The following is a 129,967-nucleotide window of genomic DNA, read 5'->3' as shown; positions in this document are numbered from 1 at the left end:
ATTCCAGGTGGCACCAAGCACTGCAGACCACAGACCTTCACATCCCAGTAAGGAGCAGCCTCTCCTAAATCGCGTGATATGACACTGTGGCACCACAGACGAAATATCGTCTTGAATTACTGCCCAGCATCTTGTGTTGCTGCCCGCTGAAGGACAGATGGTGATGGACAACGCCACAACCTTCCAAGAGTTACCTGAAACACAAATTTCAGCCCCGCTGTTCCTTGATGTGTCATCACTCTGAGTTCTTCCACCATCTTGTGGAGACATGTCCCTTCTTGCATAAAACAAACGTTTATGGCATCCAATATCTGCCTCCTTTCCAGTGAGGCACGTGGATTTGTCATGGAGATACCATTTCCAGTTACTGCAGTTCTGGTTCTACAGCACAGCAACTCCACATTGTGCAACAGCTTCTGCTGGTAGGAAAGGAGACCTTCTAGGATACAAGCTCCAGCTTTGTACACATAACCAAGGCAGTAAGCACTGCACCATGCAGCTCAGCAGCCTCAAGGCTTGTAGAATCTACAGCCATTCAAGAAACTGTTCTTCATTTCTTTTTCTGGCAAGAGCTGACACAGTAGAGCAACACAGCTTATTGATCACACGGCAGCCTGCACTGCCAAGTGTACAAAAAACACTCAGCACACCCTCTGAATGTCAGCTCACTATCACCTTCAGTGTCCCAGAACATCTGTGCCTGTCCGGCTGGGTGTGGGATAGGAACAAATGAACTTTGTAATAAGAGACAGAAGCAAGAAGGTGAAATATTTCCCTATGCTACTCTTGAAAAGCATAATTGTTTAAACAAGAGTCCAATATAAGTGCATCTTAATGCAGTGCCAATGAGCATGCTGACCCAGAGAGGAAGGCGGTGGCACTCTGCAGGGCAAATCCTGCTGACTCGAGCTGCTGTGTCACCATCGTGGTGTCCTACTGCAGCAATAAATGCAGTCTGAGGTACTGCTACACCCTCTAGGATGCAGAAAGAGAAGAGCCTCTTCCAGACTAAGGAAAGGTGAGAGTAAAGTTATCTTCTCATTCTAGAATTTATTCAACATTTTTTCCCCCTCCAGGTAAAGTTACTCCTAATCCCTCCCCGCTTGCCACAATTTCCATTTATCATCCTGTGGCACAGGAGCCAGAACACTGTCCTTGCCGATCAGAATCCTCTGCCTCCTGATACAGAAGTGCAGATTACGACACAGCAGGTTTTCTGAACACCTGTGCTCCGCACACATGCACAGCTTGGGGAAGGCACCACACAACTCAGTTTATCTCTTTCCTTATGCCCTTCAGAGCCATTTTATTTTCTGATGAGGTAAATTGGCTCATAAGATTTGGAATATCCCCATAGTACCAGACCTAGTCCTCTAGATATTGTTTCAAAGCTGAACAAAAGATCACACAGGAACAGAAAAATAAGATCAGTATTTATTGGACAGCATTTTAGAATAAGTGTTGCTCAGGCATCCCACAGGTATGCAGTGCCATAGTGTCTGATATTTGCTATTTTATTCTCTCAAACCAAACTACAGGAGGAAGTCTGGGAAAGCACACTTTTCGGATCAGTCAGAGCAAGATATTTATTCACTGAAGAAATCTTTGTAGGTTTTGCCAGGTTTTTTTTTTCCACAGACAGGACATCACAGCCGGCAGAACAAAGACACAAACCAAGCCCTTGCTTTTTCACCTTCAGAAAGCCCCATCTCAGTTGCAGTTAACAGCAGGGACCAACTGTGCTCGCCAGCTTTAATTGCTGGTTTTGTTGATCCAATTGTTAGCAGGGCTTTAACCCCCCCATCATACTTAGAGTTGCAGAAAAAGGGGTTTCTGAAAGGCAGAAGCATTATTTACACAGCTTTGTTTCCTAAGGACATCAAATCATCTTCTCAGCAGCCATTCCATCCTCACACAAACCTCATGTGAGCCCTCTCCAGCAAGCTGCCCCTTCAAAAGGGGTAATCATCCTATTTGTACCATTTCCACGTTTCTTGAACGGCCTGAACAGTTGTCTCCAACAAGAGACTATGCTGTCTTCTGATAGATCAAGATCCTGGTGCCATTTTAAGTATTCTTACTTTATAGCTATCTTCCAATCTACAGATCTGGGTCTATTTCAAGAAGAGGTCACTTTCCAATTTCAGTAGGGAAAACTCCTCTATGACTTGCTGGAGCCCTACTCCAAGTCAGTAACAGAGGAAGGTCCAAAATCCAGGTTTAAAGCTCTCTCAGCTGTTCACTTCCACTGTTAGTAATGCGCCAACAGTGCTTGAATGGCTCTCCTGCAAAGAAGCATCTTCTGGCAGAATTCCAGGATGTTCCTGGTTGGACAGAACCAACTGCAGAACTCATTTCTGCTGCAGCAGTTACAATTTATGTTGCAAAACTGCCATTTATTTTTTTTCCCTCTCCAATGGGGATTCCCAACCACAACCACAGAATCGAAAAGTAAAATCCACTGGTTTAGTCGGCTCTGCTGCTCTTTCAAGGATTCAGGTAACTGATAAGGATGCAGGTTTACACACCAGTTCAGAAACGTGCCGAGCAAAAACGATCACCCTGCTGTGCGGAAAGCAGGATCAGCCCCTTCAAAGAGGGGCTTTCAGAAGCCAGATGGTCATAATCTGACCTACCCTACGGTATAAAGCCATCCCTTGGGAAAGAGAACAAAACTCTGCTCTCAAAGTGGCTGGTGAGGGGCTGCCAGCAGAGATGGAGAGAAAAGGCACTGAAGTGAAGAAGTTGGGCAAGAGTTGGCATTTTTACACCCACTGAAATGGCACTGTGCATCTGTTCCTGTTGATGCTCGAGAGGAAAAGTCACAGAAGTACCTCCGGATAACAGCCCGGCCGGCAGATAGAACTGTTGTCCCCGGCATCTCTTAAAGCAGTGCGTTTTAGAACAGGGGCAGGAGGGGAAGAAGCACAGCAAAGTCAAGAGGCTGTTCCTGCATCTCAGAGGGGCACTCGGCTGCTTCTGGGAACAGAGACGCCCTCACTGCCCTCATCTGGCTGACAAACTCTCCTTTCTCTTCTCAGGGGCCACAAGAAACTGCCACAAAGCGAGAGGCACCATCTCAACGCCTCCTTTCCCCTGGTTTTTAAACAGCCTGCACCTGCGACACAGAGCGCCGCAGCGCCAGGGCTCCGCACAGAGCTCGGAGCGGCGGCGGAGCTGCCGGACCCGTCGCGCTCCGAGCCCCGGGCAGAGGGGCCGCAGCGGTCCCCGCCCGCACCGCGGCACCGGGGGTACGGCTGCCACCCCCCCCCCCCCCCGTCCTGGCTCCCGCAGCCCCACTCCTCGCCGGCCCCCCCCGCCCGCCCCAGCTCCATTCCTCACCGACCCCTCGCTGCCTCCTGCCCCACTCCTCGCCCTGTCCCCCCCCCCCAAACCCCCAGCCCCGCTCCTCGCTGACCCCCAGCCCCTCTCTTCGCCCCCCCCCCCGCTCCTCGCGGTGTCCTCCACTCCCCCCACAGCCCCGCTCCTCGCCGCCCTCCCCCGCCCATCGCCGCTCCTCCCAGCTCAGCCCGGCTCCCCGCCGCGCCCCTCACCGCGCTCCAGGGCGTCCCGCAGCGCCCCCCGCTCCGGCTCCGTGACGATCGCGCCGAGCACAGCCAGCAGCGCGTGTCGCCTCCCGCCCGGTACCCAGGGCGCGGCCGTCTCCGTGGCGACCGGCTCCATGGCAACGCCCGCGGCCGCCGCTGCAGCGCGCGGGGACTGTCGCGCGGCTCTTAAAGCAGCCCCGAGCCCCTCCCCGATTGGCCGAGCCGGCTGGAGCGACTGCAGCGCGAAGGAGCACAGCCTCCACCGCCCACGGCCCCGCCCACGGCGCCCCCGGGTCCTGCCGACCGCCGCCCCCGCAGGCCCCGATCCCCCCCGCCGGAAGTTTTCCCAATTTGAGATCTTTAATCAAAAGGTGCTCCAGCTCTCAACAGATTATTCCGGGAATGATGCAGCATGTAAGTCTTTTTCACATTAGATTGGGTGACACCACAGGCTACCATCTTTATGAAATTAATCTCCTAAACAGAGAGAATTTGTGCATCAATAGAGTTTCATTTATTTCTGTGGGCTGGAACCTGTGCAGCAGCATTCAGTGTGCCTCAAGGGATTGCACTGAAGCAGAATAAAGCTATAAACCTTCAGATAAACACCAGCGTGCAATAAATTCTATCATGAAAGTCGGATTGTAGATCATGGAGGGGAAATGTGATGACAAAACATGAAGATGAAAGGCATTCGTATCTTTTCACACCAGCTGGTGGAAGCGCTTTCTGTTCTCAGGTGATTCGACCTTAATTTTCGCTGCTTATTTTTGACAGAGTAGCTTTCCAGAGCTGCAGCTTTCCACTGCAGTGCAGACTCTCCTCCAGCTGGATCTATGCCAAGCAGATAAGAAAAAGGGGACAGACAAACCGGAGCAAAAGCTTAAAAAGAATATCCAAGCATGGTTCTGTACTGTAGAGACTGGAGTCTCTGGGGAAGACTGTTTGCAATTAAGAGACAGATTTCTATTATGCCATTCATTCGCGTTCCTCTACTGTGCTGTGAAATGATAGAATAACATTTCTTTTGCTCTCTGTCTGTGGTCACGTCAGAATTGGGGTGGCGTGAGTCCTCATGTGTGTGCCTTGCATAAGGCATTGAGGGATTCCCCCCTTACCAAATTTCTCCTTTTCCCTGTTGATTCACACTCCAGTTGCATACGACAGACCTGTCTGCGATTACAGTGTGTGTGTCTGCTCGCAAGCACTGCAGCAGAGCTGTCACCCCTGGTGGTGTCAGGGGGTGCCTGGGCTGATTACGGGTACAAGAAGTCCTAACAAACATCACAGAATGAGGCGGCAAGAGCAGAGACAAGGATCGGCTCTGAAGGGTGATGGACGTGAATCACAGGTGAATGAGTCCATCCTAAAAATGGATTTAGAAAGTAGACTCAAAGTAGCATAAAGACGATCTTCGTAACATCACAGGAAGAATAATCTACACTCTCTCAGTTTTGCAGTCTTTTAGCCTGGAATGAGGACTTCTTGCCCTCCCCAGCTGAAAATGTCCCTGTGAATGTAAATACTTCCAGGAATCAGAGATCTACAGCAGTACCCGAATGAGGATAACGCCTTCAACTGAGGCAAGACGTGAGGTCATTTCAGCTGTGACATTTATAAGATGCAGGGAAAAATAGGTGACCCCCTGAAGGGACTTTGTTGAGGCCCTGATCTCTCCTGTGTGAGCACAGCTGTCCTTACGTGGAGCAGAACCCAACTTTGATAACACTGCCATGTAGAGGCAGAGCCGTGTGGCCATTTCTGCTGTCACTTCCACAATGCGTTGTAAGATACAGAAGAAAAACAGAGGGCTAAGCCCTCCAGTTTGACCAAACCACATAATTTTTGCTTCTATTTAACCCCACGGGTGAATTATCGGAGTAGTGGTCCTATTCCTCCCACTTTTGCCTTACAGAATGTGCTGCAAGATCCTGGATGTCTCCTGTGCAATCTGGAACAGCTCTGATCAAGACCAGGATCTAATGCCTATGGAATGATGCTGTGAAAAGCCAGGCTCAATAATCAATGCCAATTTGACTATAAAGCAGGTATCCTATAATGCGACGCTGGGACACAGAGGATTGCTCCACCCAATGTGCATGCAATTACTGAGGCTGGTTACATGACTTTTATATTGGTTAAGCATACATATTCATCTAGGCTCTGGGAAACATGTTACATATCCATTATTTCTCCTGGAACACCTGTGTCTATAGCCAGACTCGGAATTTATTTACATAAGTTTCCTCCCCTTGGCGCACCCCACCTGGGGCTCTTTTGCAGGGGTCTCTGGATGAAGGCTGTAGGTGTCCCTCACAGCTGAACTTTTCAACTCCCCTTCTTGCACATGCTCTTAGACTCTTTGGTCTCCTCTTCAAGATTGCATCTGAGCCGAGTCCCTGTTATCTGGCTTAATTAGATACCAGCCACATTCTTTTCCATTCCTTCTAAATTCAACCTTGCTAAAATTCCTTATTTAAGCATAAGTATCCAGGCACAGGCTGGCTAAAAAGTTATTATCCAAACCAATCCTACATTTTAGTTCTAAAATCACAAAATCTATACATAATATTCAAATATATAATAGGTTAACTACTTATAACAAATAATTTCTTCCTTCAGATTTACCACATACATTCATTGTGCCATTTCCAGAGCTCTGGAATTAAAACAGATGTTTATCTGACTGAGAAAGGTAATTATTCAAACCGATGCAGCCAAGGTGATTTTTGATTGGTTAAACATTAAATGCAAATCATAGAATAGTTTGGGTTGGAAGGGACCTTAAAGATCATCCAGTTCCAACCCCCCTGCCATGGGCAGGGACATCCCACTGGCTCAGGCTGCCCAAGGCCCATCCAACCTGGCCTGGAACACCTCCAGGGATGGGGCAGCCACAGCTTCCCTGGGCAACCTGGGCCAGGGCCTCACCATTCTCAAGGCGAAGAAATTCCTCCTTACATCATGCCGAAAGCTGCCCCTCTCCAGTTTACACCCATTCCCCCGCGTCCTGTCACCATAAGCCTTTATGAATAGCCCCTTCACCAGCTTTCTTGTAGCCCCTTTCAGGTACAGGAAAGTCACTACAAGATCTCGTCAGAGCCTTCTCTTCTCCAGGCTGAATAACCGCAATTCTCTCAGCCTCTCCTCATAGCAGAGGTGCTCCAGCCCTCGGATCATCTTTGTAGCATCCTCAGGACCCGTTCCAACAGCTCCATATCCTTCTGGAGGATTCCAGAACTGGACACGGGACTCCAGATGAGGTCTCACAAGAGAAGAATAGAGGGGCAGAATCCCCTCCATCCCCTGCTGGCCACATTTCTTTTGATGCAGCCCAGGACATGGTTGGCCTTCTAGCCTGTGAGTGCACGCTGCTGGCTCATGTCGAGCTTCTCATTGATCAGCACCGCCAAGTCCTTCTCTGCAGGGCAGCTCTCAGTCACATCATCCCCCATTATGTACTGAAAACGGGGATTGCCTTGCCCCAGGTGTAGGACATTTTGCTTGGCCTTGTTGAACCTCATGAGGTTTTCACAGGCCCACTTCTCCAGCCTGTCCAGGTCCCTGTGGATGACATTCCATCCTTCTAGTGTGGCAACACCACTCAGCTTGGTGCCATCAAGTCAGGATTATTCAAATGTCAGCAGTATTCAAACAAAGCGATGCAAAACTCATTATGGGAAGCTTGTGTGGTTCAACACCTTGGAACCCACCATGCGGCTGGGCTGGAAGGGACCTCAAAGCCCATCCAGTCCCACCCCCTGCCATGGGCAGGGACACCTCCCACTGCATCAGGGGCTCGGAGCACCATCCAACCTGGCCTTGAACCCCTCCAGGGATGGGGCAGCCACCACTGCTCATGCCCAGTATGTGCTCAGTGGCCTCCTGTGGCCCCGGAGCAGCTCGGGCCTTGTCTGAAGTTGTGTGTGTATTGTTAGAACTCTACTGGGGAATCCTCTCGCTCGTTCAGCCCCCCGTGTACTGCAGGGTCGCTCCAGGGAGCCGAACGAGCCCCCACCCGCTGTGCATTTCCCATTGCCCACACTCGTTAATGTGTTTGTATTTACGGCGTTTAGCTGCGTACAACTTTGTAACTCCACATAAGCGTCTTCCAGGCCGGGGATTGTCTTTTGGTTTTGGTTCTATAATGGAGTTTGGGTTTTTTTTTTTTTAATAAAACACGTGGAATTCTCACCTATGAAATCCAGCGAGGTGTGAGAACGGGCAAAAGTAGATTTGAATTGGTCCGCTCAAACTAATCGGGTTTTGTGCAAAAAGTTGAATGCTGAAAAACAACAATGCTGTCACGATTTGTGCCCGAGGCTTCTTCAGTAACTGCCTGACAGGTTTGTGCGAGGGATGAAAAAGGGCTCAGCACGAGGCTGTGCTGCTGTCCTGAAAACAAACACACACCCCTACCCCACCCCCCTGCTCGGAGACACCCCGGTGTCCCGAGACCTCCCACGTCTCGAGACCCCCTCAGTACCCCGAGATCCCCCCGTGTCCCCAGAACTCTCCGTGCCGCCGAGCCCCCCCATGCCCCGAGCCCTCCCCCCGGGCCCAGAGACCCCCCTTTCTCCCCGCCCTGAGGGGTGCCTGCCCCCGCCGAAGCGCTCGGTGCGCGGCGCTAACGCCTCAACTCCCCGCCCCGTCCCCCGGTAACGACGCCGGCGCGGGGCGGGGGGCGGCGCCGCCAATGGGCGCGCGGGGCGGGAAGCGCGGGGCGGGCCGGGGCGCGGCGGGACCGGCGGCGGCGGAGCGCGGGGGCTGCGAGCGCGGAGCCACGGCCTGGCTCCCCCCCCATACCCCCCGCGGCAGCGATGCAGAGCCCGGAGCCCGCAGGCGCGGGGCGCGTGTGCGTGGAGCGGGCGGGGCAGCGGGGGATCACGGGAGGGGGAACCGGGCGGCGCGGTCTCGGTACGGGAGGGGAGATCGGGGTATCACAGGGCGGGGAGGGAACCGAGCATCCCAGTCTTGGCACGGGAGGGAGGAACGGGCCGGGGGGAATCGGGGCATCCCGGTCTCGGTACCGGAGGGGAGATCGGGGTATCACGGTCTCGGTACGGGAGGGGGCAACGGGGTTTCCCGGGGGGTGGTGGTGGAGGGGACTGGGGCGGGGGTAGTGGGCAGCGCGGTCTCGGCGCGGGTGGCGGGGGGGGAAACGGGTTATCACGTCTTCGGCCTCGGTCTCCGTCCGGGCGGGAGGATCGGGGGCTCAACGACCTTGTGGCGGGGCCCGGTATCGCCGTGGCGGAGCCCGCGGCGTGCGGACACGTCCTTTGTTGCAGCGCCCCCGGGGAGCCCGGAGCTGCCGCGCCGGGCGTTGCAGGTAACGCCGGGAATCCCGGTAACGGCGGGTCGGGACTCGCGATAACAGCGGGGCGGGAACAGGCGCCCCTTGCTCGGCAGCTGCCTCCCGTGCCCCCGGGATCCCCGCGGTGTCGAGATGCTCCCCGGCCGCTGGGCAGGGCCGTGTTCTCCCCGCGGACACAGCCCGGGCGCTGCCGGCTTTGTGTGCGTCTCGGGGAGCCGCGACCCGCAGCGGGACCGGATGGCGCTCCGCGAGGCCTTGCCGGTTCATGCCGGCTGGTGGCCTCCGTCCCAGCTCTGTGACGGGGTTTTCATTGAACCATAGAATAGTTTGGGTTGGAAGGGACCTTAAAGGTCATCCAGTTCCAACCCCCCTGCCGTGGGCAGGGACACCTCCCACTGGCTCAGGCTGCCCAAGGCCCATCCAACCTGGCCTGGAACACCTCCAGGGATGGGGCAGAAACAACTTCCCTTGGTAACCTGGGCCAGGGCCTCCTCACCCTCATGGTGAAAAATTTCCTTCTTATGCCCAGTCTAAATCTTCCCCTCTCCAATTTAAAGCCATTGCCCCTTGTCCTATCATTCCATGCCTTTGTAAAAAGTCCCTCCCCAGCTTTCTTGAGGCCCCTTCAGGTACTGGAAGGTTGCTATAAGGTTTTCTCACAGCCTTCTCCAGGCTGAACAACCCCAACTCTCTCAGCCTGTCCTTGAAGTATGGGAGGTGCTCCAGCCCTCTGATCATCCTTGTAGCCTCCTCTGGTCCCATTCCAACAGCTCCATCTCCTTCTTATGTTGAGGATTCCAGAACTGGACACAACACTCCAGTTATTCCACAATACTTTTTAATTATTACAGCTGAGATAAGAGGCTGTTTGTTTATTTGGAGTTTAAGCAATAGCCTAAATGCTTTCTTGTTAGAGGATGTAATCCTTTGCCCTTGAAAAGTGATAGATGGCTTTTTGATTTTTACCTTTTTCTCGATATACGTATTAATTATAGGTGTTTGATGTTAGATACAGGCATGTCGCAGCTGGATTTTGGAGCTCTGGAGCTCTCACAGAGCCAGGACTTTGAGAGTGACTTCATGCCCAGCGAAGGAGATGGGAGACATCCATTTCACTCTGGAGCTGCTATCCCTTCTTCCGGACTTGTGAAGAATGATACTAAAGATGGTGTGTGGAAATGATCTTGGATGTGCTTTTGTTGCTCTGCCAGTTATCTCTGTTTTCTCTAAATTATAGATGCTATGTTTCTTTGTTAGGAAATACAGTATTAGTCATTTGCAGAGATGAGTTCGGAGCTCATTGGTAATTGAAAAGAATTTTACCTGCTCATTCATGTGTTTTCTTGTAGCTGTCCAGGTACAGTCATTGATTCTTGCGCCTGTCTTTCTTTATTTGTTTCTAGACTATCTGATATTGAATTCCCTCCCTGGTAAAAACCTCATCCTGTCCTTTTTTATTGTTGTTATCATTGATAGTTCAGGATTGTTATTTTCCATGTAAAGCTTGTCTTTATATTTGTGTAATTTACAGAATTACGTTTTCTTCTCTCTCTTGCTAGAACTGTGTGGGGACAGCATGGAAACAGCTCCCAGCATGGAAGCACATCCTGCTTTGGAAGGCCAGCCAGAAAAGTCTGGAAGGTAAAGCAGCCCATATTCTTTGTATGTTTCCTGCTGACATTCTGGAAGTTGATTTCTGTCTTTTTTTTTTTACTGAATTTGTAGAGGTAAGAGTGATCAGGCTTCCAGGCAAAAGAGGAAAGTGAAGGGAAAGATGAAGTACTGATGAGACCTTTTTACAGTGGTGCTGACTAAGAAGTGCTTGCACCTTTCCTAGCTGAGAAAAGAGGTGCTGTCAAACTCTTACATAAAGATATCAATAGTTTTTTTTTTTTTTTTTAAGGGACAGCACACCGGCTAATGAAATATACTAATAATTTCCTTAAATGACTGGAATGTGTTAAAAGTAAGGCTTTGGCCTTACGGGAGAAATCTAGAGGCTAAGTGGTGGATATTCCATGATGCGTTCAAATATTTGCTATTGTAAGCTTTACAGTTACAATTATTTTTAAATGTGAAACTTCAGTTTGTTGAAAACTTACTCTATATCTTTTATTCCAGGTAGAATAACATTTAACTTATCTTGTATTGTCATATTCTGCCACAGATAATATTAAAAAGGTGGTGAAAGGGAGTTCTAGAACCTACATTGAATAGAAGGCAGCAGAGCTACCTGCATTCATTATATTTAAATATCGCTTAGACAGGTAGGAAACTTACAAAACAAATACAAAGATGCAACTTGTCAAGGGTTAAGACATTATTTTGTCAGGTGAGAGAGGTGCCTTCCTTTGTCTCTGTTGTTTCTCTTTTCTGTGGCACACCCCCTGAATGCCTTTAATCTGTGCTGATAGATTTTCTTTATGATGTTGCAGTATTAGTTCGTGCTTCCAGTTTCCCAGACCAGTGACTGTGTCTTGCATTTCCAGAACTCTGCAGGTAGCAGAAGAGCATACTGGGAAACAAATGCCTGTCTGTGACCTCCCTCAAACTGAGAAATCCCTTGATCCTGCTCACAAGGAGTCAGATATCTTGTCGACTCAGGAAGAGATGTTTCCTGAGAATAATGCAACAGGTAACAAGACAAATGGAGCCATAATGTCCATCCCAGAGATCATCATAATCGTCATCCCTCCTTGATCTTTTTAGGCATGTAGAGTTTTAGAGTGCAGAGTGCTGTGAGTATTTTTCATGTGATTTCTGCTAGAATTGAGAGTGCTTTGGAAATTGAAGGCCACAACCTCTTTCACTCTGCTATGGAGCAATGTCTAAATGTCACTTCTACAACAGTTACACTGTCTTGTTGAATACATTTAATTTCCTTTCTTTCTGTACCTCTTGAAAAAGAAACGGAGAAAACCCCTTTAACGCGCTTCTGAAACTGGCAATAGCAGTGCTCACACTTTGCAGTGATGCGCTCTCTAAAGTGTGGTAAGTGGTGTAGGCAAATATTACAGGCTTTCTTATACTGAGTAACTTCAGCAAAACATTCCATCTTATTCCTCTGAGTTGCCCTTCCTGTATGGGATAGGAAAGGATCCTGCAGTCAAAATCTTCTTATTGCAATTTTGGTCAGTCTTATTCGTCACCTATGTTCCTGTTCCTTCTCTGTAAGAGAAGAGATTACACGAAACAGGATCAGGAGAGAGGTTGTCACTGCGTGTCTTGCTAGGCAGATGTCTGTCTGCTTCTGGTATCCACAACTGACTAGTAATGAAATGGAAAGTTTCTTAAGCATCTTAATAGTGAAAGGCCTAGAAAATAAAGGTTTGAAAGGCAACTTTGTCAGAGTCGATAGAGCATGAGCTAAATGAAGTCTCACTTTATGCTTTTTGTTTAGTTTTATCTTGTGCACAGCTGTGTCTGTACCAGTACGATCTTGTACATGAGCCCTCTGCATCCAGGTTCAATAACAAAGTGAGTCAGTGGTCAGTACAGGGTGACTTTTCTTGTGAGAATCTTGCCTGTGTTTGCATTGCAGTGCTGGATCGAATGTGCTGATATTGGAGCCATTGGGAATTTCTCTTTTAAAATTCCCAAGTAGGAAGACTTGTTCAGTCTGGTCTGATAAAAATCTATTTTGTAGGTACAAACTTGTCTTTTTCATCTAAACTCTATTATGCTCACACTTCACATCCTGAACTTTGACGTGCAGTCCTTCTCCAGCTCTGTGACAATCAGCTCTGTGACAATCAATTGTCCTTGCCTACCTGAGACGTAGCTGTGCAGTGGTGTGAATGATGTTCCTCAGAATTTTCTGATCGGCTTGGTTATGGGCCCAGTTTGTAATCTTATTTCCTTTTGTTCAAAACTGCTGTAGGGAGTGGCTGCCCAGTGACCAAAGCAGAAGAGACAAATTCTCTGGCATGCACCCCTGCCCGCAGCCTGCAGCTCCTGCAGCTCTCTGGACAAGGCCCGCTTGTACAGGAGAGTCATTCCACGTAAGCATAAATCCCCAAACTATTCTAACAGCTCAATTGCAGTAGTGCATTTCCACCACTTCCCTCCATTCAAGTCCTTGTCTTTGATTTTTAGCAATCAGCGGTTTAATTTTGCACTGTGGGAGAAGCATGGCTTTATTTTGTGATAAAATTAACTAATGATGCCCAAGTGGTCGATGTCCATTTCTGCAGTCTCTTGCTAGTGAATACCTGACCCTCTCCTTTTGTGAGAAGAATCCTAGTGTGACAAGCTGGAGCTACCTTTGGCAAAAAGTTAATGCATTTTCTGGTGATGTATGGTCATTGTTTCCATGTTGCTTATTCTTGGTCTGCAGTGTCTCCTCAGGCCTAGTTACTCCTCCTCTTGTTGCCATTGGATCCAGTGCTCTTGTCTTCAGCAGTCCTACGGAACAAGAGCAAGCAAAGGGTAACATTTTCTGCATGCTGGTCTGTGGTGGTGTTTCTGGGCTCTATGGTTTAGTCTGAGCATGCAACCTTTTCTAAACCTATTAAAATTATATTTAAAGACTAAAGCGGGATGGAGAACACTGAAAAAGGTCTGTGTTTGTGACTCAGATGCTGATGTGCTGTTGACAAGCTGGAGAAGTGGGCCTGTGTGAACCTCATGAGGTTCAACAAGGCCAAAGGCAAGGTTCTACACTTGGGTCAGGACAATTCACAGTTTCAATACAGGGTGGGGGATGATGTGATTGAGAGCAGCCCCACAGAGAAGGGCTTGGGCTGCTGGTAGATGAAAAACTCAACATGAGTTCATAGCCCAGAAGGCCAAGCGTGTCCTGGGCTGCATCAAAAGAAACACATCCAGCAAGGCGAGGGAGGGGATTCTGCGCCTCTGTTCTGTTCTTATGAGACCTCACCTGGTGTATTGTGTCCAGTTCTGGAATCTTCAACATAAGGAGGATATGGGGTGAGTCCAGAGAGGGGCTACAAGGATGATCTGAGAGCTGGAGCAGCTCCCATGTGAGGACAGGCTGAGAGAGTTGAGGTCGTTCAGCTTGGAGAAGAGAAGGCTCTGAGGAGACCTTAGAGCAACCTTTCAGAGAGGCATAATTAGACTAGAGACAAGGAGGAAATTCTTCACAATGAGAGTGGCGAGGAACTGGCCCAGGTTGCCCAGGGAAGTTGTGGCTGCCCCATCCCTAGAGGTGTATGAGGCCAGATTGGATGGGGCCTTGAGCCTCCTGGTCCAATGGGAGGTGTCCCTGCCCGTTGCAAGGGCATTGGAACTGCATGATCTTTAAGGTTCTTCAACATCTTCTCTAGGCACCTGTTTGCCGTCAGGGATTACATATCCATCCACTCAGACTTTCAATGTGAGACAAAGTGTCATGGAGGGGAACAGTGGTTCCTGTCACAGAGCGTGAAATCCTCTAAGAATAGATATTTTGTTAGCTGAAGTCTGAATTTGGTTGCACTTTAATAAAGATAGGGAAAGAGAAAAAACTGACCTCAGAGAAATCCTTTTTTTCAATTTTAGATTCCTTTTCCTAATTGTAGAAGTTCTAGACCTGTAGCAAAATACTTATGTGAGTTCTTAACAATATTTTTGATCCCCCTTTAAATGTAAGGATATAGATGGTTTTGTTGTTTAACACCTGCCTCCCGCCCCCAAAAATATCAACTAAAGAGAGAAGATTTTATATTCACCCATTAAAGTATGAGAAAGTTGCACCGAAGATGAGTCTTTTAGTGCAGTGTTGGGAACTTTAGGTACGAGGCAAGAATTTGTTGGTAATGTATTTTCTGCTCTTTCAAACCAGACGAACAGATGGATACATCTGTCCCTGCTGAAGGAAGAGAGCTGATACAGAACCAGAGAGGAGATACGCTGGTGGAAACCACCGTGCCATATATCCCACCTGGACCTACTGTCCTGCCACAGGCTTCAACTCCAGTGTCCGAGAGTGCCCCCGCCTTCTTTCCCAGATCTTTACCTCTGCCATCACAACCGGAGTTCTCTCATGTAAGGGTTCCTGCAGATATCCTGCCTAGGGTTTTTACGTGGCTCCATTTTCCTGCCAGTCATGGTTACATGTCGATCAGACTATGTGGCAGTTTATCCTGCAAAGATAATGCGAAACAACTTAAGAGGGTGTAGTTAGTTACTGGACGCAGAATTTGCTGTTTTTTAATCTGTGCTGGAAACCTTCTTTGTGGGTTTTGTTTTTTTTTTTCTTTGTCTCTGAAAGCCTGCTGCTTTCTGATGCTGAACTGGACGTCCTGCATCTCAGGCTGCGTCACGCATTAGGCTTTTGTCAGAGTAGACCTTAGCATCATTTCTCTAGCAGAACATGGAACTGTTTTGTAATAAAGCATATGTATTCTCTTACAAGGCTAGAATTAATTTGTTACATTTTTCATGTTGCTTATCCTTATTATCTGTTGTTTCCTTTCTGCTTTTAGATTCTGGAAGTTATTAATGTTTAAAGGGACTTAAAAGACAGTGGCTTCATAGCTTAATATTACAAATTTCATCAACTTAAGGCAAAAACCAAAGGTTGTACAAGAGATTACAGTAGTCAAAGCAGGGCTTCTTGTTAGCTGAAGGCAGCTTGCATGCTAGTGGAAAAGACTGCTCCAGAGAATCTTTCCAGGACCCTTGATTTGACTGAAAATAGCTACTGATTTGCCATAAATGTGATTTGATAGTGAGAAGCATACCAGCATTGTGTTTGACTTTGCCACAGAGGTACTAAAAAGTAATAGGTGATGATACTTTTTCTCTGTATGAACTGGCAATTACAAGTCCTATAAATGAATGGAAAAAAGTTTTTTTAATCTGTATTTTTTTCCTGAGCTTGCTCTTCTCCATCATCCAGTGTAATGTTCTAGGAATAACAAATAAACATTCCTCGTCAGGATGCCCTGATGCTTCATGTCCCCATTTTTTTCATTTTAGGATATCTTTGTTCCAACTCCAACCCCACAGAAGAATCCTGAAGGAGAAGGAAAAGCTGCTGCTTTGACTTGTCTGTGCTTACCAGGAGATTTCTCTGGACCCACAGGTGCTGTGTCACAGCCTTCCGAGTCCTGTAAGCTGATGCTTTCTGCAAGTGACTGTAGCCAGACCGATGCAGAGGTCAGTTCAGGGTCTGTGAAGGCAGGCCAGGACAGTGAAAGCACACAAGTAGAGATGATTTCTGAATGCAAGCCCTCACACCTGGGACTCTCTTCTGTGGAGAATGACAGTGTAAAACTGAGGCTGGACACGGGTGATCAAGCCCTCTCTGAAAACTGTGAAAAAGTGAAAATGGAGGATTTACAGACTGCAGGAAAACCCGTAATGCAGCTATTAAGTGCAGAGGTAGCAGGAGATGGGTTATTAGCCCCTATGGCTCATCGGGAGATGGAGTGTATTTCTGGAAGCCAGACTGCTGCAGAAGAGCCTGGTCTGCCTGAGATTTTGTCATACACTCAGAGTAGGGAAGCACGGTCTGAGGATCATCCATTGGAAGAGACTTCTGAACCTGAGGCAGTTCCTGAGACTCAGTGTGAAGAAAAAGAAGAAAAGCTGCAAGTCAAAGAGAAGCAAATAAATGAAGATGTGTCCTTTGATAATATAACGCTTTCTCAGAGGTTTGTTCCTGAAAGGGAAGTACAATGTCCTGAAAATATGGAAGTGGAATTTGGTGATGGTTCTTGTAAAAGGAGCGGAACATTTTCTGATCAAGCCCGAGAACTGGAAAAGATTGGACCAGAAGGCCAGAAAAAAGAAACTTCAAAAGGTACTTCTGGCACCAAAGAGGCAAAGAGTGTGGATAAACTGTCCCTTAAGGCTGCTTCAGAAAATATGCCAAAACTCAATGAAGTTTTATCTAAACCTTCTGTAGGAGAGTTACTGGAACCGCACAACAATTTGTTTCCTAATTTAGAGAATGATGTTCCATCAGAAGTGGCGTTATGTGCCAAGAAACACCCAGGTTCTTCAGGATTAGGGCAGATAACAACCACAGGGAATCAGCCACCACTTCAAGAGACAGAGGCTGACATGCTGGTGACTCAGCAGGAAAATCAGGTACCAAAGAATACAGAGGACAATGTTACAACAAGGAACCTGGAACAAGAAAAGCGAGAAGAAGAGATGCAGTCACAGGCCAAGGCAACTGCTCAATCCCCCAGTCCTTCCAGTGGTAAGTGAATTTAGGTTAGTAGTTCAGTGTGTATTTTGAATAACGTCAGGGACAGTTCTGTACAATCCTCCTTGTGTTCAGGGAGTGCTGATCTTGGATGTGTGTTGAACAGTGGCTCTTAAGAGTAGTACAGTTTCCTGTGTTACATGCATAATATGCATTTACTTTTTTTGCCCTCTGTCTCACTGCAGGTGGGGGTGAGAAGGTAATTCCTGTACCTAACACTCTCACTGCTATATGGCAGAACCACAGAGCACCTTTGAAAACTAAGATTCATGGAATCAAAGAATGGTTTGAGTTGGAAGGGACCTTAAAGATCATCCAGTTCCAACCCCCTTGCCATGGGCAGAGGCACTTCCCACTGGATCAGACTTCTCAAGGCCCCTGCCAGCCTGGCCTTATACGTCTCCAGGGATGGGGAGCCATGATTTCCCTGGGCAACCTGTTCCAGTACCTCACCACCCTCATAGTGAAGAGTTTCCTCATTATGTCCAGTCTAAATCTTCCCCTCCAATTTAAAGCCGTTCCCCCTTGTCCTATCATTACAAGACTTTGTAAAGGGTCCCTCCCCAGCTTTCTTGTAGCCCCCTTCAGGTACTGGAAGGTTGCTATAGGGTCTTCTTGCAGCCTTCCCTTCTCCAGGCTGAACAACCTCAACCTCTCCTTGTATTGGAGGTGCTCCACCCTCTGATCATCCTTGTAGCCCTCCGCTGGACCCGTTCCAAGAGTGCCATCTCCTTCTTATGTTGAGGATTCCAGAACTGGACACAATACTGTACGTGAGGGCTCATAAGAATGGAATAGAGGGCAGAATCCCCTCCCTTGCCCTGCTGGCTGCGTTTCTTTTGATGCAGCCCAGGACACGGTTGGCCTTCTGGGCTGTGAGCATACATTGCTGACTCATGTTGAGCTTCTCATCAATCAGCACCGCAAAATCCTGTTGTGACCTTGTCATTTTTGTGACAGAAGCAACAACAGCAATATCTTTAGAAGGAAGGGGTGTGTTATAGTCTGTCTTTGCCCTCCGTTTTGGGGTTTTTTTTTTCGTCCATTTTCAGATAATTGTGGGGATGTGTAGAGCAGCTTAAAGCTAGAAACTTATACCACAAAACAGAGCAACCATCTACTACTTCTGGCATCCTGCATAGACCTTCATGTGACTGGGAGTGTGCTGCATCGCCTGCAGAACCACTGGAGCAGAGCGAGCTGTGTGAGAGCTGCTTGCAAGTTGCAGGCTGGCCATCCATGTAGCAGTAGCATGCAGGAAGCATCACAGTGTGAAGAATCATAGAATCATTAGGTTGGAAAAGACCTTTGAGTTAATCAGCTCCAACCGTACCCGTCCACTACTAAATCATGTCCCCAAGCGCCTCTTCGACCACCTTTTAAACACCTCCAGGGATGGTGACTCCACCATCTCCCTGGGCAGCCTCTGCCAGTGCCTGAGAGCCCTTTCTGTGAAGAAATTTTTCTTAATGTCCAATCTTAAGCTTTCCCTGATGCAGCTTAATACCATTCCCACTTTTCCTATCGCCTACCACTTGGGAGAAGAGGCCAGTGCTCTCCTCTCTACAACCTCCTTTTAGGCAGTTGTAGGAGCAATAAGGTCTCCCCTCAACCTCCTCTTCTCCAGGCTAAACAACCTGCAGCTCCCTCAGCCGCTCCTCTTAAGACTTGTTCTCCAGCCCCTTCACCAGCTTTGTAGCTCTTCTCTGGACACACTCCAGGACCTCAAGGTCTTTCTTGTAGTGAGGGGCCCAAAACTGATCCCACCATTCGAGGTGCAGCCTCACCAGTGCAGAGCAGGGGAAGAATCGCTTCCTTTGTCCTGCTGGCTACACTGTTTCTCATACAAGCCAAGATGTTATTAGCTTTCTTGGCCACCTGGGCACACTGCTGGCTCACGTTCAGCTGCTGTCGACCAATACCCCCAGGTCTTTCTCTGCCAGGCAGCTTTCCAGCCACTCTTCCCCAAGCCTGGACTGCTGCATGGGGTTGTTGTGTCCCAGGTGCAGGACTCTGCACTTGGTCTTGTTAAAACTCATCCCATTGGTGTTGGGACTTGACTTTTTGTTTAGAAGATAAAGAGGATAGTAGGCTCTGCTTCACTTAGTTTGGCCTAGAGTTGGGAGATTCCTTTGTCTTCTTCCATGATTAGGGTGCAGTTCTGTGCTGTGCCGGTAGTTGCCATTTGCACTGCTCTAGAGCCCTCCCTGTGAAAGTGTTACCCAAGCAAATGAAATGTTTTATGCCATAGCATTAGCTAGCTTGAAGGAGACAAAGTGAGCCAAAGAATGACCCATCCATCCTTTGATGCAGAAAGGTGAAAGGAAATGTTATAGGATGATGGTCTTGAGGATGTAAGAAAGGTTTGTAGAGAGAATTTTCCGTTGTTCCAACAGCTGATGCGGTTATGTGAAAGCAATTGGGCTTTCAGGCATACCCTTTTTTTTGAAGTCTTGAGAATGTGAAAGCTTGTTTATTTTCTCTAACTATAGCTAATGGGTTAGTAGATTATCTCTTACTGAAATGTAGGCTTGACATTTCATAAATTCTTCTGATCATTTGTTATTAGCCTGCCAAATGTGGATTTGCTGGCTAGAAGGGATTGTGGCAGCTAAATGATCAAACGTCAATGGAATTTCTAAAGACTTCAGTTTTTAAATAAAACACTCTTTAAATGGAGATCTGCTGTAGGTGAGGATATGCTGGACTGCGTCTAGAGAAGCGCAACAGAGCTGGAGAAGAGTCTGGAGCACAGGAGTTCTGGGAGCGGCTGAGGGCCCTGGGGCTGTTTAGCCTGGAGAGGAGGAGGCTGAGGGGAGACCTTATCACTCTGCACGACTCCTGGAAAGGAGATTATAGGGCCAGACGGCGGCCAGACTCTGCTCCCAAGGAACGAGGGGTTGGATGAGAGGAAATGGCTTCAAGTTGCACCGGGGAAGGTTTAGATTGGATATTGGGAAAATTCCTTCCCCAGAAGGGGTTGTCAAGTGGTGGCAGAGATTGCCCAGAGAAGGTGTGGAGTCTCTGTTCCTGGAGGGATTCAAAAGCCGTGTGGATGTGGTGCTTAGGGACAGGGTTTACTGGTGGAGGTGGCAATGTAAGGATTACAGTTGGACTTGATGATCTTAAAAGTCTGTTTGACCCTAAACGATTCTGTAATTCTGTGATGGGCATTCGTAAGCTTTTTGTGAGGAACGGCAGTTGGCCTTTAGCCATGCAGAGCGCCCACCAAGTGCAAATACCGTTGCACAGGTGCTTAGGTTGATCTCAAGGATGTTGCAGTCACTGAACCATAGAGTTAAAATGTGTGACAGCAGGGCAGGTGATAGTTTTCGAAAGGACAATAGGATTATAGAATCATTAAGTTGAAAAAGATCTTTGAGATCATCAACTCCAACCATACCCGTCCACTACTAAATCATGTCCCCAAGCACCTCATCTATCTACCTTTTAAACACCTCCAGGGATGGGGACTCAACGACCTGGGCAGCCTCTGCCAGTGCCTGAGAACCCTTTCTGTGAAGAAACTTTTCCTAATGTCCAAGCTAAACTTCCCTTGACACAGCTTGACACCATTCCCTCTAAATAGATGGCTTTTCACTGGTTGAGTTTTCTTCTAGGGGAGGTTATGTCCCTGGCATGTATTTATGACTTCACTTGCCACAAGGTAGTTGTGTAAATTGTATGTCAGCATCTTGTGTATCCGAAGAATAATGCTTTGCATCTGGTTGTAACTAAAAGTTGTATTTGAATATCTAGTGCTAGTTCTTGAATTAAGTAACTTGAGTTCGTGTTCTCATTACCTTGACTAACAAATTTCCAATACTGTTTAGTTTGGAGTTTTTTAATGCATGCTTCTTAAAATTCAGGAGTTACAGGAATAGTGACTTGCATTTTTTTGATTAATATCTTGAATGACATGCAAAGAATGGATGCAGTTTTAGGAAAAAGGGAAAAGGAAAGGTAGTGACCAAGATGATGAAAAACTATTTTGACCTCAGTGTGGAGAGGAAAGGATTATTCTGTTTTGTGAAATACTTCTATGCCATTTGGAAAGAATGCAGCCTGCAAATTACCGATATATGAAGTTGAAGGTTTGCCAATAAATGGCACAGGGTGAGGCAAAAGGTTTTTAGTGTGTTTTATCTGATAAATTCTGCACATGTGAATACACAGAGGAATGAATTCCCTGGTGGGATAGGCGACCTGAGCCAATGGACCCTGCAGGGCCTTTGTGCTGGAGGCTGCAGAAGAAGGAGCAGGAGTATTGGAGAGGACAGAGGACACCAGCCCTGCTGGTGGCAGCCTGCAGCTGGTTATGAAATTGTCGTATCTGTCATTTCTCTTATAGCTTACTTTCCAGGCAAGTTTCTGCTGTCATCATCTAGGCCTTAATTGACTGCTACAATTATTCTGCCCATCACAGGGGAGTTGGAACTAGATGATCTTTAAGGTCCCTTCCAACCCAAACTATTCCATGATTCTATGATTCTGTGGTTCTGGCTCATAGCTGTCTACCTGAAGTATCTGCTGACCTTTCCTCCAGGGTTGTTTGATGATAAAGCATCGTTTTGTGTAAGTTTCAGGTTATTAATTCAGGGAATACGTAGCTCTGCCAGCCACTCCTGCCCTAAACTTCATTTCCGTTCCTGGACTCATCTTCCTTTTCTGTGGAAAATCCTGAGCATTTCTGAGCAAAGCTGCATTCTGTGAAAGTCCTGTTCATGTCAGGATGTGTAGCCTTGCTTATATCAAGTGGCTGGGGAAAGCTGCATCAAGTTGACTGCAGCCCAGATTTTCACTGAGAGAGATTTTCCATGCAAAAGGGAGATCAGTTAGAGCAGCTCTCCTGGAACCAGTAACTGCTCAGGCAGCGGGGCGGTTGTACTGGGCAGCACCGGGGTTGTGCTTTTCCCCATTTCCAGGGCACAGTCAACTTGTGCTTTTGGTATTTGGACCAAAGCACTCTCCTGAAATTACAAATCTTGGCACTCCCTGTCTTTTAGGAACCCCGTTTCATTTTACTCTGCCAAAGGAGGGTGATGTCATTCAGCCCCTGACCAGCATAACACCACCTCTTATTGGACAGCTGAAAATGGGACCGAGAAGGCACAGCACACCCATTGGTGAGTTGGACCCAAGTGGCTGGGCTCTGCATTGAAAGCTTCCTTGAAAGCTTTTGATTCTTGACATAGGATCTGATGGGATAACTCAAACCGACCTTCGCAAAACTCCATTGAAGAACACAAAAGACCCCTCTGAGTAGTCAAAGAGCTTAGAATAAAAGAAGATTGTTTCCATTAGTCATCATTTGTTAGCAGGACTTTCTGTGCTAGGTTTTTCACAAAAAACCCCCTGTTGCATTTGCTGAGTGAAAGGAACGGGTGATCGTAAAGTATTCTGCTTGCAAGCTAAGGATGGTAACTGTGCTACAGAACTTCCATGCTTCCTAGATAGGAACTCCCTCTACTGCACTATTGCTAAGAGTGCGTGTGGTGAAGTGTCGTCACAACAGAGCTGGGACCTGAACCCCAGCAGTGTGGGTGACCATAGCTGCTTTTTGGTTTACTTGGTTCTGTTTTCCTATTTCCAGTGGATGGTAGTTGCCCAGACAGCACGATAGCAACCAGCGATGTGACAGCAGAGGGCATGATGGGCGTGGAAAGTGCAACGGTATCGGCAGATGTGTCAGAAGTGTGCGAGAAAGGAGATTCTCATGTCGTTCCTGACACTGATGCAAAACTCTCTCTGCGAATGAACCTTGTTACCCCTGTGAATGATGGGAGTGAGGAGTCCCTGCCGTTCAGCTTGGAAAGTAAGAGGATGAAACCTACAAGGTCCTACACCTGAGTCAGGGCAGTCCATGGTTTCAATGCAGGATGGGGGATGATGTGATTGAGAGCAGCCCTGAGGAGAAGGACTTGGGGTGCTGATTGATGAGAAGCTCCATATGAGCTGGCAGTGTGTGCCCACAGCCCGGAAGGCCAACCGTGTCCTGGGCTGCATCAAAAGAAATGTGGCCAGGAGGGAAAGGGAGGGGATTCTGCCCCTCTATTATCTTCTTATGAGCCCTCACATGGAGTATTGTGTCCAGTTCCGGAATCCTCAACATAAGAAGGAGATGGAGCTGTTGGAACGGGTCCAGCGGAGGGCTACAAGGATGATCAGAGGGTGGAGCACCTCCCATACAAGGAGAGGTTGAGGTTGTTCAGCCTGGAGAAGGGAAGGCTGCAAGGAGACCTTATAGCGACCTTCCAGTACTTGAAGGGGGCTACAAGAAAGCTGGGGAGGGCCTTTTTACAAAGTCTTGTAATGATAGGACAAGGGGGAATGGCTTTAAATTGGAGAGGGGAAGATTTAGACAGACATGAAGAGGAAATTCTTCACTGAGGGTGATGAGGCACTGGAATAGGTCGCTCAGGGAAGTTGTGGCTGCCCCATCCCTGGAAGTATTCAAGGCCAGGTTGGATGAGGCCTTGGGCAGCCTGATCCACTGGGAGGTGTCCCTGCCCATGGCAGGGGTGTGGAACGAGATGATCTTTAAGGTCCCTTCCAACCCAAACTATTCTGTGATTTTACGATCATACGGGTCCTACTAGATCTCAGCCCTGACTCAGGAGCTCTTTGTGACCTGAGGCAGTTCTCCGAGTCTCTGTAATTTTTGTCATTTTTCTTTTTGGGCAGTGTCACTTGAATTTCTTTCTCTGTTCTTGCAATGCTCTAAGGAAGGATGGGGTGAGAGGAGAGGCTTCTAGTGTGAGGAAAGGTATTTCCAGCAGAGTAAAAATTGTCATGCATAGTGGCAATGTCACAGGACAGGAACTAGACTTTGATTAAATTGGGGAAAATTTTTAGAAGTATAATCTGAACAAAAAGGTTTGTCAGCATTTTAATCAGAACAGTGACATTCAGACTCATAGTTTAAAACTAGTAGGAACTCAGGTCTGTGATGAGAAGTTGGGCAGAGAGGCCTGGGCAGCCTTTGTCCAGCATTACTCAGTTACCCTCCTTGGTACTCAACTCCCTCTGCTGAGTGTAGCAGGGCTGGGAAGGGGCAGGAGAGTCTGTTCAGGTGACGCCAAAATCATCCTTCCCTTGCCTCTTGTTCCAGAGCCTCCAGCCAGCAACAGGGAAGATGGATCCGCTGCTGCTGTCAGGTAATTGGGCTTGTTGCTGCACAGCGTTAATATGAAGGTCTGGATAGGTTCTTTTTCTGCTAATTGCCAGCAGCAGGAAAAGATAAAGACACAGAAGCAGGGAATGCTTTTGGTAGTAGCCAGAACATTAACCCTTTAGCTCTCACAGCAGGTTTTAAGTACGTAGGCAAGGTCAGTGCCCCACCTGCTCTTCCAATGCAGGCTTGTCCTTCCTACTATGTCAGCATTTTGCCGCCTTCTGATTGTAGTCAGAGTGGAAATCCATAACTTGTGCAGTCCAGAATTCAAGTCTGCCATATCCATCTCTTAAATTTCAAATGCATATTTTTCTGCGTTCTTTCCTTTCTTTCCTTGTGCAATTTTCTGCAAAGAACCCCTGAAGAGTAGTGAAAGGTAATTCTCTTTTTGATATGAAACTGATGGAGACATAATCAGGTCACCAATATATTCAAGTCATAGTTTAACATGTTGACCAAAGCACAAGTTAACTCCCTTGGTCTTTTGGTTTGGATGTATCTGTCTTATCTCATGTTTAATGCTTAGCATTGCTTGATGTCAGCTTTTGGGAATTATGGTTTGTAAGTACTAATAAGAATCTGAGTCAGAAGATAGTGACCTGTAGGGTCAACTAATGGGTTGAAACAGTGAGAAACTTAGAAATAAACTCGGTGTGTCTTGTCACGGGAGTGCATGCTGGATGGTAATCATGCCTCAGTGCTGAGGATTTGGCAGTCGTTCCTCATGGGTTGAGGATAGGTTGCCTTTGTAGGTATAGGTTGAACTTGACTTCTCAGTGTCCGCTTTGTGACTGTCATTCCCAGTATTTTTACTGTGTCATGAATGTCCTGAGAAGCACGCCATAAATGCTCTTTGTCCCCTGGTGGGTACCATAGGCAGTAGATGGTGAAGCTTCTGGTGGCACTGCATTTTCCACACTGTGTTTTGTGGAATTGTTACACTACTCTTGGCTGTTAGGGTGTCTGCAGAAATGAAAGAAATGCTTATGCAATTGCAGCTTGTTTCTTGACTTTTGAGACTATCTCACTCATTCTGTTGCTGGGTAGGTCAACGTGCTCAGTACTAGTTGTTGCTTTCCCAAGGGGCTAGAGAACTCTTGTTTTGCTTTATAAGGAATTTTCTCACTCCCTGATGCTTTGTTTGTTTGTTTGTTTGTTTTAAATCTGCACTGCTAGCTCCCAGAAAGCATCATCTGTGTTTAGTCGTGTCTGTGAAGTTCGTCGAGAGGATGAGGCCAGAGGTCATGGTCTTTCCACTTCTCCATTTAGGTAACTCTTCACAGTCTTTGCCTGCCAGTCTTGGTTGGATTTAGATGCACATGTGCATTTTCTGCATCAAAGAAATTGCACTAAGTCATTGTCTTTGGGTGACTTAGAAGGTTGGGGACATCAGGGTAAGTATAATAAAGCACTGTGTATTTGTATCTCACACAGTAATCAGACCTACCTTTTTGACTGAGAAGCGATGTGATCCCAGCTGGCAAATATACTTTGGTAAAATCTAGGCCTTGATAGAACTGAGATCATACTCACAGCTGTTAAAGTGCCTTTTTTTTTTTACTACTGTTCCGAGATCTTCTAACCTGTTGTGTTTGTTGTTTCTGCTATTGTCCCTTCTGAATCCATCAATTTTGCTGTCTGTGGCTGCTTTGAAGAGGGCTGCACTGCTGCATGTGTTATGGTGATTAGAGTGCTGGCTGAAGGACCAGGTGTCGAAATCTGCTTCTTCAGTGTTCTCCATTCTCTTTTGAAGGGGCGGTGAGGTCTTGGTTTACGGAGAAAGTGTAACCTATATTTCAAGAGGGTGAGGTACAGACAGAACTGAAAACAGTTGCTCCTCAAAGTCCTCAAGCACATGAGCGAAGCCAAGCGTATCTGTCTGGCCAGGCTCCATATACACTCTCCCAAAGTCCCTGATAGCACTTGCTACAGGGCAGATGAATTTGAAGACATTAGACAGCCCTTGTGTTTGTGCTCCTGCTTCTTCCTGCTAGGTGTGATTAACACTTTCAAGCCAATGAAGTGCTGAAGCAGCCTGTAGCAGCTGTGAGATGGCGTGACTTCTAGAAACACGTGGTGTTGTGGTGTCTGACCCGTGGAGTACAGATTGCTTTATTTGTATTTGGAAAAGCACCTGGTTCTCTACAGGTGTCAGCCATTCTTCTTGCTACCAAAGGAATCACTTGAGAGACATTGGAAGTTTATTTTATAATTTGAGGCTCACTGAGTGAGTTCTGTGCAATCTTCAGAAGTGATTAAATGACTGCTGGGTTGGTTTTTTTTTTTTAAATAGTGCTTTCACTGGAGTGGCAGCGTATCGGTTGTCTTGCTTTTTTAATCAATAATCTTGATGTGTATATAACTGGTTTGCAGGGGGAATCTGTTCAGTTTTCCTGGCACAGAAGAAGATGCTGAATTACCTAAAAATCCCAGTGGTTGGCAGTACCAGCAACGTGAGGCAGATAACAGTGGTGGACAGGTCCTAATTCCTCAGGGAGCGCATCAGGAGTGCCAACAGCCTTCTGGTGCCAAGGATGGGTGGCCTGCGGAGACTGGCATTGTAAGCACTCAGCCAGAGGAAGGGAGAAGAATGCAGAAGAAACCAAGTGAGGCTGTTAAAATTGATGAAAGCGAAGAGAGGTGGGCAGACACCAATAATAAAGGGATTCAAACTATGGCAGACTGTCTTTCTACACCAATGACTGTTACAGTAGCAACCCAAACATCAGAAGAAATCTCTAGGCAGGTGGAAGTGGGAACCAGCGTGTCCGGGCAGAGACCTGAGCAACAAGATGCTAATGTCCAAACTGAAGAGAGTGGGGAAAATCTTGTGAACGCTTCTGGAGAGGACATGGACTCTCTGCATAGTCAGGTGGGATGAAGGCTGCCTGGATTTCATTTTACTGCTTTAGAACAGTGAAGTATCCCTTCAGCCAGTAAATTCTCTAACAGAAGGTACTCTATCGAAAAAAGCCAGAAGGCCACTTTAAAATGTTAATGTCACAGGCGGTCCTGTGTCAGCTATACACAACTGCTAAGGTAGCAATACTCAGTGGGCAGCTTAAGTTTGGAAAGTAGGTGTCTCCATATTAATTTTCTAGAAAAATATGACAAGTGATTTGTGCGTGTATGTCCAGGTGTAGTTAACCCTGTAAAAAAAATCACTTTTTGTTGGATGGAGATCGGAGTTGCATCAAATTTTGAATGAAGGGCTCAGTACCTTCTGTTTTGCACCAACTGACTTGTGACGGCTTGGTGTGCTGTTCAATCCAGTGTCAATGTACAAACACGTGAGAGGAGAGCTCCTCCAGAGAAACGTTCTAGCAAGATTAATAAGTTTGAATTAGTATTTCGGAAGTATTGCAGAGCAACTTTGCAGTTACAGCTTGTGTATTTTCTGGTGAACACAAAGACTATAGGAAAAGTTTTTTTCTAAACTTGTGTTAAAAAAATAGTGCATCCCCTAGGAAACATGCAATTAACGGGGCCATAAATATGCCATGCAACAGTGATGTGGTATTTCAGAGAGTCTACTGAATGAAAGAGTACCAGAAGCCATGCTAAACAAGTTGGCTGGTTCCTTCTTGGGCTGCCATGATTTCCCTCCCTCTAACCATCATCAGGCCAGCAAAACGTGTTCAGTTCTGCCCTTTAGGGTCTCTTGTGTTGTTGCATCTCATTTGTAACAAGACACTGAAAGGTTCCCTGTCCTGGTACTTGAACATGAAGGAATGGTACTGTGGACATAGCTCTACCCAGAAATTACTTGCTTTTCATTGTGGTTTGTTTTGGTTTTAATTTGTTCTGTTTATTACAGGGAGAGGAGGAGTTTAACCTTCTTCACCCCCCCAAAGGCCGAGTTCAGCATCGTCACATGCGAACCATTCGAGAAGTGCGCACTGTTGTTACTCGTGTTATAACAGATGTTTACTACATCAATGGCACAGAGGTGGAACGAAAAGTAGTTAAGGTAAGTTCCTGTTTTCAGGGCTGAGTGTAATCATATGTTGGCTGAAAACCAAAATTAATTAAAATGTGAGCGTGCTGTGGCTTCATAAAATGAGCTGTTGTGATAACAAACTTTTCTTCATAAGCCAACACGTCAACCGTTCAGTCTGTGCCAAAAGCCGTGTGTTTGCTGCTGCTGTATCTCGTACCAGTTACTGTGTGCTGCAGATGCCCTGACTCTTTTTTCTTCTCTAAGAACTGAACAAAAGATGAATATTTGTATCCAGCTGTGTTAAGCTCTGCCTTGTTGGCTGATTTCTTCATGTGGAGCAGCTCCAGGCCTGCAGCAAGGGACACGCTGTCTGCTGTTGGCGGTCCAGGCACAAATCTTGTGTGACCGTCTTCAGTTTCATCGATGTGATCTCAGCTTATTTGCCTGGTGATTGTAGAACTTCCTTCTAACAAGCGAGCCACCTTTGGTAAAGCTCTATTCATTTCTCTTAAGGAAACTGAGGAGCCTGTAGTGGAGTGCCAGGAGTGTGAGACTGACACATCCTCCTCTAGGACTGCAGCAGGATCCTCACTGACGTCAGGGGACCTTGGTGATGTCAGCTCCTTCTCATCTAAGGCATCAAGCCTCCATCGCATATCCAGTGGAGCAAGCAGCGGCCACTCTGCCACACAGAGCAGCAGCAGCAGCAGCTCAGGACGAGGAACTGGAGGTGTCAAAGGGAGAGTGTGTGGGACAGAAACTGGAGAGTTTGCTTTACCTGCTGGCAGAGGCACCTTAGGAAAACTAAGGTGGGCGCAGAGCCTTGGAAAAAGAAGAATAGATGTTTTGCAGAAGTGAACAGCTGGCCTGGGTGGGACGTGAAGAAGGCAGACCCGAAACCAAGAATTTTCTGGGAAGGATTTGGCTTGAGGAATAGAAATAAGGAATTAGTCTTTGCTTTTACGTCCATTCTTCCTAAAGGAGTATTTTGTTTCCCTGTGAGGCATCGTTTTGCTTAAGCCCTTCCCAGTTTAGCAGCTGTTGTGGTTTTGGCTGGGATGGAGTTACTTTCTTCCCAGTAGCTGCTGTATTTTGGATTTAGTGTGAGTATACTGTCCATCACACATATTAATTGTTGCCAGGTAGTGTTTATGCTCAGCTGAGATAGAGTAACTTTCTTCCCAGCAGCTGTTCTTCTTTAGATTTAGTATGGTAAGAATGTGGAAAATAAACTGATGTTTGTAGTTGTTGCCAGGAAATCAAGGACGTGGGTATTTTTTTTTTTTCATTTTCCCATGTTTTGCTAGTGTTCAGGTGCAGAGTTGGGGCAGCTCACACGAACTGTCCAGCGGAATATTCCATACCATAACATCACGCTCTGTATAAAGATGGGAATTGGCAGGGGCGAGAGTTGGCAGGCGGTCCAGCTTCCATATTCAGTGCCAGGTGTTGTGCTGTTGCTGCGCTCGCTTTGACTGCTGCACTTGCTGGAATCGATGCTCACAGGGGATAATAATTGGGCTGTGAGCAGTTATATTTTAAATTTAGTTTTTATTGTTGTTGTTATTATTATTCCCTCTTTAATTGTTCTGATAACACCGTCTTTATCTCAAGCCACAAGCTTTCCTCTTGTTTTCTCATTCTTCTCCCCACCCCACCGGGTGGAGAGGAGTGAGAACAGCTGTGTACTGTTTAGCTGCCAGCACACCACAGCTGCACCACAGCAGCGATGAGGCAAACTTCTTGACCAGTTGTGAGATCACTGAGAAAAGTGGGGAGGTCCTAATGATTTGACGTCTCTTTTTCACAACAATTAATTCATGAATTCTCTAGCCCTAGGAAAGGAGCTGGTCAGCCAGCATCTCCGCTCAGAGTTAGCCAGACAGAAGCCCTGCCTTGTGATGAAGAGGAGGACTCTACTTCTGGCTCTCGTCAGGGTGGCAGAGCACCCGCAACACCTCGTGGGCGAGGGAGAAGAGGCCGACCTCCATCCCGAACCACAGGAACAAGGTACCCTGGAAAAAGGAGACTGTGACTTTAATTTATTGCCGACAAAGAGAACGGGGAGCTGTTGTCTTAATGTGACAAAGAGAAAGGAGTACTGAGTGTTTCAGAGCTAGTTTTCGGTGATACCATGTAGCAGCTGCACGCCTCTTGCCCGAGTATACCTTGTTTAGTAACTTTTTCCTGATCCTTCTAGGAGTGCTTTTATCTTTTTTTCTTCTGGAACCGTTTTTCTCTTTCTACAGAGATTCAGCTGGACTACCAGGTGTGGAGGATCTCTCAGTTATTGCATCACCTGAGGAGAAATCATTTGCTCGTTCAGTTTGCCTGCCAGATGGAGGGGAGAAATCTGATGCTTCTGGCTTCTGTGCCTTACGTCGAAGTGACTCTCCAGAAATCCCATTGCAAGTGGGGACTGGTCCTTCAGACTGTACAGACTTGTCCTCTGGAAGCAGCTTTGTGGGCCTCAGGGTTGTAGCAAAGTGGAGCTCAAATGGGTACTTCTATTCTGGGACGATTACCCAAGATGTTGGGGCAGGAAAATACAAGCTGCTCTTTGATGATGGATATGAATGTGACGTGCTAGGAAAAGATATCTTACTCTGTGATCCTATCCCGCTGGAGACCGAGGTGACTGCACTCTCAGAGGATGAGTACTTTAGTGCAGGTAAGAGCAGTGCTTGAGCTCCATCTTTGGGTTTTCTGCATTGCTGACTGCAATGGGAGATGGGAGCTTGTCCAGGAGGATGGGAATGCTGGATATAGTTGGTAAATGCATGTTATTTGCTGTCTTGTCAGGTGTGGTGAAGGGACACCGGAAGGAGTCTGGAGAGCTTTACTATTGCATTGAAAAGGAAGGCGAGAGGAAGTGGTACAAACGAATGGCTGTTATCCTGTCACAGGAACAAGGAAATAAGCTCCGGGAACAGTTTGGGCTAGGTCCTTATGAACCTGTCACCCCCCTGACCAAGGCAGCTGACATCAGTCTTGGTAAGGGGAGGTGCTCTTGAGCTGCCACCTATGCTGTTCTGCATCCTGTGCCTTTGGGATGTTCCTAGCTCCTGATCTGCTGAGCAATGCTTTTGGTACTTTATAATGGATCTTTGGGATATTTTTCTAGTTTTGTGTCTTGCTTAGTGGCATTGACTGGTTGGTGGAGAGTGGCCTGCTGCTAGGACAGTGGTGCTTGCGGTACTCATCTGCACGTGGGGGATGGCTCCTGTGGTGCAAACTCTTGGGCAGTTCTGGGAGGAAAAGAGACAGGGCTTGGGAAGAAAGAAACACGAGAGAGAGATCTTTTTTCCCCGCTCTTCTCTGCCAGAGAGTAGTGAGCCCCTTCCAGGCCCTGTTGAGTTTAGCCATCTCTGTACACAGAGTTAGGGTGAAAGCTCATGGAGTTTGGTGACAGCTGGCTACTGATCTCTGTATTTTATATTGCAGATAATCTTGTGGAGGGGAAGCGGAAGAGACGTAGTAACCTTGGTTCTCCCAGCACTTCCAGCAGCAGCACGACTCCCACTCGTAAAGGCCAAGAGAGTCCACGCATCCCACCAGGCACACTGTCTGGGAAAAGGAAACTTGTTGCTTCTGAAGATGAGAGATCCCCAGCTAAACGTGGCCGCAAGTCAGCCATGATAAAGCCTGGTGAGAGAGGACTTCACTTTCTGCCCTTAACTTGAATTCAGCTATTTTTTTTTCTCTACCTCCTATTTCTATGATTGATCTTTCCACATCCCATAAGTAAAAAGCATGAGACTGTTTGCTGTGCAGGATTTGAGACGATTCTCCCTGGATGCATTCAGCAGCCAGAGGTATTTTTAGTGTAGGCTGCGTACTTGTCTGCCATCCTTTCAGTCCCGTCTTTCAGAAGTGTTCTGACCTTGTGGCCAGCAGATCTAGTGAGGTGATTCTGCCCCTCTATTCTGTTCTTATGAGATCTCACGTGGAGTATTGTGTCCAGTTCTGGAATCCTCAACATAAGAAGGAGATGGAACTGTTGGAAGGGGTCCAGAGGAGGGCTACAAGGATGATCTGAGGGCTGGAGCACCTCCCATACGAGGACAGGCTGAGAGTTGGGGTTGTTCAGCCTGGAGAAGAGAAGGCTGCGAGAAGAACTTATAGCGACCTTCCAGTACCTAAAGGGGCTACAGGAAAGCTGGGGAGGGACTTTGTACAAAGTCATGGAGTGATAGGACGAGGGGGAATGGCTTTAAATTGGAGAGGGGAAGATTTAGACTAGACAAACGGAATAAATTCTTCACAATCAGGATGGTAAGGCACCGGCCCAGGTTGTCCAGGTGCCCCACCCCTGGAAGTGTTCAAGGCCCGGTTGGATGGGGCCTTAGGCAGCCTGATCCACTGGGAGGTGTCCCTGCCTATGACAGAGGGGCTGGAATTAGATGATCTTTAAGGTCCCTTCCAACTCAAACCATTCTATGATTCTATGACCTTGTGATTTGCCTCTCTTTGTTCTTATCTTCTCCCTTGTCTGTTTGGTCAGTCCTGAAATGCCTTGTTGGATCCTTCACAGGATCCTTCACAGCTTTAAGAGTGGTTTCAGGTTGTTGACAGACAGACTGGTGAACGTTGTCCTGTTAGTCACTCAGGTTTTGATTTGAAGATTCTTTGCAATTATAGAAGATCTCTACTTATCCTTGCATAGTCCTAACCCAGTCCTGCCTCTCTCCTCTGGTGAAATAACTGCAATTGAACATATCCCAGTGTCTTTTTGCTGAACCTGACTCATGGTGCTTCTGTCTCTCTGCAGGAGCTGTGAAAGCTGGAGAGTTTGTAGGCACCTATGAAGGTGCAGATGCTGTAGAAGCCCCAGTGCTGGAGTACCATCACAGACCCTTGCCCCAAAATAAGACCCTCTTTTTGGGCTATGCCTTCCTCCTCACCATGGCAACACCCAGTGACAAATTGGTCAATCACCAGAGGGCGTCAGATGTTCCCACAGGGAGCAGTGAGGAGGAAGAAGGTGAGGAAAATCTTACTCGTTCCGATTGGAATGCTGTGGCTTTAGGGAAAACACTGGATGCTGTCTGATCAGGCATTTGTGAGAGTGATTGTTTTGCCCTTTTGCTCTTTAATCCTTTGAAAAAAAGGACCTAAGTTTCAGTCTTTGTTTTAGAGAATTTACAGCCTGAAATGTGGCAAACCTCAATGATGGTCACAGAGCCGTTCTGGAGGTTAACGAGGCTGTGAAAATTAGTGAAAGCAGCAGTCTCAGAGTAGTAGTAACAGAAGAAGGAAGGGTTTGAGAGGAAAGGGATACATAGGCTGGGAAACATGGAACTTGGAAGCATGGCTGGGATGCTCCAGTTACGTGAACTGCAGCATGAAAAAAGTGATGAGGTGCTCGCTTGGCCAGTTTGTCCAGCGCTGTGCTTCCTGTTCTGCGGCATTTGTGGGGTGTTTTTTGTCTCTTCCAAAGGTTTTCTCTAGATATTCTTGGGAGAAAGGCTGGGATCTCTCACCGGAATGTACAAGAGCTCTGTAGTCTGAGGGAGTGTACAGCCATAAGCAGATAGATTATAGCCCAATCTTGAACGTGCTGTTTCTGCTGTAGAATTTTTAGAGATGCCTCCATACGACAAACATTACATCGCACAGCAGCTGCGAGCAGGAGCTGGGTATATCCTGGAGGACTTCAATGAAACCCAGGTAAGGGCTTGCTTATTGATCCAGAATGATAATTGAGATTGGAAAGGTTTTCTATAGCTCATCTTGTCCAGCCCCTGTGCTGAAAGCAGGATCAAATTGAGCAGATTGCTTACGTCCTTGTCCAGTTGGGTTTTGGGTATCCTCAGGGATGGAAGCTCTGCAACCTCTCTTGGCAGCCTGATCCTGTGTTTCATCCCCCACAGTTTAAAACAAAAAAAATAAATTAAATGGAATTGCTGTACTTCAGTTTGTACCTGTTGCTTCTTGTCCTTTTAGTGGATAATAGGAGAGTCTGGCTCCATCTTTAGAACTCCCTCATATCAGTCGTGAATATGCATTGATAAGACCACCCAAGCCTTCCCTTCTTAACCTTAAACAAGCTCAGCGCTCTCAGCTTTGTACCTCAAATGCTCCAATGCCCAGATCCCTCCGTGGCCCTTGGCAAAGCTGGCTCTGGTCTGTCCTGTTGTGCTGTAGAACCTCAGAGCAGGTGCACTACTCCAGCTGTGGGCTCACCACGGGTCTGTGCCTTAGAACACCAAGAGGCACAACTCTTCACTCACCAGATCTATGTGCACAACTCATTTTGTTTAGTGTTACTCTTGTTTAAATGCAGATTTTTAATAGAGAGGGTAAATTGTTCTTGGAGCATTTTGCCTGAGGATGCAGAGTCTTCTCTAGTTGACTTACCAAGTCTTGAAGTAAAAGACAGATCTTCTCCTTCGTTTGAACTGGAAGAGATAGTTACAATACAAAAACAACTGGGCAGAGATTTTGTCTGTGAGCCGCACAGCTTGGATTGTGGTACGTGCTCCTGATTTTGGAGTGTGTTTATCTAATTCACCTTTTCACATAAAAGCTGTCAAAATCAAGGTTTCAGTTGTTTTTTTCTTTGAAGTGTTTAGCAGCGGGATAACTTCTGGGATTTTTTGCAAGCGCTGTCTCCTGTTTACATGGCTTTTTATCTCCCCTGAAGTGTAATGCAGCATACCAGTGTCTTCTAATCGCGGACCAGCACTGTCGAACTCGGAAGTACTTGCTGTGCCTTGCCAGAGGGATCCCGTGTGTGTCTCATATCTGGGTCCATGATAGCTGTCATGCTAACCAGCTTCAAAATTATCGGAATTACCTTTTGCCAGCTGGTTATAGCCTCCAGGAGCAAAAATTGCTAGAATGGTAGGTGCCAAGTAACCATGATCTGAGTCCACGGACTGAGGATTTAATGAGAGAATTGTTATGCTTAGGGTGCTTTTGAATACTGCAAGTACTGAAGATGTCCCTAGCCCTGCTCCCCATGCTTTCCCTTCTGTATAGAACAGTGCTTCCATGTCTTTCCTTGGATTTACAGTGACCTCTAATGCCAAGTGCACCTAATTTGGGTGCCTTATACACAAAAAGACGGTCTCTTCATGAGGAAGACGGAATTCAGGCACACGGTTGTCTGACTTCTCTAATTGATCAGAAATGGATAAAGGAGAGCAATATTACTGCAATTTCCTTTTCTTTTGGTACGTTTTGAAGTGAGCTTCTGCATCTTCTATGGAGTCTAAACCAGCAGGTCTCTTCTGAGAGAACAACTGTCAGGTCAGACTCCTCGGGCAAGGTGAGGGGTAGAAAAAAGCAGTTTGTAGATCTCTGTGGGCTTTTGGGTGGGAGAGCGATGCCTGCCTGCTCAGCCCTGTCGGAGTGGAGGTGTTTGGATATGCACAGAAAAGGTGGTTCAGGATGAAGGAGGACCTTACCCTCGCTTTGGATTTGGGTTGCTGCACCCCACCCCCAATGTTTTCTGGCTCTGTTTTACTTTCTGTGAAGAGGATTACTGTTCCAAGTACTTCAGGAGGAGGTGGTAAGAGAGCAGGTAATTGTATGCAAGAGATTCAGATAACCAATATGGGAGCAAGTCAGGTAACCAGAAGTAGTAGGTTATGGTCTGCAAATGAAGTCTCAGACCACTAGGCATTCTTGGCAATCTGCATTTCTCTTCTTTATTCTTCAGGCACCCACGAGAAAACCCATTCTATAATTTGAAGGTTCTCCTGGTGTCAGACCAACAGCAGAACTTCCTGAATCTGTGGTCTGAAATCCTCATGACGGGAGGAGCAGCATCTGTTAAACAGCATCACTCAAATGCTCAAAACAAAGGTACTCCCTGGTCAGCCTCTTGGGCACAGTAGTCTCTAGTATGGCTTAAAACCACTCTAGGGTGTTTGTAAGCACAAAGGAAGAGGCAAGAGTTGCTCTTGGACCTTCTGTAGGCCACTAAAAGTTTGTGTTTCCTGGTCCTGAACTCAGCTGCCTCCCCACACAGGATGCACAGCCAAGCACGCGCAGCTGGAGGTCAGGACTCATGGCTATCCACTCCTGCCTGTAATGTTGGCTGCTGGGGTTCTCTTCATTTCTATCTAGACTAAAGGGAATCCCTTACTTGCCGAGTGCCGTGTTGCTGTAGAGCAGGTCTGAACTGCTACAAAAAGAATTCAGCGGGTAGGAACGAGAGGACACAGAACAAGATCCGCAGTGGTGACACACTGAGCTGCAAAGATGCTGTTTGGGTTTTGTCACCTGACAGATGCCTGTCTTTCCTCCTGTGCAGATATTGCTCTGGGTGTTTATGATGTGGTGGTGACTGATCTTTCCTGCCCAGTTGCAGTCTTGAAGTGTGCAGAAGCTTTACAGCTGCCCGTCCTCTCGCAAGAGTGGGTGATCCAGAGCCTCATTGCTGGAGAGAGAGTAGGCTACAACAAACATCCAAAATACAAACATGACCATGTTCCCCACTGAACTACAATGTTACCCTGCTGCCCCGCTGTTGTGCAGACTGTTTTAATCCGGTTTTAAATGTTTGTGTAACTGGACAGTGTGCATGGATTACTGTATATAATTTTATCTGTTGGACTTTTATGATGAAATAAATATTCAATCCCTTGTGGTAACTGCTCGGACTCCTCCTTTATCTAAACTTATTCTACAGCTGTGTGGGGAGAGGAAAGAAACATTTGCATCTCTGAGCTGAACAATGCTAATATTCTACTTTCACTAAAGGCAAAGTCAGGTTCTGAGGAAGGGAAAGGTGTTCTCAGCTGTCGATGGCAGAAGTGGATGCCCTGTGATCAAGCTCAGGGTGGCAGCACCAGTGCTTGTGTTTGCTGGAAGAATGGCACATGTGTGCTCCTCCAGTTTGCTGCTGTTAATTCCCATGAATTTCATGAAAATGTTGCTGCAGCGACTGATAAGAATTTCCAGGACAAAGCACCGTTTTGTTTTGGCTTCTCCTCTTTCCTGTTGCTGACCTGCTTAGTGCAGCCTGGCACTGCCCACACAGGGATACAGACACAGGAGAGGAGGACAACTGACCTACTGGGAGGGGAAGGAGCAGGTAACCGCGGAAATCACCTGCTGCACTCACAGCCAGGCACTTATCTTAGCAGTCAACTGGCATAAAGGCAAAAACCCCTACAACAGGGGCCAGAGGGAGCCCAAGGCCCCAACCAGCTGTGTATGCAGTCTTCAGTCCACTGCTTCAAAACTCTTAAGTTGTTCTTGATGCTTTTTTTTTTTTTAACCCATCATTATTTCATCGCTGTCCCCTTTAGGCTGTGCTGCTCTGTAAATCCCATCGGCAAACCTCAACACCCTTTCTAGCTATTCTTTATTTTCATCGTCACAAGAATTTAACCTTTGCCTCAGGCACAATCCTAGCACAAACAGCCGTGGTGCAGGGAAGATGTCAGGCCTTATGCTTATTGTCTGTTGTCCCTGTGTCTTTCTGAGTGAGCAGAGAGCATTTCCCACCCCATCCAAGGAAACATAAGTTTCTCCAGAGCTGCAACTTCAGATGCTGTGAAAACACCACCTTTTGAGAGGGGTTTCCTGGCAGCCTTTGTGTTCAAACTGGGAAACCTGATACTACACCTCAGTGACAGACTGGCAGCCTCTCACCAAATGGACTCGGGGGCAGGACAGTCTGTTATCGCAAGGCTCAGAAACTGTAGTAACACATCAGAAGCTTTTGCCAGCTACTGCTTTGCAATGAAATAGGATGTGGTGCTGCTGTAGCCTCTTCGCCCTTGAGTGCAGACATTGACAATATTCCACATACTTGCATGACAAGACATTTATTTTGGTTCAGTAGGATCCTCACTAGTAGCATTCTAAATAGTCCTGAATGAAAACAGTACATATAGAGCTCCCCCCCAGTGAGGCTTCTCTTTAGTTTTAGTTCTAGCACGCTGTCCTGCCAGCAGAGGGAGGGCTGAACTGTGAACAGGACAAAGCTCCTGCTTCTGCCTTGACCTGTGTAATTTTAGCACATAAAATGTATGAAGTTTTACAGAGAGAGCATGTGATATCACTAGCAGCTCCTTTACTTGTGCAGGCACGCTAGAACAGTGCACCGTAGGAGAAGAAAGTCTTAAAATCTATTCCTTCTCCCCTCACCATTGACCTCAAACTGCTCTCACAGTTGTTCAGTTTCTTGGAGATACTTTGTGTGCTGTAAATCAGTTCACTGTACAACCGGAACTTCTGAATGCAGCCAAAAGGTCATTCATAGTCAAGAACGATAGACTGCTACTTGAAAAGGATCACAGTCCAGGTGAAGAGCGAAGAAATCATAATTTCCATGGCTTTTTCACTTTCTGAAGAGGCACAGACTGCCTCCCTAGAAGCATTTACAAGTACATGCAGCGCTGCAGAAAGTGTGTTTTTACTAGTTTAGAAAAAATAGAGCAGCTTTCTGTAATCACTGGGCGGCCTCAGTAAGTGGCACTTCCTGCCAATTCCATCCAAAACAGTGGTTCACCACGAAAGAAAAATTCAGTTGGGTGCAAACTCTCTGAGAATACCAATCTCCTCTGCTTGATGTGCTCTTGGTCACAGCCTGAAGAAAAGGCCTTAGTGCTTAAACCCCAAAACTGCAAGAGAAGGGTACAACATTAACTGCATGTTGAAAGAACTCCCTTTATCAATCCACATCAATGTTTTTCAGCTGGCATGAGCTAGCAAATAGCTGAACTTCATGCTGAAACAAACCTGAAGGGGAGAAAGTATATGAAAACCAAAATGAACTCATGCTAATAGTATTTAGCAACTTTCCTTCTAATTATTTTGTCTCACACAATTAATACAGATTACTTAGGATTATTTAGATCACTTTTTATATACCTCAGGATAATACTACAAGCAACCCTGAAGATGTTCCTACCTGCCCAAGGTACCTCCAGCCTGGGTGTAGTATTTGTTATAATCCAGGCGTAGCAGCAGTTGAGCCAAGTCAGAGTTTATCTGATGGTTGCGCACACTAGAGAGGATCTTGAAGAGAAGTGATGACTGACGACTGAATCCCTGAAAGTTAGAAGTCAGTTCTGGACACTCTCAAGAGAAAGAAAGCAAGCTTTTCATCTCTGTTCCTGCCTAAACAATCCTTTAACAGCCTGCAGACAAGAATTGCTGCACGAGAAGTAATGCTTGTGGTCCAGTATATGGTAAGCTGCCAGCCAGACAAGAATTATTGGGTGTTGGGTATCCAAAAAGAGGGAGGGGTAGAGGCACAGGCTGATAACAACCTCCTTTTTACTCCATTAGGGCAATTTCTGCCTATCTGCCCACTTTCCTCGTCTCTGCACATAGAATTCTTGACTCAAACAGCTGATTAATTAAAATCACTGTAAGCACTAATAAAGTCTTGGCTTAATCTCACTCCTGTTCTACAACTGTTAAAGCAAAGATGACTGCTCAGGCGAATCTTTGCATGGGAGAACAGGTCCATAAAACATAGATTCACCTTCGCCAAAATGCTGAGTTGTGCAGCTCCCCGTTCATCTAACGGGCCCAGATTCTGACTGACCAGAGAACAAAAGCTGTGGCAAAGATCCAGAATCTCATTTAAGCAGTGGAAAACCTGCATGGGATAAAAAGAACAAGACAGTAGCTTAAACAGAGTCTGCACCCAGGGAAAGCTGTCTTTAGTACAGAATCATAGAATCAATGGGTTGGAAAAGACCTTAGACATCATCAATTCCAACCGTACCCGTCTATTACTAAATCATGTCCCTAAGCACCTCCTCTACCTGCCTTTTAAACACCTCCAGGGATGGTGACTCAACCATCTCCCTGGGCACCTGAAAAGCTGTAGCATTCATAGGGACGATGTTACCGATGCCATGTTTTTCAATCTGTGAGGACAATGTTAAAGGACCTGTAGTGTTTTTGTAAAGTGTTCTGACAAAAAAGGAAAAGGGCTTAAATGTCATGCTGCATTCCCCCCCGCCAGCCCCTGCCCAACCTTTTCCAGACATTACTGGGGAAATAGCAATTGGCATCAGCTGCAGGCATGGAAGTTGAGCACTGGCTTCCCTGTCTGACCATGCAGCCATCACCACAGCTTTGGGACTGAGCGGGAAGAATAAAGAACAGCAAGAGTTGTGTCTCAAGGCTTCCTATCCCCAAGCACCTCCTCTACCGCGTTTTAAACACCTCCCTGGGCAGCCTCTGCCAGTGCCCAAGAACCCTTTCTGTGAAGAAATTTTTCCTAATGCCCAATCTAAACTTCCCCTGCCACAGCCTAAGGCCACTCCCTCTTGTCCTGTCACCCGTCACTTGGGAGAAGAGACCAACACCCACCCCTCACTCAACTCCCCTCAGCCTCCTCTTCTCCAGGCTAAACAACCTCAGCTCCCTCAGCCGCTCCTCTTAAGACTTGTTCTCCAGCCCCTTCACCAGTTTGGTCGCTCTTCTCTGGACCCACTCCAGGACCTCAAGGTCTTTCTTATAGTGAGGGGCCCAAAACTGAACCCAGAATTCGAGGTGTGGCTTCCACCAGTGCTGAGTACAGGGGGAGAATCACTTCCCGGGTCCTGCTGGCCACACTGTTTCTGATACAAGCCAAGATGCTATTGGCTTTCTTGGCCACCTGAGCACACTGTTGGCTCATGTTCAGTCTTCTGTTGACCAACCCTGGGCCTGAGAGTAACCTGCAATCAAGCGTTAAGAAAGCCCAAAAGCCGCACAGAGAGACCTACCAGAAGACTTAAAAGTTCCACACTGGACGATACCTATTCTGCCTCATAAACTGAGCAAAGTAATGAAACAGCCAAGGCCTGTGGCGCCTGTGCTTCATCAATACCAACCCTCCTTTGAATGTTTCTGTGAGGCTACACATTCCATAATGCCAGCAATGCTCTAATATCATTTTGACTACAACAATAAGAAACACCCTTGATGTTCACTCAGGAACAAATCAACTGTTTTTATCCTTTGATGTATAAGAGGGAAATGGAAATTTTTCCTAGTCTAATGCATTTCAGAATGTGTCCCTCAGAAACAGTTCCCAGCACTACGCTAATTAGTGCTTCTTTACTAAAATTGCCTGTGAGAAAAATAGAGCAACGAAACTTAAGTTGATGTTAACTGAACACTGGAATAATCTTGATTTACAATTGCCATGAATGCAGCATCCACACCCACTAAGTATAAATTAAGTGTTAAATCGATTATCTGTCCTAGTCTGTATCTGATTTATTCCTAGAATTGTAGTCTGTGCTCTGCAGAAGATTATAGCTGATCTGTTTTGTCATATCTGTTCAAAAAGGTGAGTTTCTTAGAGTGAGAACTTGTAGAAAAAGGTGAAAACAAGACCTACTTACAGGTTTTAGGAGGATGAAAGACTGAGCCAGCAGATTGCTTAAGAAATGATCATGAGCCAGTCGTATACTCTCAAAATCTCGTGTGGCATTTATCTGCTGCAGAAGCTGTGAGAACTGCGATTCCAGTACATCCACCTGATGGATACGTAAAGAAATCTCATCAGCATCTCGAGGAATGGGAGGACTTCAGACCAGCCAGAAGTTTTGTGTAAGAAACTTACTTTCCTTATAACCACTCTTACCTCAGAGGCTGAGGATCACCTACTCTCTGCCTCCTGAGTGGGGAATTAAATACAACAGTAGTACATAACAAGGTGCGAGGGGGAGCAATTATTGATGCCTAAGTATTACCTAAGTCAAAGGACCATAAAAGGGGAAGGCCACAAAAATGATCCAAGGGCTGGAACCCCTCTCCTGTAAGGAAAGGCTGAGAGCATGGATTGTTCATTCAGCAAACGTTTAGCAGGGCCTGTAGCAATAGGCCAAGGGCTAACAGTTTTGCACTAAAAGAGGGGAGCTTCAGACAAGATATAAGGAAGAAATGTTTTATGCTGGGGGTGGTGAGACAGTGGCATAGGTTGCCCAGAGAGGTGTTGGATGCCTCATCCCTGGGAACAACTCCAGGTCCGGCTGGACGAGGCCCTGAGCAACCTGACTGAGTTAAAGATGTCCCTGCTCATGCATGGGGGGCTGGACTGGATGGGCTTTAAAGGTCCCTTCCTACCCATATCACTCTGTGACTCTAGAAAGGGAAATGGTCATTTTCTTCAAGATTAACTATTGAAAAACTACATAGCTAGCATGTAAACAAGGGTATCCGATTGTAGTCATCTCCGAATTTCACACTAGGAGATACTATCTGGAATCTCAGGGCAGAGGCTGCAGCAGCTCAGCCAGATGACTCTGGAGAATCCGTGAAAGCCAGCCCCTAATGGTTATGGCTATTAATAAAATGACACGCAATTCTCACCAAATCGTTCTACTAGTAACCAGCATTTACATTTGGAAAGTCTCTTTTAACGTCAAATGGTCAGAATATGGCTTCTTTCAATTGTCACCTGACTCAAACTGGAATTCACTTAAGGGGCAAGGCAAAAAGCCAGGATACCATCTTAATGATGCTGCTTCAGAGATGACTGTGGATTCTCACAACGGCTTAGTAGCACTGCAGAGCAAAACTCCTGTTTCCAGTAACATTCACTAATTCATAAGTCAAAAAACTCTCTAATTGTAGCACAAAGTCTCAGAGGAAGCTCTAGACTTGTTTCAAAGGAAATGTTGATTTCCTTAAGGTATAAAGAATCTGAACCCTGGACTTCAGTGCTCCCTCCATGAATTTCTGCCAGTTCCCAATTGACATAGTTTACTTTTCTCTATAATCCTGACCTGCAGATAATACTGAAGATTGTCGACAAGGAAAGCCATGTGATCCCTCAAACGCCACTTGATGGCATCAGTTCTGTTAGATTTCAGGTGTTTGCGTTGCATCTGGAGAGCCCAGCAGTGCTGTAGCTCAGCCTGGACTCGTCGCACACTCAGCAGGTATTTGAACACAACATTGTACCTACAGTCAAAAAATATGGAATTGTTTAAGATTAAGCTTCCTCGGGTGCAAATACTGCAGAACATAACACTGTAAGACTGGAAAAATGAACAGGAGGTGGCTGCATGCAAACAAACAGCATAGGACAGGCGAGGGCTCATTCCAGAGTAACAGATTTCTGCTGATATTGGTTACTGGCCTACAAAAATCTAAAGTTAGTTTTGCCCTGAGGAACAAAGACCTGACAATGTTTTATCAAATTAGTGCTGTTCATAAAACAGTGCAGATTTGTCAGCATTTTGCAGGTTTTAAGGTCACCACAACATATACCCTCAATATAAGTAAATGGAAGGAGTCATTTTAAGGTTCGTGGAGAAAGCTAAAGTATTATAGCTCTACCTTTCTCTCCATAGAGAGGGAAAAAAAACCTGAGCACGGTGGTGAGTACTTGAGATCAGGAAACCTATAGATGAATATCTATAGGCTTCAATACAGGGTGGGGAACGATGTGATTGAGAGCAGCCCTGCGGAGAAGGACTTGGGGATGCTGATTGGCGAGAAGCTCGTCATGAGCTGGCAGTGTGCACTTGCAGGCCAGAAGGCCAAATGTGTCCTGGGCTGCATTAAAAGCAGCGTGGCCAGCAGGGAAAGGGAGGGGATTCTGCCCCTCTATTCCTCTCTTGTGAGACCTCAGCTGGAGTACTGCGTCCAGTTCTGGAATTCTCAACATAAGAAGGAGATGGAACTGTTGGAACAGGACCAGAGGAGAGCTACAAAGATGATCAGAGGGCTGGAGCACCTCACATTGAAGGACAAGCTGAGAGAGTTGGGGTTGTTCAGCCTGGAGAAGGGAAGGCTGCAAGGAGACCTTATAGCGACCTTCCAGTACCTGAAGCAGCTACGCGAAAGCTAGGGAGGGACTATTTACAAAGGCATGGAGTGATAGGATGAGGGGGAATGGCTTTAAATTGGAGAGGGGAAGATTTAGACTAGAGAAAAGGAGGAATTTCTTCACGGTGAGAGTAGTAAGGCCCTGCCACAGGTAAGTTGTGGCTGCCCCATCCCTGGAAGTGTTCAAGGCCAAGTTGGATGGGGCCTTGGGCAGCCTCATCTAGTGGGACGTGTCCCTGCCCATGGCAGGGGTGTTTGAACTAGATGATCTTTAAGGTCCCTTCCAACCCAAACTATCACAGAATCACAGAATCACAGAATCACAGAATCACAGAATCACACAAGGTTGGAAAGGACCCATTGGATCATCGAGTCCAACCGTTCCTAACACTCCCTAAACCATGTCCCTAAGTACTTCATCCACCCGTTCCTTAAACACCTCCAGGGAAGGCGACTCGACCACCTCCCTGGGCAGCCTGTTCCAGTACCCAATGACTCTTACTGTGAAGAATTTTTTTCTGATATCCAACCTGAACCTCCCCTGACGGAGCTTCAGGCCATTCCCTCTAGTCCTGTCCCCTGTCACTTGGGAGAAGAGGCCAGCTCCCTCCTCTCCACAACCTCCTTTCAGGTAGTTGTAGAGAGTAATAAGGTCTCCCCTCAGCCTCCTCTTCTCAAGGCTAAACAACCCCAGCTCTCTCAGCCGCTCCTCATAAGACTTGTTCTCCAGCCCCCTCACCAGCTTTGTTGCTCTTCTCTGGACACGCTCCAGAGCCTCAACATCCTTCTTGTGGTGAGGGGCCCAGAACTGAACACAGTATTCGAGGTGCGGTCTCACCAGTGCCGAGTACAGAGGGAGAATAACCTCCCTGGACCTGCTGGTGACCCCATTTCTGATACAAGCCAAGATGCCATTGGCCTTCTTGGCCACCTGGGCACACTGCTGGCTCATGTTCAGTCGGCTGTCAACCAGCACCCCCAGGTCCTTCTCTTCTGTGCAGCTCTCCAGCCATTCTTCCCCCAGTCTGTAGCGCTGCATAGGGTTGTTGTGCCCCAAGTGCAGGACCCGGCATTTGGTCTTGTTAAACCTCATCCCATTGGTCTCGGCCCAGCAGTCCAGCCTGTTCAGATCCCTTTGCAGAGCCTCCCTACCCTCCAGCAGGTCGACACTTCCTCCCAGCTTAGTGTCATCTGCAAACTTGCTGAGGGTGCACTCAATGCCTTCATCCAGGTCATTGATAAAGACATTGAACAGAGCTGGACCCAGTACTGAGCCCTGAGGAACTCCACTTGTGACTGGCCTCCAGCTGGAGTTAACTCCATTGACCACCACTCTCTGGGCCCGGCCATCCAACCAGTTTTCAACCCAGGAGAGTGTGCGCCTGTCCAGGCCAGAGGCTGACAGTTTCTGCAGCAGAATGCTGTGAGAAACTGTGTCAAAGGCTTTACTGAAGTCCAAAACTATTCTATGATTCTATGAATATACAAAGCCCATGCCTAGTACTTACTTCTCCAGAACAGCAGGAGTAAAGAGAATGTGCAGTGGCCACTGAACTTTGTAAGAAAGGCCCAGAGCTGCCCATCCAGACGTGGGGGCTTCACGTGGAGATAACTCCCGGGAAGGCCCTTCACGAGTCTGACAAGAATCTGAAAACAAATAAGATGCTGAATTAAATAGTCTTCTCAGTCAAGACAACCATGGAAAGGAAGAAAAAGGGCAAGAACAGAACAAGAAGCGACACAGCAGGCTAGACCATCACATAGGTCTGCAAAGGAAACAAAGTTAATATTTCTTTAACTTCAGAGAAGGCTAAGTCATAGAACTTGAAAAAAAGGTCATCATCTCCCTTCTTAACTCACTACTAACAAAGCAAGTAGATACCTTTATGCTCCTTTCCATGATACTCAATGGTTAAGTGAAGCAGAGGAAGAAGGTTGTCATCATCTAACAGCACCTTATGAGCCGACTGCTGAAACGCAACGTTGACATCTAACAACGAGAGCACAGGTATCAACACAAGATGATGCAGCTGGTGCTAATTTTGTACTCTGTTTATGCTCAGTCATAAAAGACAACACCGACATGCTATTTCCATTATTTTCATAGAATCACAGAATGGTTTGACTTGTAAGGGACCTTAAAGATCATCTAATTCCAACTCCTCTGCCATAGACAGGGACACCTCCAACTGGATCAGGCTGCTCCAGGTCCCATCCAACCCAGCATTGAACACTTCGAGGGATGGGGCATTTAATTCTACTTTCAAACACAGAGAGAAACCTGCCATCTAAACGTTTCCAATATGTTATTTTCACACATTCTGTGAGACATTCTGATTCACAAGTGTCGTTCTTTCAAAATTAACAACAAATTCCAGAAGCTATGATGGAGCTCTCCTGTAGTAGGCGTGGCTCACTATTTCCACACTGAGGACAGTTGGTTAAGTGAATAAGCAACACTCACCATGTTCGGTTACAGCTGTAGGTGGTGTTTTTAACATGTGCTGTGCAGTGTCAATGAAGGCCTGAAACAGCTCACCTCTTCCCAAAAGGTAGAAGTCTTTTATAATCTGTGGAGGTCAATTTTTTATATATAAGCGTATCAAAAACTGAGCAGAAATTTCAAACATTCTAGCTGACTGCATTAATTTTTATTATCGCCTGGACAACTTCTGCCATTTCACAGCACCTATGGAGAGCTCCGAATTTCATCCAGTGCCCAAAAAGTCTACGCTGCCTTTGCTTCAAGATGCAAACCATGAAGCCACATACCCATACCCTCTAACTCTGTCTCTGACCAAGTTCTATCGCTCTGTGCTCATTCTTGAGACCTGGAAAACAAAACCAGCTTTACCTAAAAGAAGAAAGCACAGAATCTAAGACAGTAAAGCTAAAAGGGAAAGAGCCATTAAAAAAGAAAGAAAACAAAAATTAAGTTGCTTTAGCAAGAACAAGCTAGCAGTTACATTACCTTCAGCTGGCCTAGTAAATCTGATTCTTCCACCATCAATTTCCAAAGGTGCTAGTGAGGAAACAAAACAACAAACAAAAGAAACCTCCCCTCAGTTTTATCTAAACCCATTCAGTGAGAACAACAGCTAAAAATACTTGTGACATATACTAAAAAGCACCTATATAAAAATTATATAAAGCACAAGAGGCTACACTAAGAATCCCATGTGCAAGCACCCCATGCTACCAGTTAGAACAGTCTTTATGCATACCAGCAACTCTGCCAAAAATAACCAAATTCTTAGGAAATTAGTTCCACCTGAGCTACAGCGAAGCTCTCACTTCTCTAACCTCCCCGTCTTCTCAAGTTTCCTGCCCCAAAATGAAAAAAAAATTAAAGACTGCTAAAGCAAAGAATTTGTCCAGCAAGACACCATCCATTGTGCAGAGAGCATGATGGAAAGTTCTGAATCTGTTGCAAGTGAAACAAAAAAAAACCCCAAAACATCAAAAATTCCCTTCCTTCCCTCATGAAAGTGCACAGTAATCGTTAATGTCCTTTTGTCGTTAGAAGTTAGGGTAACATGAAGCGCTGAGCCCCATAAGAACATGAAAGCCACCTGCAGCACACACACACTTGCTCAAACACCCATTTCAAAGTGCTCCCTTCTTCTCCCAGTCATTCATGAAACTGAAGAGCTCCTCATCCCGTACAGTCATTTTCCTTCCCAGGACCCTCACCTCGGCAACAGTGCTCCGTATCCAGTCAACCACAGATTCAAAGTCCACCAAACTAAAGAGCGATTGCTGCTTGAGTCGATGCAGCTCTGCTGCAAAAGTGTCCTCCTGGTTTTTCAGGATGGAGCCTGTGCAGCAATGACAAAAGCATCTGGACAATAAAAAGGAACACTCTTTGGAGAAGTGCAGATCCCCTCCAGCAGTGAGGCAGAAAGGCTGCTGCTCCAGCAGCACCACCTCGGGTCAGGTGAGGAAGGTGAAGCTGAGTAGGCCTCAAAGTACAAGGACCAAGGTTTGAGATTACTATTGCAAGCACAGTTACTGTATAAATGCTTGGCACGGCAGAAAACATGCTAGGTCTTTTACTGCACCATCAATTGCCACTGACAGCCATCTTCCTAGGACTGACCTAGACTTCTGAACCCACAATTTTTCTCTCAAATTAATCAGTTGGTTTTGTTCTCCACTTAACCTACCTCACCTCAAACCAACCTACTATGTGGCCTTGGGGATTGATTTATTTGTTTTTAACCAATTAAGCCAGAAGACCAATTTCTTTTCACCTCGCTTCTCCTAAGGCAAGCTAATAGTCCAATTTAATTGGTCTTTTTTCCTTGCAATGTCCCTCAAATCAGGAATGTTTTTGCAGAGGAAAACTCTAGTCAGAGCCTCCACAGCACTCCTCCACAATTGCTGTAGGAACATGTTTCCAAAACCATCTCCGAAGCAAACTTATCAGGCTCTCAAAGAGAACCATCAGCTGGAATTGTCTCTTTCTTGCCACCTTGGTATCAATCTGTCATATTTGCGGAGGCATTTTAACCCTGTGACACCACTCTGCAACACATTCACTTGGAGCAAGATGTGCCCTCATGTCTGTCTGCATCTGACAAGGATGCAAACGGAAAAGAAAACACAACCTTTGCAATCACATTTTTATCCAGAGTAAATCACACAGCGACTTGATACTTGAAACATGGAGACTATGTTTGGAAACTATTACTATTTACTAATCCTGTTCTTATACTGCTCCCATGGGATCAATGAGAAGCAGAACACTGGGACCACCGCTCTGTCCTGGCAAACCATCTGCCAGCAGTCAAGAGACTGCTGAGGAATTCTCTAATCTAAGAGCAGTCAGAGACTGCTGAGGAATTCTAAAATACAACATTTTGGAAGATACTCATCAGTCACTCAAAGCTGAGCAAAGACTGCGAGAAAGATGTTCCTTACCTTTTCTGGTCAGATTAACATTTTGATTCTCAAACATCTGTACAGATTCTCCCACAAAGAGGATTTTCTCAGCAACCCGCACAGGAATGTATGAAGGCAGCATTTCCACTCGCAGGGAAAACTGTTTTAGAGATGGAGCTAACATGTTCTCTTCCTCAATCAAGCGCTGCCAGAGACCACAAGGAAAAGAAATCAAGCAAAAAAAAAAAAAAGAGTGAGAAAACCAGATACAAAAGGTGTATAAAGAGGTGGTATGGGGGGGTAAAGGACAGGGAATCCAAGTATGTTGGAAGTAAGTAGAAAGGCAGCAAACCTGATTTGCCTGCAAACTTCTTTATACTTGTATGCTAGCTCATCTCCCTAGAGAAGATGCTTTCATCAGAGAATGTGGCAGAAGCGGGAAAAGAAGAAACTAAACCTTTGTGGAATAGCAGTAAATTGGCTCTCCCAAAGGATAATGTTACATCAGCAAAAGGATTTTTTTGTTGCAACTGCATTATACTTGTTCTTTTGCAGCCCTAACAATGATAATTAGCATTACCAAAAATAATCCTTCTCTACACCCATCCCACTGCGGTTTAAGACTGCTAGAACCCTTGTGATATAGGCTCAACATAAACTCCTTCATGAGTGAGCAAAGAGGCTAAAGATCTGAAGGCTTGCTAGCGTAAATTAGACAGTTGTCTCAACTCCTGCAAAAGGTGTTTAAAAAATACAGTAAATTATAAAGAGCTCCAAGTACAGAAGAAAGATTTTCTTTCGAGAAGCAGTACTGATTATTACATTTGGCTTTCTTGTTATTGGAGAATTAGGCTCATTAGTCCAAATTCCAAAAAATACTAACTGGGCTAACAAATTTTTGAGAACATTTGCCACCGACAGAATTCTTCATTTTGTTCAGTACAGGCTTGTATACTGACATCAACAGCTTGGGAATTCTTTTCTTAAGATTCTTCTGACACTTTTGGATTTGGAAATACCCAAGTATTTTATCAGTCTGTCCCATAAAGACTGAGGATTTATTTCACTCTCTGACTGTAGAATTGCCAAGATTATTAGTCAACAATACTGAAGAAGAGAGTTATTAGGCTCTCTCCGTGTCGTCTTCTTAATGCCTACATTTTCCGCAATAGATCTATAAGATTACCCAATTTTCATACTCTTCCTATGTCCAATACAGTGAAATAATAGTTTTTTCTGTAACTGCCTTTTAAAGTTTTCCTTTGGCTTTGCCTGTGTGTAGTCCGTCCTTAGCAAACTTTGTCCTTTTTGTACAGGGCGCTTAACTACTACACAGCACAGGGTGTTTTGGGGTGAATCCTCTACATGTTCACAGCCAAGCTGCGTGCAGCACACTGACACCATGGGTACCCATGAATGTTTTCTCACAGTAAACAAGAGCGTGAATTTACAGAGCTGCAGTTGCTCCTCAGTGGTCCCTGATGCCAACGCTCTTCAGATCCACAAGGTGTGGAAGATCACCCCACTGCTTTGCACGGGGGACTCTAGTGGCATGCCATCTGCATGAGGAGTCACTCCATTTCACAGTACAACGGCAGGTTGCTCCATTGGCTTAACTCAGCACCCTGGACATGCTTGTAGCAGCCTCTGGATTCTCACATAGCACGTTTTCCGCAGCAATGTCAGTAGTATCACTCTGTTAGGCAACACTTGTGCAACGAATGGTTGTGCAAGAGATGTACCCGACCCAGCTACCAACAGAAGGGTACAAGTCAACACCCAAGCTCCTCGCACCCTCTCCCCTGCAACTGCTCACTCTGCCACCAGTGCTCATGGTAAGCAGATCACAATGTTGACTATAAGGAATCAGAGGAGCATCAGTCAAGTGCAGGGTTCCAGTTACTCAACATGAGTGTCTACACAGATTCAAACTACAGGATGCTCTGCACCAAGATTATCCAGCTGTGCCAAATGACAACCTCCTCTCCTTTACGCCTAGCTACACCCTACAACAATATTCTGATTTGCTGTCCTACCAGCTCTCAGTATGTGCCCAGTCTAGCCCACAGTGAAGCAAAAGACAATATATTTCTTCTTCAATTCCCTAAGGATCAGAGGATGCCAAGCTATGACTTATAGTCATACCAGGTCCTGTAGTTCTCGTAGCTGTTTTCCTGTAAGGCCCCCAATTCCTAGGTCATCATCATCTTCTTCAGGTTGGCTAGAGACGTTCCCAGAAGAGGGACCCTGTTTGATAAAGAACTCTTCATGCTGGTCTAGTAGCAGTCCATGCAGCATCCAGGCAGACAGCTGCTTATACATGACTCCATGACACACTGCCAGAATCCTGAGGTCAAGAGAAAGAGAGGCCTTTGCACACAGTAATCAAACCTCACGGTTATGCCATTCTGTAAAGTCCAGTTAGGCAAGATGGTAAGTACTGAATAGCTCATGTGGAATTACATCTTTTTATTTTTTTTAAGAGAGAAAGGTGGACCAATCACTTGCAAAACTAAACTAACGTATTCTCTGAATACACATCGCCTCCACAGAGACCTATCAGTACATTAGGAGTATGAGTAAGTTTGCAGTGGCTTCCAGTCCTGCTGTTTCTACTCAATTACCATTTCAACATGAACCCAAGTATCTCTTAGGTAGTCTGACTTCCCCCAGAAGGACATATAAGCCAAGCAACACTCACTCTCTCACAGTCATCTTTTTGAAGGATCAAAACCTAATAACAGGTTCAGGTAGACCTCAAAAGAAATAAAAAAAATAGGGTTTGAACGTTCCCCAGGCCTAAGTCCAAAGTACGGAGAAAGCCTTAATTCCTGCACTAAGTGTGCTTCAGATAAATAATGAGGGCTATGACGGTTTACACAGAGCATGCTCCTCTTACTTTTATATCGTGGAAGCCTGTTTTGCATGTACTGTTTCCACAAGTAAGATAAAATGCTTTGACACCAACTCCAGTTACTACAAAAGACTGAAATAATAGCTTTGCTGTATTGACATACTTTTCAAGAGCACTGCGAACGGGAGGCAACCCCCCACAGCTGTGTTTGTGGACTGTCTCCAATATCTGACATCCGTGAATCTGCAGAAAGAAAATGTGGTTAGACTAGGTCTGTTATTTGGATCTGCACTGACCTGCCAGACACTTTAACACTACCCTTTCAGCTAACAAGAAAATGCTTTAATAAGCTGCACAAGCCTTACAGAAAGCAAGATGCAACCTACTCCCCGTAGTGATCAGAGATGCTTTCCATGTGTGGCTACACCCAAGCTTCTGTCAAAAGTTTCCCTGTAACAAGAAGTAAGAATCTGTGGATTCTGAAAACATTAGCTTCTGCCTTTCTTTTTTTTTCTGGTGACGGTGGGAGAAAACAGAATCAGAAAAGAAAAAATTACATCCGCAGCATCTCAGCCTATGAAATATATTGTGATTATATAATGCAAGTAACCTAATACCATATCGATAATGAAAAGTCAAATCCAGTGTAAATGGATTTGCAAAACAGCTGTTCAGTAGTCACAGCAGTAGGAGGAACAGGGCACCCATTACTGAAACCACAATCTTTCCTAGTACTAAAGGTCTGGGATGAGGGCAAAAAGAACTTTATCAGCTAAAGAGGAAATTTGTGAAGAGAAGTAACCTGTAATTTTACTGTACCTTCTGAGTTTTGATTTGTTCCACCATGACCATCACAGAGGGGAAGAGTAACTGAAACTGTAGAACAAGGAGCAAAACATTGAATTAGGTTGCTACGCAAGGAGGGAGAAACTGTACTTGGGGAAGAGTGGATAGCAGCTGATGAAAATAATTTTATCAAACTATCATCTGGCTTTCCCCACAGATTAGAAATGTGTCACTTATTCGGTGCCACGAAAATCTCTAGAAAGACTGTCCTCCCTCCGCAGTACCAAGATGCGCAAAGTTGCTGTATTCAAGCTGCAGTTCAGGCCAAACACAGGCACTGCGGAAAATGGGAGGGTCAAGGCAGAGGAGCTAAGCTTCGAGTCAAAGCACAAGTGATTCTCTGAGCACAATTAAGGGACTACAAATGTAGAGGCGTTAAAAAGGAATGGATGACGTGACAGGCAAACCCTTACTTATCCCACCCACTTTCTTATTAGACTCAAGGAGTGATAAGAGTAACCAAAGAGCATTACTTGTTTATTAACATGACATACCTGGTCCAAGGAATAATTAACATGCGAGATGGAAAGATGTGGGTCGGCCAGAAACTGCAAGAACAACAAGCAATTAATGAAAATCAAAATAAGGTATGGATAGGTCATAAAGTACGTTTGGGTCTATATTCCAAACCTTTAGTTCCCACAGCTTTTTTTTAGCCCTCCATGTATTTCTGGACTGTGTCCCATTTTAGGCTCTAACAACCACCAGAAGGTGACAGCACCTAGGACATGACAGCTGCTGACCTAGTGAAGATCAATCTAAAACTTTACAACTGAAAATGGAAGCCGCAACAGTCTGAGCCAACCCCAGACTCCAAGGTGCATGGGTCACTGACTGAACTGAAGGTAAAGGGGAATTAATAGTAATTAGAATGAAGAGTCATTTACAATGGCATCTCACAGGAATAATCTGGAAGATATCCGTGACATAGAAAGGAAATCACACCATCTCCTCTTTGTCTACTACTATTTAGCATATTAATTGGAAAAATGACAACTTTCCATAGTCTGTCAGCAGCAGGACAGCCTCTTGTTTCAAGTCTCTCTCATTTACCTCTTGTTCTAGGTCAAGCAGTGCTTGACGATATGGCTGCAGCACTGAATCAAGACCTGTGCAGAAGGCTCGCAAATAAATCCCATGTAATCCACTCTGGTTTGGCTGAGATGGATGATGGTCCTGAAACCAAACAGGAAAATATACATCAGCTCTCCAGTGCAGGTTTGAAGAGTAACGGAGGTTCTGTGCAGTGCTACAGCAGCAGCTAGTGGTCCAAACACGTTGAAATGTACCTCAGCTCAGCAGAAAGTGCCAGGAAAAACACCCAGAGGCTGGTTACAAGGAGAGTCGCCAACTGAATTTAGCTCCATTTACCACAACTCTCTGGGCTTGGCCATCCTGCCAGTTTTTTTTCCTTGCTAGCTTCTCTAGGAGAACGGTGTGGGAGACAGCATCAAAGGCTTTACTAAAGTCCAGGCAGACAGCCTGGACGTTTATAACCTTCCCCACATCCACCAGACGGGTCACCTGGTCACAGAAGGAGATCAGGATGGTCAAGCAGGACCTGCTCTTCATTAACCTGTGCTGGCTGGGTCTGATCATACAATCATAGGATGGTTTGAGTTGGAAAGGACCTTAAGGATCATCCAGTTCCAACCCCCCTGCCATGGTCAGGCACACGTGCCACTGGATCAAGCTGCTCAGGGCCTCATCCAACCTGGCCTTGAACGTCTCTGGGGACAGCGCATCCACAACTTCCCCGGGCAATCTGGGCCAGGGCCTCGCCACTCTCACTGTGAAGAATTTCCTCCCTATGTCTAGTCTAAATCTCCCGCTCTCCGATTTAAAGCCATTCCCCCTCGTCCTATCACTCCATGACTTTGTACAAAGTCCCTCCCCAGCTTTCTTGCAGCCCCCTTCAGGTACTGGAAGGTCGCTATAAGGTCTTCTCACAGCCTTCTCTCTCATGATGAACCACCCCAACTCTCTCAGCCTGTCCTTGTATAGGAGGTGCTCCAGCCCTCTGATCATTTTTGTAGCCCTCCTCTGGACACGTTCCAACAGTTCCATCTCTCTCCTTTTTATGTTGAGGATTCCAGAACTGGACACAATACTCCAGCTGAGGTCTCACAAGAGAGGAACAGAGGGGCATAATCCTCTCCCTCGCCCGGCTAGCTGCGTTTCTTTAGATACAGCCCAGGAGACGGTTGGCTTTCTGGGCTGCAAGTGCACACTGCCGACTCATATTGAGCTTCTCATCAATCAGCACCCCAAGTCTTTCTCTGCAAGGCTGCTCTCAGTCACATCACCCCACATCCTGAACTGCGGATTGCCCCGACCCAGGTGTAAGACCTTGGCCTTGTTGAACCTCATGAGATCCACACAGCTCTACTTCTCCAGCTTGTCCAGGTCCCTCAGGGCATCCCTCAGGGGTGACAAACCCCAGCCACTCCACAGCGCCCAGGAGCACCGGCCGCACCTGCTGCTGAACGTGACCCGTGTACTGCTCCACAAACTCGGCGAAGCGGATGTAGTCGGTGCCGAGGCGGCAGAGCCGGTTCAGGACGCTCGTTTCGCTGGGGTGCAGGAACGGCAGCTCTTGGGACACCTGCGGGGAGACGGGCGGTCAGGAGGGAGCGGAGGCCGGGCTGGGGCTGGGGGGGAGCGGAGGCCGAGGCCGCGGCCGGGGCCGGGAGGAGCGGGGACCGGGGGCGGGAGGAGCGGGGACCGGGGCCGGGTGGGGCCGGTGCCCGGGCACACCTGCAGGCCACCGCGCTTGCTCCAGGTGAACACGGCGCCCGGGTACCCGCTGAGAGCCAGCAGCAGTTCGTGGATCATCGCGCCCCGCCGAGAGCCGCAGGGGCTGCTGGGAGCGCATGGGGCGGGCGCTTCCCGGCCCCTCCCCGGGCTCCCCGCTGCCCTCCCCTCGCTACCTCTTCGCTGTCAGCGGTGGCTGCGGCGGCTGAGGCGGGAGTGTGAGTCCCGCTTAAGCGCTATGAATTTGATCTGATGCTGGGAGCCAAAAGGCAACCCTTGCTGTAAGCAGTTATAGAATCATAGAATCACTGGGTTGGAAAAGACCTTTGAGATCATCAGCTCCAACCGTACCTATCCACTACTAAGTCATGTCCCCAAGCACCTCCTCTATCGCCTTTTAAACACCTCCAGGGATGGGGACTCCACCATCTCCCCGGGCAGCTTCTGCCAGGGCCTGAGAACCCATTCTGGGAACAAAGTTTTCCTAATGTCCAATCTAAACTTCTCCTGACGCAGCTTAAGGCCATTCCCTCTTGTCCTATCACCCGCCACTTGGGAGAAGAGACCAACACTACTTTCAGGTAGTTGTAGAGAGCAATAAGGTCTCCCCTCAGCCTCCTCCAGGCTAAACAACCCCAGCTCCCTCAGCCGCTCGTCATAACCCTTGTTCTCCAGCCCTTTCACCAGCTTCATCACTCTTCTCTGGGCACACTCCAGGACCTCAAGGTCTTTCTTGTAGCGAGGGGCCCAAAACTGAACCCAGGATTTGAGGTGCAGCCTCACCAGTGCAGAGCACAGGGGAAGAATCACTTCCCGGGTCCTGCTGGCCACACCGTTTCTGATCCAAGCCAAGATGTTATTGGCTGTCTTGGCCCCCTGGGCACACTGCTGGCTCATGTTCAGCCACTGTCAGCCAACAACCCCACATCTTTCTCTGCCAGGCAGCTTTCCAGCCACTCTTCCCCAAGCCTGGAGCGCTGCATGGGGTTGTTGTGTCCCAGGTGCAGGACTCTGCACTTGGCCTTGCTACATCTCATCCAGTTGGCTGTAGCCCATTGATCCAGCCTGTTCAGATCTCTCTGCAGAGCCTCCTTACCCTCCAGCAGATCAACCCTTCCTCCCAGTTTAGTGTCGTCAGCAAACTTGCTAAGGGTGCACTTAATCCCCTCATCCAGGTCCTTGATAAAGATATTGAACAGGACTGGACCCAGCACTGAGCCCAGTGGACACCACTTGAAGTTCTTCATGCTAAATGGGACCTAGAGCAGATCCTACTCCATCTTCAGTCTTTGTTTTGTCAGAACTGAGGATACATGTGAACAACTATTTAGTGCAAGGTTATTATAATATGCTATTCTTTCCCAATCTTTTTGGACTGTGATACTTTGGAAATGCAGGTGTGATAACTGTATATACTGCCTTGTTTGGAGGAGGATTTGAAGAGGTTAGAGATTCCTTACTTTTCAGTGGTAGCCTGTGGCTATGTTATATTTAAGCGACTATAGAATCACAGCTTCAGAGTCTCCAGGTGCTTTAAACGTGTTTTTTTCAGCACCATTCACAGGAATAATCTTTCTCATGAAGGCAGTGGCCAATAAATACCTGCAAAAGAAGGAAAATCAGTAGTTTAAATAAAGGACTGAGTTTTAGAGCCTTTGTTTCCCCTAGGAAGCCTAGTGCTGAAGCCTTAAGGCCAAGTACTTAAAGAAATATTTTCATGGAACTGATTGCTCAGATTTTGAAACTAGAGAAAAATAGGTACCTCTGTGATGCCGTCTGTAAGGCTCTCTGCCCAGTGTGTATTCAACAGTTAAAAAAACCCCAAACAACTAGACAATAAACAGGAGAGGCAATGAATTAAGCACATAGATGCACAAAATATAACAAACAGTTAAGCAGAGGCAGTAACAAAGACCAAAATTCTTAAATCAAGGAAGTTCTTACAGGAATCACTGAAATATAACCTTTAAGAGGTTTGTCCAGATTCTTGCATGATCTGTGGTAATAATTTTTTATTTTCTTGTCAGAATGGGTCTTATACAAAAAAAGTAAGTTTATGAGATTTTTTTGAGGGAGGGTTGTGGAACTGTACAAAAAATATTGCATGATTTTTAGAGGAAACAAACCCAGTTCTGCACTCCACAACCTAGATACAAACGTTATTTTAAATGTCTTCTCATTGTATAACTACAAGATGGCCACGTGTGACACAATGCAAATAACTGCTAATAATTAGAACTATAACTGATTGTTATAAAACCTTTGTTTTTTAATTTAAGCCAGACATTGATCTATGCAATTATTTCTTTAACTGTTGAGCTGTTACATATAACCTTTATAATCAACAAAACCGCTTTCACTTAGTTTCTCTTTCATACTGACTCTTAAAAAAATTATATAAATATACTTTTCCATAGACACACAGAAACATTGGGGTTGGAAGGGACCTCTAGAAGTCTCTAGTCAAACCTTGTTTCCTCAGTGCAGCATCAACTGTAGTGCATTAGCCAGGACTGTGTCTAGTTAGGTCTAGAGTATCTCCAGGGACAGAGACTCCACAGCATCTCTGGGCAACTTGTTCTTGTGTTTGACCACCGTTGGAGTCAGAACATTTCTTCTAACACTTATGTTTCCTGAATTTCAGTCATAGAATCATAAAATGGTTTGAGTTGGAAAGGACCTTAAAGATCATCTAATTCCACCCTCTCTGCCATGGGCAGGGACACCTCCCACTGGACCAGGCTGCCCAAAGCCCCATCACACCTGGCCTGGAACACCTCCAGGGATGGCGCAGCCACAGCTTCCCTGGGCAACCTGGACCAGCATCTCCCCACCCTCACTGTGAAGAATTTCCTCCTTATGTCTAGTCTAAATCTCCCCCTCTCCAATTTATAGCCAGGCGCTTGCCCACTGCTGCTCGTCCTGTCCTCTCTCAGCCTCTTCTCATAGGTGAGATGCTCCAAGCCCTTCATCGCTTGCTCCCTCATACTGGGAAAGCCAGACACAAGCCTTACGAGGAGCGGCTGGGGGAACTGAGGTTGTTTAGCCTTGAGAAGAGGAGGCTGAGACGAGACCTTATTGCTCTCTACTACTAGCTGAAAGGAGAGAGAAGTGCGTGCTGGCCTCTTCTCCCAAGTGACAGGGGACAGGACAAGGGGGAATGGCCTCAAGCTCCGCCAGGGGAGGGTCAGGTTGGATATCAGAAAAAAAATTTTAACAGAAAGGGTCATCGGGCCCTGGCAGAGGCTGCCCGGGGGGGGGGGGGGGGGGAGTCACCATCCCTGGAGGTGTTTAGAAGACGGGCAGAGGAGGTGTTCAGGGACATGGTATAGTGGTTGGTAGGAATGGTTGGACTTGATGATCTGAGAGGTCTTTTCCAACCTTGTGATTCTATGATAACTGGACCTGGTGCTCCCTGCTGCTTCCCTGGGAGGAGGGGGCGGATCGCTGCCTAACAGAGGCTGTTGGTCTAACAGAATCTGTGTTTAAGTAGTCAGATTGTGCCCTGGCAATGGAATCCACAGGGCTGATAAAAAAAGAGACATGGTGACATCTGCTCTCGTGAAACCTCACCTGGAGTACTGCTTTCAGTTCCCGAGTACTCAGCTCACAGAGGACATGGATCTGTTAGAGTGAGTCCAGAGGAGGGCCATGAGGATGATCAAAGGGCTGGAGCACCTTTATGAGGACAGGCTGAAAGATTTGTTCAGCCTGGAGAAGAGAAGGCTCTGCGGAGACTTTATAGCACCCTTCCAGTACTTCAAGGGGGCCTATAGGAAAGCTGGGGAGGCACTCGAAAAAAGTTGCCAGAGAAGCTGTGGAGGGGTTCAAGCCCAGGCTGGGTGAAGCTTTGGGCAACCAGGTCCAGTGGAAAGTGTCCCTGCCCATGGCAGAGGAGTTGGAACTACACGATCTTTAAGGTCCCTTCCAACCCAAACCATTCTATGATTCTGTCTTCCGAACTGTGCCCGTCGAACGAGACAGCGACGGACGGGGACCCTTCGGGCAGCGCGGCCGCCTCGGGACGCCCCGTTCCTGCTCCCCACCGAGCAGCCCAGGCAACGGGGATGGCGAGAGGCCGGAAGGGACGAAGGCGGTGCCGGCCACACCCGGGCTGCATCGCCGGTGCCGGGCAATGAGCGGGCGGTAGGGGCGGGGCCGGCGGGGCGGAGCGGCGGCCCCGGGGCGGCAGGAAGCGAGCGGCCGCGCCCCGTCCGAGGGGCGACATGGCGGCCGAGGAGAGCGATGGGATGAGCCTGGCGAAGCCGTACTATGGCTGTGAGTATCGGCTGCCCTGGGGCTGGGGGCGCTGAGAGAGGGGGCGGCTCCGGTTCCCCGCCGTCCCGGGAATGGAGGAAGGGTTGGGGGCGGCTCCGGTTCCCCGCCGTCCCGGGGGTGGAGGAAGGGTTGGGGGCGGCTCCGGTTCCCCGCCGTCCCGGGGATGGAGGAAGGGTTGGGGGCGGCTCCGGTTCCCCGCCGTCCCGGGGATGGAGGAAGGGTTGGGGGCGGCTCCGGTTCCCCGGCGTCCCGGGGGTGGAGGAAGGGTTGGGGGCGGCTCCGGTTCCCCGGCGTCCCGGGGGTGGAGGAAGGGTTGGGGGCGGCTCCGGTTCCCCGGCGTCCCGGGGGTGGAGGAAGGGTTGGGGGCGGCTCCGGTTCCCCGCCGTCCCGGGGATGGAGAGGAGCGGGGGCTGGGGCGGCTCCGCTTCCCCGCGCCGGGCGCCACCCAAGATGTCCGCGGCGGGCGGTCCCGGAGGCTCCGCGGCGCCGGGGATGCTGCGAGCGGGGCGCCCTCCCCGCGGGGCTCCGTTCGAGCCGCGGTCCCGGTTGTGCCAGGTGCGGGACGATTCCTGTTTGGCGAGTTGGTCCGTAACACCTGAGAAGTTCCGGTTTTCTGTCGGGAGTGGGTGGGGGGGTTGGGCTGCGGGAGCGGGGGGGACTTGGGCGCTGCCCCTGGGGTCTGGGTGCACCCAATACGGCAAACCGGCACGGCCCCTGTCCGAGACAACCCGCGTGGGGGGGGACCTGGATGATTCCCCTCCAGATGAGGATCTTGAGAAGTGTTTTTATCTGGTTTAGAGATGGACTGTAAAGATGCAGAAGGGACTGTGAATATAGGCCATTGTCCTTAATCTTTGGCTGCCAAAGTCAGAACAGTCGGAAGGGCCTGGGGTTCTCTGCGCTTTTAAGGAAGAGAAAGCCCTTCATTTTCTTATTTTCTTCTAACTTTGCCTGTTTCTGCGGAATTGAAAGGTGGAAACAGTTGGATTACAGCTGGAGAAATCAGAAAGAGGAGGCAATGAGAAGTTTATGTGACAGGCGAGCAAGGATTGAGGGTGTGGGATCTCCTCTGTTGCCTGTAAAGAACAGATGTATTTGGTTCTTAATTTTTTTGAATCGAGGAAAACCTGTGATAAGTTTCTGTGGGAAAGGTTGGACCTGATTCTTGGTGTGTGTGTTACATTCAGTCTTCAAGCACCTGAGAATGTGTTTTGACTATTTGTAGCTGTCTTGGATAATGAGAGACTTACGGCAGAGGAAATGGATGAGAGGCGACGCCAGAATGTAGCCTATGAATACCTTTGTCATCTGGAGGAAGCAAAGAGGTAAGAATAAGTGGGTTTGAAACTGCTGGTACATGATATTTGGTAAGGGGGATAGATGGGCTGTAGCTTACCTCTTGTCTGTGTTGCTTAGTGACTCTATAGATTTATTTTAAGAAACAAATAAACAACCCCCCTTCAAAAAAGACCCCAATGTGCTTATTTAGCATGTTCTTAAAGACTTCTTATAAAGCGGGCTCCATAGCTTTAGTGTTCCAGTAATTCTAACACTGGAAGTGTTCTTCCTGTTACTTGACTGGTATACGAGATCCAACACAAAAACTGAGACTAACCTTTTAGCTTGGGAACGAAGTGTAGGAGGGGATAGACAAAGATGATGATAGAACGTGTTCTGGCCTGTTGCAGTGAGACAAGGCTCAGCTCGATTGCTTCACTTGGTTTATGTGGACACATGTTCAAATAGAGGGGTTTTCTTACCCTCTGTTGGAAAATATCAGCGTGCAAGGTGAAAATTGAGTTATGTGAATATTCACAAGAAACTGAAGAAATCCATGATGGAAACTTTTCAATTATTGGCTGAGGCTGGTGGTAAGAGTACGTGTCTTATGCACGTGTTTTTGAGTGGCATAAACGGTTTTCGGAAGGCAGAGAAAGCATGAAAAATGAGGATTGCCCAGGCTGCTCAAGCACAGCAGTTGCTGATGACAACATTGAAAAAGTGTGTGATATGATTTGAAAAGGCAGAAGGTTGAGTGTTTGTGCAGTAGCTCAGAACATTCATTTGGAGAGGCAAAGTGTTTGATGCATTCTAATGGAAAAACTGAATGTGAAAAAAGTTTGTGCAGAAACGGTTCAAAAAATGCTGTCAGAAGAATGAAAAGGAATTGTTTGGACCTTCTGTAATGCTTTGAAGATGAACCAGATTTGTTGAATTTGGGAGTTACTTGTGATGAAACTTGGATATTTACGTGTGATCTGGAAACCAAGCGACAGTCAATGCAGTGGAAGTTGGCAACATCTCTAAGACCAAAAAAAAGCATGCATGAGTCGCTTGAAGCTCAAGGCCTTGTTGATTGTTTTCTTCAATGTCCAGGGTATTGTGGTGGCAGAGTGGGTTCCCAGTGGCCAGATGGTAAGTCAGCAGTATTGCATTGAAGTCTTGAAATTGCATGTGTGAGAAGGGAACAACCAGAATTGTGGAGAAATGGGTAGGTTTTGCACCCAGACAATCTGCCAGCCCACAACTCTTTGTCTGTGAAATGTTTTTTAGCTAATAGCATTGTCATCGTGTTCGAGTACCCACCCTGTTTGTCAGACCTGGCTCCCTGCAATTTCTGCCTTTTCCCTAAGATCCACTTGGTGCTCAAAGGAACCCTTTTTTTGTCAGTTGAAGATGTGAAAGCAAAACCAACGGAGATCCTCAACAGCCTTTCTGAAATTGATCTGTGGAATTGCTTTGAACGTTGGAAGCGTTGTATGCAGCTGTGTGTCAATTCAGAAGGCAGCTATTGTGAAGGTGATCGTAGTTGATTTTCCGTATTTGTCAAATAAAAAGCGCTAGAGGGACAGTCTTGTGGTTTTTGTGTTGGACCTTATGTCTTGTTGCGCTACTACCTCGCTACTTATCAATGCATGTGAAGAACTGGTTATACTCTTTCATTCACTTAAATGGAAAGAGTGTATTTCCCTTGCACTTCTCTTACACTGAAACTCCAATTCTTGCATATTTCTTTATGGGTCCCATTTAATAGATCTGTAGTACTTTTCCCTGGATGGTTCTGACTTCTCCCTACTCACTCCCTGTCTTTCTGGAAAATAATAATTTTCTGTCCATACAGCATTGGAAGAGGTCTGAAGTAGTGAGAAGGATCCGAATATATGTAAAAATAACTCCTTCCCTTTGAATCCAAAAGCTTCAGGGTTGAGTGCTAGGTGACAGGGAGAGAGGAGTTGTGCGGTAGTCCGTGTCTGTGCATGAAGAAGCCCCAGATCCACCACTTGTGGACTCTGTCGTTGCCCTCAGTAAATCCTTTCCGAGTTGCTTTCTCTGTTCAGTTCTGTGTCCAGATTTGCAAAAACTTCAGGCAAAAATTCTGAATGCAGCAATAGCTCTAGTATTTTCATTTAAGCTCTTGCTTAATCATGGTGACTTATTCTTTACGTGAATCATCCCTGACTCTCAGTGCCTTGGCCATCTTACCTCTTCTTCTGAGTATTGCCTTGGTATTGGTGGGGCTGAGCAACTGGGCGTTTGACTTTGCCTTGTTTCTGCCAAGGTGCGGCATTTTCACTATTTTGTCTCAAGATGAGCCTTCAGATGTTTCTGATAATGCCTGGTGTTTGTTGGTGTGTTTTGTGAAGAACGGAGCAGCAGCTGTGTCACTCAGCACACGAGCAGTCACGTTACAGCCTTCCTGATGTCCGCCTTGGCAGTCGGAGCATGTGTTTGTTAAGTGGCTGGTCTACTTAGAGAGCTTCAAATCCCTGTTTTCCAACCCTCAGCCTGCGCTTGCTTACTTACCTGCAGGCTGTTCATGCAATTCATGAGGGGGGATTCCTGATTCCTGTAGCTGAAGCCATAACTTGCATGAGAGTTAAAGATTAAATGACCAGAAGGAAGGGAACAGGCTCCTTAGTAAGATACACAGGTGAGAGCATAAAGGCTTAACTTCATGGTCTGCTCCCAAGAGTCAGCCCCCTGCATCCCCATCGAGTAGTCTTTTTCTAAATTGTCCTTTGAATTTTTTTTATTGCTACTAGAACACCTAAAAGAGGGCTCTTGGCTGCAGAAAGGAGCTTAATAAAAACCGCTAAACCAGAACTGTAAGAGGTCATTGTATTTGAAATTCTTGTCTTTGGTCTGAGATTTTCTGCATTTGACTTCTTAGCTGGGGTATTGACTGAGACATAAGGTGTGAATTAGATACCATAGCATTTTGTTTGTGCTGTTGGTTGATTACAGTACCTCAGAGCTGTGGGCACGGATAGGAGGGTTTATAATTTTTCTTTGTAGTGAGAGATTTTCAGATTGGAAATTACCTTGGTGAGGAGAAGGGGAGGACCTAGGAGAAGGGGAAGGTATCTGGTGGGCCCTGTGTCACATGACCAGAAGATGAAGAGGGGAACATTATGAAGGTGATGATGGCTGAGGCAGCATAAGAGGTGGCTGGAGAACAATTCTTGCTGGACCCTTTCTCCCCCTGTAATCATATTATCATATTACATTATAATATTGCACAGAGACACTGTAGTTTACATTTAATATATATTATATATGTGTTTTTTCTTTACCGTAAAGGCACCTAAAAATGACATGAATAGTATCATGCTGGTTTGTACTGCATCAGTGTTGTCAGAGGTTTGTTGTCCCTTCAGCCAAGAAATATGCAAAATTTAGAAGCAGAAGGTTTTTTGTTTTGTAAATGTTAAAAGAATGTAAGGTGAAAACTGACTAGCACCTAGTTCCATACTGACATGAAAAATCCAGCAGAGTCTGGATTTCTGAACTGCCCGATGTAAGAGCACATGTGCAGTGGCGTTGAGTATTGCATTGGAGTGCCTGTCTGCTAAGGACCACACATCAATGGACTTATCAGAAGAACATTGATAACTTCTACTTATTTAATGATATTCCAGCTCTGTTTGTTTCTTCTTGAGCTGTCACTGTTATTATTTAGAAGTTTCTGACTTCAGCTACTGATCATAGAGTCATAGATGATCTTTAAGGCCCCTTCCAACTCAAATCATTCTAATTCCAACCCTCTGCCATGGGCAGGGACACGTCCCACTAGACCAGGCTGTCCAAGGCCCCATCCAACCTGACGTTGAACACCTCCAGGGAAGGAGCAGCCACAGCTTCCCGGGGCAACTTGGACCAGGGCCTCACCACTCTCGCTGTGAAGAATTTCCTCCTCATGTCTAGTCTAAATCTTCCCCTCTCCAATTTAAAGCTGTCCCCCCTTGTCCTATCACTTCATGCCTTTATAAATATAAAGTCCCTTCCCAGCTTTCTTGTAGCAACTTCAGGTACTGGAAGGTCGCTATAAGATCTCCTCTGAGCCTTCTCTTCTCCCGGCTGAACAACCTCAGGTCTCTCAGTCTGTCCTCTTATGGGAGGTGCTCCAGCCCTCTGATCATCCTTGTAGCCCTTCTCTGGACCCATTCCAACAGTTCCATCTCTCTCCTTCTTACGTTGAGGATTCCAGAACTGGACACAGTACTCCAGATGAGGTTACACAAGAGAGGAATAGAGGGGCAGAATCCGCTCCCTCACCCTGCTGGCTGCGTTTCTTTTGATGCAGCCCAGGACACGGTTGGCCTTCTGGGCTGCGAACGCACATTGACAGCTCATGTCAAGCTTCTTGTCAGTCAGCACCCCAAGTCCTTCTCCTCAGGGCAGCTCTCAATCACATCATCTTCCATCCTGTATTGAAACCGCAGATTGCCCCAAGCCAGGTGTAGGACCTTGCCCTTGGCCTTGTTGATCCTCATGGGATTCACACAGGCCCACTTCCACAGCTTCTCCAGGCCCCTCTGGGTGACATCCTGTCCTTCTGGTGTGGCAACTGCACCACTCGGCTTGGTGTCATCTGCAAACTTCCTGAGGGTTCCATAGACTTCTCACTGTCTATGTCATTGACAAAGACGTTAAACAGCACTGGTCCCAGAGGACTGATGTGCAACAGTCTTGTGAAACAGTCAACATTCTTGCTGGTTGGAGAAAGGGAGGCAGGGCATGCAATTCAGTTGCTCAAGATTGTTAGACATTGAAATGAAAATGGAAGGTAAAATGGAGGTTTTGACTAGGGGGAATCCTGTACTATGCTGGGACCAGGTAAGTCTTTATTGAATAAAAATGACTTTATGAATAAATGTTGTTTAATACTTTGGTTTTGGTGTTTTGCGTTTAGTTGTTTGGGCTTTGTTTTGCATTTTGTCTCCAAATCACAGTGATCTATACAGAAAGCTGTGTCAGTGCAGGTAAAACTGTAGGTACTCTGTTCAGTTGTGACGTGGCAGCTTGTCCTCACAGAACGGCAAGCAGCAACCAGAGAGAAATTCTTTTTGTGGTCCTTAGCTAGAAGTCAGGTCGCTGCGCTACAGTATTTGTCTGTGTTGTGTGATAGCCTTTTTCCTATGTGGGTTACTTACTGGGGTATTGTGGCATTTTCATGATTAAGTTAGCACTTACCAATTTTACAAAAGCTTTTTCAAGCTCCATCTTTCGCTGTGGAATATTTTAGGTTCTCCAGACTGTGAACTGGAATGTTGTTTGCTTTAGTTTCATTACCTGCTTGCTGCGTGATGGTACTGTGCTTTTTCCCTGGGACAGTAAGAAACATTTCCATTCTGAATTATGCCCTAAAATAGCATAAGCGTTTTAGTGCCCAGATTATGTGGCTTCCAGTAACTGTAGAACCTTTGCGCCTGAGGATTGTGCTTCTTGTATGCATCAGGGTGGAATCTGCAAGTGTGGGTTTTTTTACTCCTTTTTGGGTTGTTTGTAGGTATTTCCTACTGAGCAAGGAAAGAATGCTGCTTGCTTTGGTTGCTGATTTAATCTGTTCAGGATTGAAGTGTCTGCAGTCAACTGGTAATACCGTTCTTTCTGACGGACTGGAAGGTGGCTTAGTGTAAACTGATGATGCTATTGAGAGACAATATTATTTTGTGCCTGTGTAGTAAGGTCTGAAGGGTCTCTCCCATAGATTGCTTTTCAGTAAGGATTACTTTCTCCTCTCCCTCATGCTTCCGCTCTCTCTTTAAAGTGGGGAGCAGTTTTTATGACTGAAATTACTTTTCTGTGTCTTTAAACAAAAAATAAACCTGAATTGTTTGCCAGATGACCCAGTTAAAATTTGTTTCCTAGAACAAAGCTAACGTTTAAGGAAAAAATTCCAATCTTCATCTTTTTAGGTTTCCCACTTGTAGTTTGAGAGTGTTTGGGTGGATACCTTTCTCTCTTGGAATTTGGTGTAGTCATCCGAAATCTGCTTTAAACAGGTTTCTCTGTTTTTGGAGGTGTAGGGTGCCCAGAAGAAGGAAGAGGAAAAGTGATAGGCAGCACCACTTTCTGGACAGACTGAACACATATGGAGTTAGTGCGAGGTGGGGCATTCTGTAACCTGACTCTGAGTAACTGTGTGAAGCTGGTTCATCAGTCTGTAAAGGTGTAGATAGTTGTTCTTGGAGGAGCTCGTTTGAAGATAAAATATTTAAAATAGTAGACTACAGCTGAAATCTGCTTGTGGAGGAAATGTGATAGATGTTATTTCACACAGAATTTGTCTCAAGAAGCTTCTTCATTGCAAATTAGATTGTTTTTGGAAAGGCAATATGTTGCATTGATTCCGTTCTCTCATTAACCTGAACTGGAAAAAACTGACGTAGTTTAAGTTAAAATCTGTGTCTCATGAGCCTCTGTTAAGAACAAGGCTGTCATAGAGTGCTAGGTACCAATAAGGTAGATTGAGAAAAACATGATTAGGCTTTCTCACTTACTTTTATACAGTTCTCAGTGTGCCTCAGTGAGTGAGTTGTGTGCAGAATATCTTACTTAAATCCTACTTGAATTAATCTGCATATCAGATACAGACAAGTTTCCCCTGGGTTTTGAGGTTGTAAAATTAGCGTGCTATGTTTTGGAGGGTTCCGAGGCTGAAGTGGTAGTAGCAGACGGGAGTGCCATGACCCTGGTGGTGTCAGCTAGAGCTGCACCTGAAGCCTTTGCATTTTTTTCTTTTTTTTTTTGCTTTGTTTTATTGTAAATCTCAAGACAGAAAGAATCGTAATGTAACTCTGGAGTCCCTCAGATAAAAAGAAAGATGAGGATTGTTATGGGTTTTGCTCTCCACACTGTCTTGCTCTCTCCCTTTCCAGACTTAGGCAAACCTGGTTTTGTGTGGGATGGGGTTTCTTTTAGCTTTTAAAAATATTTCTGTTTGCATTGTATGTGAGGAGTCTTAGAATTATAGAATAGTTTGGGTTGGAAGGGGCCTTAACGGTCATCTAGGTCCAACCCCCCTGCCATGGGCAGGGACATACTGCTAGATCAGTCCTGATATCTTCATGTATAATCTAAGTCACAAAATTACAGGAACTGACATGTGGCTGAAAATGACTTGTATAATTCCCACCGAAAGTGACTCCTCTAGGTCAGGTGAGTTGACACAGCAGAACTTAATCTTACGTGGCGTAGACAGCATTCCTCTTTTTAATCCAGGCCGATGAAGACTTTTGTCTTTATTCCTTTATATTTCTATTTTACTCCCACTCATAGATTGGGTCAGGTACTGTTTTGGGGTTTGGTTTTTTGTTTGTGTGTATGGTTTTGCTTTTTTTTTCTCCTGTTTGTGCTGCTGTCAGATAGGGTGCAAGTCCCCTGTTTGATTAATCTGTGAATATTCATAGATAGTATTTTATTATAAATAGGCGTAAGTTGAAGTAGCTGCTGTTTAGCTCTTTTCACTTCATCTAGGGCTTCTTACCAGCAGCTCCTGTTTGGACTTGAGATTTTTCTGCAGTGCCTGTGCTGTTCTGTGGATGACCTCATGCAGCTGGCAAGCAGTGGCTGTCTGGACTGAAAATTGTCTTGGAATGCACATTCAGAACTGTATTTTTCTGACAAGTGGGTGGAGGGAGGTGGGGAAGGACAGTGCTGGAGTACCACCAGCTTTGCCTTACTCTGAATACTTTTTGTTTGACTCACTGGAAAAGAAAGTCAGGCCAGGAGGAGGGAAGCAGCTGTTTGCACCGTGTTCAGTTTGGAGACCAGAGTTTGGCGGGACTGTGGTTTCTGAAGGAATATTGCCTGTAATGCAGGAGAGAGCAACCCAAAATAACCAAAACAGGTAGTTGTCACGTAGCAGTTCTTGACTATTGGATACTGTGGAGTGCTGTGTATAACCATTACTTGCAAGAAGTCCACTTAGTGTTGAGGTACTAACATCCCTGATGTGACTTTTCCTGCACAAACTGTTCCGAAATGCATTTAAATTTCCATCTGCTTCTCCAGAAGAGAATGCTCCTGCTGTGATAGATTCATTTTACTTTGTTGTTGTTGCGTCTCTGAGCTTTTTCATCTTCTTGGGTGATTCCTGATTTACTCGGAGTTTGTAGAATGAGTTATTTTGGAGAGAAGTGTATGTTTGGGATTTCTGCATGGCTATCTAAGGCATTTGCTCCGGTGAACTGGATGAAGAGCTGAGACTGCCGTCAAGTTTTCTGTTCTGATCCTGTGTGAGAATGTATGCTAAGTCTGCAATTGTACTGGAACTAAAAATATTTGTGATGCGTAGAGGCAATGATCTGCTGGAGTACGAGGTCCCTCTTTGTTTCAAAAAAAATTGATAGTATGATTTGTGCAAAAAATCCCATCCCTGTGGTGTTGGCAGCGCAGAGCGGTGCGAAGGCCTTTAAGCCATAGCTTCTTTCAGAAGTCTTGTGCAGACACTCTTGGAGGGAGAACTGCTGCCCTCTCACTCTGGCTGCTGCTTCTTCTGTGGTTCTTCTGCAGCTGTGCGTGTTTTCCTGCTGATGGGAACTGTGTTGGAAGGACAAAATGGATGTGAACGGAAGCATCTAAATGTGGAGACACCACATACTGTAAGGGAAGGGCTGTTAGAGTGACCTCTCTTTAAAAATGTCCCAATTAGCAGGTGGCCATCAAGACCCCAGCACAGTTGCATTTGGTTTCATGACACAGCCTTGGAGACAGCACAGTGAACAGATCTGGATGAGTTGTGAGGGTGGCACAAGACAGGCAGTCATCACTTCCAGCTACAAAAGGCTGTCAGAAGACCTGCCTGTAGCCTGTAAAATCTGCATGCGATGGCCAACTGAAGAAGAACCCAGGAGGAGCGAGGAGAACTTGAAAACTGGCATCTCCATCCTGGGTCTGCTAATGCTTCTTGTTGGGCCAGGCACAGTGGCCTGCTGCTGGGCGGACAGCTTCAGCATCTTTCTCCTGCTTGCCTGGTTGCTGGACAGACTTCTTGGGCACCAAATACTTTCTGGTGCTTTTGGGTGTGAGATTGCATGAAACCTGTTCCATTTTCAGGTTTTATGTCAAAGCAATCAGCTTCTCCCTCGGGTAAGGTCTGGCATATTTTGCTGTGTTGTTGGTACAAGGGTGTAACTGCATTTCCTACTCATTTGCCACCTTACAGGCTCACTAGACGCTGACTTTAGACCTAAGCTGCATGTAAGACCTTTTTCTTTTCTGAGGCAGGTGATAAAGATTTAAATTTCTATTTCAGTTTGTTAGATTTCTCACAACTATTTGTGAGAAATTGAAATTTGAAATTGAAATTAAGGGTGCTGCTTTGGACAGAGAGCTAGAGAGAGAATTATAAACCAATGGACAGTCAAAACATGCTTTAGGAAACAAATCTTGCTCAGTAGAGTATTTCAAATGATAATTCTCTTTGTTTTTACTGGTGTAATTTTAATACTTGTAAAGGTACATGACAAAATGTCATACTGATTTGAGCAAAGCCCTGTGTGTTCCCAGGTGTGATTTCAGATTAGCCTGCTTTGGAAAACTTCAAGGATTTGATTTTGAACACTGTGTCTTAATGATGATCTTGTTTCCCAGGGTGTTAACTGTTATGCCACTACAGAAGCCAACTTGTCTTCCCCTACTCCCCCACTGTGAATTTGAATATGTGCTTTGAAGAGTGGAATTCTAAATAAGTATTGTTGGTACCTTCCTTTAGTGTGGACACCTGCTGTCCGGAATGTGCTGGTGTCCCACAGTCCACTTGTGAGCCTTTCTGTAGGATGAGCTGTCAGGCAGAAAATGGTAGTGTTCAAAACGCTGTGTCAGTGTGGACGCTTGACAGGGCGGGGGAAAGATGGATTTTCTTTGTTGAGGTTTTGTTGTTCTGAGTGGAATAGTTGGTATTCTGAAAGACTCTCTATGATGCAATTTATCATGTTTATAGTACAGATTGAATGAGTGGGCAGCTTCTTCACATTTCCAGCTTCTGATTGATGGTTATGCTGTGGTGCCTGAAACTTCATTTGGCAGAGGGGTATGCCCTCTTCTTGTTACAGTTTTTCTACCATTCACCAGATTCTTGCGAAATTTTCACGCTAGAGGAGCCTCATGAATAAGACGTTATCCAAACCTCTGCTGGAGGAAGATGATCTTGCTGCTTGCCAAAAATCCTTCACTGCAAACTTCTCTCTGCTAAAATAGCAGTTCTTTTCAGCACAGAGAGAGGTACATTATGTTACAGGTTCTTGCTTTTCAAAAGGTAGATATCTGGAAATTGTGAAACCAGCTAATTGACTGCCCAAACTTGAAGTGTGGGAATGTTTTGGAGTCTTTGCCGCTGTGGTCTGTTTTTCATTTTGGCTTTGGTAGATCAGGTGCAAATTTTCCGTTTATTTTCTTGTGAACAGAACTATCATTTTACCTTTCACTTACCCTCCAAATTACTGAAAGGAGAATGAAGCCACTTTTTGGTCTTTCCCCAAGCACTCCTTTGCAGTACTAAAAAAGTCTCTACATCAGATACACATGCTGTGGCATCTTTTTCCTTCTTGCTTGGAATAATCCTAGCTGGATAACTTTGTTTTATGTGCCTTTTGCATCAGCATTATGACATTGACAGAGCTAGAACATAAAGGTAACCAATGTTGATTTTTCTTGAGACTCCAGGGAGTGAGAGGTCAGCCAGCATCTAGGTGGATTGGTCAATGCATTAACCATTGGGGTTTTTTTTTCCAGTAAGAGGTTTTCCTGCTTCAGCTTTTAGCTGTTGTTTCTTATTATCTTTCTCTAGTTATCACTGCTGCTCTTGCATATAGTCTACTTATACTGACTGGTACTAGTTAAGGGTTCAGTTTTCTTTTTGTGCCAGAACATACTGCGTGGTGGTTCTGTCATGAAATGAGCAGTGTTCCTTCGAAGTGTTGTCCAGTTTTTTTAATTGGCTGCTCTACTGTTTGTGTTTATTAAATTGGGTATTCTTGCAACAATTTCTGGAGAGGTGGGTTGCCAGTTCTTCTTCCTCAGGCTTATCTATAATCAGTCAAAGAGGAAGAAAGTAACTTTTCCTTTCTTTCCCACATTTTTCCCATTGTTTCAAGGTTAGCTAGACTTTTGGCATTTTTGCAAGTCTAAGCAAAAATGTGTGCCATGTGATGGATATTAAGTTTCTTTATCTAAAACTTCAGTTCTGGTTAAAATTGGCCTATGATACTGTTGAAAAGCATGACACCTTTGTATGACTTGTCACAATCGTTGATAATGCTGTATAGGGGAAAAGTAAGTTGGTAGTTGACATGACTGATGTTAATTCTTTTTTCCTTGCTAATGGAGCAGTGTTTCCTTTAAAAGCTTAAAGGCAGCATTGCTTGAAAGACTGACTGCCTGACAATTCTTTGAGTTAAGTTTTTGCTGTCCTGTCCTCTCAAGGAAGGCCTGATCCTAAATGGTAGCTGACGGTAGATGCTCAAAGATCTTTTTCTAGGAGGGGGATCTGTATTTTGGAGCAGTAAGGCTGACTTGATTATAAAGGTGCAATTACTACTTCAATTTGAGCTAGCTTCTGTAAGATTGGAGGGCTCACGATTACCTATGTAGTCATGTGATGAGATTTGATTGAAGAATTAATTCTTGGTTAAAATATCTCTTTTCTGTGCTGGTGAGAGGGAGAGACTGTAGTGTAAACCGAAGGATGAAAAAACAATTAAAGGTTTCTGTGGAAAGCTTATTGATGGCAAATTCTAATGCCTGATGTCTAAAGGGAGTAGAGGCTGCTGCCCATCAGCCAGGTTTGCCCCAGCCCTGTGAGACTCGAGAAATGCTTTCCTCTTGTTCATCTGGAAATTCCACATTTATTTCTGTCTTTTAAAAATGACAGGTGTTAATTTTAATATGAGCATGTGAGCTTTTAAATATAAAAGCTACTATGTAATGCTTTCTGAAGGCATGGCTTTTTCCTCTAGTCTAGCAAATGGTTAAGCAATGCTGCACCATAGGAGCGTTATTGTATGTAGATTGTCCTAGTTTTGCAGTTATATTAACACCCACTTAGGAACTTGTTGAAACAGGTATGAGTACATTGAGACGGCTTAGGTTCTGATTATGGGCTATTTATATTACTTCACGGAGGTGCCTAAACAAAACTCACTGCCTCTATGCCCTTCCTTAAGGCGTTAAATGATTCAGAGGCATATTGCTTCTACTTTGATTTTAGGTCTTCCTAGGTCTAACAAAGTGGGTGGGTTGTTTTTATTGCCCCGATAAGGTTCTTGGGAGGGTATTATGAACCCTGTCACTAGAATTTGGATTCTAGGGTTTGAGTAGCTCTGTGTCCTCTTGGGAGTCTGATCTCAGGCATGCAAGTAACAAAAGCTCTTGCCCTGCTCAGAAGGAGTGGGGAAGAGGGTTGCTTATTGGGGGCAGGGAGAGTTGGACTGGGTCTCAGGAGGTCCATTCCAGCCTCGGAGATTCTGTGAAGGTTGGGTTGAAGCACAGGAAATGGAGCCATGTGGAACAGAGGAAGAGCATGAACGGTAGCGTTTGTCTTGCTTTAACTGTATCTTTTGGATAATGGCCCAGATTTATGTCATGTTTTCTCTATCATTCATTCAGTTACTGTCTGCATTTTTCTAAAACTTTAAGAACTACTAAGTTATTTTGAGAGGAAAGCAGCAAACCCCAGGAAAGTAATAGTTTGTGGAAGAATAAGTTTCTCTTTGTAGTTCATGTACAGAAGCTGGCAGCTATTCCCGGGAACCTTCCTGGTAAGCGCTACTCCTTGTTGCTTTTCCCAGACTCTCCATCCTGCTTTGGTTTGCAAGCGCCCTTTCTCTTGGGCTCAGGTGATGCTCCACAGCGTAATGGTGTCTCAGTTTGAATTTAAAAGTGCTCTCTCAGTTTAACTGTCTAAAATCCACAGTTTTTCATTTGCAGCAGAGGCTTCTTTGAGAACGTTCTGCTCAAGAATCTGTGGAAACCTGCTTTATTTTCAGTCACTTCAAGAGAGTTTGCAATCCTATTTATAGAATTAACCTGAGGAAATATGACAGTCTAAGTCCTAAAACACTGTTTCTGTCACATTAGAAAGTGTGGTACTCTAGCTCTTGAGAAGCTTGCAGGAAAACTAATGCTTTCCAGGATAAACTATGCTTAAACTAGCAACTTCCTAAATATACTTTTTCTTCAAAATCGGCACTGCGCCTGAAATACTAAATACAAGGTCCGTGAGACTTTTGAGGTTGTTAATATTATTTTCACTTGGACTAGAGGGACTCGGTGTTCTTTGCTGTGTGGAAGCTTCTAAAATACTGAGGTATTTTGTTTTATACCTTATTTGAAACTTTCGATGAGATTTGTGTGTGTCCTGAGTTAATGCCTTCTGCACTCCCATCCTTTCACTGCATAAAATTTGTAAACTGTTCCCATTGAATACTGAACTGTCAAAACTTGTTGAACTGGTTTGCTTTCTGTAACTTGTACTTTGACTCAGTTTCTTACTCCCTGAACGTGTCCTTTGGGTTATATTTGTTTTCTGTACCTTACAGGCTTTGCCTAAACAGTGTGCCTATTGTTTTTCCACGTTAGGTGGCAGGGAGTGCAAAGGTAAGTTGGGAGAGAATGTGGCTGTGCATCATCTGGTGTTTGGTGGCTGGTGAGTGCCTTTCACGTATGTCGACAGAGAGTCAAGAGGAGGGCTACAAAAATGATCGGAACCTGCTCTGTGAGGAAACGCTGAGAGTTAGGGCTTCTAACCTTGGGAAAGAAAAGACTTTGGGAAGACCTCATGACAGTTTTCCGGTACTTAAGGGGTTGCTACAAAGATGACAGACTCTCTCTTCACCAGGAGCCATAAGGAGGGGATGAGGGGCAGTGTGTGCCAAGTTGCACTGGGAGAGGTTTCATCTTGATACAAGAATGGATTTTTTTTTTTTTAAGTGAGAACAATCAACTGGTGTAACAATCTCCCCAGAAACGTAGTAGAGTCCTGATCACTGGAGGTTTTCAAGACACGTCCGGAGAGGGTGCTAAATAATCTCATCTAGGCTCCCTTTCGCATGAGAGGTTGGACCAGGTGATCTTTCGAGGTCCTTTCCAACTTGGGCTGCTCTGTGATACTGTGAATAAGCCAGGCGTTGAGACTAGTCATAATTTCTAGTTAGTCAGGTGCTGTCAAATGGCACATTATTCAGAACTTTGGCTTCTTGCAGTTTTTTAGGAGAGCAACCAGAACCCTTAAAGATGGTGTGAGACTTGAGGCTTGGAAATGTCATTTTTATATACCTTTTCAAATAGTCTTTCAGATTCTTCTCCAGAATATGAAAGGATGCTTCTTGATTTCTGCAGAGTATCCACTCTAGGAGGGTGCTTCTCCCTCCTCACCCTCTAAACAGTGCAGTCCCATTTCACGTCACACTTCAGTAGGGCCCAGGCATTTTTGTATAAAGTTCGTCTCGGCTTTTCCAACCAGCTCTGTGATTGCTGATTCAGTTTTTGTACACTGATCTTCTGTAAGCTGAACAGCGAGACACTACAATTGTCATATTGTACATCTTATGAAAGGTTTTGTGAGATGTTAGTTAGGAGATTTATTCTAGTTTTGGGCGGTTAGAAAAACTAGAAGTGAGTGAGATGGCTGGAGAATGAGAAGCCAGATGAAGCCGGAAGAATTTGGTGCATTGCCCATTTCCTGCAGAAAACCACTCCCTGTTGTGTGAGTCAGGGCTGTCAGCAGGAACATAAAAGTGTTTCTTGCTGATTTTTGTCAGCGCTAGTTCCTACGAAATGTTCCCTTTTCTCTTCCTCTTTCCAGGCTCTCCTGAAATCTCTACACTGTCTGTTGGAGGCTTCTGGTTGCTGTCCTGTTTCTGTGATGAGTTATTGTGCAACCTCATTGAAAAGCTTCCTGGCATCTTTTTCTTGCTGCTATTTGCAGAGGTGACCTTTGAAAAGCTGATTGGAGCTTTAGAGAAGCCAAGTGTGAGGAAAAGGCTTTCCTGGGCAAAGGGTATGGGTCTTAAAATTAAGTAGTGGTTTGCATTCAGATGGAAGAATCGGTAGAACGGGATTTGGGGACTGTACTTGTGGGTACTGCATGATGAGCAGCTATGGAATGTGAGTGAGTTTTCTTTTGAATTAACTTAGCATTTTTCTGGAATGCAGATACTGGAAACAATCTGAGTAAGCAAAGAAACAGCAGTGAAATCAGGCTGTTCGTAAAACCTCTGTTGTGTCATGAGCATTGAGCATTCTTTCAACAATGAGGATGTGAGCATAACAGCCTGCTGCAGAATCCATGAAGAGGAAAGCATTGTCAGGAATTAGATATTTAAAAAAAATCCAAACAGAAGTGCAAGAACTAAAAATTTGAGGACTTCATGCTGTATTTGTGCTACAGTCAGTTTTTAGATGCCAGTGGTATTGGAATTGCCACAGCTGATTTTAAGTTCTGTTAATAGAAAAAGCCAGGTGAGGACTAGTGGCTGCTGAGCTATACAGGTGTGTTTGAATTGCACCTTTAAGGAAATACAGAATTAGAGCTAAGAACCGAGCACCTAGTATTATGTTGTTTTTTTTTTTTTTTTTAAGAACATTGGCTTGTTTTTCTTAAAAGGCAGAAGGCAAATTTATGTGCTAGGGGACTGCATTGAGTGCTGAGATTTCAACTACAGAGAGATGGAGAAGTGATGAATTCAGACATGAGAACCTGACTGGCATTCTTGAGAGCGAGTAGTGAATATGTACATTCATCTGAAATGAATGTTTTAGTAATCATTCTGTTTATGCCAACAGAGCTGAAAGTGGAGCTGTGGTGGGTTACAAAAAGTAAACTAAGCTTAGAGGTAGCTGAAACTGAGTGCAGGTGAGACGATTAAGAACATTAAGACTACATATCTGCACTAGTCAAAATTATCTTTCTTTTGATGGTTAAAATATTGTGGTCTGTGAGATATTTCATTTTTCCCTAACTACCTGTTTTCTAGAAGCAGAAATGTAGTTTACTGCCTTCTCAGGAGAGATAAAGAAATGACGTCTTATCTCTGTCATGTACTGCTGTGGTGTTCTGTATTTGAGATCAAGAGTAAAGTGTGCAAAAATAGCCTGAAAATGCAAATTAAATTTTCTCTTTGTGATAGTTAATTTCTAAATTACTGCGAAGAAATTATCACATACTATTCTCATTAAGGCCAGAAAGAAGGCCACTTGTTCTGCCATCTTCTCAAGTACTGCAGGTTAAGTAATTTTTTGGCTCTGTCCATTGAGCTTTGCATGCTGGGCTGAAAACTAGTGGTTTAGAAGCAGATTCATGCATTGTTCATATGCTCATGCCTTAGCTATGGCTCCATGTATCAGAAAGGTGGAGCAGGCTAATGGACTGGACTGCAGTGTCAGACTTTGATCTGCTGCCAGGTGATTGTTGGAGCACCCAGCTACTTCTTGGACTTCATTTCAACAAACAGAATGCACTCCACTGTTCAGCCTTCTCACTGGGAAGCATTGTCTTAGCTAATCAAAAACTTCTTTCCTGTCTTATTCCTCCTCTGCAGTCTTAAAAAAAACCACAGACCACAGTGGCAAGAGTAGTTCATTGGGGTGCACAGAAAAGAGTAGCAGTGCTGACTTTACTGTTCCCCTTTTTACGTCCTACCATAACATTAGGTCTTACAGCTTTACAGTTCAAATTCATTAGGTCTGCTGCACTTGTTACACATTTTTCAGTGTCACAGTTGTCTTTCAGGTTACATACCCCAGTCTGCAGATAAGCTAGATCAATGGCTTGATATTTAACCTTGTCTAAAGCCTGGGTTATTTGAAGTCCTGTTCTCTCTCAAGCTGTGACCACCACTGTGGTAGTTATAGGTTACAATTATGCTAATATTGTTGTTGTCCTCTAATGCTCTGATTTTGACAGGCTCGGTTTTTGTTTACTCCGTGGAAAACTGAAAGAGGAGGCATATCAAGCGTTATGCCGAAGTGCATTAGAAACAGCACCATTCAGTGGATCCCCACAGAAACACTGCTTGGAGATGTCTGTTAGTTCTTAGTATATATCAGCTGGTTTTTGTATGTATGTATATACAGTGATTGATTTTAATTGGAATATTAGGAAGCCTGAAGCCTCACACCTCCCAGACACTTAATTGTGTGTTAGTGCAATGCCATGACCCTCAGTAAACAGTCTTCTGGAGTGCGACAACAGTACCAGTGTGGAACCTGTTCAGCATGGGGTTGTCTTCACAAACTGGAAGTAGATGTATAGAACCGACTTTATTCTCCTTGTACTTCCAGATGGATGGAAGCCTGTCTGAACGAGGAGCTGCCTCCCACAACAGAACTGGAAGAAGGATTGAGAAATGGAGTCTACCTGGCCAAACTTGGAAACTTCTTTTCCCCTAAAGTGGTTTCTGTGAAGAAAATCTATGATAGGGAACAGACCAGGTACAAGGTGAGTGCTCTTGACTGTAGATACTGCCATAGATAGACATCTAAAATAGGAAAAAGTGCACATGGAGGTACTGTGATCCAATAAGCAGTAAGTCAGCTTATACTGGTATTACCTGAGGAACGCCCCCTTTGCTCTAGAGCATTGGTTAAGTGAGGGGGGATGGACTCAGCTTGCATTCACATGAAAGAACTTGTCATAAACAGACAATATGCTTGTATATGGAAGACTTCTGACTTTTACAGAACTATAAAAGTACTTTTTTCACTGTTGATCTTAACAAACATCCCTGCTGTTCTTGGCAGCTGCGATATTTTTGTTTACTGCTCTCCCCCCTGTTTCTGCTTATTCTTACTTCAGGCAACTGGTCTCCACTTCCGGCACACGGATAATGTAATCCAATGGCTGAATGCCATGGCTGAGATTGGACTCCCAAAGGTAATTTCTGTGTTGTATATGCAGATAAATAGTCTCAGATAAGCTTTACATTCTGTGGAAGCATTTGCTATTGTACAAAAATCAGCAGATTCCATCTGGTTAATTCTTCATTTTCTGGATTTGTGTTGCTGTAGAAATTTTCTTCTAAAACTTGCTGAAAGATTTCATTCTGCCACATGTGTGAGAATGATTAGGAGCAAAATAATTCCTCCTTCTGTACCATATCCTCAGCATTGCTAGCCTCGCACAACATCGAAGAACATTACATTGTTCTTCGCATACGTTCTTTTGAGTAATGTCTGAGCTACAGTTTGATTGAGGAAGGTTTTTTAGAAATCTGTGCTAAAAGAAGCAGTGCAACAGAAGATGCCATGTTCTCTGTTTCTTCAGGTTTCCCAACAAGATTTTCCTTTCAAGTTGAAATGTTCCTGATGTAGCTTATTCAAATACAAATTATTGGTTTCACTAGGGGAATGGCGAGATAAACTCCCCCTGGGCTAATAAACATTGTTACCTGGAAACATAGGGAACTGTAACAGTATTGTGCTGATAGCATACATGGAGAGCAAGTACATTTTTTAACATATTGTTTGAGGGTGGTTTTTTTTTTTTGTAAACTATGTTATGCTTTCTCACCAAAGCCAGCATTGCATAATTTAATCTGATATTTTGTTTGCAGACATGCTCGCGAATTGAACTCTTTATTTTTGGCCAAGTGGTTCAAATAGTTTTTTTGTGATTTAATAGTGGAGCCTCATTGGGGTTTGTGTTGATCTTCCAGGAACAAGTTTGGGATTAGGAGATACTGAGGTATGCTGTTAAAATTGTTAGGTGAAAATAAATGAGGAGGGAGCTAGATAGAGAGAAGGTAATTGCCAGGTATGAAGTTTCATTAGCGTACTGCAGAAGAATTTGGCTTACCACAGTTAAGTGAATTGGCTATATAGAGTTGAGTATAAGTTGGACTGCTGACTTTGTTTTATCTTCAGATCTTCTACCCAGAAACGACAGATATCTATGATCGCAAGAACATGCCACGCTGCATCTATTGTATTCACGCACTCAGGTAAGGCATGCTAAGCAGAAATCTAGTAGCTTCTGAAATCTTTCTGTAAAGCTGAAAGGGAAGTGAGGAGGGACCTGAACTGAAGGCTGAATGAGGATGAATTGTCCAGCAGAACAGTCTTACCAGGTCATGGCAAGGATCCATGAAGTTGTTATTTTGCCTTGGGCAGTGGCCAAATCAGATGCTGAAGAAGGAAAAGTATGTTGTGCTCCCATCCCAATTCTCGCCCTCTCTGTACTGTCTGAGGCAGAGCTAAACATTTTGAGGCTTAAAAAAAAGAGCAGGAAAATCCCTTTAAGCTCCCTTCCAACCCAAACCATGCTGTGATTCTGTAGTTAATTTGTTGATGCTTTGCTCTTCAATTTGACAGGATGGCACATTACATGCATTTCTGTTTTTTTTTGTTGGTAAGTTTCCTTTGTTTTCCGTGTGGGTTTGGTGTTTGCTCCCCATGCCCCTATCTAGCTGGTTTGAATGCAAGTATGGCTTTTGTAACATGTTGAGATTTTTATTTAGAAAGGATTCCTTTTGTAGAATTTACTAGGTGATTGAATGCTGGACATTTGGGTCTTCATCTGTTCCTTGCTCAGTTTCAGATGGCTTGTTCTACTCTCTAGTCTGTTGCCAGTGTGAAGTCCATAGAGATGGATGGCGTTTATGGGTGGGTATTCATGGATGCTCCATCCCTGGAGGTGTTTGGGACTAGGTCGGATGAGGCTTTGAACAGCCTGACCTACTGGAAGGTGTCCCTGCCCATGGCAGAGGGTTTGGAACTAGGTGATCTTTAAGGTCCCTTCCAATCCCAACCATTCTATGATTCTATGATTCATCTGAGTGTTATCTGATATTTCAGATTGCTGTAGATGAAATTATTACATATAGAAGCGAGCTTGGTCCCAGCTCTAGGTCTAAAATTAATTATCTCTGAGCAGTGAGGAGTAGAGTGCAGTGGAGTACACTGCCACTATCAAGAGCAATGCCTCTTTTTGTTTAGATTATGGCAAAATTCCTCCCTCACAGGCAGTTTTATGATAGGTAGTGTAGCTACTTTATGCCAGGAGTTGGCTGGCATATTTTTTCTTGTTACATGTTTTGTTACGTAACTGCCATTCTCCTCTCTGTGTAGGTCCAAGTTGTGAATAATTACCAACCTTGTCAAGCAGATTAAGTTTACTGTACTCTTTCTAGATCATTCATTAGGAAGAAAAGATTTAATACATGGAGCTAAATTAATTGATCCAAACAGTTAAGGCTGTAGAGGTTATAAACTTTCATCTAATAATACTTTTATCCTACTACTTAATTTTTACATTTGCTAACGTTTTTGGCTAAAATGTTCTGTAGCCAATTTCTCTGCAGGGGCAGCCTCCTCGGGATTTTATCACTTAAATAAGTTTACTTTTCAAGGAAAGATGAGTAATTGTAGCATGTAAACATAAATATGGAAAAGGATGTTATGGGAAAAATCTGTTCTTTTTTCAGGTTTAGAGCTGAAGTTTTGTTTGGGTTAAGAAACAGATCTAGAATGTAGTTTTGTTGACAGTCTGTAGGTCAGAAATGTTCCTGTCTGTTGTTTGTATTTTGTTTTGTTAAAAAAAAATAATCTTTGCTTAGATTTATAAAGATTGGAGATTTAGATGTGGCATGTTGAGGCCACGTGAAAAGGTGGAATTGCTTACCCTCTATTTCCCAAACACGATAAAACTGAATATAACTAGAGGAATGGATATTTACTTTATTAGTAGTTAATTTTTAATGTACCTGTATAGTCAGTGTTTTAATAGAGGGTACATTTCCATTATCTATGCTGAGCCAGCATGACAGGCAAAAAAGAGAAGAGTCACTTCTCTTCCCCAGCCATGTTTGTCCCTGGCTGTATGGATTCATCCCTCGTTTCTAGCAGTTCTATTTCTTGTCACGCTCCAAGTGAGCACATGAGCACAATTTTAGTACAGGAAACCAGCTTAGTGAATCCTTCCACTCCTCAGCACTGTTGAGGCCACAGCTGCAGTACTGGGTTTAGTTCTGGGCTCCACTGCGCGAGAGAGATGCGGACAAACCGCAGAGATTTGAAGGAGGAGTCACTAAGATCGTGAATGGACTGGAGCATCTCTCCTACAAGGGCAGGGTGAGAGAGATGGGACTGTGCAGGCTGGAGAAGAGAAGGCTTCGGGGGAATCTCAGCCATGGGCGCAGCCATCCAAAGGGAGGCTGCAAAGATGGAGCTGGGCTCTTCTATTTGGTGTCTCCAGAGTGGACAAGAGGCATCAGGCACAAACTGAACTGCAGGAGAGTCCCTCTAAACATCAGAAAACACTTTATTTACGGTGAGGGTGACCGAGGAGTGGCACTTGTTACCCAGAGAGGTTGCGGAGTCAAGAGCCATCTGGACACAATCCTGGTCAGCCAGCTCTAGAGAGGCTTCGTTGAGCAAGTGGGTTGGGCAAGACGAGCTGACTGGAGAGATCCCTTCTAGCCTGAACCGTTCTGTGATTCTGCCTGTGTTCAGTTGAGCTTTAAGTATATCCTTCAGCTTTAAGCTTTAAGTATATCCAAGGATAGGGACTCCACAAGCTCACTGGCAGGATGATGAATTTGCGGAGTCTCCAGCCTTGGAACTTCAAAAGTTCCGTCTACAAATGATAGCAGGGAGCCTGGTACTTCGTGACTTCAAGGAGGGAGCTTGAACAGGACAAACTTGAGAACACTAGCCTCAACCATCCTGTAATTCTGTGAAGACATCAGAAGTGGTGGAGCAGTTATGTGCAGCTCAGGGTGGAGGAGAGGAGTCAGCTCACCCTGCTGCTCGTTATGAGCTGTTACATTGGCTTACCTGAGGTGTGCCTGTAATCTCCATCTCCTAAAATTATCTATATCATTATCAGGACTGCAAGGAAAAATTACTGGTTTTAATTACTTGCTTATTTTCTTTTCTAGCTTGTACCTGTTCAAACTGGGTCTTGCCCCCCAGATTCAGGATTTATATGGGAAAGTGGACTTCACAGGTAAAAAAAAAAAAGTTGATGCACGTGCTGCCTTTATTTCATATTCTGCTGGACATTGTATAGATCTATTAGAGGGTTTACTGTTGATATCCTCAATGCAGATTAAATTCCAAAGTGGTGGCTGTGTGGAGTTCTAGTGATCTAATATTTAATTTGGGTGCTTCTGAGCCAGGCTGTAAAATAGCCATCAGTTTGCTTATTATGACTTTTGCAAATAAGACCTCTTTAACTTTTTTGTCACTGTTGTAAGTGGCAAACCTCACCTCCATCCTCCTGGGAGAGGTTTTGGTTTGTAACTTGGTAAAAGGTTCTGATCTCCCTTGACAGTTTGAAGTAGGGGTGCCATCAGCTAAAGAAGAGTTTGCCAACCTATATGCTGCAGGAGATTCCAGAACAAAGTCTCATGTCCACGTGCTGCCTCAAAGTTTCAGTACCTTGATTTTTGCGAAACTGTCAAATTCTATTTTGCATTAGTGAGGTCCCTGCCTGAGGGGATTTAAAGGTGCGTGAACATTATTTTTCCATGAAACAGTTGTTGGCTGTATGTATAAAAGCCTAAACAACCAGCTCTCTTCTTTTAATTTTATGGTGTTTAGCAACAGGATATCTCTATATCTCCCATTCGCTTTTCTCAGCACAGACTCTCTGCAGGGGAAAAAGAATTCTAAAATGCTGCCCTGTGCATTTTGCTGACCTGTTGGCAGCTGTCCTTGAGGCACCTTAGAATGATGGAGTGTATTTCCAGTTCCTCAAGAAAGTCATGGTGTTTTCTAGTGAGAGAGACTACAGAATATTCCCATGTGTTTCTGGGAGGAATGAGAATTTTAGAAGAGCATACAAAATGCCTATCAGTTTTAATTTATTTTGTTTGACTCACTAAGTTATATTCAAAATATAATTTAAACAGTAAATGTCATTTGTTGTACTTCTCCTGATTTTTTTTTGTAGCAACAGTTGGTATAGCAGTTCTGCTTCCTAATGTGCGTATGGCTGCATAATGCTGGTTTTATATATGTTTCAGAGGAGGAAATCAGTAATATGAGGCTTGAACTGGAGAAGTATGGTATTCAGATGCCTGCCTTCAGCAAGATTGGAGGAATTCTTGCCAATGAACTTTCCGTGGATGAAGCAGCACGTAAGGAAAAAAGTTTTGCTTTATGTGACTATTCAAAGCAGCAGATTAGATTTTTTTTTAGGTGTTGATTTTAATGCCTCCTGTTGTAGGACAGTACTGTTCTTTTGATAGGCGTTTTGGAAGACTGAGAGGAGAGTTTTCTTCTTTTGCTGGTGTAGTGTTTTTTTTCCTTTTCGGTTCTTGATGGAACATGATTTGAGTAGCTAGAGTACAGTGGTAGGAAGTAGGCTGCCATTTTTTGTCAAGAACACAAAGCCAGGTTGGAATGAGAGGTACTTGGATAATTCTTCTGCTTTCCAGTTAATTTCCAGATAAGTCTTCTGCTCTTCTCTGTTCTTAACAGAGCTGTTGTGTTTGGGACTAATTGGCAGACTGTGACTTGTTTTTCAGTACATGCTGCTGTCATTGCCATTAATGAAGCAATCGATCGTCAGGTTCCAGCTGACACTCTTATGGCACTGAAGAACCCTAATGCTATGCTAATAAATCTTGATGACCAACTGGAATCTACTTACCAAGACACACTCTACAGAGCAAAGCAAGACAAGATGGAGAATGCTAAAAACAGGGTAGATAAATTCTTCTTTCAAGCCACCTATTTGTGTGCATTGCAGTTTTGTATTGCTGTGTAAGCTGTGGAGAGTTCAAAGAATGTGTGTTATAGTCCTGTATGTGTCGTGTTAGGTTGATTTACTCCTAGTGGTATTCTGATACGATCCCAGCAACCTATCTTCCTGTTGTAGAAGAAAAGCAGCAGTTACCTGTGTTATTCTGTTTAGCTGCCTGAAATATGGACCACATAGGTAAAACATTCATGTCAGCCTTTCTGTTGGGAATGCTATCCCTCTATTTTCATACATCTTCCTAGCGATGAAATCACGAGCACAGCTGACAATAGTCTCAGAATGATTCACACTTGTTGTAGAATGCTGTATAAAAAATGCCCATACTGCTTTCTGCATTCTGGGACTCTACTGCATGTTTGTACAGAGCTGTGACGTAGAAATTAGGTATTTCTAAGCTGTCTGTACCAAACTATGAGTATACTGACTTTACATGTATTTACTTCTAGGGCTTTTTTTGCATGTGTAGGGGTAGCTTATCTATGACCCATTGCAGATTTACATAGATACACAGTTAACTTCCCTGACCTGTTAAGTAAGAAGATCTATGAGGGCAAAGGAAACTGCAGAAACACTGATTAGCATTTCTTTCATCTTCAGATTGCCTCAGAAAATTCAGAGAGAGAGAGAGATGTGTATGAAGAACTTCTGACTCAAGCTGAGATTCAAGGAAACATCAATAAAGTGAATGGTAGGTATCATGCTAAAGTAATATTCTTTATTAAAAGAATATTTAAAAACTATACCTGTGCTCTTTCTTTATTTTCTGTAATGCTAACAAAAGTGGAAGGGTTTTTTTTGGTGGTGGTTTCTTTTTTTCTGTTCGTTATTGGTATGTAGTCATAAGCTGAATTAATTTTGACTTCTGTTGCCCTTCCTTTAGGGAATGCATTGTCCATGTTGCTTGGCCCCCAGTTCTTCATCTTTAGTAACTCACGCTATTTCCAACTTTCAGACCCTTTTTCAAGTGCTACTTTGCAATTGACTTTGAAAGTCTTCTGTTTGGATTACTTATGTAGCTTGCTATCCATCAGGTCTAGGAGTATTTCTCTCTGAGCAGTACTTTTATATAAGTCATGGGACTTCCTCATTGAATTTTCCTCTCAATGCTTTACCATTACTAGCACATGCAGCCATATCCAAGATTGACCTAGCTTTGGAACGGGGAGATGCATTAGCGTTGTATGAAGCTTTGGCAACACCAGCCCTGGGACTCCGAGGGTTGCTACGAGAAAATTGTGACTGGTATTTCAAGCAGTTTTTGAGTGATAGGCAACAGAAACAAGAGGTATGGAAAAGTCTAGATTACCCCAATTCATGAGGTTTCCCTAGCTGCACTTCACTGTACTGCTATAAACTAATCACTTGCAATATACCTGCATTATAGTTCAATGTTCCTTTGAAAACTCTCCTGTTTTCTGTTTGTTTTCTCAGGCTGGTCTTACAGCTCCTCTGCAGAAGGAAGAGTTGCAGTTCGGAGTGGATGCTGCTAACAGGGCCGCACAACAGTATCAGCAGAGTAAGGATCAGCAGAAATTATTGCAGAAAAGTGACTGTAGATATGATCGAAAGGATGGGACAGTGGTTGGGTCTATGGGAATACATGAGGTCTCTATCAAACTGCCATGAGTGTTCTTCAAGTATTGCACAGCTGCTAAGATCATTAAAGAGAGAGGGGTGCCCTGATAATTTGTAGTGTCATTATCCAACACTTAAAATACTGCTGGAGATAACAGCATATAATTTGAAACACTAAGAAGCATGTAACTTTTTCATCCACTTTAACCTATTTTTCTCTAATGCTTGTATGAGATTTTGTGCTATGGATCTGTGAGGGAAATCTGGATTGCTTCGTGAGATGTGGAAGCTATCTGCTGACCACTGACATAAGTCTTACTTTTGGATTGAGCTACAGAACCTTTAACTGTTTCTAAATACCAGGTAGCAAATAAAATGCAGATCACGACTGCTGTTTGGTTTTTCATTGATGCCTCTGACACCATGCAGAGCTCTTCTCTGGAGAAGAGTGTTCTGGCTGTGCCGGAGCAATTAGTTCTATTTAGCAGTCTCCTTTGTACACGTTACAGGGATCTGGGGAGAGAGCGTTTAGAATACAAGAAGACAATAGTGAATGCCTAATAACTAGGAGGCTGCCTTCAAAGTACCTTACTTATTCAGCATGGAGTTTGGCATTTGTTTATCTACTTATGCGTTTTAAAGTTTCCTACAAGAAAGCTGGGGAGGGATTGTTCACAAAGGCTTGTAGTGATAGGATGAGGGGGAATGGGTACAAACTGGAAAGGGACAGGTTTAGACTAGACATTAGGAAAAATTTCTTCACCATGGGAGTGGTGAGACACTGGCCCAAGTTGCCAGGGGAAGTTGTGGATGCCCCATCCCTGGTGGTGTTTAAGGCCAGGTTGGATGGGGCCCTGGGCAGCCTGATCTAGTGGGACATGTTCCCGCCCACGGCTGGGGGCTTGCAACTAGATGATCTTTAAAGTCCCTTCCAACCCTAACTACTCTATGATTCTGATATGTACCTACTATAGATTGCTTGTTATCCTTGGGCAGGATAGATGTGGGAGAGATGTGGACAGGAAGAAAAAGTTGTTGGAAATTTTTGGATGAATCAATAGTAACAATTCTGAGGCTTCTTTGTATCAGAAGACTAAAATAGTGAAACAATCCATTCATAAACCAGGTGAAAAGGTAGTTTTAAACATGAGCTTTATTTTAAAGAAAGCAGTATGTATTTTATTTGTCTGCAGTAATGGAAGACTGACTGGGGAAATATGGATCAGAAAGCTTCACTCATTTCCTGCAACTAAGGGAATTACTCTTTTTCTTGTTAGGTATCTGAGTAGAATAAGAGGGCTCTTATTAGTGAGGACTCAGTTATCTGCCTTCCTTATTCTTTCTGCTACCTCTTTGAACTTCTAGGGCTGGCAGCAGTAGCCAGAATAAATTCTGCAATTCGAATGGGTGATGCTGAGAAGACTGTGGCAGAAATGATGAACCCCGAGGCCCAGTTACCAGAGGTTTATACGTTTGCTGCAGACCTTTACCAAAGGGAGCTGGCCACCTTGCAGCAACAAAGCCCTGAAGTGAGTACCGCATACTTTCTGTTTTCTGGAAGCTGGTGTGGATCACTGTGTCTACTTTGTTTTATTAAATCTGTTCTCTGGAGCAAACCTGTCTTGAGTCTTCTTAGAACTGCTTTGGTGTTCAGCCTGTTTTGATGTGAAATTGAATCCTTAAATCTTAAGCTACTTGTCCCTGTGAGTGTTCTACCTTTGCTTATGATACTCATCTATTTCTACTCCTGTGTCATAAAGGTTGTCCCTTTGTTTTGTTACATTTCTGTTCTGACAACTACTCTGTTCTGTGTTCTGCGTGCTGCCGTAGTTTGTAAAGAGCGAGTGGTATTAATTTGTGGTCCTCTTTGTATGCAGGGTAACCTCACCCATCCAGAATTATCCGTTGCTGTAGAGATGCTGTCATCTGTGGCCCTTGTTAATAGGGCTTTGGATTCTGGGGATGTGAATACAGTATGGAAACAGCTGAGCAGTCCTGTCACAGGGCTTACAAACGTTGAGGATGAGAACTCTCAGAGGTGTGTATTTCAAGGAATCGCATCTCTCCTTGATGTTGGGTAAATTCTATGACTTCCTGAATTTTGTTTCTGCTCTTACACTTTACCTCCTTTCTACATTTTTTATTATGGTATTAACTTAATCTCCGTTGGCTCTTGCATCTTTGTTTTTGTGATACTGTTTATTTTCTTACTGGTTTGATTTCTATGATCTCAACACTTCCTCATGGATTTCACATTAAAGCCATGTTATGATACCATTAGGTTGTCACTAACACTACACTGGCTCACCCATCGTGTTCTTTGCCCCGGACCCTCATTTGGTGTTTTAGTGCTTTTGTTGGTTATTTCACATTTGGCTGACCATCCTGCACAAAGCCCTTCCTTTTTCTCCTCTTCCTCCTTCTCCTGTTTGTTCCAATTTTAGCCTTCATGTTGCCTTTTTCACTTTGTGTACTGTTGCCATGCTGTGTTTTTCCATAGCCAGCTTGTTGTGATGTGATGTTTGTTGCTTTTGATTTTGTTCTTTGACAGATACATCGATGATTTGATGAAGCTGAAAGCTCAAACACGTGCAGAAGGAAATGAATTTATCACGTGGAACGATATCCAGTCGTGCATTGATCGTGTGAATATAGTTGTGCATGAAGAACATGAAAGTAAGTTTTTCTGCTCGATTCATGCTAGACTGATCGTAGCTTATAAGGAGTGCTAAAATTAACTGCATATTAATACAAGAGGTTATTAATAGACTTGTAGTGGTGTCATACATTAGATATCTAGGAAGATCTTCATTGTGAGCAAGACTTGGTGGTCTGTAATATAAAAGCCTTGGATAGAGCTGTTGGTGGATAGGTCAAGCAGTCAGGAATGTTTGCAGTAGTATTTCCAAACAGGTTATTAATCTTTCCGATGCAAATTTCATCCCTTTCTGGATAACAGAATGCATTGTCTGGCATTGGTGGACAGATAGGATTAGTCTAGAATAGTTTCTAATTTTGCTTCAATGCCTCGATTTTAACTAAAACTAGTATTGCCAAAATCTTTGAGGTAATCGTAGCCCCATCTTCAAGTACTCCATCCTCCTTCGTAATTTGCTGCGTTCAGTAGAAGTTACTTTTCTTCAAGTCTTGTTTTCTCTTGGCTGTAATCTCTGTTCTGTTCAGGGTTTCATTTTCTCCTTTTTTTCCCTTAGTTTGAATACACTTTGGCCTTTCTACCCTTCCAGTATTAACTGGAAGTTCACCAGACTCATTCCAGGATCTCACTCTGCACTTTATCTGTGGGTAATCTGGTCTGCAAATGCAAGAGAATCTACCCATGTTTGTACTGACAGCTCTTGGATGTAATGATTTGTCAGATGCATTTTTAGAGCGGATGAGGAGATTGAATGAACAACAGAGATGAGTTTGTTTCCAGGTCTTGTTCTCAGTCCTTCAGCTCCTGGGTGTATTAAGACTACATCCAAATTACAACTTCCTTAAAGATCAGTAGTGCAAATATTGCATTGAAGAAATGGTGTTTTGCAGTTACTTTATTTTAGTGATAAATCCACAGATGCCCATGAAAGTGTTTTCTGAAATGCTGTCTGTTCAACAGTCACTCAAATGGTTTTGCTTACAACATGATACAGACTTTTCTTTTTTCAGAGAATACTTAATTATCTCATCAGTTTGATGCCATTCAAGTTCTGAGTTCCAGATGTTGGGACCCAAAACTCAAATTGGAATTGAAATGGCGGGTGGCATTCTTTTAAAAGGTTAATTGCTTTGTTCACACATCTGTCAGGCAATGAGAAGCTTTTTTTTCTACTTTAATGCTGTGTATGATCACTAGTTGTTAAAATTAGTATCTAAAATCGGGAACGACTGATAACTGACCTCCTGACGAGTAGAAGAAGAATATACTTGCGCAGCTGTTTCCTTTTAATACGAAATATTGGTAAACTGTGAAAAAAATCCCTGGTTGGAAAATACGCAAAGACCTGTAGAATTTATAAGTGTGTGTGGCGACTACAAGTACCAAAACTTAAGTACTCATGAAGGAATAAATTCCTGATGCAAACTGAGAAATGTGAATGGGTGTTAACCTGGCTTCTGTGCTGTTCCTAGTTTTGCTTTTAATTTCTATTTTTTAGTAGTGTTTATGTTAATATGTGTCTTTTAGCAGTGGCAAAAAACTGGAATTGGGCATGAGCTTTTCAGCAAAAGAGATAATTGGAGCAATTCTCCTTTCTCTAAGATAGTATTATTTGACTTAAAATCTGTAGCGGTGTTAGATGAGTCCTTGAAAATAGCACAGTTAAACAAATTTATTCATGGGTAGATCATTGTGAGATTCTGTATCAGTTTCATTAAAGGACCAAAATTTTTGCCTATGACCAGTATCGAAAGCCTCCCACATATGCAAGTAGAGTGACGTTAATTTTCAAGCCATCTGTGTAATACCTCAAAGCCTTGCATCCTAAGAGGGGGAAGATTGTCAGAAATGTGGGGGTGGTGATAAGGTTCCTGTTGTACACTGAGGCAAACTGGTGTCTTCTGCCACTTCTGGTTGCGTAGTTGATGGGTTATGTTTCAGCTTGAGAAGACCTCAGAGAGGGTTAAATTTTTAATTTAAGACCTTGCTGTCTTGATTAACTCATTTCCTGATCTCCAAATAGCCACTAGATTTCCTGCCTGGGTCACCTGATCAGATCACCCGTGCAAACACAGCCCAACACTGCTTATCTTGTGGGGGGGAAAAAAAACAAACAAACCAAAACCGGTGCAGCGAATCCTGTAATGAGATGAGCTGTTCTGATGTGGAATTTCTTAATCCTTTGGTCTGCTTCATAGATGCCCTTATGCAAGGTCACTTTTTAATCTTCTGTCTATGAATAAGTTAAATGAGTCCGAGAAGGCCCTCGAGGCATACGAGTGTGTATTTTTCCTTTCCACTATCATTGCAAATAGTTTCAAATGAAAAAAATGCTTTCTAGGGAGGACATGAAACATATTGCTGTTCCATGGAGTAGTCCTGTGCTGCCCACGTTAGCGAACTAATCGGAGACAGCTGCTATTAACATTCTGTTCCCTTTCTCGAGTACAACAGTTATTATATCTGCTTTTTGACAGAAACCACGCCATCGTTTTAGTGGTCCTGGTTTTTGAAGTGTCTTCAAGATATATTTTTCCCTAATCTCTACTGCATTCAAATACCACCTTTTCCTTCAGTGTTTGTTTTTTCATATAAATATCTTTTTTTTGATTCTTTTTCCAAAAACACCAAAGACACCAACTTTGGATATATTAACAAAAGCTGGAGATCCCCACACTGAGCTGCTTTCTTTCTTTTGTTCAAAATATCTTTGCTCTGCACTGATCAAACCGTGATTTCAGTAGATCCTTCTCTAAGCGGGGAATTAAATCAGATGACCTCTAGGGTCTGTCTCAACCTAAGTTAACCTCCAGTCCTGTTCAATATCTTTATCAAGGACCTGGATGAGGGGATTGAGTGTACCCTTAGTGAGTTTGCGGACGATGCTAAACTGGGAGGAAGTGTTGATCTGCTGGAGGGTAGGGAGGCTCTACAGTGGGATCTGAACAGGCTGGACCGATGGGCTGAGGCCAATGGCATGAGGTTTTAACAAGGCCAAGTGCGGAGTCCTACACTTGGGACACAACAACCCCGTGCAGTGCTCCAGGCTTGGGGAAGAGTGGCTGGAAAGCTGCCTGGCAGAGAAAGACCTGGAGGTGTTGGTCAACAGCCAACTGAACGTCAGCCAGCAGTGTGCCCAGGTGGCCAAGAAAGCCAGCAACATCTTGGGTTGTATGAGAAACGGTGTAGCCAGCAGGACAAAGGAAGTGATTCTTCCCCTGTGCTCTGCACTGGTGAGGCTGCACCTCGAATGGTGGGATCAGTTTTGGGCCCCTCGCTACAAGAAAGACCTTGAGGTCCTGGAGTGTGTCCACAGAAGAGCTACAAAGTTGGTGAAGGGGCTGGAGAACAAGACTTAAGAGGAGCAGCTGTGGGAGCTGGGGTTGTTTAGCCTGGAGAAGAGGAGGCTGAGAGGAGGCCTTATTGCTCTCTAAAACTACCTAAAAAGAGGTTGCAGAGAGATGGGTGTTGGACTCTTTTCCCAAGTGACAGGTGGTAGGGCAAGAGGGAATGGCCTTAAGCTGCGTCAGGGGAAGTTTAGATTGGACATTAGGAAAAATTTATTCCCAGAAAGGGTTCTTGGGCCCTGGTAGAGGCTGTCCAGGGAGGTGGTGGAGTCCCCATCCCTGGAGGTCTTTAAAAGGCGGGTAGATGAGGTGCCTGGGGACATGATTTAGTAGTGGACAGGTATAGTTGGAGTGTATGATCTCCAAGGTCTTTTCCAACCTAATGATTCTATGATTCAATGATTTTGTGATTTGCAGGAGACGGCTGCTGTAGACAGGGCATGTGTGATGTAGGGTTTATTGGCTTTTCACTAGCTATAAGCTATTATTTTTGTTTATTTTTATTTAACTGAATAGTAAATTTTACTGTATTGAATAGCTTTCACTTTTCTGATAATACAGGTAGTAGTACATACATTTGTTGAAAGTTTTCTAAAATATGGAGTTACCTTAGTTTTAAATAGTATTCAAAGCAAATCTGCAGCTATAAGTGAAGATTTCTTTCCAGAGGAGCCAGAACCTGAGGAAGCTGTAACCTATGAGCTCTGGCCATTTGGGCTCTGATAATTCTCTTCTAGTGGCTCTGATCTGGATGTCTGAGGACTCAGTTCTGTCCCTGCATGTGGTGTCCCTGAGTGATGATTTTTTTTTTTTTCCAATTGTAGTGCCCAGGCATTATGATTACTTCAAGGTAGAGAAATAGTCTTGCTTTCTTTGCTAGTAAATAATGTTTTCTGTTAAAAATGCAGTTCTCGGCCAATATCTGTTTTAGAAAGAACTAGCTGCGCTTTTCTTCTGAAGCAATGTTTGATTATTGTTGACCAAAATGGAACTTTGTATTTCTCCTCCTGCATCTTCCTCCCTAGGGATTTTGGCAATTGGTCTTATCAATGAAGCTTTGGATGAAGGGGACTCCAAAAAGACTATTCAAGCCTTACAGATTCCTGCAGCAAAATTAGAGGGTGTAGCCCCGAAGGTAGCGCAGCACTACCAGGATGCACTACTTCGAGCCAAGCGAGAAAAAGCACAGGTGAGTGCAGTTATATGCATGTCTCAAAAAAAAAAACCAAAACAAAACCCCTGTACATGTATGCAATGGGCTTATTGCTGGTCCTGAAAGCCAGGAATCAAAACTAGAAGTGGAGAGCTGGGCAGTCTGCTACCATCAGCTGATCAGCTAGTCAGTTTGGATCTCTGTATTTGAGAAAGAGATTTGCAGCCCAGATGTATCTTTGTGAGCTACAGATATGTGTGTAAGGATATTAACTGCATGAGATGGCTTGCTGCAACTAATCCTGGGTCCAGAATGAGATGCGTAACTTGTTTGCAGAGAAATAATATGCCTCATTGTTTTTTGCAAGGACACTACGTTCGTTCTAGGAGTTCTGAACCTCTGAATATGAGTTTCCTGCAAGCTTAAGTTTTTTTTTTTTTTAGAGTCCTTTACTGAATGGAGTCGTAGGCATGGTTATGTATGGCAAAAAGACAGTTTCTGGAAGTGGAGAAATGTTGTTTTGCTTTTTAAATAAAGGTAAATCTGTGGGATGGCGGTAGCTGAAGACTATGTATATTTCTGATTAAAATAGTTAAGCAGCTTCCCCAAGGGTCCTGACAGGGTTAATGTTCATCAGGAACCCATTTTGTGCTGAAGCATTTCCTCTGACTCATAATGAAATAGTGAACTCATTTTAGTGTGTGCCTGAGCTTGTGCCAGGCCATGCTGGTAACTTCTCAGTTGGTGTGGAATTGCCTTATTTAGGCATATGTTCAGTTTAGGACTTCACCCTGCAGTATGGCAGTAGCTTCATAAATTCAAAGGTCGTATTATAAAGTAACGTTGTGGGGAAAATAGTCACAATCTGAAGTTCTTCTAACTTGTGATTTGTGAACTGTGGGGCTGGGAGGGATTCTAGTTCACCATGAGGTGGTGTTGAGCATCTTGTGTGAACAGGGAGAGCTGTAGGATGCGCCCCTCTTAAGTGATGAGTAGAGAGAGGGAAAAACAGTAGACCTTATAGCGTGCTATACTGTGTATACCTCCTGGAAAACCTGCCACAGTAAATCTGTGGAAAAGCATGGGATGGTTTTTTATAGTCTTTGAGTGGAATGCTGCTGGTGGAGATTACAGCAGAGGAAGTTGCGATTGTTCTCCCCCCTCCCTGAATAGTTTTGCTGGTGCTGCTGCTCTCCGCTATGGGACTATCTAGGCTTTTGGATGAAATCTGCCTGCAAAAGACATGTTAAATCTCTTGAATGACATAACATTAATCATGTCACCTTCACACCAGCCGAAACAGTGGGGAAAAATGTGGGGGGCATGTAAGGAAGTGTTTGTTTTCAGTCCAGCCCTGAAATTCTTGAACACTAGGAATAGAGGCTTTTTTGTGCAGTGTGATTATTATTCCATACATACCAGAAATAAACGTTTCCTTTGTGTTGTTTGTAATTTGAGAGTTATCACAGAGGTAGCAATTGCATGTTTGCATTTTTTTTCAGTTACCTACAGGAAGCAACAGTGAGTGGGGAGAAGCTGTGCTTGGCATCTGCTGGATCATTGTTCTTTATGTATATTTTGGGACTTGCTAAATGCTTGTCTCTTTCCTCTTCTCAAGTTCCTATGTGTAACATTAGTTTATTGAATTTCTTCACATCCCAGCCATCTGTGGGATCCAATGATTTGAGCAATCCAATGATCACTTTGAGCAATCTGTTAGAACAAAGACTTAAAATGTGGCTTTGACTGCCGTGTGTGTACACCGGCCACAGTATGTACAGTGCTTTTTGCTTTGCTTTTATAGTTTGTACAGGCTAGTGAGCTTTTGTGCGCTGGGACAAGAACAGCCTCATGTGGCACTACTGACCCAAGGGTGTTTAGCTTCTGGGCACGCATGTACATCGGCAACTTTTTATTCCAAGAACTTTGTAGCTGTGTTCTGTTGAAGGACTACTAACTTGTTCCTGCAAAGTCATGTCTATTTATCAAGTACAGCTTTAGGACTGACTGGTACCGAGTCCTTGGCCTCGTGTTCTCTTTGCTTATTGGAGTGATTCCCATTGACAGCATTTCTTCATTGTGTTTCCTGAAAGGGGAGAGTAGGAGGAGGTATTGAGTCTGGTAATGCCCCACTTGCATGAGTTCATAGGAGTCGCTGCTAGTAACAAATGCATATGAGGTTTTTGTCTTGGAGTCACTTAAAAAGATACTGAAATGCTGCTTCTTTCCCCTGATATGGAAAACTACTGTATTGCCCGTTGTTGAATACGGGTTATTTTACTGTGCAAGAATAGTGATACTTTTCTCCTCACGCTGTGCATATTTTTCTCATCGTGTTCCCTTCAGGACACACAAGATGAAACAGCTGTACTTTGGCTGGATGAAATTCAGGATGGGATTCAAAGGGCTAACAAGGACACAGAGGAGTCCCAAAGATGTAAGTATTGTCATGCAGTATTGCAATTATTTCCCATTGTCAAGCAAATGCTGGGAGCTAGAAATGCCATGTAAACGTCGTAAGGGAAATCAAATGTGCTTCTGATGTAGTAATTTTTCTTTGAAGAGTGAATTTCTTCAAGTGTTGTAGTTGTCATCTTTTGGGGAGTCATGCCATTTTTCCCATTTTGCATGTGACAATGTTACCTCATTGGGTAAATCTCTACCAAATTTTGTCGTATGCAGCTAATTGTGTGTGCGTGGTGATTAATTAGGTATGAGAATGTCCATGCACACAATTTAAATTTAAATTACTTTTTGTTGTGCAGCATACCATTATCTTGTCTCAGTTCTATTATTTCAGGATTACCTCACATCTTTTTCAAATGCAGGCAGTAATGCACCTCAGTGATATCCGCCTTTGCTCCTTAGCACGGTTTTGCAGGTGGAGTGGTCCACTTGTTATTACACCACAGCTTTTATAATCATGCCTTTTTGAAACAATAAATAATTACTACTCTTTGCTTAACTTGTTTCACTCTTGGTGGGGTTTTTTTTTTTTTTTGGTTCTTGACAGAAGCTTTCTCTCTAACAAAACATGAGGGTTTTCAACATTCTCTGTTGTATTCTAATTGTTTGTTTTCTGTATCTGCTGTTTGTTTGCTGGGTGTGGCATGTGTCAGAGAGCTTGTTTCTACACACTTTTAAAATACAGTATTGTTCTGTTCACATTTACTCTAAATCTTTAGTTTTCCATTATATTCAGTGTTCAGTATCTGCACCTCTCTGCTTGTTTTGCATGATTTCTACAGTATTGGTAAACCGATTGTTTCCTCTCATTATAGTCACCTTGTATTTTTCTCTGTTCCATTTCTTCCATCTCTGGTGTGCTGATAAAACGTCTAACTTTCCACTTCCAAAACTTGTGATTTGATGTAAGGCTGATACTTAGTTATTCAAAGATTCATGATTTTGCTTTGAATAGGCAACCATACTAGAAACTAAAAAAAATTAATCCAAGTCTGGAATCTCTCTGCTGCCTTCTGAAACAAGTTGTCCAAAGGTACTGTGGAATATCTGTCCTTTGAGGTTTTCCAGTCTTGGTCAGACAAGGCCATGAGTGAGCCCAGCCTTGAGAATGTGATTGGACTGGATTGCCCACCAAAATGAGTTCTTGATGTATCTCTGTCAGATATGTGGACTCTCTGGCATGGTTGATTCCTCTAATCGTCACTTTGTTGAAGCACAAATGAGTTTGCTTTCATATCTACGCCTTATCCATTCTTATTCTTTGTTTGTAGATATTTAAGAAGAGTTAGGAATCAATGGGCGCACAAAAAGTTTTCTAGACACAATGAATTTGTCCAACTCATTTGGCCTAGTTCAGTTGTTTTTAATGTCGTTATTTGGCAATAAATTCTGCTGTCAACTGCCTGAAAAGAAGTGTGTGTGGGGAGGATTAGGGCAGAGCTTTCCTTGTTCATCTTATTGTTTGTTCCCAGTAGTACTAGTGCAATTTTTTTCACTATTTTCCCACCTACCAAGCACCTTGGAAAGGCGGGATGTTGAGCATCATGCCAAGGAACGATTTGTCAAAGACAGGATTGAAGTATGTGCCTTTAAGCCCGAGTGAGATCTTCAGCTATCCTTATCTACCCATATATGAACAGATGTTTTTGCAGTCTAACCTACTGCTGAAAATTACTGCATTTCACGTTTGCTGTGTTAGTGCAGTTTCTGTGCTCTGTGGATATGTCTGTGCTGGAGCTGCATTTCAGAAGTAGTCCTGGAATAACATGTTCTTATTTTTCACTTCCTCTGCCTCCGATCTTTCCCCAGTCGGGTTTTTTAACTTTCTTACAAACTGCTCCATGCTGGTTTCACCAGGGATGGATGGTACTAATTGTTGAAAGGACCCCTTTTGAGTTGTGGCTGGCTCTGTCAGAAGAACTTGACTTGACTAAAATGAATGTCAGAGTAGAGCTAAAACTTTGTGTGGTGGTAAGAAGTATTGGTGGTATATCGGCACCGTACTGGGATTAAGGGCACACAAATCTTATGCTGTCAGGCGCTGTTTTATGTATGGTTAGACAGTCTGGTTTTTATTTATACTTTGGTTTTATATGCAGTTAAATATTCGTGTGTGTATATACTGCCCCCCTGTAAGTGTTTGTGCATGTTGCCTTGTTCTGTTTTGTCATTCTGTGTTTGGTGTTGGTCCCTGAGCATCTGAATGCCAAGGTAACCTACTTCCTTGTGTTATCAAAGTCTCCTTAGGAATTCTGGCCATTAATGAAGCAGTAGACTATGGTGATGTTAGCCAGACCCTAAGTGCCTTGCGTTCACCGGATGTTGGGCTATATGGAGTTACTCCAGAATGTGCCAAGACATACCAGCAAGAGCTGTCTGAAGTCAAGAGAAGGAAAATGGCAGCAGGTGAGCCTCAAGCAGGTAGTTGTTAGTGAAATGAATTCAAGATGGTTGCATGTGGAGTTGGAACCGGAGGTAGAAGGGTTTCTGGGAAGAAGTTTTATGTTACAAGTGGCAATTGTGACTGCTTTTTTTTTTTTTTTTTTAAAAAAAAGAAAAAGTGAATAGTAGCATGTTCCCCACTTGCAGTGTTTAGGTAGTTCTCTCATGAGTTCATCAGGGACTCGGAAACATTCCCTCTCTTGCTTGGAGGAAGGAGCATCTGTCTTATGTGGATTTCCTAGTTGTAACATTTGTATGTGGGAAAGATAAGACACGTCTTGAGACTTACAGTGTGGTTTCTGCTCTTAGGGGGCAATGGCAGTGAATGGGTGAAACACTGGGTGAGAGGAGGCTATCATTATTATCACAACGTGCGGACCAGAGAGGGAGGATGGGATGAACCAGCAGAATTTGTGCAAAATGACACACAGCTGTCACGAGAGGAGATACAGGTAGGGTAGATAAGACGTGCCCTTTCTTTGAAAAGTTGTCATTCCTTTCGTTCTCATCTTTAATGGAACTCGGAAAGAGTGCTTCAATGTCAAAGACATGTCAGCAAGCTTAGTAACTCGTGTTTTTTCATGAGCTTCTGTGTGTCAAAACTCTTTCTTCAGTTTCAGGAAAAAATTGTCCTTTTGGTAAAAGGATGTGGTGTTGCTGTTTATTGAATGGCGACTTGGAAGCTTCTTTTAAGCACCATACAGAAATCTGATATAACACTCTGTCTTTTGTGTCTCCGTTTTCTTTTTCTGGCTCCTCTTCCTACCATAACGTCAATCCAGAGCACCATATCTGGAGTCACTGCAGCATATAACCGAGAGCAGCTGTGGCTGGCCAATGAGAGCCTGATTACAAAACTGCAGGCTTGCTGTCGAGGATACCTTGTTCGCCAGGAATTCAACTCAAGAATGAATTTTTTGAAGAAACAAGTACCAGCAATCACTTGTATTCAGGTAGTATCCTTCATTTATGTTTGAAACTTGTACTCTGCAATTGTTTTCTATACACAAACTTACTGGCAGTTTCTGTTCAATTTGAACAATTTCGGCACGCTTGAGAGTGTTTTCCTCTCATATTGCAAATTATCTAAAGGGATTTCCTTCTTCCAAAGATTTATGGTATATTATTTACTTTCCAATGTCAAGTTTAATCTATAAGGTCATTTTGGGCAGAATTGGAGAGAAACACTTGAGAAAGCTTTAACTATCATTTTATTATCAGATTCAGTGCTTCCTCAACAGGGAGATATAAAATGTGTCTATGTCTTTATGGTGATAATACCATGTAGTGAATTACTACAGCGATTCCTCATTGAAGAGAAACAAAACAGTTCTCAGTATCGCTGAGTAAGAGCCGTCTTCTCTTCAGATTTGTCCTAGGGATTTTGAGGATTGAGGACTTGAAATAGATGCTGGGATAATTCGGTGTGAAGTTGGGTCCGTTTACAGGAAAACAATGAACAAATGTGTCTCTGGTGTTGTAACCAAAACGTGTGCAAAAGAAATAGATGCTTTGCACCCTATTACTACTTTATTATTTGAACAGCATATTTGTGTTTGTTTCTGCCTAAGTCGCATGTGCTCTGCACGTATTGGGTTGGTGCAAAAATAATTGCTATTTTAAACCATCAGCATTAAACCAGTATATCTCAGCTGAGAATAAAACTTGTTAATCCAAAAAGAACCATTAGAATCTGTACCCGGAGGAATCAAGTCTATTTATTCTGGTAGCATAGAATTCTGGTGTCTTGGAACTAATGAGTTCTTCAAAGGCGTTTTGAGCTGCCGCTCGGTTGTGGAAAGCCTTCTCTTGCAAGAAGTTGTCAAAATGCTTGAAAATGCGATGATCAGTGGGAAAGAAGGCTGGGGACGGAGGTGAGTGATGGAGAGCTTGGTAGCTCCCTTTGTGCAGCTTCTGCAGAACCATTTGCAAGGAGTGTGGTTGGGCGGTGTTATGGAGAAGACCAGGTCCTTTTTGATTGACCAGTATTGGATGTAAACACTGCTGTTCGGGGTGCATTTTGTTGATTTCCTGGCGATGCTTCTCTGCTGTGATGGTTTTGCCAGCAGTCAAGAAGTTGTATGGGTGATTCCATTTGCCAACCCCTAAACAGTGGCCATAACCATCTCTTGATGAGGCTTTGGTCTGGGGAAGTGGTTTGGTGCTTCACCTTGGTCCAGACACTCTGCAAAACGCCGTCAATTTTCATACAGAATCCATTTTTTTTGTCCCATGTCACAATGCAGTCAAGGAATGGATTGGTTTTGTCACACAGGTGGCACAGAGCAGACTTCACAGTGGTGACTTTTTTTTATTTTTTATTCTGCTCATGCTGCACCCATTTGTGGAGCTGTTTTGATTTTCTCACTTTGTGCAAATATCCAACAGCTGTTGACTTGTTGACATTGAGTTCTTCTGCAGCCTCTAAAATTATTTTGCTTGGGTCTGCTTAGAGCTTGGCCTTCAGCTGGGTGTTTTCTGTCGCAGAAGTGTGCTCAGTTTCAAGGCTTTTCTTTCTGTTATGAAATTTTAAGGACCACTGTCAAGCTGTACATTTGCTGACGGACCCTGGCAAATGCTTGGGTGACACTGCTGGTAGCTTCCATTGTTTTATGTCCCTTTTTGAACTCGTACAACAGAATTGCTTGAATTTACTTTTTTTCCTATCTTTAGCCTGACAGCATGTATGAATAAGTAGAGACTAAACAGTGAAGACAAATCCTTAGCGTAAATAACCAGATTGAGTTTTGTGTTTTAAAGTGGTATAGTCCATGAACAGAGCTAAATGAAGGTTTAATCCAAAATAAGCATCACAGTTTACAATGACAAAAATTGCAATTATTTTTACAACAACCTAATGTATTTGAAAAAACTGCACAACCTGAATCACTCCCGGGTCATTTATATAAAACTCCATTTAAATGTAGTCCAACCCCTTGCTGAACTTCTGAGTATCAGTAGCAGTGAGTCCACGCTGAGGGCTGATAGCGTTACATCACTGTTCATGCTAGCAGCAGCATCTGATGCATGATGCTCATGTAGGAGAATTTCTGTCAGCTTGACTATTTAGCTAGATCCTTGATCCCTAGCTGTGCTTCAGAGGGCCCAGACTCTTCATCAGATAGCTGAAATTATCTCATGATTACAGTTGATGAAATAGTTAGTGCTTTGCAGTGTATATCTCTTGATGAGATAAGTATGTTTCCCTCACATTTTCGTAGCCAGAACAGAAGTTGACAACTGAGGAGCAGGAAGAAGCTCTGATTTGTAATTACTTCTTTAATTAGAAATGTGAATTCAGTGCACCTGTTTTTTGCTTTCAGTCCCAATGGCGTGGCTACAAGCAGAGGAAGGCATATCAAATCCGTTTGGATTACCTGCGAGCACAAAAGGACCAAGTAGTGAAGGTAGTGAAGGCTTCTGCTGTCTTTCTTGGTAAACCTTTTGGGTGGCGAGGTCTGTAGGATAAGTTTTTGTCTGAGTGTCTTGATTACGCTTTTCTAGATTCAGTCGATGACAAGGATGTATCAAGCCAGAAGACGTTACAGAGATCGTCTACAGTATTTCAGGAACCACGTAAGATGCTATTTCATTAAATGAATTAAGTAGCTGACTTTTGTACTCTTTCCAGAATGAAGCCAAGCATTCATTTTATTTTTAATCCTAGATAAATGATGTTATAAAAATTCAAGCCTTCATCCGAGCAAACAAAGCACGAGAAGACTACAAAACCCTCAGTAAGTATTGCCGAGGATAAAACTGATGTGCCTCCCATTTCTTTTTGCAAGGGTTGTTGCTAGTGGGATCTACAAACATCAAGGCAGTTTTGAAGAGCGATTGGGATGAAATGTGTAGGGCAGTGCAGAGAGTAGATAGTCCTTGAGGCTGAAGGAAGACTTGATTCCTGCAGTTGCTTTTGCTACAAAAACCAGAACTGTAGCTTTGCAGTTAACTTTGGCAGTGTGGACAATCCTAGGCTGATACTGACTTTGTTCTTCACTGTTTGTTTCTCTCATGAGTTATTCAAAGCAAGAAATACAAAATGTCAGAAGCTGTTCAGGCATGGTAGTGCTAATTTTATTCTGACTACTCCTTGATGTGCTGTTTAAACATAGATAAAGCATATGTTTATTTCTGTTTCCTGTCCCTTGATGTTTCCTTGCCTATTTGTAGTTAACGCTGAAAACCCACCTATGGCTGTGGTTCGGAAGTTTGTCCACTTGCTTGATCAGAGTGACCAAGATTTTCAGGAGGAGCTTGAGCTAATGAAACTGCGCGAGGAAGTTGTAACCTTGATCCGATCCAATCAGCAACTGGAGAATGACCTCAATCTCATGGACATCAAAATTGGGCTGTTAGTGAAAAACAAAATTACATTGCAGGTAGGAAGTGTGCTGATGGGTGACCAACTACAGATTGAACTGAGCTCAGTGCTAGTTAGCATGGAAGGCTCCTGGCCTCGGTCGCAGGTTGCTCAGGCCCAGCGGTAAATGTTGCCCCAGACCTGCGGATTATATTCCCAATGTATTTTTACTTCATTCTCTGAAAGAAAACTGTAGGAGGAGAAGAAACAAGACCTAAGGCTAAGAAAGACAAACACCAGACTGTTTTGACCTAATGAATGTGACAGATTGTGTTTTTAAAGGCTTTGAGAACTCTGTTTTGTTGTTCCTTTGTGGTTAAGTGAGGTGCCACAGGTTTGCAATGAGGGGAGTGATTTCAGAGGGAGGAGACTTGCTCTTGCCTCTTGGTGTTTGTTGATTAAAGGAGAAGCCCTTCTATCGCTTGGCTGATAGGCTCTTGCCGACACAGCATTGCCTTTTCTTCAAGATGAAGTTCTGGTCAGCTTTTCATTTGGCCTTGAAGGGGCATGACACAAAGCTCCTCCCAGTATAAAATCTCAGCTGGTGTAGTGGAATTTATCTCTGAAGGAGGCTGCAGCTTCTGAGTTGGTGTCTGCAGAGAAAAATGCAGTTGCTGTCAGAACATGTAGAGGTGGTGAACTAGATGAGCATGAAATCGGATTTTTGTTTTTTAAAACCTGATTTTAGAAGGAAGACGTTTTCAAGCATCTTCAGGATGCTGCCAGCTGTGATAATAATTGCTGTTAAAGTGACTAACCCTTAGAATCGTAGAATAGTTTGGGTTGCAAGAGACCTTAAAGATCATCTAGTTCCAAGCCCCCCTGCTGTGGGTGAGAACATGTCCCACTAGATCAGGCTGCCCAGGGCCCCATCCAACCTGGCCTTAAACACCTCCAGGGATGGGGCATCCACAGCTTCCCTGGGCAACCCGTTCCAGTGCCTCACCATTCTCGTGGTGAAGAAATTCTTCCTTATGTCAAGCCTAACTCTGTCCCTCTCCAGTTTATACCTGTTGCCCTTCATCCTATCACTACAAACCTTTGTGAACAATCCCTCCCCAGCTTTCTTGTAGGCCCCTCAGGTACTGGAAGGTCACTATAAGCTCTCCTCTGAGCCTTCTCTTCTCCAGGCTGAACAACCCCAACTCTCTCAGCCTGTCCTGGTATGAGAGGTGCTCCAGTCCTCTGATCATCTCTGTAGCCTCCTCTGAACCCATTCCAACAGTTCCTTATCCTCCTTATGTTGAGGATTCCAGAACCGGACACAGTATTCCATGTGAGGTCTCACAAGAGAGGAATAGAGGGGCAGAATCCCCTCCCTCGACCTGCTGGCCACGCTTCTTTTGATGCAGCCCGGGATACGATTTGTCTTCTTGCCGGCTCATGTCATTGCTGGCTCATGTCGAGCTTCTCGCCAGTCAGCACCCTCAAGTCCTTCTCCACAGGTCAGCTCTCAATCACATCATCCGCCGTCCTTTATTGGAATCACGGGTTGACCCAACCCAGGTGTAGGACCTTGCACTTGGCCTTGTTGAACCTCATGAGGTTCTCACAGCCCCACTTCTCCAGCTTGTCCAGGTCCCTCTGGATGACATCCTGTCCTTCCGGTGTGGCAACTGCACCACTCAGCTTGGTGTCATCTGCAAACTTGCTGAGGTTGTGCTCAATCTCACTGTCAATATAATTAATGAAGATATTAAACAGCACCGGTTCAATATGGACCCCTGAGAGACACCACTTGTCACAGATCTCTATCTGGACTTTGAGCCATTGACCACTACTCTTTGAATACGATCATCCAACCAGTTTTCTTATCCACTGAATACTCCACCCATCAAATCCATATCTCTCCAATTTAGAGAGAAGGATGTTGTGGAGGACCGTGTCAAAGGCCTTACTGAAATCTAGGTGGATCACTTCTGTCGGTTTACCTGTGTCCACTGCTGTGGTTACCCCATCATAGAAAGCCACTAGGTTGGTCATCCAGGATTTGCCCTCTAGGGTTTTAGACAAATGCAGGGAGTCGAGGACAAAGCAGAACACGTACATCCAGTCAGAGATTGCTGCTGTAGCAAATAATACTTCACTTTAATAGCCCCAGACATTGACCCTGTCTTCCCATGTACAAGAGAAGTGAAATCTCAGATGCAACTGTTCTCCAGAATTGCCTGTTATGAAATACTTAGAGTGGAATCTGTCCTTATCCTTTCCAGGATGTTGTTTCTCATAGTAAAAAACTTACCAAGAAGAACAAGGAGCAGCTCTCTGACATGATGATGCTGAACAAACAAAGGGGAGGTTTGAAAGCTTTGAGCAAGGAGAAGAGGGAAAAGCTGGAAGCCTATCAGCATTTATTCTACTTGCTTCAGGTAAGCAGCTTCTGATGCTGCTTGGTAACCTCTTGTCATAGATACTTACATGTCTTGGCACAGTCTTTGCTTCTGCACTGTAGTTTTGAGCCACCGTAGTTTTTAGCAGCGCTGGCCTGTATGGACATGCACGCTAAGTAATTTTTGATGTTTTTGTAGACTAACCCAACCTACTTGGCCAAGCTGATTTTTCAGATGCCTCAAAACAAATCCACAAAGTTCATGGATTCCGTCATCTTCACGCTCTATAACTATGCATCTAATCAAAGAGAGGAATACCTGTTGTTGCGGCTTTTCCAAACGGCACTGCAGGAAGAGATCAAGTATGTGGTAGCTTACAGCACATTCTTGCTGGTGAATCAGTTTCGGAAATTTCTTGAATTGACAGTTTTTGTGTTATTTCTCATGCTAAACTGTCCCTTCACTGTCCTCATCCCATTTCGTAGCTGTTCTTAACATAATCTATAAATGCAGAGTCAAATATGTCCAATTAAGGATGAGGGCTTTTTACTTCAGTTAGGATTTCACTGCTCAACACGGCAGCTATTTTTAATCTCATGCAAAGTCATCCTAAAATTCAGTCTAATCTCAGTTCTCCGGTGTCTGGTTATAAGTGTCTTCAAGACATGGCAGACTCTGGTTTACAAGCCAGGGAGAGAGCTAACTCTGAGCTCTCTGAATTTCCGAGAGCTGAGGAGGAGGCTGAAACAGAGAGGCTTTGTTTGGCATTTCTATTTGCTATCAGTGCTATGGACTTTGGCTGTCTTCAGGTGTGTTTTATTTGGTCGTGACTTCACTTCTTTTCCATGCAGAGCTGCACAGCTTGCTGTGAAGAAGAATAAGCAATAAAATTCTTAAGGTTAACTACTCTTTAAGCATTCTTTGGATTGCTTTTTAAGCATGAAGATGGTATATGCCTTGAAACTAATAACTTCTAAGTGAGATTTTTTTTTCCCATGCTTGGAATAGTAGTTCAGGGAAACACAGACACTTGGTTTTCTGCTGCTGTATTTCACATAGCAATATACTAGGAATGGCTTTTGTTGTAATTGCTTGTTTTCTTATTTTAAATACTGAAAGAAACCTACTATTCTTTTTCTTATTTCCATAAAACACTTTCTGTTTCCTTTGTGTATATGAATTGTGCTCTGAAATAGAATGTACAGTTGGAATTACATTAATTGTTGTTGAGATGACTTTGGGCAAGTTGCATTCCAAAACACAGGTTGCAAGTTTCTTGTGTCATCTACCTTGAGAACTGTTCAAGTATTGTTCTTATACAATGTTGTAGTTTATTGCTGTATTGAGATTTCAGTACACATCCACTATCTGTTTTGTGAGGGCAGTGCTCTTTAACAGTTTGGTTTATGACAAGAAATGTATCTACAGCTGACAAAATTGTGTACCTCATTTCATGTAGATTCTTTCTTCTTCAGATCAAAAGTAGACCAAATACATGAAATTGTTACTGGGAATCCTACTGTTATTAAAATGGTGGTAAGTTTCAACCGTGGCGCCCGTGGTCAGAATGCCCTGAGGCAGATCCTGGCTCCTGTTGTGAAGGAAATCATTGATGACAAATCACTGAATATCAAAACTGATCCAGTGGATATTTACAAGTCTTGGGTTAACCAGATGGAGTCTCAAACTGGTGAGGCCAGGTACGGAAACTGTTGCTACTGTGTTTTTCTAGACATTGCTTGGCTGCTTTGCACTGCTTGATTAATCATTTTAAACTATCCTTGGCTGCACTGCATGATCTGACCAATTAATACTGGCTTTTCCATCTCCTGAAGAAGGCTTTCATCTGAGAGTTTTAAAAAACGTGTTCTGGTGATCATGCTGTGGGTATTGAAAGGGAATCTTATTAGGAGATGGGAGAGAAAGTGCCTTCTGGTGTTTGCCTGTGTTGACTTGATAATTAGATACGAGATGCCCTCTAACCTGAAAGAAATCATGATTAGAAAAAGTATTTTGGAATCAGTTCTGTGTCAGTCTCTGTGTCTTATATAGCCTATGCAAGATTTTGCAAGTCAACAAGACCGCTTTTGCTGGAGAAGCGTGATGTTGCAGTTCTTTTTAGTCCCAACATCTTTCTAATTAATATCAGCCACTGATGACAATCAGATTGTGCTGGATGGTTTTGTGCGATTCTAGTTTTTTTCTTCCAGTGCATGTGATTTGCAAGGTTTCTATTTGGCTCTGTTTTGTTGGGCTTTTTAAAATACTTTTAACAAAACCAAGCAACAAACCAAGCCATGCAGCTGGGTGAGTTTTCCCTTTCGAAGTAATCTGTGGTCATATATTGAATCATGTAAGAGTTTGGGATGGAAGGGACCTTAAAGATCATCTAGTTCCAACCCCCCTGCTATGGGCAGAAGCATGTCCTGCTAGATCAGGCTGCCCAAGGCCCATTGAGCCTGGCCTTAAACACCTCCAGGGATGGGACATTTGCAACTTCCCTGGGCAACCCGTTCCAGTGCCTCACCATTCTCATGGTGAAGAAATTCTTCCTTATGTCAAGCCTAAATCTGTCCCTCTCCAGTTCATACCCATTGCCCCTCATCCTGTCGCTATAAGCCTTTGTGAAAGTCCCTCCCCAATCCCTCAGGTACTGGAAGGTTGCTATAAGCTCTCCTCTGAGCCTTCTCTTCTCCAGGCTGAACAACCCCAACTCTCTCAGCCTGTCCTGGTGTGAGAGGTGCTCCAGTCCTCTGATCATCTCTGTAGCCTCCTCTGAACCCATTCCAACAGTTCCTTATCCTCCTTATGTTGAGGATTCCAGAACCGGACACAATATTCCATGTGAGGTCTCACAAGAGAGGAATAGAGGGGCAGAATCCCCTCCCTCGACCTGCTGGCCACAGTTCTTTTGATTCAGCCCGGGATACGATTTGTCTTCTTGCCGGCTCATGTCATTGCTGGCTCATGTCGAGCTTCTCGCCAGTCAGCACCCTCAAGTCCTTCTCCACAGGTCAGCTCTCAATCACATCATCCGCCGTCCTTTATTGGAATCACGGGTTGACCCAACCCAGGTGTAGGACCTTGCACTTGGCCTTGTTGAACCTCATGAGGTTCTCACAGCCCCACTTCTCCAGCTTGTCCAGGTCCAATGCTATGCAGTGATTTCAGCTAGTGGAGAAAACATAACTACTCATCTGGCACTACTTCCCACCAATAGCATGTTGTATTGATTTAATGGATACTGTTCCAGCTTCTAGCTTGTGTCCAGGCTTTTATCATTTTAATGTTCAAATGCATATCTTGTTTTTTCACCAATTTATTTGTGGTCTGTCGTATCACAGACGACACTTTCTTCCATGTGCATGCTGTAAAAGTGAGGGAGCTGGGCCTTTCCTTACAGTGGGCATTACAAAGGAGAGTGGAAGAAGTAAAGGCAAGAAGTCATCTTCCAGTGCCTAAAAGGTTAATGGGCTCTTTTGCAGCCACATGAAGATGAGCTTCTTTCCATGTCAAGCTAGAAATCCTTGAAAAATACCAGCTTGAGGCATACTCACCTTCACATGTTTGACTTTTTTGAATAGCAAGCTGCCGTATGATGTTACCCCTGAACAAGCTCTAAATCACGAGGAAGTGAAGACGCGCCTGGATGCCTCAATCAGAAACATGAGGACAGTGACAGACAAATTCCTGTCTGCCATTGTTAGCTCGGTGGACAAAATCCCGTGAGTTTGGTGTACCGCAGTACTGTCCCTGAGAAGCTGTTGGTGGGTGCATGCTTGCAGCACTCTTACTTGCCCTTTTTCTTTCTCTTGAAGTTATGGAATGCGTTTCATTGCCAAGGTACTAAAAGACTCCTTGCATGAGAAGTTTCCTGATGCTGGTGAGGATGAGCTTCTGAAGGTGAGGATCTGAACGCGTTTGTGAGTAGTTGTCAACTGAATCAGCTGTGGCAAGCACATCTCATTCTTCTCCTATATTGGGTGTATGTGTAGAGGACTGCATGGAAACCTATATAAAAGTTCTTTATTTACTTCTACACATAGAAGGTATTTCACACTGGGCTTTTGGTTGTTAGCTTTATAGATGTCACCTGAGATGTAATATGCTGTTCAGAAGGAGGTATCCTCTTGCTTCTGTTTTGCTTCTAATGTCATGGCTGTTTGGTCCTTTAGGTTTCTTGACTTGGGTTGTTCTTGCTCCTAGAAGGTAACCTTGGTTTTGCTGGTATGACCACTGCCAGGTGCTCCTTTCTTAAAGAGAAAGTCAAGTTAAAGTCTATGCAAAATTCTGATATTCCTGATTCCCTGTCTGTAGCACTCTAAGATATTCTGACAGTGACACACAAGAGTCACCTTCCATGATGTCCGGTCACTTTTGTATTTTGCGTTTCAGTAGGTTTGGAGAATTAAAAGGGTCCAAATAGAGACACTCAGATGAGTATAGCTTTGGGGTTTTCATTGATACTTCTTTGGTTTTGTGGCTTTTGGTAACTGTGAGACCTTTATGTCCATGAATGCATTGCTTGTTATTAAAGCAATGTTTTGATCTTAGAATACTTGACAATGCCTCTTTAAGCTTCTCTGCCTCTGCTTCATTACAAAATAATTACCAATCTGAATGCTGTTTTCTTCTCTTTTCTAGTTCTGTGCTTTCCCATTCTGAGACATCGATTCTTTCTATGCAGGTGAATTAATTTTTTCCATCTGTAAATTTAGGTGGAAAACTGCAGTTTTCATTAATCCTTGTGGAAGCAATGTAGCTGTCCACCTGAAAGTGGACACTGCAACTGCATGCAATGACTACTTGTAGATTTTTTTTAGCCACCAAAGCTACCCATGTAATTTATGGTTCTTTTGCCTCTGCAAGTTTTAATGTTATTAATGCAGTTTCTTTCTCAGATGTATTTTCTTGTTACTGGTAGTAAATGGCTTTGACTGTTGTTATCCCACAACACAATCTGTGAGAGTGCAGCAGAGGCTTACGTGAAACAGTTGTCAAAAACATGACCTCACTGAAAGCGGTAAAGAATTCCTGGGGCTGCTCAGCAATGGCTAGATTTTTTTCTCTGTTTTCAGCTCTTTGTTCAGATCCTGATCTGTTCCATGCATTTAAGTCATATGGCGAGCAGGCCAAGATTGGTTGTCCTAGCCGTCTGCAAATTTCTGTGAACCACCAGAATATACTAGAGCATGCTGTGTGAGAGCTGTCACTTTACATCAGCATGTTGGGTTAATTCGTTTTCATTGCTGGAATTACTTTTGGCAAAGTAACAAATACAGGTTATATTTGTGAGCATATGGATAATGTGGCTTATTTATTTTTGGTTCCTTGAAGTTTATTGCTGCTCACATTTGACTAGGTAAATTTGATTTTTAAGCACCAAATACCATTCGTCTCCTGTACTTCTGATTTTCTTACCTATGGCTAAGTGTTTTCTCAGTTACTCTTGCATACTTTTAACTGGGGTCTGTGCCTGAAAATGTTGCTAGCTTATCGAATAATTATTGTGAAAGAGAAAAGGGTTGTAGAGGAGGAATGCAAAGTAGTTTCCTCAGTTTAGGTCCTTGATGTGCCATACTTCCTCACTGTTCCTGCGTTGTTGGAGATGGTGGATAATTCTGCATGCTTACAAGCTGCGTTACTGGGTTCCTGTATACCGTGATCATTCTGCCCTCAGCTGGACTAACTCAGTTCTGTTTGATTCTCCTGATAGATTGTTTCATGCTTATATGAGTAGTCCATTGGTAACTTGTAAAACCTCCATCCATATATTCTTATAAGTTAAAGTTTTAAATCTTTTTACATAGGAATGTCTGCTGCTGTATTGTCCTGTGACTGATAGTGCTCAGTCTTCCCTCTGTGTTGACTGTCCTTTGGCATCTTAATGATTATTTTTTTGTGCTGTAGATTCTTTGGGATAGTACATGCTTGTATACGACAGCGCAGCACAACACTTATCTTGGAAGGGGCCTCTGGCTTACAAGAAAATAATTTATCAAAGCACAGAGTGGTTTCAATGGAATTCATTTGGGTCCTATACCCTTGTTTCTTGTTAACTTCTCTACTTGACTTTTCCCAGATTGTTGGCAACTTACTGTATTATCGCTACATGAATCCAGCCATTGTCGCACCAGATGCATTTGACATCATTGATCTCTCAGCTGGAGGCCAGCTGACCATGGATCAACGCAGAAACCTTGGTTCCATTGCAAAGATGTTGCAGCATGCTGCTTCCAATAAGATGTTCATGGGAGACAATGCGCACCTAAGCATCATTAACGAATACCTGTCACAGTCATACCAGAAATTCAGGTAGAAAACCATAGTTAATTAGGTTGGGAGGCTTGTCAGAGGGTGACATTGCAAGTGAAAAGGGATAATAATAAATTTTAAACAAGATAAATTCTGTCTGTCAAATATGTGAATTGTTGAAAACAGGAGATTTGACTCCAGACTGTCGTAAGCATCAGTGACAATGGCAGATAAAATACGTAGCTGGAACTTATGAATGTATGTTAGTGAGATTGCAAAGTCAAGTATTTTGACTTGGGAGTTTTCAGAATAAATGTTGTTCTTGCACATGCTTATTGTGACAGTCGGATGTGGACAACTAGAATGGATATACATTCTTCTGCCCCATGCAAATCTTGGCTCCACGTGAAAATCCACTGGTGTTCAGGAGTAAAGCGGGTTGGCATTTAGCTGTCTGTATAGTTGAAGTAAGCTTTTCTTCAAGAATTGTCAGCTTACACCTCTCGAGTGTTGGAAGAAAGAAAAGCATTGTGGGGAGCAAGGGGTGTAGGGAGCGTGTGTGAACAAGGTCAGTAGAGCTGTAGACCAGTCTGGTGAATGCTGAAAAGGAGCCAACGTCAACATGGCCAATATCAGTGATTGAATTTGCTAGGTTACTTCTGATGTGCTAAACAAAAGCTGATAAACTGTAGTAGGACATAATGTACCATAATTTAAAGGGAGACTTTGGTTAGGGTTTTCATGGGGAGTTAATGCTTTTGATTTCTCACATGACTGTCACACTGATTGTTCTTTTCTCCGTTTCTCTAAGACGTTTCTTTCAGGCTGCCTGTGAGGTTCCTGAGTTGCAGGATAAATTTAATATTGATGAATATTCTGACTTGGTGACTCTCACTAAACCTGTTATTTATATTTCTATTGGTGAAATCATCAATACACACACTGTAAGTACACAACTGTCACAGTTCCTCCTTATGTGTAGTGCTTACAGAGAAAATGGTGCTTCTGGCTGAAACCCAAAGTTACCAAATACAGGGCTGAAAGTTGTCATTTGATTGTAGCGTGCAAGAGCTGCTCAGTTTATAAAATTAAGTAATTTGCGTGTGGCTTCTCTAAGTTTCTTTTGAAAGTATTTGAGTATGTAATAATGGCACAGCTTTGCATGTTCATACTGCTGGTTTGGAGTTCAGTGAAATAAGATCTTTTTTTCAAAGATACTGGCTCTAAGTAGTGTAATTTTACTGTCTAGAAAAGCATTTACAATTAACAACATGAATATTCTTTCTGTTTGTCTAGTTGCTCTTAGACCATCAAGATGCAATTGCTCCTGAGCACAATGATCCAATCCATGAGCTGCTGGACGATCTTGGAGAGGTTCCTACAATTGAGTCCTTAATAGGTGGTTTAGTTCATTGTACTTGAGAAATAAGTGATATTGCCTTAAATGACTTGAACTGCAGTAAAGAAACTATCTAAGGAGTCATCAGAGGTCATTTGAGAGGATTTTTCTGTGAAAAGCAGTGACAGTTTTGTTCGGTTGTATTCTCTCTGACTTCAGACCTTTTTACCCTGAAAAAAACCGGGGATTCTTTTTCTTCTCCACCACCTCCCTTGCCTTATCCTGCTCCAGAAGTTTCTAGAAGACAGGAGGATATTTTGACATATTTTCTTCATTCCATTATGCTGGAGACACATCCCAGCCTGTTTGCGAAGATCTGTCCTCTGTTCTGGACATCCTTCCAAAGTGCAGGACTAAGAGTATTAAATTACGTGTTTCCCTATGGCAGCCTTTAGCATATGGACAAATAACTTCTTCACCTTCTTTAAAGGTTTTTCTCTGTTAGGAATTCTATCCTCTTTCTTCTGGCTGGGGAATAAAGAACAGACTTTACTAACGTGTTGATGTTTTCTAAAATCCTGAACAATGGTTCACTGCTTCAAGGGATAGCAAACACTGGAAAACTATGTGAGCCTCTCTACTTCATTTTTATGATTTTTATTTGAAATGTGAAATCTAGTGTGCAGGGGGGCAGTCAACAGACACAGATTTTGAAAAGGATGCTTTGACAACAAAATGCTTATTTTAAAGTTGCTTGATGAGAAAGGTTGGAACCTTATAAAGGAGTGATTGCTAGCGTATCTTCTGACCGTTAGCAAAGAACAGCATAAGAAGTGTTATGTGAGCAAACCTAGACCTTGAATAGAACTTCACATCCTTCCTCATTTAATTTCTTCTGCGTGCATTGTGTTGATGTGGTTGATACATTGGAGTTTAATTTTTATGCAGCCTTTTAAAAAGGGAAGCGTCCTAACAACTGTTCTGATGAAAGTTCAGATGCAATTTCTTTTCAGCAATATATCTTTGTGTAATAGAAGTTTACAAGCTCAGTTGCTGACAAGGGCTTTGATTTTTAGCTTGGAAAATTCACTCTAGAGAGGACATGAACATAGAAGTATGGTAATATTTTTATTTATAAAGTATTTTTGGCAGGTCAGTTACTCTTCTCAGTAGAGAGTGAGATGCTGAGAGCGAGATACACATACATCTTTAAGGCATACGAACTAGGGATGTACCACTTTTCTGGCTGGTCCATTTTCTCATCTTTGTGAAGAAGAAATCTGTGCTGTACTCAAGATTATAATTTTAAAAGATGTTTTTAGCTTTTGAAGTGTCCTTTTGACAGCTCAGGAAACACTGTAGCTTTCTGTGGTCTGTTAGGGAAAAATTACAAAGCTCTAGCAGTCAAGAACGTAAAGAATATGATTTAATCTATAAACTCTTTCTGCTTGGCAGGGGAGGGGTCTGGCAACATTAATGACCCCAACAGGGAAATGCTAGCAAAGACTGAGGTTTCTCTCACACTTGCTAATAAACTTGATGTTCCTGGTGATGAGAATGCCGAGATGGATGCGAGGACGATTCTGTTGAAGTAAGTGGGTGGTAACTACCTGGTATGTTTCTCAAGAGAACGAGGAACCAAATTTTCACAGCTAATCTGTGTGTGAAAATAAGAGATTCAAGGTGTGATTTAAGCAAATATGGGACTGTTGTTCCACATACACCAAGCTTGTAGACATGGCTTCTACGCTGTGGCTGTTAGATTTGTTTCTGTTAGTTCTTTGTCACCATTGAATTTGTCATTATTTATTCTTGGATGGTTCAGGACAGGAAAACTATCAGAAAAGAAAACTTTTTATGTGTGACTGAGTATGACAGCAGCAGTTGGATCCACCTGTGAGTAATTCATAAAGAACATCTTGAATTAACCAGTGTTCATCACAATTGAGTTTTAACTCTGAAATCTATTAATGTAAACTTTGGATGAATCAATATTTGTGTATACAATGCCTGTGCAGATGTTTTCAATAGAATACATGCGACATACAGAAATGTCTAGGGTAACTGCATGTCTGGTATGTGTGAGGACCTCTTGCTAAGTTTTGCTAGTTCCTACAGAATTAGCTTCCCTACATGGCATTTGAGCAGACTACATCTCTGTCTTGTCAGGGAAGCAAGAGATGATGGTAACTCATGATCATCTCCCTGTAGCTTTCCGTGCTCTCTGTGGGAGTTCTCTCCAGAATAATTTTGCGTTTGCTGCTCTTCTTTTTCTGTTTATGATGCAATCCCATTCTCTGCGCTTGCTGGTCCCACAAATCTGACTCTAATAGATAGCCTTCCTGGGAAGTAGAGATGTTATTAGCCTACGGAAAGAAGGAGAGCAATGGGCTGTCAGGGATTTCATTATTGCTGGACTCTCTTCTGGAGGACTTAGTATTAATATTGATTCCTATCCAGTTTTAAGCAAATCCCCATCGCTGAGGTACATAAAGCAGCTAGCTGATGTTCAGATGCATATTTACTCGCTGGTCAGACACTAGATAATTTGATTTCCTGGGGTTTATTTACACTTGACATAGACGGATCAGTGACCTCCCAGAAGAAAGTCTTGTCTCTAAAAATAACTTTGAATTAACTGGGCTTATCAAAGGATTTATCAGTATTTCCCTAGCCACCAGTAGGATATGGTCATTTCAAAAGTAAAGAATTACCAGGTGTGCTTAGTCGTCACCTAAGTTGTGGGTGATGAGGAAGGTGTGCATGTGGTGTGCTTCCTGGGATGCCAGAAATAATTCCAGCTTGACTGTGAAGTACTGAAGTTGCTATTGATTTCATCCATGGCTCATGGGCAGAATTGCCTCAGAGTGGGCACTGGCTGCAATTAAATCACAGTTGAGATCAGGGAATGACCCTGTCTGTCACACATTTGGAGTTGGGGATCTGCTTTGGCTCAGTTACCATACACACGAGGAAGGAGTCCAGTGGAATTTTTTTGATACCTGTTATGAGTCACTAAAGTGTGCTTATGGATGGATAATGTTATAGGCTTTTCTCTGGCTGCATGAATTCGCTGTTGCTGCTACCTGCTTTACCTTTCACCATGGAATTGCAGCTTCTGTGGTCCACTGCCACAAGGCAGTATTGGAGCTGCCTCGAAATACATGGGGTAATGTCCTTGCTATTTGAGGGGATGCTGGGGAGCAAATACTGCATGCTACATGGAGGAACGTTTTGGGGATCCAGTTTCTGTCAAGAAAGTAAAATGCTTCTTAGGGTTGTGGTCTGGTCTAGCCTCTGACTGCTGTAAGTGCACATTCAGTGACAATCTGACTTCAGGTAAATCAGGAATATTGCTGTTATTGCAGAGTAGAACGATATTGAAGATCTTTCAGTTTGAAGGTTTTATTCCTATTCTCCTTGATTTCTTTGCAGCACAAAACATTTAATTGTTGATGTAATCCGCTTCCAACCAGGGGAGACGCTGACTGAAATATTGGAAACTCCAGCTACCTCAGAGCAAGTATGAAGTTTTATGTGTTTATGTGTGTTTTTTTAGACTAGGAAATTGTCATCTATCCAGATGTACGTAGATATACTCATGAATCTGCATTTGTGTATTGCTGTGAAGCTGTCTCTACCTTGTTGGAGCAGTGTTTAAGGAGGGAATTATAGTGGACGTAAATGATATGCATGAATCTTACTCCTCTGGTAGTTGCTAGGAACTGTTCATCTAGAAGGCTGTTTTAGATGGCAGGTAGGCTTCTGCTCGTTCCTGTATGTGGAGTGTGTTCATCAAATGGGGGGTTGTTGGACTCAATACAGGAATGGCCAAGAAAGCTCTTTATCCTATGTTTGCTGGAGGTTTGACAATGTATTTCTAGTTCTTTGTCACCTTAAAATTGAACGGCTTATAAGCTTGTAACTTTTTTGATTTCTTTTTCTAGGAAGCAGAGCATCAACGAGCTATGCAGAAACGGGCCATTCGTGATGCTAAAACTCCTGATAAGATGAAAAAATCTGTGTCTGTAAAGGAAGGTGGCAACTTAAATCTTCAGGAAAAAAAAGAGAAAATCAAGACAGGCTTGAAGAAGCTGACAGAACTGGGGACAGTGAATTCCAAAAATAAATACCAGGAACTAATCAATGACATTGCTAAGGTATGCCAGTTGATGGTTTCCTGGGAATTATGGTGAGAGTTCTTCCACCATTTGCAGAGTTGTGAAACTGGTAAATTTTCAGGAGGAATAAGTTTTGTAGTCACTAGCTTACAGACACAAAGCCTACCATTTGCTGCAGCATTTCCACATCTTGGCATTTGGGAAGTCCATTATTTTTATAGGATGCTTGTGTGTTCTCAAATCACTGTGTTATCAGAATCTTAGGCATTTCTAGGAAAAGTGTTGCAGATTAGAGAGAAAGTCCTGATATGTGAGCTTTTTTCTGCTCCTTTTTGCTAACTTAAGTAGCATATCTACATAGTCACATGAGGGTGTTTTTCCTAAAACTTAGACACCCTAACTGTATTTTTTTTATTTAAATATACCCATTCAATAATGAGGAAATGATAAGTGAGGGAGCTGAGAAAAACTTGCAAAGTGATCTACTACTGTTGTACATCGCTACGGTGACAATGCATTTAATATCACTTGCTTACCAAAAAAAAATGGCTGGGAAATGTTATGCATGTAACGTGAATGAATAATCGCCTTTAGGAATACAATTAGAATTAATCATACTGTCATTAATATGTATCAAAAATGGAAATAGCAGTTGACTTGAACATGTAGTGTTTTCTGTTTGAGTATTAAGGTAACATATGGTTAAGGATGGCTGACTGAAAAAGAGAGATAAGGAAGTCTATGCAGCGCTATGGTTATAGCGCTTGATTTGTAAGATAGCTTTCCTACCCAGCAAGAGGTTCAAACGAACTGTTGTGCAGTGATAGTTTAGTTCCAAAAATAGTCAGCAGTGAGGAGAAGTGGTGACACTTAACCTGGGTCAAGTGCATCAGAGGGCTTGAGCTTATAGGATGAAGCAAGACTAAACAAAACCAAATGGTGCGTTTAAAATACTCTGTGCTCTGGGCTTGAGCAACTGGAGAGCTCAAATGACTGTTAAGTCTTTGCCTGTCTTCCTCTGTGACGTAGGATATCCGAAATCAGCGTCGATACCGTCAGAGAAGAAAGGCAGAGCTGGTGAAGCTGCAGCAGACCTACAGTGCCTTGAATTCCAAAGCTACTTTTTATGGGGAACAAGTGGATTATTACAAAAGCTACATCAAAACCTGCTTGGATAACCTGGCCAGCAAAGGCAAGTAAGTATCTTGGAACCATGGCGTGGCCCTGGATGTGCTTCTTACCGAAAGCATGGCTAGGTCATTGCTAGAAGAATGATAATGCTATCTGCTCAAAGCTCCTCAGTCACGCTCTTTACCACAGTGATAGTTCTAGGGAAAGGGTCCAGTGGTGGGTAAATACAGGGAGAGGGTAGTGTCCCAAATGGGGTAAAAAAGACATACTTCAAAGAATTTTGGTCCTTCTGGGGGAGGGAAGTGTAGAGAGTCCAGTGGGAATGAAGCAGGTGTTCCAGATAATGCAGGTGCTGCTCAGTCTGTCCTGTCATCCTTTCTAGGAGCAGAGACTGACAATAACATAGTTATCTACAAGGATAACATTGATCACAAATTGTTCGCTTTTATCCTGAACGGAGTCCATTGTTGTAGTGCAAGACAGTTCAGGTTTTCCTGAAGAAAAAAAGTGTCTTCCTCCTTAGTGAGATGTGGGAAGAGGAACTGCCTGTGAAAACTGACACAAGGAAGTTGTTGAATAATGTCAGCCTAACTTTTTTTGCCTAACTTTCTGTGAAATATCACACGATATTACGATTTGAGGAGGGATGGGGGTATTTTTTTTCCCACTGTAGTATAACAGTCATAGGTAAATAGTAGAAAATCTAAGGTCTAATCTGAGGTACAGGTGCTTTGTAGATAAACTTACTGGTAAAAATACATCACCTATTAGCTGCATTGGTCAGAATTGATTACCTCTACTGGTTCTATCCCCTTGTCCAAATAGGATTAAATGTTTACTCTCTGCAATCTCTTTACTTGTTTGACTGATCATCTTGTTTGGTGGGGTCTTCTGTTGTTTTATTTTCCCCTCAGAGTCTCTAAGAAGCCTCGGGAGATGAAAGGCAAAAACAGTAAAAAGATTTCTCTAAAATATACAGCAGCTCGACTTCATGAGAAGGGAGTGCTTTTAGAGATTGAGGACCTGCAAAGTAATCAGTGAGTATCTTCTTAAAACTCTTTAGGGCTAAATAACCTTCTTGGAGGAAGAGGAAGACAGGTATGCTGAATTCCTGCCTCTTTCTCCAAACTAGTCTAAGGTGCTAGCAGTTGAGGAATAGAAGCTCTGAGATAGCGTAGCTATAAATTGGAAAGGGGAAGATTTAGACTAGACATAAGGAGGAATTTCTTCATGATGAGAGTGGTGAGGCACTGGAACGGGTTGCCCAGGGAAGTTGTAGATGATCCATCCCTGGAAATGTTCAAGGCCTAGTTGGGCAGCCTGATCCACTGGGAGGTGTCCCTGCCCATGGCAAGGGGTTTGGAATTAGATGGTCTTTAAGGTTCCTTCCGACCCAAACTATTCTATGATTCTGTTTGTGAGATTGTGACAAATTGCCTTGTGGTTTTGTCCTTGGAATTCTGTGTTTTGGTAAACTTAGCTATTAAAGCTGAAGAAACCATTTTGGTAATCTAGGCTGGCATCCCTTGGGCCAAGAAATGTCGCACGGTGATCGCTTTTCAGTTCTCTTGCTGGTTGAAGAGAAGCAGGACTTTGATTGAGAAGCATAATGAGTTTTCAGTGCAACATCTTTTTCCCACCCGCCCCTTCCTTGTCACCCCCACAGTCATGGAAGGGTACCTCCTCCAGTGAATTGTTGTGGTTAATAGCTCTCACTGTCAAAAAATCAGGGTAGTGCTAGCTTCAGTTTGTCCAGCTGCAGTTTGCTAGCCTTGAACTTTGTGCATCTTCTGTGGAAGCTGCCTGTTAATAGAATTGTTTTTTCAACCCTGAATCATGATTTGTATTTTGTGCACTAAATGAGGTGTGAACGTGCAGTGTTCTGAGTAGACTCTGCTTAAGCTAAATTACTCTATTTCCTACTACACTTGTGTGAAGGTGACATAGAATCTGTTAGGCTTCCAGTCATTGTTGTGTTGAGTCTGCTTTTATGGTCTCATTCCAAATGGGGGTAAAGGATAAAGAGTAAAATATAGGATTTGTAGAAATTTATCTTCAGATTTCATCTGTTGTATTCTCTGTTTCAGTATGAGTTACATGTTGTGTAATCGGCTGCGGTTTTTCATTTCTCAAACTTCATAGGTTTAAAAACGTGATATTTGAAATCAGTCCAACAGAAGAAGTAGGAGATTTTGAGGTAAAAGCAAAATTCATGGGGGTGCAGATGGAAACCTTTATGTTACATTATCAGGTAAGACCTGTCCCATTTAAAGTAGCATCTATGTTCACCTTGCTGTACTTTTCATCAAGGTACTAATGACATTTCCTGCCTGAACAGTCTGAAAAATGCTCTTAAAACCAATCTGTTTGTTGCAGGCAAAACAGATGTGACACAAATGGAGGACTGAGACTACTTTTGTTTCTTTACTAATGAAAGCATGATGTGGGTCTGTGTTCTTGGTTACACTTAGATGTGCATTCGCAAAATGAATGTGTGCATTTGCAACAACTTCCTGCTACAGAAGAGAGATCGGGGGTCTGTGGCAGCGGTCAGATGGGCTTAGGTGTGCTGGCTTCAGCCGGTCGTTTCACATTGATATCCTTTCTGCCACCCTACACTGACTAGTTTCTTTAGCCATAGAGTTCTTACGAGTCCTGGGCCTTGGCTTAGGCTGTTCCAGTAGCCTGGCCTACTGACTGACCTTTTCCCAAATGCCAGTGCTAATACGCCTGGTGCCTCTGTCCTTTTCTTCCATTTCTGTGCCTGCCTACCAACTTCAGTGTTGTTGGGTTTGTTAATTGTGGATACCCTGGGGGGTCTCAGAACAGATTGTGCAGGAGCACCTGGCATTGCAATAAGTCTGTGACATCTAACTGGCTGCTTGGAGGGACGGCTACTTCTCACATGGTCTCATGTGCACTGAGTACTTCCCTAGTTCATTCTGGTCCCAATCAGTTAGAGCTGGTCACCAACTTCTTGGTTTGTGGGGCTGCCTGAGGTTGCTTGCTGCTCAGGTACATGTGTTGCTCTACCACTATGCCTTAGTAGCACTGCTTTGTGGGGAAATCAGATGTTCTAAGAGGACAGCAGTGAGGGAACTGCCCTTCATCCAAGTATAGCATTAACAGTGTCGTCAGTTATAAAGACTTGGGTTACCATTGCCAAAATTTTTATAGAAAGCAGTAGAAATAGCTTTATGATTGATTGATTGTTTCGCTGTCATGCAGGCTGGACGGCTGCAGAAGGCAGATTTGGGTTTTGGAGTGCATACACCATTTTCCTTCAGTAGCACTACCTGAATGCCTTCTCCAGTATTTGCTGTTCAAGAGCAGGCTTGCTGACAGAAATTCATTGCTGAGATAAATCAGTGCAGGGAGTCTGGGTGCATTGCTGACAAGAGCAAAGTGTAACTGGAAATACTGCCCGCTTAAATGCCCAAGAGGCTGAATTGGCATCATGTGCATAGTCCTAACAGCGATGCTGTTTCTTTCTCAGCCCTATATTGCAGTGCTCTAAACCACCTCAACAAGACCTGTGGCAACTAAGACTTTTAGAAAGTGACATTGTGGAATGTCATCATGTTCCATGGGTGCATGATATAATGAGGCATATAGGAGACCCTTTCTAATGTTACAACAACTTTATGGCTACTATGCAAATGGAATGCCTGGAGATGACGGGATCTGAAATTTGGCTTTCTTAGAATGGTGTTTTATTTCTGCCCTCTTACGTTGTCATGTTTTAACCTGTGTTTATTAAAAAAAAAAAAGATATTAAGTGTCTTAGAGGGATGTTATTGTTCATACAGTATGAGCAGATCTTTAATGAGTCTCTCATTTTTCTGTTTTGTGCCATGTACTTCATGATCCTCAACAACCTACTGTACTGTAGGCTCTTGTATATTCTCTGTAAGCTTCTAAGGACTCCTTGCTCATAAAGGTATTCTCTTTGACAGGATCTTTTGCAGCTGCAGTATGAGGGTGTTGCGGTCATGAAGTTGTTTGACAGAGCAAAAGTGAATGTCAACCTTCTGATCTTTCTTCTGAATAAGAAATTTTATGGGAAGTAACCAACCTCTGCTAGCAAGTCTGTGGAAGTATATAGAAACCTGCACATAGAACTTCCAGTGATGTAGTTGTGTATCAGTATATGCTCCTGCTGTGCTAAAACGTATCAAATGTATCATGAAGGGGGGCTGAGAGCATGTTGTGAATTGACAACCGTGATTGAGTCTGCAGGGAGTTGATTTGTTGTTTATTTATGATCTTTGTCTTCAACTCTGAAGGTTCCCCTGAAAAAGCAATTAATTTAGAATGTATTTTTACATGACGCTGGGAATTAAACTAATGTTAGAGTATACTTAGGGCATCGTGGATGCTTTGTTTGCCTAGTTGTGTGCTTCACAGGGCTTGCCTGTGTGAAGAGAAAGCCAACACTGTACAGCAGTTGGTTTGCCTCTTCCTGAAAGCAAAACTGAGTTGCAAGTTGTTTGGACTCAAATTACTCTCTAACAGCAATGACCAAAGTAAAAAAATGCCTAAAGTTGAGGTTATCCATTTGTTTGCGAGTGTGCGGCGGTGGAGCTGCTGGCAGCAGCCAATTCCTAAGGTAGGACTGCTGTGGTCTGAGGAATCAGAAAGCATCATAAATGGTTGCCGAACTAGTCATGATTATGTACTGTAGCCACATAGACAGCTTTGGTGTCTCGTTTTTCTTGATTCACTTCTGTTTAGCACGCTGTAATAATTTACAGGTGGCCCCTTCAATAGAGGGACTGTGGAATGTATTTACTTGTGCTTACAGGGGCAAAGAAGCCTTTTGGGGAAAGAGAGGGAAACTCAAAAAATTCTTGTTAACTTACAATGTTGTGTGCAAAGCATTTGAAGTGTAAAACTAACTTTTTTTTTCCAGTTTAGAGCAATGTTAGAGCAATTTTATTTAGAGCAATAACTGTTAGGCTGTACCTGCAGATGGTTGAAGGAAGATGACATCTTAAACAAGCTTAGCTTTTAAGAAGTTACATTTTTTAGCTGTATTGAAGTTCTTGTTTCTTTTACTGCTACTTTATTTTTTCCACCATGGTGGTGGTGCCAGCTGTTCATCCAATATCATTCCAATATAGATGCAGAAACTTTTAAAAATCTGACCTTTAAATTCATTGGTCACTCCAGCTCTACCCCTCCAATTTTTTTCCTTAAGATTTTTATTTTTTAAAAAAGAGAATCTCTCATAATTGCAAATTTCACATTATTTGTAGGTCACTTGTGTTGTTCGTTCAGATTATTGAGTTTAATTAAACTGCCTTATCGCTGATCTACACCGAGCTTGTTATTTCAGCTTGGATTTTTTTTTTTCTCATTAGAGATACTCAGTATTTGAAACGGCTGCATCCCCGAGGATGATTTTTCTGCAGTCCTTGGGAAGCAAATATTTATTTCAACCTGCTGATGTCTAGACTGTATTTAAACATATTTTGACATTGGTACATATGCGGTCAAACCCAATAACAAAAATTACTTATTGAACCCAGGAAAGATCTTTATGGTCCGGATCACCTGAAACGGAGAGATCTCAGAACTGGATTTTCGCTGAAATAAAACAAAGAGGTCTGAAACGGGATAAAAGTCTTGCCGTATATTTTTGTGTTTGTGGGTTTTTTTTTTCATTTGATTGTGTTCTTTCCTGCCTCTGAATGTGCTATATCATACAAGGACTTAAAAAAATTAATACCTTTGATTTGAAGATCATGACAGTAGCAGTAGAATACTATCAAATGATTGTTAGGAAAATGTAGCTGTACTCTGCAAGCTTTCAAGCCACAGAGATTGATCACCCCCCTCCTCTTTTTAATGAATATTTCTGATACTTCCCTGTGTAGTACCTATGGGGAAAGCATGCTTACTACATGACTTACAATAATTCCTTTGTTGTCTGCACCTACTGAAAAAAACCCCAGATTTTGGACAAAAAAAAGGAAAAACCCAATAGATCAGTCATTTGAAAATAATCTTAAAAATGAGAGTCTACTCATTTTGTCTGAGTAATAACGTGGAACTGTTGAGATTTTTCTCTAAAGGAAGAGCTCTATTAAAAGGTCTGATCTCAGCACTTAATTCAGTGTTTGTTATTTACTGGTGCTTTAGCTTTTCTTACTCCATTACACTGCTGTAGTTACCATGGGAGTAGTGACAAGTACAAAGTGTATCATCTTTCTTTCCTGGTAAAATTTGCCTTTGTAACTCGTGTTGAAGTAAAGTCATTTCTCACCAGGGTGTTGTGTGAAGTCTTGACTGTGGGTGGCAGCCACGGATGCACAGCGGTGCGTGCTCCACAGGTGAGCATCATTAAGTTGTGCCACTGCCAGGGAGACCATGGAGGCCTCCGCAGGAGAGCGTCCTTTGTGCATCAGCCCTGGCTTTGTGCCTCGGGGGGAGGTGGCCGTGGTGGGAGGAAACACGGTCGTGGTATGGGACCCCATCCCCCCCAAAGTCACTGCGCCGCCCTGCCCTGGATCAACATACGTTGTCCCTCCCTGTGACAATGTACATAGCACCCTGAGGGACCGGACACTGTCTAGCCCCATCCGAGAAGGAGGAGCACCAGTCGGCCCTTGACATGTCTTATCCTCCATTTACGCCTTTTGATGCAAAAAGTGTGACCCAAAAAGGCCAATAAAAAAAAATCCCACACTCCCTGGAGATGGATCTTAGGCTATCACCTGAGGGCCTCAGCTGTGGCACTGGATGCAGGGGGAGGGGAGGTGCAGGATGGCCAAGCTCATGGTCCTGAGCCGGCTGCTATAGGGGGAGGAGATGCAGTGGCAGTCACTACCTCCACCTCGCACCCATCCGACTGCCCTGGCCAGACCCTCCCAAGGGAGCTTCTGCACACGCATGGCAAGAGCCCTGCCAAGGGAGTGGCCTTGTAATAGAACTCACAAGGAGCCACATGGTACGAGGTTGCCCATCAGTTCCGTGGGACCAGCCTGGACCATGCAGCCTGGAAGAAGCTGCTGCTGCATGAGTACAAGAAGAAGGATTTTGCAGCAGTACCGAGAAAGCATGCTCTGGTGAGAGCCAGAGTACTGCTAGCAGTCAGCTGGAGGTTTTCAAAAGGCAGGTAGATGCTGTGCTTGGGGACATGATTTCTTAGTGGACAGGTACGGTTGAAGCTGATGATCTCAAAGGCCTTTTGCAACCTAATGATCCTATGATTCTATTCTATAATTATCGGGGAAAGGAGGATAGCTTGTGCCTAATCCTGCGGCCCTGATGGTACGGATATGAAAAGTAGCCCATTCTTTTTGCAAAAAGTGGTCTTAGGAGAGCTGATCTTGGGTTGAGTATGACTGACAAGTAAAGCAAAGCCAGGATAGCAGGACAACCTACTTGCATGTCAAAACTCTCCCTCAGAGAATGTTTTGAATTTCCAAGAAAGCAATCCGTACGTACCTCATTTGATTTGAATGGAATTGGCTTAGAGCTACAGAAAAGTAAGCTGACAGCTGTTGGATTGTGGCATGTAAATGCTTTTGGGTGCCTCAATGGAGGAATTACAGAGCTCAGTACCAGTCTGCTTTGTCCAGAAGAATCTACGATCAAGTAACAGTAGGAACGGCAAGGAATTGAGGTCTCAAGCAACATGGAAATCCAAGGTTAATTTGAGACCTTGAATGCCAAGTAGTATCAAAAGTCAACCACAGCAGTCACTCTTGTTCTGATTCTCAGGAGACAACTGACTAATTGCAAGCTTTCAAACTTAAGATTTGAGCTACGGGTCTTAGGTTTTATGATATTTGATTGATTTCCATAAATTCCTCACAAACTTGACAGAAACTACTTAAATCCAAGTAATATCCAAGTTGCAGAAGCATACGCCTTTGAAAATAGATGATTTAGCAAATTTAAAATCAACTGCTACATCCTGTCTGGAACTACTCACACCGGTAGGAAGCGGTTTATACTCTACACACCTGCAGTCCCACAGGACTACAAGTTGCATGCAAGTAAAAATGTTCAGAAAAATATCTCCTGCGTCAAAAGCAGTACCTTGAGAAATTTCTGGTTTTGGAGCAGGAAGGGCCTACAATTCTGAGTCTGGTTTTCAGTTTCCAAAAGTTTTACCCTAACAAAGCTCAGTCAGTAGAGAATTCCCTTATAATGCCAATGAGATATGGGCTGCCGGCATCTCCCAGCAAATGGCTCACAAAAATCTGCAGGGCAACATCTGTAGACTGCTAAGTCGGTATCACAACGTGATGGAAGGCTCAGTTTGCAATGCTGCAAAGCTGCAAAGCCCAGCAGAGGGTGAGGGTTGTGTGAGCAGCACTGTGAGAGCTGCTGCTGCGGCCAATTCGGTGCCTTTTTGTGTGAATAAAATGGTAAAAATTGCAAAAATAGTGCCCTCTCACTGCTGTTGCCATGTGGCCATAGTCGGTACTGTGGGTGCTCAGGGGCCATGAAACACCTGGTTTTCACTTGGGCACACCTCTCCAACAAGGACATCAGATTGCTGGAGCATGTCCAGAGATGGGAACGGAATGGGTGATGGGGCTGGAGAATTAGTCTTATGCGGTGTGGCTGAGGGAGCCGGGTTGCTCAGGCTGGAGAAGAGGAGGCTGAGGAGACACCTTCTCTCTCTCTACTGCTCCCAGAATGGAGATTGTAGTGAGGTGGGTGCTCTCTTTGTAGCCTTCCTCTGGACACTTGCAAAGACTACTTTGCAAGGGTGAGCCAAAATGTGCACAATCACACACTCACCGAAGGAAATCTCTCTCTCTCAAAGTTACAGTGCTCAGAATATATGACAGCCGAGGGTGGCTGCATATCCTCCTTTAGCCATGCCACCAGCACGCCCCTCCAGCTCGGGGCCCCACTGGAGGGTGGCATGGGTGAGATTGGGTATTAGGAACCATTTCTCTACGGAGAGTGGTGGAGCACTGGCAGAAGTTGTTGAGTCTCCATGCCTGGCGTGGTTCAGAACTATGTAGAGGGGTCATTTTCGGACATGGTTTAGTAGGCACAGTGGAACTGAATGGACTTAGAGCTCTCTTGGGGGAGGGGGGGTGTTGTGGCAGTTGTGTCCACCGGTCAACATCCGTATCTACTAGGGATGCATATCCCATTGGTAGACATCTCCAGCCCATCTCCACGTCCTCACCCCATCTCCATGTCCCAAGCCCATGCCTGCATTCCCAGCGCACCTCCACGCTCCCAGCCCTCTCCATATCCCACTCAACCTCCACGGCTCCTGAGCACTGCTGTCTTCACTTAGGGAGCAGGGGTTGGCCCTGGGGAATCCCCATGGATTTTTAGGTTGTAAAGGGTTACCCTCAGCAGGTGGGAAGGTGCCAGCAGCCAACAAGAGCGGAGGCCAGTTGGTGCCACGGGACTGTGCGGGACAATTCTTGGCGTAGTTGGGGCAACCGAGCTGAGCAGTGGATAAGAATAGGTCTGTCTGCTCCATCAAAAAGCTGCTGGCAGTGGAGTGATGTGAGCTGCATTGGTGTGAATTTGTGGTGCAGCTGTGAGTGAGACGGCTCGGAGGGTGGTTCCGCGTGGATTCCAACAAGGCAGACGGGCAGCAGTGAGTACTCACAGAAAGAAGGTGAAAGTGTTTTAAAGTGTCAAGGCGAGGTGAGAGTGATGAGTCTCCCGGTGAGATCACTGGGATCTCCTGGTGGCATCCCTGGTCTCACAGGAGGCTCTTGTGTGCTCTGCTGCTGGAGCAGAGATGTGAATTTGAAGAATGACTGGGAACCAGCCTGTTTGTGCTCACGGAAATCCCTGAAGGTACTTAGGAACCTTCAGCCTTCCTGTTCCCATATTAACAAGGGCAAGTGCTGTAGTTTGCACCTGGGACATGGCATCCCTGGATGTCCATACAGACTGAGCAACGAGAAGCTGGAAAGCAGCCCTGAACTTAACCTTGTGTGACGTAAAGGTTTCAGTAGCGAGCGCTTGAATCCTTCAGAGGGCTTGTGGATGGCTGGATACGGTTAGGAAATTTGTGAGAGATACTCTTGAGGGTGGCAGCGAGGTGAATAGCAAGCAGGTGAAGGGGTTGCTTGGTGTGACTTGGAGACTGATGCGGATAGAGCAAAAGAAAGGTAAGACAGGAGTAGTTTCTGAAAAACAAAGCGATGCACTGACAAAACTTGAGTTCTTCTAGTGGTTTGAGTTGACTTCATCTTGCATCCTCAGTTGTTTACGTCGTAAAGTATTTTGTCTGTAGAGGTAAATGGAATGCCTAGATGTCAGCTTATGAAGGATTGAGTAGCTGTAGAGGAAGTAAAGCCTTGACATGCTGGAGAAACAAGTTGATGGTTGAAGAAGAAGTGTGAAGACCTGCACCTGGGGAGGAACAGGCCCGTGAACCTGTCCGTGAGGGAGGTTGAGCAGCCGGAAAGTAGCTTGGCAGACGAGGGGCAGGGGATCTGGGTTGACCCTGAGATGAGAAGGAGCCAGCAAGAAGCCCTTGTGTGCCATGGTGTTCTGGGCTACATTAGGAGGAGTGTTGAGAGCAGGGCGAGGGAGCTGATCCGCCCCTTCTGTTCTGCACAGGCGAGGACGTGCCTGGAGTGCCGTGTCCAGTTTTGGGGTCCGCAGTACCAGAGAGATATGGACATAGTGTCAGAAGTGCAGTGAAGGGGGATGAAGATGAGGGCACTGGAGCATGTCTCCTGTGCGAAAGGGCTGAGAGGGCTGGGACTGTTCAGCGTGGAGGAGGCTCAGGGGACATCTCATCAACGCATGGAACTACCCGAAGGAAGGCTGCAAAGAAGATGGAGCCGGGCTCTTGTCAGTGGTGCCCAGTGAACCCTCTTCTTTCTCCCACCTTTGGTACCTTGCAGGCCACAGGTCCCCTGTCACGGTCACAATGGCTACGACATCACCACAACCACTATGACATCACAGTGGCCTGGTGCTGTCAGAAGCCACTTAACACGCTGCTGCTGGGGACCTAGCAAAGCTGTGCCCAGTGCAGCTGGCCCAGAGTTCAGTGAGCTTGGAGGCCTTTGGATGCCAAAGATGTCTGGAAGGAAGAGCAGGCAGAGCAGTGAGGCCAAGCCTGTCTCTGCGGCAGGGAGCAGCCAGGCAAGTGGCTGCTCATCTTTGGCTGGAAGTGCTCAAGGGAACAGCGTGGATCCCAAGCAGAGTTCCCTACCAGGGCACAGCCAGAGCGGCCAGGCAAGTGGCCTCTCCCCTTTGAAGCGAAAAGCATCGGCTTTAGGTCCACAAGAGAAGAGCGTGGAGTGCAAGCGTGTCTGCGTGCCAGGGCAGAGCCAGAGCAGGCCGAGCAGTGAGGCCAAGCCTGCCTCTGCGGCAGGGAGCAGCCAGGCAAGTGGCTGCTCAGCTTTGGCTGGAAGCACTGAAGGGAAGAGCGTGGATCCCAAGCAGAGTTCCCTACCAGGGCACGGCCAGATCGACCAGGGAAGTGGCTGCTCCCCTTTGCACGGGACAGCAGAGAGCCACTTCCCACAGCCACCAAAGGCACCTGCCAGGAGCCTGAAGCGGGGCCGTCGGCCAGGGAAGAGGAGCAGAGTCTCATCCCATGCCGTGATGGAGGTTGACAGTCCTTCCGCGAGCGATGGCGTGCTGCCTGGGAGTGCAGAGGCAGCAGGGAGCAGCAGCCAGGCAAGCTCGAACCGGGCAGCATTTGCTTCAGGTTCAGAAGAGAAGGACGAGAAGGACAAAAAGTCCAAAGCTACATCCGTGCCAGGGAGCGACAAGGGAAGTAGCAAGTCGTCTTTGAAGCAGGCATCATCGGCTGGAAGCGCAGAGGGGAACAACATGGCTCCCAAGTCTAGCTCCCTACCAAGGAAGAGCCAGAGCAGCCAGAAGAGGGGCCGCTCAGCTTTGAAGCGGAAGGCATGGGCTTTAGGCGCAGAAAAGAAGAGCGCAGAGTCCAAGTGTGTCTGCGTGGCAGGGAGCAGCCAGAGCGGCCAGGGAAGTGGCAGCTCCCCCTTGCAACAGAGGCACGGTGTGAGGCCCAGTCATGGCCACACACCGAAGGACGACCTGGAGCCCATGGAGGTGGATCCGCCCAACGACACTGTAGAGCCAATGGAGGTGGATCCAGCCGACAACAGCGAGGAGCCGATGGAGGTGGATCCACCTCAATAAGGATCATCCACGGCAGTGGATCCACCTTAATAAGGATCATCCACAGCAGTGGGTCCACCTCTATAGGGATCACCTGGCAGGACTCCAAGGAGCCGTGCAGGCTCCTTTCTTTTGGCAGTGCTCTACGAGTTCTGAACTGTATTGTGTCAGATGATACTGCGAAAGATGTTGCGTACCA

At 44.5% G+C, this 129,967-nt stretch overlaps 3 protein-coding genes across 10 annotated transcripts; 2 read left to right on the top strand and 1 right to left on the bottom strand.

The window, feature by feature from the left end:
• The first annotated feature begins 8,286 nt into the window (after positions 1-8,286).
• On the top strand, positions 8,287-36,737 carry TP53BP1 (tumor protein p53 binding protein 1). 6 transcript variants are annotated; one of them, XM_054077286.1, is made up of 25 exons: positions 8,287-8,403; positions 8,837-8,877; positions 9,872-10,030; positions 10,422-10,503; positions 11,352-11,497; positions 12,743-12,863; positions 13,199-13,290; positions 14,645-14,847; positions 15,784-17,014; positions 22,027-22,146; positions 22,614-22,835; positions 24,132-24,177; positions 25,371-25,463; positions 26,568-27,066; positions 28,012-28,164; positions 28,648-28,943; positions 29,968-30,144; positions 30,384-30,805; positions 30,937-31,128; positions 31,579-31,782; positions 32,906-33,118; positions 33,710-33,804; positions 34,781-34,980; positions 35,801-35,946; positions 36,398-36,737. In XM_054077286.1, exons 1-25 carry the CDS (start codon positions 8,369-8,371, stop codon positions 36,583-36,585), a joined length of 5,376 nt encoding a protein of 1,791 aa, XP_053933261.1. In that variant the 5' UTR covers positions 8,287-8,368; the 3' UTR covers positions 36,586-36,737. The 6 variants fall into 6 exon arrangements, with proteins under 6 accessions (XP_053933261.1, XP_053933263.1, XP_053933264.1 ...); XM_054077291.1 differs by having other exon boundaries at positions 8,359-8,465; XM_054077287.1 differs by lacking the exon at positions 8,287-8,403 and adding an exon at positions 8,685-8,688.
• Positions 36,738-37,898: 1,161 nt separating this feature from the next.
• Positions 37,899-55,353, bottom strand: TUBGCP4 (tubulin gamma complex associated protein 4). 3 transcript variants are annotated; one of them, XM_054077999.1, is made up of 18 exons: positions 55,223-55,353; positions 54,942-55,070; positions 53,519-53,641; positions 52,960-53,013; positions 52,439-52,495; positions 51,783-51,862; positions 50,911-51,112; positions 48,805-48,970; positions 47,575-47,699; positions 46,853-46,903; positions 46,346-46,451; positions 45,764-45,871; positions 45,390-45,528; positions 42,834-43,011; positions 41,448-41,582; positions 39,587-39,703; positions 39,008-39,147; positions 38,572-38,717 (listed from the first exon to the last, which is right to left on the bottom strand). In XM_054077999.1, exons 1-18 carry the CDS (start codon positions 55,298-55,300, stop codon positions 38,705-38,707), a joined length of 2,001 nt encoding a protein of 666 aa, XP_053933974.1. In that variant the 5' UTR covers positions 55,301-55,353; the 3' UTR covers positions 38,572-38,704. The 3 variants fall into 3 exon arrangements, with proteins under 3 accessions (XP_053933975.1, XP_053933973.1, XP_053933974.1); XM_054077998.1 differs by lacking the exon at positions 39,008-39,147 and having other exon boundaries at positions 37,900-38,717; XM_054078000.1 differs by lacking the exons at positions 39,008-39,147; positions 46,853-46,903 and having other exon boundaries at positions 37,899-38,717.
• A 4,015-nt stretch (positions 55,354-59,368) lies between these two features.
• IQGAP1 (IQ motif containing GTPase activating protein 1) lies at positions 59,369-123,927 on the top strand. The gene is made up of 38 exons (XM_054077383.1): positions 59,369-59,497; positions 60,723-60,822; positions 78,062-78,218; positions 78,576-78,653; positions 79,643-79,719; positions 82,657-82,724; positions 83,746-83,859; positions 84,250-84,428; positions 85,083-85,173; positions 85,607-85,770; positions 85,917-86,001; positions 87,426-87,589; positions 87,938-88,098; positions 88,612-88,736; positions 93,089-93,252; positions 95,563-95,653; positions 97,921-98,088; positions 98,434-98,576; positions 98,907-99,077; positions 101,448-101,531; positions 101,629-101,700; positions 101,792-101,861; positions 102,298-102,506; positions 104,701-104,856; positions 105,016-105,179; positions 106,293-106,517; positions 108,402-108,542; positions 108,636-108,720; positions 110,900-111,132; positions 111,884-112,016; positions 112,369-112,471; positions 113,867-114,002; positions 115,847-115,934; positions 116,359-116,571; positions 117,562-117,728; positions 118,578-118,700; positions 119,806-119,914; positions 121,620-123,927. Exons 1-38 carry the CDS (start codon positions 59,446-59,448, stop codon positions 121,731-121,733), a joined length of 4,977 nt encoding a protein of 1,658 aa, XP_053933358.1. The 5' UTR covers positions 59,369-59,445; the 3' UTR covers positions 121,734-123,927.
• Positions 123,928-129,967: the final 6,040 nt, after the last annotated feature.

Source organism: Cuculus canorus, chromosome 12, assembly GCF_017976375.1.
Source record: "Cuculus canorus isolate bCucCan1 chromosome 12, bCucCan1.pri, whole genome shotgun sequence".
Lineage (NCBI taxonomy): Eukaryota > Metazoa > Chordata > Aves > Cuculiformes > Cuculidae > Cuculus > Cuculus canorus.
The sequence above is the reverse complement of the archived record's forward strand: the minus strand, read 5'-3'. Positions and strand labels throughout refer to the sequence as shown.

What these genes read in the sequence shown, in the direction of transcription:
- TP53BP1 (XM_054077286.1), top strand. Translation starts at nt 8,369, where the DNA reads ATGCAGAGCCCGGAGCCCGCAGGCGCGGGGCGCGT. An exon ending in GGAACAAGAGCAAGCAAAGG is followed by an intron (nt 13,291 to 14,644) that starts GTAACATTTTCT and finishes CTTTCAAACCAG; the next exon opens with ACGAACAGATGGATACATCT. An exon ending in TGGACTCTCTGCATAGTCAG is followed by an intron (nt 27,067 to 28,011) that starts GTGGGATGAAGG and finishes TGTTTATTACAG; the next exon opens with GGAGAGGAGGAGTTTAACCT.
- TUBGCP4 (XM_054077998.1), bottom strand. Translation starts at nt 55,300, where the DNA reads ATGATCCACGAACTGCTGCTGGCTCTCAGCGGGTACCCGGGCGCCGTG. An exon ending in TTAATTATTCCTTGGACCAG is followed by an intron (nt 52,496 to 52,959) that starts GTATGTCATGTT and finishes CTTGTTCTACAG; the next exon opens with TTTCAGTTACTCTTCCCCTC. An exon ending in TACAGCTGTAACCGAACATG is followed by an intron (nt 45,872 to 46,345) that starts GTGAGTGTTGCT and finishes TCTCGTTGTTAG; the next exon opens with ATGTCAACGTTGCGTTTCAG.
- IQGAP1 (XM_054077383.1), top strand. Translation starts at nt 59,446, where the DNA reads ATGGCGGCCGAGGAGAGCGATGGGATGAGCCTGGCGAAGCCGTACTAT. An exon ending in TATTGTATTCACGCACTCAG is followed by an intron (nt 79,720 to 82,656) that starts GTAAGGCATGCT and finishes TTTCTTTTCTAG; the next exon opens with CTTGTACCTGTTCAAACTGG. An exon ending in CACAGAGGAGTCCCAAAGAT is followed by an intron (nt 95,654 to 97,920) that starts GTAAGTATTGTC and finishes GTGTTATCAAAG; the next exon opens with TCTCCTTAGGAATTCTGGCC.